Source organism: Colius striatus, chromosome 7 (assembly GCF_028858725.1).
Source record: "Colius striatus isolate bColStr4 chromosome 7, bColStr4.1.hap1, whole genome shotgun sequence".
Classification (NCBI taxonomy): domain Eukaryota; kingdom Metazoa; phylum Chordata; class Aves; order Coliiformes; family Coliidae; genus Colius; species Colius striatus.
The window spans coordinates 42,665,080-42,805,483 of NC_084765.1; the positions used below are offsets into that span (position 1 = coordinate 42,665,080).

General features: G+C 43.1%; 7 protein-coding genes and 6 non-coding genes across 23 annotated transcripts; 10 read left to right on the forward strand and 3 right to left on the reverse strand.

Annotated features, from left to right (window-relative positions):
- The first annotated feature begins 11,540 nt into the window (after nt 1-11,540).
- LCTL (lactase like) lies at nt 11,541-20,861 on the forward strand. The gene is made up of 13 exons (XM_062000446.1): nt 11,541-11,664; nt 12,625-12,785; nt 14,299-14,386; nt 14,635-14,744; nt 15,334-15,462; nt 15,993-16,088; nt 16,572-16,626; nt 16,720-16,881; nt 17,574-17,848; nt 18,413-18,539; nt 18,978-19,177; nt 19,682-19,745; nt 20,746-20,861. Exons 1-13 carry the CDS (start codon nt 11,541-11,543, stop codon nt 20,859-20,861), a joined length of 1,707 nt encoding a protein of 568 aa, XP_061856430.1.
- Nucleotides 20,862-22,411: 1,550 nt separating this feature from the next.
- Nucleotides 22,412-33,593, reverse strand: ZWILCH (zwilch kinetochore protein). 5 transcript variants are annotated; one of them, XM_061999378.1, is made up of 18 exons: nt 33,509-33,593; nt 32,430-32,481; nt 31,517-31,612; nt 31,287-31,402; nt 30,439-30,635; nt 29,895-29,974; nt 29,456-29,611; nt 29,159-29,230; nt 28,758-28,851; nt 27,929-27,981; nt 26,596-26,698; nt 25,771-25,850; nt 25,427-25,583; nt 24,494-24,522; nt 23,980-24,116; nt 23,586-23,681; nt 23,386-23,504; nt 22,412-22,789 (listed from the first exon to the last, which is right to left on the reverse strand). In XM_061999378.1, exons 1-18 carry the CDS (start codon nt 33,562-33,564, stop codon nt 22,698-22,700), a joined length of 1,785 nt encoding a protein of 594 aa, XP_061855362.1. In that variant the 5' UTR covers nt 33,565-33,593; the 3' UTR covers nt 22,412-22,697. The 5 variants fall into 5 exon arrangements, with proteins under 5 accessions (XP_061855362.1, XP_061855363.1, XP_061855366.1 ...); XM_061999379.1 differs by lacking the exon at nt 33,509-33,593 and adding an exon at nt 33,417-33,475; XM_061999382.1 differs by lacking the exon at nt 33,509-33,593 and adding an exon at nt 32,920-32,936.
- A 122-nt stretch (nt 33,594-33,715) lies between these two features.
- Nucleotides 33,716-39,731, forward strand: RPL4 (ribosomal protein L4). The gene is made up of 10 exons (XM_061999383.1): nt 33,716-33,994; nt 35,373-35,544; nt 36,533-36,639; nt 37,046-37,184; nt 37,427-37,551; nt 37,847-37,976; nt 38,403-38,559; nt 38,663-38,746; nt 39,318-39,438; nt 39,524-39,731. The coding sequence occupies exons 1-10, from the start codon at nt 33,731-33,733 to the stop codon at nt 39,644-39,646; spliced, it is 1,422 nt and encodes a 473-aa protein (XP_061855367.1). The 5' UTR covers nt 33,716-33,730; the 3' UTR covers nt 39,647-39,731.
- On the forward strand, nt 35,198-35,298 carry LOC133625876 (small nucleolar RNA SNORD16). Its single transcript, XR_009819126.1, has one exon. It is a non-coding gene; the product is annotated as a small nucleolar RNA SNORD16 (small nucleolar RNA).
- On the forward strand, nt 36,381-36,452 carry LOC133625872 (small nucleolar RNA SNORD18). The gene has a single exon (XR_009819122.1). It is a non-coding gene; the product is annotated as a small nucleolar RNA SNORD18 (small nucleolar RNA).
- Nucleotides 36,881-36,980, forward strand: LOC133625875 (small nucleolar RNA SNORD16). Its single transcript, XR_009819125.1, has one exon. It is a non-coding gene; the product is annotated as a small nucleolar RNA SNORD16 (small nucleolar RNA).
- LOC133625874 (small nucleolar RNA SNORD18) lies at nt 37,709-37,776 on the forward strand. The gene has a single exon (XR_009819124.1). It is a non-coding gene; the product is annotated as a small nucleolar RNA SNORD18 (small nucleolar RNA).
- Nucleotides 38,023-38,093, forward strand: LOC133625873 (small nucleolar RNA SNORD18). The gene has a single exon (XR_009819123.1). It is a non-coding gene; the product is annotated as a small nucleolar RNA SNORD18 (small nucleolar RNA).
- A 647-nt stretch (nt 39,732-40,378) lies between the features above and the next one.
- Nucleotides 40,379-43,999, forward strand: SNAPC5 (small nuclear RNA activating complex polypeptide 5). 4 transcript variants are annotated; one of them, XR_009819102.1, is made up of 4 exons: nt 40,379-40,478; nt 41,491-41,580; nt 42,112-42,739; nt 43,603-43,688. XR_009819102.1 is itself a non-coding variant. In XM_062000402.1 (3 exons), the coding sequence occupies exons 1-3, from the start codon at nt 40,389-40,391 to the stop codon at nt 43,714-43,716; spliced, it is 294 nt and encodes a 97-aa protein (XP_061856386.1). In that variant the 5' UTR covers nt 40,379-40,388; the 3' UTR covers nt 43,717-43,999. The 4 variants fall into 4 exon arrangements, 3 of the variants coding, with proteins under 3 accessions (XP_061856386.1, XP_061856388.1, XP_061856389.1); XM_062000402.1 differs by lacking the exon at nt 42,112-42,739 and having other exon boundaries at nt 43,603-43,999; XM_062000404.1 differs by having other exon boundaries at nt 42,112-43,696.
- A 1,030-nt stretch (nt 44,000-45,029) lies between these two features.
- MAP2K1 (mitogen-activated protein kinase kinase 1) lies at nt 45,030-79,965 on the reverse strand. The gene is made up of 11 exons (XM_062000171.1): nt 79,608-79,965; nt 66,151-66,361; nt 64,177-64,323; nt 61,052-61,129; nt 60,489-60,540; nt 53,059-53,183; nt 50,144-50,351; nt 49,604-49,668; nt 47,977-48,038; nt 46,942-46,987; nt 45,030-45,958 (listed from the first exon to the last, which is right to left on the reverse strand). Exons 1-11 carry the CDS (start codon nt 79,685-79,687, stop codon nt 45,845-45,847), a joined length of 1,188 nt encoding a protein of 395 aa, XP_061856155.1. The 5' UTR covers nt 79,688-79,965; the 3' UTR covers nt 45,030-45,844.
- Nucleotides 79,966-86,622: 6,657 nt separating this feature from the next.
- TIPIN (TIMELESS interacting protein) lies at nt 86,623-95,779 on the forward strand. 3 transcript variants are annotated; one of them, XM_061999531.1, is made up of 8 exons: nt 86,623-87,059; nt 87,378-87,537; nt 88,305-88,392; nt 89,261-89,336; nt 90,322-90,444; nt 90,940-91,003; nt 93,119-93,319; nt 93,671-95,779. In XM_061999531.1, exons 2-8 carry the CDS (start codon nt 87,405-87,407, stop codon nt 93,811-93,813), a joined length of 828 nt encoding a protein of 275 aa, XP_061855515.1. In that variant the 5' UTR covers nt 86,623-87,059; nt 87,378-87,404; the 3' UTR covers nt 93,814-95,779. The 3 variants fall into 3 exon arrangements, with proteins under 3 accessions (XP_061855515.1, XP_061855517.1, XP_061855516.1); XM_061999533.1 differs by having other exon boundaries at nt 93,122-93,319; XM_061999532.1 differs by having other exon boundaries at nt 86,623-87,055.
- Nucleotides 92,180-92,314, forward strand: LOC133625885 (small Cajal body-specific RNA 14). The gene has a single exon (XR_009819134.1). It is a non-coding gene; the product is annotated as a small Cajal body-specific RNA 14 (non-coding RNA).
- Nucleotides 94,746-111,616, reverse strand: DIS3L (DIS3 like exosome 3'-5' exoribonuclease). 2 transcript variants are annotated; one of them, XM_061999528.1, is made up of 17 exons: nt 111,439-111,616; nt 108,547-108,700; nt 107,794-107,922; nt 107,016-107,151; nt 105,864-106,040; nt 104,881-104,959; nt 103,776-103,955; nt 102,630-102,799; nt 101,719-101,880; nt 100,828-101,075; nt 99,832-99,924; nt 98,607-99,140; nt 97,604-97,758; nt 97,317-97,495; nt 96,869-97,014; nt 95,328-95,502; nt 94,746-95,252 (listed from the first exon to the last, which is right to left on the reverse strand). In XM_061999528.1, exons 1-17 carry the CDS (start codon nt 111,566-111,568, stop codon nt 94,941-94,943), a joined length of 3,159 nt encoding a protein of 1,052 aa, XP_061855512.1. In that variant the 5' UTR covers nt 111,569-111,616; the 3' UTR covers nt 94,746-94,940. The 2 variants fall into 2 exon arrangements, with proteins under 2 accessions (XP_061855512.1, XP_061855513.1); XM_061999529.1 differs by lacking the exon at nt 111,439-111,616 and having other exon boundaries at nt 108,602-108,678.
- Between the last annotated feature and the right edge of the window lie 28,788 nt (nt 111,617-140,404).

A 140,404-nucleotide genomic window follows, 5' to 3' on the forward strand; every position in this document is an offset into this window, starting at 1 on the left:
CACGTTGGCTTTAGCTGCGTGATGACAAGCTCAACACAAGTACCAGCAACCTCTCCACCCACCTATGGAAAGGCTGAAAAGTCAAGTATTCAAGAGCTGGAAACAGCAGAATTAAGGTGTCTTGTGTAGTCCCAATTCCCCTTTAGTGAGTGATACAATCCAAAGAGATCCTTGCCCGTGGCCTCACCCGTTCAGTGGCAGGATGAACAGAGCCATTCAGTACTTCTATCTTCCCTTTCTGAGTCAATGTGTGGCCTTGGTTTTATTTATAGCCTGCAGTTGCAACTCTTCACTGAACACAGGATTATTCATACCCTTGTGGGTTTAACATAACATTTATCAGAGAAATATTTGCTTCAAAAACATAACAAAAGCCTCACCCCAAACCCCTGCCAAGGAGGGAAGATGGCAGCACGGCCCCTCCAGCCCCAACGCTTCATCAGAATCAGAGCTCCCGTAACGCTTTGACCAGTGTGAGGGCGATTGCATGTAATACACTGTGTAACATAGTCTTGGTTTTAGCAAACCAATGGCAACAAAACCTTGTTTCTCTGAGACAGAGCTCTAAAACCTCCACTGCCGTGAGTTCTGTGCTTGAGAAACCATCCGTTTCCTTTCAGGGTCATCCATAGCGATCCCTGGGCAAACGACAAGCAAAGCCCTCTCTGGAGCCAAGCAACGTAGCAGAGGAAGGCTAGGATCAAATTATTCCTATCTCACTTGATTTTGGAAGATTCCCACTGAAATTTGCAATTTAAAAGAAAACCAAACAAATGACTCCCGAGCTCTGCTGGCATGCCCTTATTTACATGTGTACACACATGTGATTATCTGCACAGACCTAAAGCCGAAAACACAGGCAGGTGTGATGGCAAAAACACTGAAACAACTTTATGCTTGTAGGATTCTTGTTGGAGTACAACAGTGCTAAAGTTCTTTTGCAGCAGTTAATCAGCCACCAGCAAACCTTTAATTCAGGGATCACTCTTCTCACAAACAACACCATTTACATCCACCCTTTGGTTTGGAGCTCAGCTCCAAATCAAGTCACTCCTCTTTTGAGACATCACCTCTGTGGGCAAAAAACTGTTACCTCTGGTTCTCTGAGGAGTTGAACATTTTGCAAGTGAGTTCCATTTGCAAAACACAATTGTCAAGTTTATGCAAGACTGCAATGCCACCTGCACAACCTCCCAGAGCAGCTGCTTTACGGTTCCTTGTGCCACACTGCTGCGTTTACATTTTAGTCTCAGACAAAAACCCTTCTGTTAGAAATATTTTTTTAAGAAATGACTTACTGTTCTGAGAGCCACCAGGATCTGTTGATGTCCTTCTGGTCCATATTGCTCATCTCAAACAGTTCCTCAATGATACTGGCTCCAGAGGAGAGGATCTGACGCTGCGAGAAAAATGCACAGTTTATAGCCACAATACTGGGAATTTGGCACCTCTGGAGGCTTCAGCATTATTGTTATTACAAATACATTTTGGAATTTGTGTTTGGCATAACATTGTAAAGAACGTGGCTCTTCTAAAAAACGTGTTAAATCAGCTTGGGTCATTGCATAGTCAAGTACTTCTGCCATGGCTGCAACTAAGAACCATTTTATTTAATGTAGTATCATAGTATCAGAATCCCAGCATGGTGGGGTTGGAAGGGACCTTTAGAGCTCATCCAGCCCAACCCCCTGCTAAAGCAGCTGCCACCTAGATCAGGTCACACAAGAACGTGTCCAGGTGGGTTTGGAAACCTCCGAAGCAGGAGCCTCCACACGCTCCCTGGGCAGCCTGGGCCAGGGCTCCCTCACTCAAACACTGAAACAGTTTTTTCCTTATGTTTAAATGGAACTGTTTGTGTTCCAGCTTCTTTCCATCACCCCTTGTCCTGTCACTGGATACAACAGAAACAAGTGCTGCCCCAACCTCCTGACAGCCACCATTTAGATACTTGTAAATATCAATGAGCTCCCCCCTCAGTCTTCTCCAGATTAAACAGCCCCAGGTCCCACAGCCTTTCCTCATCAGGAAAATGCTCTGGTCCCCTCAGCATCCTGGCCTCTCTCCAGTAGTCCCCTGTCCCTCTTGAGCTGGGAAGCCCAAAACTGGACAACAAACATGATCTCAAGTATCACTTGGCAGCATCTTTAAAAATGCCACCGTTATCATCCTAGGACGCAGCTACCTGAAACACCAGTGCTGCTGCAACCTGTGCTGGACCAAGGCAGTGCTGCTGGTTAGAATGGCTTTTTTCTTTAACTCAAAGTTATTTTAAGGTTTAAAAAGTTTAAGAAAATCAAATAAACCATCTTTAACTGGAGCTACTACTGTCCAGCCAATCTCCTGCTCTGGATTTAGAAGGGCATGCTTAATTCACAACAAGTTACCTCACTGTGACATTTCCTAGTTTAAGGCAGATAGAAGTTACTGTCTAGATTGTAAAACCACCCTTTCACCCACTGTTATTCCTTGGTACTACAGCTCAATACAAACCAGCTGTAACAGTATCAGGGATCTTCCATTACAGACATGGACTTTACCTAATTAACTGTTGTACAGACACAGCAGGGAAAAAATGACCCCTTCCTCAGAGACACTGATCCAACTGTTTTGTCTTTCTAGCATGAGGAACACAAGGCATTTTGTTCTTAAGTGTCTCAGGGAGGAAGGCTGTACTTCCAGCCCTGTTGGATGGGAAACTTGAGGAGGGGTGAGTTCAGTAACAGGGATTACAGCTTCTCTCTGAAGATGGACACAACTCAGAGTGCTGGGCTGAAAACTCTCTGATTTCCCATTTTTACAGAAATTAGCACTAAAGCTCAGAATCCACAGTAATTCACAAGCCTGACAGCAGTGTTCAACCCAGTTCAGAAGCAGCCACTTTCCCAGCCTGATGGAGAGACCACCCACTATCAATCTGACACTCAGCTAAACTCACTGGCTTGCTCTGGGTGCAACAATGCCTCTCAAAGGAAAGCACACAGGTCACAAATACAAAGGGATACAGGAGTCAATGTTGCTTCAGCTACACACCTTAGGAAGCCATGGTGATATCAGGGTTACCACAGATACTGTACAAAGTACAAATTAGAATCATCTTACTGCCAACACCTGGTCAAGCCTTAGATGGGCATCTTATAAAGCTTCTTGTAACCCTTCCTGTGCTTTTGAAGCTTGGATTCAATCTCAGCTGAAGATGGGGTTGGGTTTTTAAACCTTAATGACTACATCCACTGATTTATAGCACTTGTATCATTATTTCCATAAATGGAGTTTTCTTCCTCTTTTTCACTGTCTAAACCTGAAAAAAACCCACTCCTGAGATCTCAGCCCTTCACGTCACAGTGACAAAGGCTCTCAGAACCTCAGCTAAGCAATGCTGTAATCAGCCAGACTTCCCGCTGACTCGGTCAGCTGTGGATCCCAAGGCACACACTGGGGCAGATATTTCTCTTTAAGAATTCATTGTCATCCCTGGGTATGAGTTGGAGTTGCTAACAAGTATCAGTAAGGCCTCAGCTCTGACATGATCCCTGAAAATGCAACAGCAACCACAGTAAAAGCCATTGGGTTTCTCCCTGAGCTTTTGTTTGTTCCGATGTATAAGCCACAAGAATCACCAGGCCATGCCACCAAACAACTGTCACTACAAGAGCTCAGCCCAGCTGTACAAGAGTTGAGATCATCCTGGTTAATCTTCACACATTTCCTGTGAAGCTCAAACATTCACCTGGCAGTTTAGAAAGCAGCTGTCCCAGGCTGTGCTCACCTCAGTAAAGTCTTCCTTTCCCTCACAGACCTGACATTCTAGTCCCACTGACAGCTGTCCTGAGGCTGCAGAGTACCTTTTGCATTCCTTTGCTGGTTTCCTCTGCAGGTACTGGCCAGGCAGAGAGAGACAGATCCCTGCCACTGAACTCGTTTTAGTAGTCCTTCCATGAATACCACGTTTGCAGTTCACTGGGACCTTGTGCAGTGCTTGTCACCAGCGTTTTTCACAGTGGGCTGCACAGTGGGTGGTGACTGGCATTGCAACCATTTCACTGGTGAAGGGACTGAGGAAGCAAGCCTGAGGTCAGCCTGGCACTGCCCTGACTCTCCCCAAGCTGCCCAGTGCTGGATGATGCTGACTTTTGGTGGAGCACAGTTCAATGCTCTGCATGGCTTTAAACTTTCCTCTCCAGCCTAAACCTCTAGATCTGAACAGAAACAAAACCAGTGTCAGTGTCTTTAGTTATTACGGTGCTTTATCTGTCCATTTCCATCTGTGTCTGCCTGCTGCATGAGAAAGTACTAATGCCATACCCCCTGGAACAGGATTAAAGACAAAATGCCCACGGAGTGTGTTTTAAAGCTGGACAGCCACAAGCACTGAACTTGAACGTTTCATAAGCTGAGTATCCATAGAAAGAACAACTGTATGACTTTAGTAATGAGCTAATTCAACTAATTCAATAATGAATTAATTCAACCCCTTGCAAAACAATTGCTGAACTCTTGCTCATTATCAACTTACAGTGCTTGGAGACCTTCACTGCTTATCACTTTTCCTACTTGTTCCATGTGTTTGTGTTACAGGGGTAGCGTAAAGATGGACACGGAAACAAAATGTAGCTGTGTTTCTCTTTCATACTCACAAACAGTGATGGGAAAACCTCCAAAAGCATTCTCAGTGTTTTGTAGTTGTCAAGACACTTCATTTTCTCTCATTCCCAAGCTTCAGAAGCTTCCTCTCCGTGATTGCAAACAGATGATGGCAGAGCACGCAATTAGACTAACGTAAGTAAATTCCAATCAGGGGTAGCCTGCAGCAGCTTCTCAGTGTTCACATCAAACAGAGGCCAACTCTTAGCATGAAGCTGTCAGCAGGAAAAGAGAAATTCAAATTGATTTTTAGAAGCAAACTTCTGTGACCTTCTTCAGTGCACCCAGGAGCATCTATAACATCTGTCATTTATTACATGGCATGGTTGGGATTTTCAATCATCCAAAACCCAACGTGCACCTTTGGTTACATCAACACAAAGTCTCAGGAGTTTTGAGTCTTTGGGAGAACAGCATTGCAGCAAAGGGATAGGTGTCTGTGCCTCTCTGCGTGCACCAAGAAATGTTATTAAGACTATACCATTTAGGAGATTATTTGGAAGTGACACCTTTAAAACTTGGAACTTTCAACCCAACCAGAGTGGATTCTGCAGCTTTACCCTCTCCTTGCCCATCTGTAGCATCTTTCTTTGCACAACAGAGATGGCAGGTTCTCAAATATTTTGTTTCACCAAAGATTACCCCAGTAAAACCAGTGGTTAGTGATAACAGATATTCACTGCACTCACTGGGCATAAAGCCTGACGGCTCTAGCTTACAAAACAGTGCAGGAACTGCTAGGTAACGATGGTGTGAGTTTCAGAGTTACCTCTCTTGATCTCCTCTCAGGGATCACAGTTCAAACACAAGATCTTTCAGACTCCTGGAAGTTTTCTTAGGATCAAGACTGTCTGCAGAAGCTGCCCACAGCTTTCCCAGGATGCAGGAAGACTGGTATCCCCCAGAGGGGGAGGCCAGCAGTGGTACCTCTGTCAGACTGGGTACCAAAGAATGGCGTGGTAAAATTCTGCTGGTGATGCCAGTCAATGTTGTCAGTGCATTGCATCCCAGATGCCTCAGGAAGGGTGTTGAGCCTCGTAGTAGTCTGAGGGAAGGCAGGCTTGCCAGCAGACCAAGTCAGTTGACAGCATAAAGAGCTGGGGAAAAAAGCATATAGCAAGGTCAGGTCCACCAGAGTTTACTGGGTAAAGGGCAGAGTTGTGCAAACGTGACCACACCAGTGTTGCCAAAAGCATGTAAGTAAGCAATCAACATGGCTCTGAGCACGGCAGAGCTGGCAATCTTTATTCTAAAGTTACTGGGCAAGTCTGGCTTAAACATGCAAGTTCAAAAGTAAGCCTTTTCAGAATGAGCCTCGAGTGTCCCTCATCTCTTTTTATAGGCAAGAAAATGCATCTCCCACATTTAAAACACTCCTTGCTGCATTAAGAATATACGTGGTCATAAGAAGAAGTTCAGAACATCTCTATTAACAACTATATTCCCTCAGCTGCCTCAAGTCAAAGCAAGAGGTGTGATGGTGAAGCAAGGCATCCTCATCTCAATTCCTTCCACTTTTCTGTTTTTCTCTGAAAAGCAAGTCCAGGACGTTAGCTGGAGCATTAGACAAAAGGTTTCCAAAACCAGCTAACGTCCTGCAATGAAAGTCATTTTGTAACACAGGAAGATACAAACACAGTTACACAAGTGTTCTTGTTCCAAGAACAATTCTAAGTGGGTTTTGTTTTGATTTTGAAAAATCTCCAGTATCTCAGGGTAGTTGCAGTAGACCACACACTGGAAAAAGGACGTGTATAATAAAGAAAGGATCCTTCTCTCCAAGACAGAAAAGGCCTATTCAAGGTTGGAAAGGGAGTGCAGCTCGGAAGAATGAAGAATCAGGAAGCTGGGGAGATGGGTTATGATTGTATGAGGCTGATTTGGTCTAGTTGTCTGAACAGTTGCCAGGGAATTAAGAAAGCCAGCTTCTACTTTTTCATCAGCCTAGGCTGAAAGCAAACTGGCTAAAGGCAAAACTCAAACAAATACCAGTTTTATGGTATCTGCTGTGAGGGGTGCCTCCGTCTCTGGTTGTCTGTCTGGAGGGAGAGAAGAGGTTTTGTAGCACAAAGTGTGGCAGAGAGGAAAAAAATCCACTATGAGGATAAGTATCAATAGGAGGATAAGTATCAATTTGTTTAAGATAGAGGGTTTTGTGGTACAGTTGTTGTGATACAGTCACAGAGCATTCTGCAGGAAGACAAAACATAAATACCCACATCATTTATGGATGAAGAGCCACTCCAGGCTGCAGGCAAGTGAACAGCAGACACAGCACAGGCTGAGGCATCGTGACTTTCCCCTGACTTCACAGCCCACCACAGTAAGCCACTTACACAACCTACTTCCCAGGTTATTTTACTGCAGTCATTGGGCAATTTTGGATGCACTCCATCGAGTACTTTTATTTTACATTGCTTTTTACCAATAAAACCCAATAAAAGGTTTTACAGCCTTGATGTGTTTCTGGCACATTTAAAAGCTGCTGCTAATAAAACTTTTCCAAGACGAAACAAGAGGAAAATGTGACCAAGCTGCAGCAAGGTAAATATCTCATGACTGCTTTTTCTGCTTCTTTTTTGTTAAAGTTGGACTTTATGCAGGAAATTGGGAAACAACATCACAGGAAAAGATTGTGTTAGGAGAAGAAATCCCATGTAAGCACAATTTACAGAGTGGAACAGTGTCATGTTTCTTAGCAGCCCATGTTAAATGTAGCTTGAAAGAATCATGTTTTCATGCACACCGAGGGCTTGCTCTTTCTGACCACTGGAACCAATGACAATTCACCCAGTGGCTTTAGTGATGCATGAGCTAGTCTCTAAAACAGCAGACTGGCACTGGGCTGAGAGCAGAGAGATCAGTGTTGCTCTTCACTTGATAACAGCTCCCTGGGCCTCAGCTTCTCATCCCTAGGGAAGGGATTTCTCTGCTTTGTCTGCTTCCACTGTCAGTTCTCTGAATAGTCACAGTCCCTCCCCTGGCACGCCACAGTCTTTGGTTTTGGTGTGGTTTTAGGTGCAAGTGTGATTTATCAAGGAATGGCTAATGCACACCCTTAATCATCTCAACAGCTCTAGCATCATACAGCAGTGCAATGCCTCTTGTACACTGCCCTGGCTAGTTCTGCAGGAGACTGAGCATGCCAAATGTAGAGCAAGTACTAAATGTGCCTTAAGCACCAAACTCATCTGCAGCAGGCTGGCCTGTGTATACCACACTGCCCTTTATATGCATCATAAATCACAAAGCACATGAGCTGGTTGATTCTCAAGGATCATCTCCTCCCTGGTTGAAAATGGTCCCCCCTGATGAGGAGGAAGGCAAGCAAGTGCAGCGAGAGATCTGTGTGGACGAACAAGGAGCTCCTGGTGATGCTCTGTCTATAGTTTCAATGCACTTTTTCACTTTTGAGATGAACTACCATGTTGTTACTCATTTTAGGCTACCAGGCAGCTTTCAGCGCTAATGCTCTTTCCTGAATGGACCACGAGAGGGCAGCAGTGCTGCTCTCAAAGAAACCCGAAACGCCAAAGCCCAAGTCGCTAAATCAAGGAATGGGAATTTGCTCACGAGCTGCAGAGCTTCAAAGGCATAAGGAATGAAACCATCCAACCACCTACAGCCAATAGAGATGGTACTTTTTCTGCTTCCCTTGCAAGACTCCCTTTTCGCTTACAGAGCCCCTTTCACACGTCTTTTTGTATCCACCTTGTCCAGAGCTTCCCTCTCCAGCACCTCTGTCCTGCCTGAGGCCTCCTGCACAGCAGCAGCAGTTATTGTCACTGCTACTCATGGGAGGCTCATTCCCTTCTCTCTCAGCAGAGAAAAGGTTTTCATTCCTGGAAGCCAGGTGAGCAGCAATGTCTGAAGCCACAGGTTTTCAGCCCAGGGAGCAGTAACAATGGGTTTGCTCATTTCACAGCCTTTTCAAGGCATAGTATCTATGGGGGGGCGGCTGAATGATAACTCACAGCACTAAATGAATGAACAGCTATAGCTCAAGCTGAATAGTTGACCTCTGAGACTGGGAGAGTTGCTTTTTCCACAGAGACATCACCACAAAGAAATCCTCTAGAAACAAGAGAAAGGATGCTGCTTTTCAAGACTGCCTCCTGAATATCTGATTCAAAATGATGCCATGTAAAACCAAACCCCTCGGCCTGGCAAAACCTCCCAGTGAGATCTCCCTAACAAACCCATCCAGGGTACAGACATTTGCATCCTGAGAAAAATGTCACCAAATAACTTATTCAATAGCAAGTTCTGTGTGAATGGAAAGGTCACTCATAAAGCTAATTTGCTTACACAGGAAAACACCTCGTTGCCAAAAGATTCGTGTGGTTAAGCTAAACCTTTTCCTGCAGCCCTGACTCTGAATACAAAAGGATTGTTCTTTTTTGTTTGTGAACAAAATGCTATTTACAGCTAGATGTTTCTCTCCAGTTTTTGTGACAGCTGGGTTAATTCCCTGCAATCACTCTGTGCAAGTAAATTTACTCTGAATGCCCTGATAAATTTCTGGCAGTTCAGAGGAAACCCCCAGCTAGGACACATCCCTTGAGGAGCAACACCAGGTAAGTCAGAAATGGGGGGAAATGAAAGTAATTCCATTTATAACCAAGGTAGAAGGTTATACATTGCTAGAGAACAACAGAGTCAAGAGGTTGTTTTAGAGTAGCAGCCTGACAGTCTAAACTTGATGACCCTTTTGGCACTATTCCAATAGCTGCCTCTTCTCCTGGGTTTGTAAAGACGTGTGCCAGAGAAGCAGGTCAATGAAGGGCTCCCAAAAGCCTGTATTGCTTTAAAATGAAAATTAATTGACAGAACATTCCACAATGAACTGTGCATAAAAGATTTGTCTTCAATTCAGGGTGTTGTAAAGTCATGTTTAAAAATGTGTTTCTTGTGCTTGAGCAATCCTTGAAGTACTGAAATTACTTCTGGTACAGTTATCAGCCCAAAGAGAGAAACAAGACAGTGATTTTGGTTCAGCTGGTATTCCTAGCTCCAAGTGAGTCACCCAAGACACATATCAGATATTTACAAATGTCTAAAACCATGACAATGCCCTAACTTTGAAACAGAAATATCAGCATCCCAGCAAAGGCACAGTCTTATTCCCCTAGGGTTAAAGACTCACCTACCAAAACCTCACAGAACACATCTGCGATTGCTTCTCTTCCCCTGACTGTCAGTTGCTGACAAGAGTACAAAGGGCAACACTCAATTTAAACGAAGTTATTGGCTTGGCTGAAGAGATAGATTTGACTGTCAATGTCTAAATTGAAATCACATGGCTTTGCAACCTTTCACAGTCAAATTAAAAAGGGTAAAAGCAGTGTTTAGATGCTGTGATTTCCAGAATGGTTGTAGTCTGCTCTCGCTTTTTCTCTCCCTGGCAATGTAAATGTACACATTAGACATGCAGAGATGAAGATTCTTCTAACCTGAGGCTAAAGCCTTTGATGTTGAAGGAATACATTTCCTCAGACCAGCTCTGCAGTTCCCGTGTTAATGAGGGGCAGGGAATGCTTTTTAACAAGCTCAGAAGATCAAGAGGGCTCCGAGATCAAATATTTATTACATGTTCTGAAAAGCAATTCCTTCACCTTTTGGTTTTTGCTTTTTGCCAAGAACCAATCCATAAGCAGCCCAGGTATTACACAGGCTCTCTGGGGCTGGTATTACAGACCTCTAGAGGCTTGACCTCCAGCTGAGCAAGCCAATGCAAAGATTCCCACCAGGCTTTGTTGCAGACTCTATATTTTCACGTGAAGGAACATGCTACAAAACCATGGTGAAGAGCCAGTCAGATAAAACCTGTTGCTCAGTTCTGTTTAGCCATTACTGACCTCTCCTAACAGAGAATGTGCAGCACAGTGGGCTCACCCTGGGTCACCAGTTTCTGAAGGTGTTTTTCCACCCTCATTCTGTTACCTGCCCCAGGGGATGTCCAAGAGGAACTCAGGAAAAGAGATGCTGTCTGTAATGCAGTTCCCATCGTGCCTGTCACATTAAAACCAGCAAGGTTGGTTTTGTACAGGGAGGCAAATGTGTGGTCCTTCATTTACCTGCTCTTGGTGCCCCTAAGGCTGTTAAACAATCTCTCTTTAGCAATCCAATGTTTACTCCTGTAATCCCAGTTTGCTTTTCAGAGGCTCAGAAGTGCCAAACAGGTCCTTTGGATTCTTTTAAATCCCTTGGAAATTACAGAATTTTTGAGAAAATCGTGTGGCAACTTTATTTTTAACAATTAAAGTTGCTCATCCCACCAATAGTTCAACCTGATTTAGCAGATATATATAGTGTATAAAATACAGTGTATACATAGTATTTTAAGTCAATGCTGGAACAGGATAAAGGGACATCATCAAGCTAAAAACTGCAATGATTAAACCTGCAGTACTTGCAAGTATTCCTTTTCCTTTTCAGCTGTCACCAGGTTTGTTTCTGTTACGTATTTAGGTGGCAAGATGCTGGCAGCACAATCTCTTATATTGCTTGCTCCCACTCACAGTCACTGTTTGCAGAGTTCCCATGACTAACACTGGTGGCAGAGTTTAAAATCTAGACCAAAATAACAATAACTAGCACCAAAGAGACTTTTAGAGCCAAGGTAAGTAACATTATGGAAAACATGCAGGAAACACTTCTAATAGGTCTCGTTTTGCACTTCATCCTTCTCTCACTCTGGCAGAAGCTTAACTACATCTTGCTCTGAGCCCAAGCACTGCTTTTAGCCTGCACTTAAAAATGTACCTATTTCCCTGCTAAAAGCAAGAAAAACGAGCTTTTCCCTTTTAATCACCTTAAGCCTCCTTTATACAGTGGCAACACTTGACAATGCTCTTCTATTTCATCAGGTGGGAACTTGCAGAGAAGACTTTGCAGTGATGAAGACTTACATTTTGAGAGCGTGGTTTATGCTCGTGCCAGCAGTGTGGCTGAACACAGCTGAGGATTTCCAGTGGACAAAGAATAATCCAGGCTCTTTCTATTATGGCACTTTTCCAGCTGGTACTTTTGAACTACAATCGATTGTGGGTTTTAAAATGCATTTGGTTTACTTCTCTGATCTCACAAGAAAGCTACCAAAAGGTTTTCTTTGTCCTTCATGGGAAATCACAGAAAGAAAACTTCAGGCTCTGGCAGAATGGATACTTAATATCTTCTGCAGCCAGTCATGGATTAGGAGTCACAAAGCCCTGCACTTCATGCAGTCACTTAAAACAGTAAACTCTGGGTAAATGCTAACACAATTAACACTCCATAGCCAGATCTCCCTTTCCCATCTGTGATTGCATAAGATTCATAGTGCAACAAATCACACCTGAGGAGTCCTTTTTGACAGATTATCTGCAACCAATGAAGAATTATAAACTAAAAATATCCTGTGAGATGTAGCTCACTTCAGAGATGAACATCAGCTAAACAACTGCCTTGGGTTTGTTTCCAGTTTAGTGTTACCTAATTCATTCTTCAATGCTGCTTTAGGAAACCTTGTCCTTTCTTCAGCCTATTTATACACACACATTTCATTCAACCAAAACCAAACCGATACAGGCACTGATTTGTTTTCATGCTCAAGTCTTTAAGTGGCTTATTGAAATGGATTAATCGTGTCCTTTTGTATAATAGTAGGAAAATAGACAGGAACATCTGTGTTTTACACAGCAATAGCTACCCTTGTAACATCTAAAAGTCCCACAAAACCTAGCAGGGAGAAATAACATGGAACCTACATTTTCCTTGCAATAAGCCATTTCTGCCACACTATCAAGGCACTCCCTCAGCACCATAACATGATAAAAACAAGGTTCAATATAGAAAAGAGTCAAGATTCCCTTTTCAGTCATCAGAAAAGGGCATCTTCAGTCTACACCACGTTCTCATGCACCAATAACGTTGTACATAGAAAACATTGGCCAGCTTTGCAGGAAAATGTGATAACCATAACTGGCTTCTTTTTACCTTCAGGTTTTTTATGGGGTGTTGGAAGTTCTGCATATCAGACTGAAGGGGCCTGGGACAAGGATGGGAAAGGGCCGAGTATCTGGGATGCTTTTACACACAAGAAAGGGAAAGTCTTTGGGAATGAAACGGGAGATTCAGCTTGCGACGGCTACTACAAAGTTCAGGTATTGTTAAAGAGGAGCAGTCCCTCTGGAAACATTCTGGAGCCACTTCATGATACTGCTATCCATTTTGAAATAACAGCAAAGAAGAGTTGCTTTAGTTGCTCTACAGGCTCATTCAACTTACAGAAGCCAAGAGATGGTGTTTTCAATTAGTTCAGTAATTAGTTCTTTCCCAATAATCTCACAGAATCAGTAACACCACAGGTTTTCCCCAAATATGTCTCAGTTTTTCAGGCCTTTTGTGTCCAAATAAATATTCTAACCATTGTGTGAAGTCCAAAATACTTAGAACAGCCAACACATTTGAGCTTTGAAGAAAATGAACTTTTTTGTGTGTGTTTTGAGCAGCTGCAAAGTTTTTCAATGAATACTTAAGAACAGTAAAGCCATCAGGTGCCTCAACATTGTCTGAATGGTCTCCAGTTTCTGGGATGGATAACAAATAAATAATCAATGCAAATCTGTTAGCAACATGTTTCCAAGCTTAAAACTATCAACATCAATTTCAGAAGTGCTGTCCTGGAAGAGAGACAGATACACAGCAAGAGGGACCCAAATGACTGTGATAAAGCCAACATTACATAACTGCAATTCCAACTAATTTGATAAGACTTATATTCAGCTGAGGTTTTTCTATGTGTATGAAATCCAAAGGAGAATCAGAGGCATCAGCAAGAACTAAGAGATAAGAAACTAATTATGCCTTAATGCTAAAATGGGAGATTTTGTTTGATCTCTCTGAAACAAGTAAAAGCTTCAAAGAATGGCTTAAAAATCCACAGAGAGGTTGAAACTCTGAGGCTCATTGGACTATTGCACCAGGAGAGGTTGACATGATGATGACAGGACTTGTTTTTCAGAGGGGATTTAGGCATTTCAACATTTACTCACTACTGTGGGCTTGTCTTTCCAGAGCTTGCATTGTCCTCTTTATAGAAAACCATTTGTTCTCCATTTGCCTCCATCAGAATTACCTTTGCACTGGTGCCTATACCATCAGCTTCTCATTTCCTAGCAAAATGTATGATGTCTTTGAAAAAGAACCTGTATTTATACCGAATTCATGTCCTGGTGTAACTCCAGTAGGAGACAGCCAGTGAAAGCCTGCATAACCACGTTTCTGTGGCTAACCGAAACTGTTTGATGGCAGGATTGATGTGTTTATATTATTCTTTGAAATATGCACATTACAAATTCCAATGTAGATAGTTGTGTTGCAGAACATCTCAACTCAGTTTTCTGTCCTTTATTTGATGATGGAAACATCTGGTTTCCTTGGATGTGGACACAAAACATCACAGGACATCTTGGCACAGCCAAGAAACAAATGGGGGAAAAGCACACAAGGAAAAGAGGCACCATCTCCACTCAAATGCAGAAGAGAACTGATGCAATCCACTTCGGGGCAACTTCTCTACACAACTCTGCATTCAGTACTAACTAAGGCAGATGAGCAACTGAAGAGTTACTCTGCTTGGACATGAGGTATGTTAATTGGATTTTCTTTTCACAGGATGACATTCAGTTACTGAAGGAGCTGAAAGTGAATCACTATCTGTTCTCTATCTCCTGGCCTCGGATTATGCCCACTGGCATCAAAAGTAAGCATAACAACTTCGCCATATTCTTGCCAGTATTAGTAGACAAACAGTTTTCCCTGTGAGTGTACTAGAGTTGTTTAACAACTGTTAAATGTGTTTGTGTTTCATTGTCTGCAGAACAGAGGTGAACCCTTACAAGTACACTCATCACCAGAGTGCAAAATCCCTTGGTTAAAATGTACAGAGTTCCCTGCTTTCAGTTGTTTGAAAACCAACCCTGGTAATTTCTTGTCTCCACATTTCATCAGCAGAGCAACTGAATGAGAAGGGGATCCAGTTCTACAATGATACAATTAATACTCTTCTGGAAAACAATATCATCCCAATCGTGAGCCTCTACCACTGGGACCTTCCACAGGTTGGACACTGTTAGATTCATGTAGTGTCTAATAGAAATGCTTCCCACTGGAGGTTTGTTTCTCAATGTAAGGATTGTGTGCACTTCAGAAAAAATGTTTAAAGCTGCCTGCAGGCTTCCAGGTGTGCTCAGAAATGTTGTCTATTCATTTGCATTTTAGATATAGTTTACATACATTGAAGTATTGAAAAAGTCTCCTTCTGAGGTACTTCTGAGGTCACAATGTCAAGGGCTGGAAGGCACCTGGAAAGCTCATCCAGTGCCACCCCCCTGCCAGAGCAGCACCACCTAGAGCAGGGCACACAGGGACTCATCCAGCTGGGGTTGAATGTCTCCAGAGAAGGAGCCTCCACAGCCCATCTGGGCAGCCCCTGCCAGTGCTCCCTCACCTCAACAGAGAACAAATTCTTCCTTGTGCTTCTTTGGAACCTCTTCTGTTCCAGCTTGTCCCCGCTGCCCCTTGTCCTGTCATTGGCCATCACTGAGCACAGCCTGGCTCCAGCCTCCTCACACCCACCCTTTACACATTTGTAAACATTAATGAAATCACCCATAACATTATTGATCCTTGAAATTCTTATTTATGAAGGTTCTCCAGGAAAAGTATGGTGGCTGGCAAAATGTAAGCATGGTCCATTACTTTAATGATTATGCAAATCTGTGTTTTGAGAAGTTTGGCGACCGCGTGAAACACTGGATAACCTTCAGCAACCCTTGGGTAAGCTATTGGTGCTTTCCTTCCAGCCACTCCCCTCACACTCTTCTGCTCCCAAAGTTCTGGGGAAGGGACACTACAGGGAAGTAGTTAAAAATTGGGAAGGGAAAGACTTGGGGCCATGAGTTTGTGTGCCCAAAAATATCAGTGGTAAGATTGTGCACCAGGGCAGTGTTTTAAGACACGAGATTCCAGTGAAGATTGAAAAGTCACTGGCTAGAGAGGAGAGTGGTACAGAAACCAGAGGCAGTCCTAACTTGCCCTTCATGCATTTCATCATGGAGCAAGCAGCTGTTGAGTCAGTCCACCAACACTAGTCACCAACACAATGTTTCTATCATGCCACAGCACATTATCAACCTAGCAGCAGGGTAGCAGATAGGAGCCAAGGGGAGGGGAAAAGGACCAGAAGAGGACAGAGTGACTGGGAGACACACAGCCCATGCAGAAGAGCGCAGGATTTAAGGCCACAGGAAGGCAGCACATTCATTAGCCCTGCTGGTGAGAGGATAACTGCTTCCATGTGTTTGCAGGCAGTTGCTGAAATGGGTTACGAAAGGGGAGAACACGCGCCAGGACTGAAGCTGGGTGGACGTGGAGCATACAAAGCAGCACACCATATCATCAAAGTAAAACTCAAGCTGTGCTTTAAACTGTGTGTGAATTAACAGCTTTTAGCAGACTGTGGTTTTCTACATTCTGCTCTTTCAATAGAAATACAGTTTTGTAACGATGATGTTTTCAACACCTGAGCTTAGACCACCACAGTTAGCCAGGTGCAGCACGAAGTGCCACGTGCCTGATGTGCCACTGATGCAACAATTTCCATTTGGATTTTGCAAGTGCCTTCACTAAGACCAGCTCTTGGAAAAGTAAACTTTCACTTGCCTGAATCAGTTAGGCCAAAACATCCCAAGACTGGAGAGGCTGGACAGAACCCTATACTGAATGCTGTGCCCTGCCTGCGTGGGGACCTCCTAATCTTGCATAAATGCTTCTTTGACATCTTTTCAGACACACTTTAGTGCAAAAACTGCTCTTGCTCTTTGCCAGCTTTCCTATACTGACTCTGGTATAAGAGGTTCAAACATGCATGTGATTTTAACTTGCAGACCCACGCAAAGGTATGGCACTCTTACAACAGCACGTGGCGCAGCGAGCAGCAAGGTAACAAGGACTCCTTCTGGAATTACGCTTCTGTTTCTATTAAGGGCTTGAAGGCTACACCTAAACTGCTGAATTGTCACTCTGTGGTTTCAGGTATGGTTGGAATTTCCCTAACTAGTGGCTGGGGTGAACCTGTTGACCCACACAGCCAAACAGACAGAGAAGCTGCTGAGAGGTACATACAGTTTCATTTGGGATGGTTTGCAAATCCCATCTACAGAGGAGACTACCCAGAGGTCATGAAGAACTACATAGGTAAGCCCCAGGAACCAGCTGTAAAATCAATTATACTCATACAGAACAGCAGAATAGAACCTGACCAATGTGCAGTTTAATCAAGCATGAGGACCCAGGTGAGACAAGGCTGAGGAACAGATGGCCATGGGCTGGACACAACTCCTGAGCAGGCCAGGGGCAGATTAGAACTGAGCTGCTGTTGATCCCAACAGTTGCACATCTCAGTGCTCCAAACTGGAAAGGAAGCAGCTACCTCACTTTTCAGTCACAGCCCATTTTCAGTGGCCTAAGACAGGGAGTTGTTAAATATTCTTCTGAGTTTTCCACCTAAGGCCAAAGAACCAGCAGCTTTTCAGCAGTAAAGCTTGCATTGCCACAGGTTCCACTCTGTCACACAGAATGAAGAGGCAGGCAGTGTACCTAGCAGCAAAGCATTTCTGTTCTTGCCATGTTATGTTTCCAAACATTCTGCTGACATTTATGGTGCTCTTTGGGAAAAAATAAACCCACCACTTTAATTCCCTTTCTCCATGTACTGTACCCAAATTACTTCTCCACACACCAAAAAGAGGAAGATTTTCACCTTAAAAAAAGCAACGGAACTAAACTGTCCTCTAGACTAAGCTCAGAACAACCTTTGTGTTTGGCGAGGCAAAGGGAACAATTTCCTGTGCTCCTCAGAAGCATGTTTCCTGTAATTATTTTGATAGGTATGAAAAGTGCTCAGCAGGGCCTGGGGACATCAAGGTTACCAAGATTCTCAGTGCAAGAGAAAAGCTACATCAAAGGCACATCAGATTTCCTGGGAATAGGTCATTTCACTACTCGTTACATACTACAGAGGAGCTTCCCCTTTCTACAAGTGTCCAGTTACCACACTGACCAGGATTTAGCTGAACTGGTGGACCCTGAGTGGCCAGCTCCAGGACCTAAGTGGCTATATTCTGTGCCTTGGGGATTCAGAAGATTGCTCAACTTCATTAAGGTGATTGTATCTTTATGAGTAAATCCTTGAATGGCAGTGAACAAAATGTGTGGTTGCATGCAGAAGCTGCACTTGCACTATTTTAGCTTTTTCAACAGTTTGACCCTGTCATAGTGGGGAAGAAAGCACCTTCATTTCAGTTCAGAAAGCTACAGAGTTCAGCAATTTTACACAAAAGCTGTAGTTGACTGAAATCCTAGAATGGTAGGGGTTGGCACCCTCAGCGTTCAGCAGCGGGGCCACATTGCCCCTCACCATCCTTCTGCTGCTGATGTACTTGAAAAATGCCTCATTACTGTCCCCTAACATCCCTGGCTACATTTAATTCTAGAAGGGCTCTGGCCTTCCTACTTGCACCCCTGCCTGCCCTGGCAATGTTCCTATACTCTTCCCAAGAAGCCAGCCCGTTTCCACCTCTCACAGATGGCTGCTTTCCAGGCAGAAATTCCCAGTTACACACTTTAGTTCCTAAAGAAAATGGCTCATTAACTCAGAATCTCATGTTCTGTCAAAGAGAGATGATTTTGTTCATATGAACTGGTCTACACACGTCTTGTTTTGCAGACACAGTATGGGAACCCTCTCATTTATGTGACACAGAACGGCGTTTCTGACAAGGCTCGGTGCTCTCAGCTGTGTGATGACTGGCGGATAGAGTATCTGAAAGGATATCTTAATGAAATGCTGAAAGGTAACTTTAAACCCCTCTTTTTAGTGCATGATCTCTTTGAGTGTTTTCACCTATTTTTTACTCTTAGAATTGAAATCGTAGAGAAATACATATTCACAGATCAACATGGACACCAGATGAGATGAATACACTGCCAGCAAAACGGCAACTTGGACAAATGTCCTGAGGTTAATACACGTAATAACCCATGTGAGCTTTAGTACTAGAACAGATCATCAGTTTCTGCTTTCAGAAAGGAGAGACTGCACTTAATTGCCCTTCTGATAGAGCTCTAGGACCTCTAAGCTAAAGATAACAAAGAATCTAAACTACTTTATGTTTTCCCATCTGTATGTATTCCTCCCCTCCTTCCCATCTCTTTTTGGTGTAAAACAAAACCCCTACAGAACATCACATTTTAACCACAAGTCTAACAGAATCATTGTACTCTGTTCACAGCTCTAAAGGATGGTGTTAACATCAAAGGTTACACTGCCTGGTCACTGCTGGATACATTTGAATGGAACAAAGGCTTCTCAGAAAGATTTGGATTTTACCACACTGATTTTCAGAACAAGAACAAGCCCCGATACCCAAAGGCTTCTGTTGACTACTACAAGAAGATCATTAGTGCAAATGGATTCCCAAATCCAAGAGAGGTGATGTAAATGGCTAATTTTATTCTTTTTTCTTTGCTATATAGGCAGCTATGGCATTGAGCTTCATAAAACACTTGCAGGAACCCCACTTTGGGTTAGGGTTGGTTAAATACACAGCACTCCAGAGGCAGAGAAAATGGAGACGGCCTCAATTACTGTTTCCAAAGCATTTCACAAACTCTAATTTGACTCTCTGATGTGATCAGAAGTTCTGCATGAGAAGTTACCAGTGTTCTGTCAGATTTCCAGGCAGGAAATTCCCTGTATGTGCTGCCTCATTGGAAAATACTACAGAATACTATGTGCTTTAAAAGAAACACTAAAGAAATACATTACAGTAAAAGTCTAAAAAGATACAAAGAAAGTTCCAGAAAAATCACATGTTGCCAGAATAAAATAACTTCAAGTCAATTGCCATGGACAAATGTTCAAGGACAGAGAAGTTGCTGTGAAGGAGACAGCATGTTACAGTCTAATAGAACTGCTACGTGTCAACCTTCTCAGGTGAAACACTGGTATCAGGCGGCCATGGACACTTGCTCTACCACACACCAGCTCCTTACTGCAGGTAATTATGTGTCTTCTAGTTTGTTTTATAGAAGTACATTTCAATTTCTCTATGAACACAACTATTAGTGGGTCCTGAAAGGTATTTTCTCTCAGAAAGCCCAACAGCTTTCAAATACAACAAGCCTCTAAAGAACACTGCCGTTCTCTACTCTCTGCAACTAAAACACTGTAGGTCAACAGATCAACTTTGTATATTAATGCAGTACACAAACTGAAAGAGGTATCACTAAGGTATCAACTAAGGCTATGGATGGCAGCATTCACCTTAAGTAATAAGAGTGATGAATGCTCTTCCAACCATAAACCAAACCCAGACAAATCAAGACAACCACGTGGACAGAAAACAACTAAAATGTTTTACTTCTAATAGCTAACTAAAGTATTACAAAAAGTGTTGGCCCAAGGTAGTGTTAAACCACAAGTAGGAGGAGATAAATTCCACATGGTAGAAAAAAGCAGTCATCCCAAGTTTAGCCCTAGCCTCAGCTGCCAGGTGATGTGTTTGATGTGAAATAACGGGATTACTGAATTCTTTGAGACTTACCTGTGGAGCAAAACTCTAAACAATAAAACCCATTTCATTTTGCAAAGAGGTGCAAAACGGCTCCTTGCTTCCCAAGGACTTCTCTGACAGTTTTCTTTGCTACCCTTCCCTTCACAAAGGGTAATAAAAATCAAGGGAACAGCACAATACTGATAACGCACTGAACTTAATTCCTAGTAAATCACGCTTTCTGCAGCCTTTTGAACACTCACAGAATAAAGACACCTTTAAAAACTCACCTTAGAAAGAGAGAACACTGCCACTGATTTGCTCCAGCTTTTGCAGACTTGTGAGGCTTCGCTTTGTTTGCTGCTTATGTTGGTGTTGACATTTAACAAAATCATTTTAGCCATAAACATTCCAAAAACCCTTCACCTATGTGAGCTCCAAGATAACAACTGGGATGCTGCAGAAGGTGAAATCGCTTACGTATTACTCCTGTCTCAAACTTTAGATTCCCAGGTTGCTCACGTGGAAATGGTGACAGAGATTGTTCTTCCTGCAGTCTTCACACTCTGCATGCTCATCAGTATTGGCCTACTAATATCCCACCTTCGAAACCACCGTTAAAGTGACACGCTTACAGACATCTGCACGCAACTTGTTTCTCATATTGGTTAAAGTTCACCACAGCTGCCTCTTTTTACACCACCGTAAAGAAATACTCCTTTCCCTGTCCTCTTAGTACTTCTGTATTTCTTCTATTCAATTCCCACAACATATTTCTAATCAACACTCCAAGCACACTTTCTTTCTGCATTACTTTCTTCTAAGTAGCAGATTTTATATCTCTTACTATTTTGGGAACTACCATACATTCTGTTTACCAGAAAAATCGTTAGCTATGACTCAAGTGATTCAAACCTTGCCAAAGTTCAAATGATTAAAACCTGTTTGCAAATTCTGATTCCAGTTTGTTCAGCAACAGACTTTTAATTAGCATGTAATTGCTACTCGAGGAGAGACAGAAGCATCATTTTAAAACAGATTCCCAATTGCAATAGTACTGCTTAAACATTAACTTATGTCTAAAAGTTGGGATAACAGACATCTTACTGTTTAGGCATGGAGTAGAATTACTTGAAGTGATTGATCAAAGATGAAAACTGCTGAGTCAGATTTAAACCAAGCTCTAGTTTGGTTTAAATCTGAACAAGACTCTAGTTTTGTTTAGAGGGATGTAGGTTTACCTTATATGAGTTTATAATGTTACACACAGAAATGTGTATTACAAGCAATCTAAGTACATGCAGAATGGAATATTCTACCTCAAATTTCTACAGCAAGTAGGAAGAAGTTAAATCCGTGCCTAACAAAAGCTTGTTGCAGGATAAGGCTATGTTGTCTTTCTGTTGTGCTTGGAATTACTCCTCTAAAGCAAAGCAGCAAACGTGTTTCCTATGGAGCTGGCCCTGCATTTTCAACCCTGTATGTACATCTATACTGAAGACAGAGTAGAATTATCTAAATCCAAAAAAGGGAGTTTGTTCTTAGCTCCTCTTCAAAGGGTAACTATTAAACACATTAAGATGCAATAAGGGATAAGAAATAAGATTTACTGAGGAGACCTCAGAAATGACAGAAATGTAGAGGTCTGAAAAAGCATGAACATTAGGGTTTTATTCTTGTCAACAGCTTCTTGTACACAAAACATTTCTGTCTCAAATGATTTCTTCAGCACATACTATAGAATCAGTTAAAACTCCCCTACCAAAACCTTACATGTCTAATCCACATAAGAACATATGCAACTGCCATCCCAAAGTATTTCAAAGGTTATGGCCAGGCAATTATATCCAAAATCTGTCTCAGAAAATTAAGCAGAAGTATACAAGGCAACAATGTTGAAACAACTTCCTTTGTGTTGAGGGGAAAGAAAGAATTCGAAGATAAGAATGAAACATATCCAAGAACACTCCAAACAGATAAATACAGGGACAAATCAAAATCAAACTGTCAGAAGTTTACAATGCCCTGGATGGACAAGTTTCCAAACCTACCTGGATGATTAAAGGTCACCTGACACCAGGAAAACACGAAAATAATGCTTGTTTTGTTGGGTTAAGACAATTCACACCTTGAACAGTGCCTGCTTGCACTCCTCCTGAATAAAAGTCATATTTAAAGCCCAAAAGTGCAGAACTTTATTGAATGTTTGTAAATGTATGAACAAAAGAATCCACTACATTGTCAAATAACCATGTAGTACATTCCTAATTGCACAGTGTTTCTAAAGAAAGCAGATGTGAACAGATGAATCACAGCAGTGTACGTCACACCAACCAGACCAAAGCAAGTAAATCAGTAAGAAGGACTGCTCTTCAAATCACAGAGTGGTTCTAAATACTCTGTTGGACCCAGACAATACTGAACTTTCCCCCTTACTGTACCTTTCAAGTGCCTGCCTTATGTGAAATGCACCTGACTGCACTTCGCCATTGTAACAAAATACATCGTTTCTTCACTGCTTCCATCAACCATGGAGTCGGAAAAGAGACCTGCACGGACAAAAGTCAGAGGTGGGATTAGTTACTACACTTCCAAGAGAAACTGTAGAGATGAGCTCATGTAGCAGCTACAAGAACTGGTTTCAAAACTTCAGTTTTATTGAAAGGAGCACTTCATGACAAAAATGGAGAATGTCAGGAAGGTTTTACCCTGTATCAAACCTCATCCCCACATGCTTTTCACTTGATCTACATTTGATTGTAGCAAGGCATGTCTCGTCTCCTTAGCACCTCCCTGGTTCTCTGACTAGGGGCCAGCATTCACTAACAGGTAAATTCCTCTTCAAACCCAGACTCACTGGCAAAGATTTTAGAACTCAGTTGTAAGATATTGTGTAGAATAATTAACTATTATGTCATATTTGGAACTACTCTGTTAGTTTACCTCTAAAAACTTGTCAAGGATGAGAAACCAGAGTCACCACTTGGAAAAGCTTTCACATTCTACCAATACCATCTCATCATTTTACTCAAGGGCAAAACATCATTTCACTTTTGCTGAAGACACAAGAAAAAGTTCAGATCTACTAAATACAGAAGAAAGACTTGCATTTTAAATGTGTACTTCCATTGTATCGTGTCCTTACCTGCACTGCTTGATGCCATGTGTTCAACTGGAGGATTAGTGCTAAGCTGCCACGTCGTTTTAACCTCCTTCTGTCCATGCCCACTGCTTATGTCCACCTTCCATACTTCTGGGTGATCACTGATGAAGAAATGCCAAAGTTCAGTCAGCTGCTCAGATGGATCTGAATTCTAACGCTGTAGAGACTGAAGATTCTCTTACTTTTGATAGAACTTCTTGACAAGTGCTGGTCTGATTGGCAGTTGAAACACATGCTTCTCATTTAGAGGGTGTTCCTTGTAATAGTTCATGCAAATTCTACAACAAGAATCAACAAGTTAGTGACTTTCTTTGGAGAAATGCTTGTGCAACATGCATAAACTTTGTGCAAAATTAACTATACCCTCAAACTTCATTTTATTAATTCCTTTGTTGTTCAATTTTAGTCACAAAGCACAATTTAACAGGAAGACCCAACAGCTACTTCAGCAGTCTCATTACCACCAACATTAAGGAGGACTGCTCTCACTAAAAAATAATGAGGGTTTCTTTACAACTGTCAAAGATAATCTGTTATTGCCACTCAAAGAGCAAGAAGTAAAAGTGAAATAATTACTGTGTTAAAGGGAAGAGGTTCTCATGCTTGAACTGAAGTAAGACTGTACAGCTGACCATTATTTCCAGCATATGGTGAAGCTTTTGAACACGATGAACTTGTTCTTGTAGATCTACTGATGTAGAAATGAAGTAATCCTGGAACAGCAAAACAGCTTCTGCTCTTAACTGGACACTCAATTTCTACAGACACACAACACATCCTCAGGATACTAAAATAATTTTCCTGCTTCTTTTGGGAAACCAAAATGTCATGAACAGCCCAGTAGAATCAGAATGAAGTTGCATGCTATCAGTGAATGTACAGAAGTTCACTGTCCTGCCTGCCAGTGACCCACACGGTAATACACGGGTAAGAAACACTACAATGACATTTCTGCAGGATATTGTTTCAGCCTCATGATTTGCAATTGAGTTTCTCAGCTTATAGGAATGATATGACTTGCACCCCACCATTAGCTTTGCAAGCTCTACTTTATGGTGATTTCAGAGTGAAAACAAATAAAACATCTCACCAAGTAGGTCAATGTTGCAAGTTCCTGACCTGTCAAAAAAACGGGGAAAAAAATAAGAAAGCTAAAATTTGCTACACAGAGTCAGGTGAAATACAGGTAACACCCAGGTAAGCAAACAGGGAACTCTCACAAAGGAAAGCACAAAGTCACTGGGATTGCAAAGTTGTTTACTCACATCATTACCCATTCAATATAAGAAAAAAATACCTGTGGAGTGGCATGGTAGAGGCATGATTTTATTTACCACCAAGGCTATACAATGAAGAAACCTACAAGATACTTTGAGACAGCCACCCTCCTTGGGACAGGTAGGTTTACAAGGAGTGAAAATAAAAAAGCAAATGAAACAAAGAATTTAAAGAGGATAACAAAGCAAAAAAGAAAGGAAGAAACAAAGAGATGAAGGAGAAGGGAGTGGGTAACAACAATGGTAACACAACCTCCTCCCACAGACTCTGAAAGAAAGGTAAAGCTACTGACAACAAAACCACAATATTTGCAAGAAAAAGTGTACTTCACAAAAATCTTGCCAGCCATAGTTTCGAAATACTTTCCTAAATACTACAGACTGTACAAATACAGCTACTGCATATAAATATCCTTGCCCAATTTCCTTTTAACCCAAACAGACCTTGGAAGAAAAGACAGGAAGAACATGAGAGTTGTATTTGTTCACCTACAGCAAACAGATAAGAAAACAACACTTCCACAAATTTGAACATAAAGGGTTTTTTTAATTGAGAAAGAAATACACAGTTCTGCAGGCTACAGTTATTTTGCAGCCATACACAACTGAAAAGCACAATTATTAAAGAGGCTAGAAACAGCACTTAGGCTGACAGAAGGAGAGGCAAGATCAAGGTTACCTAAAACTTCATCATCTCCTGCATGGAATATCTCTTCCCTTGAATGTCTAACAGATTTCTGGCTTACCTATGAAAAAACTGACATAATCCTTCTTCATCTTATCCAAACCAACTTCCAAAAGCATTTGAATTGGAGTGATGCCACTGAGGGAAACAGCCTCCATCTTTCCATGATAAGACTGTTGAATCAAATTACTTAGAAAACTGCTGCTCCCTTGATGAATCTAAAAATCAGAGAGGTTTTCTTGTGATGGCACTGAACAAAACATCACAAACGTTGTTTACAGCCCAGCCCCATGGCAGTAGAGGGAAGCTGGGACACGTGACGTTAATTTAAAACCAACACAAGAACTATATTCTGCCTCAAACAACCCAAAATGTCAACATCTATTGAGAAATATAAATACATACCCAGGGCTGTATCTCACCACGTTCCAGGGATTTCATGACCAATGTGAAGCACTGGACCAACTCCTGATAGGAACTGACACCTTCAGAAAAAAAGATGCAATACTTTACTTACCACTGCAGGTGCTCTCTCTATCTGTCAAGTCACTAACAACAGGCCAACACAAATTTGCAAGAATGAAACCCCTCATTTCAGGAATGGCTGCACTGCTGCTTGTAAAGTTTGTCATGGCTTTAAAAAGGGTTACTCTAAAGAAACAATGATGAAAAAATGAGACCACTGAACTGCATTTGACTCTTGGAACAGCACACAGCAGAAGCAGATTATCACATAAGTTGTGGTCACATTCCCTCTATACACATTGAAGCTCAACACATTTTATCTGTTTATCTGAACAGCATTTGTCTAGAATATGAGCTATTAGTATCTATCTATCCAACTAACTGCTTCCTAATCAACAAGTCTTTTTATCTTGGGCAGCTGGCACTGCCCTTAAGGAAGGTAAATAGCAGTCAAAGTACATTTTAGCTATCCAGTGTTGACTCCAACACAACAGTAGTTAAACACTAATAGGAATGAAAGGGATTTAAAAGCTGCATAACTCCATCTCTCAAACAGAAAGAAGTTGCTAAAAGTTCTGGAAGAGCTTAACAAAAATAGCAAGAAATACATTTAAAACTGTATTTTACTGAGGAACTGTGAGTGGTGTTACAAGAATGGTGAGGCTTCTGAACTCCTTTATCAACCTAAAAATTGTACTTCAGATCCAGCACAGCAGATAGAACAGAAAGGAAAACAGCTGAAGGAAAAATCCACACCACACTTACTTCTCATTTTGCACCATAATTGTTCAGCAAAATCCAGGTCTCCTCGCTCACTGAAGATTGATTTTATTGAGCTGGCCACTGCAGCTGTGTCACATTTGATTTTCTGAAAGAGTTTAAGGAAAAAAGGATGCCTAAGATTCAAAGATTATGAATTCCAAATTCCTCCTGAGATCCAAACTGGGTGCATTGCTACTTTTGCTCCCTTTCCAGGGAAACTACTGCATAGAAACTACTAGTGAATGGTAATTCACAAGCTTATCTTTATCTAAAACCAAGACTAATTCTTTTCAGAACTATCACACTGGAGAATGGCTTGTTTTGGACCAGGATGTGAAGTCCACTAGCAAAAAGGCTTTTCATCATATCCAAGCAATGCACAGAATGTCTGGTAAAAAGCAACTGCTTATCTCAAGACAGTCCTTTCTCCTTATAATGGCACTATGCACAGAGCATTGGTAAGCAGCTCTCATACAGTCCAGCAGGCACTAACTTAGAATATGACCCATGCCACACCAATCTCAGAGATGACTGAATAGCTACTTACACCTGGCAATGCCCTGGAAGGCCAAAATTGCTACATACATAGATCCTCAGAATGCAGAACTATCTTCCTGTTCCTAGAACCTCAATATTTCTGGCTTAGCAACATAAAATCATTTTATCATTAACAAAATGCAACTTCCCTCTCAATAGGGAAAAGACTCAAACTTTTCCTTGTAGACTGAAAGGGAAAAAAAAATCTGAATGTAAGTGAAGACATTTTTACAATGCAAACTTGTCCCTTGCTTTAGAATACCAGAAACCTCTAGATAAATAGGACAGATATCCAACTTGATACCACTAAACTGGCCCCAAATCATTACCTCAGGCAAGCAAACTATTGATAGAATGCAATAATGCAAAGGTTAGAGTTTCTGGAAGAAACTGGGACATCATGCAATAGTCTGAGGAGAGTAAAACAAAGGAAGTTCCATTTGCAAGCTTTTGGGAGTGAAAAAGGAAAGCAGCAAATCAAAACAGCAGTAAGTTCATTAAAAAAAGATGTATCACAGACATTAGTAGATCATTTAGATGAAAAAGAAAAAAAGAGAGGTTTTCTGGAGGTAAAAGTTGGAGTGACCTATTACAGGATAGTTACAGAATTCCTAGTTTTACCTGTAAGGCCTTCTCTCATTTTTACACAGCAGAAAAAGCAAGATATCTATCTCCACATCTTTATGTCTATGCATCTACATATATACATAACAACATAGAAGACACACTGAGAGTGTGAACTAACTACAGTTACACGGGAAATGAGATGACAAGGCAACTGGTAAGAAACTGCACCTACCTCTGTCTCCTTCTTGTTTCCAGACACACAATGTCCATCCAGCTTCTTTAAATCTAGTAGAGGAGAAAAATCAATTTCAGCACTATGAAAAAGACACTGGCTGGATGGCTAATGGACAACATTTATTCAGTTTAACACTGTTTTAACTGGGTGAGGATGTAGTCTGAAAAGAACTTACTATTTTTTTAGTAGAAGCTTTGCATTTTCCCCATACACCTTTGCTACGGCCTGATGTCTAAGGATGAACTTGCTAGGTCACAGTCTAGGAGTGGTAAGGGATAGCAGGTGGTCTAACAGGTGTCTGGTTTTCTTCCGCATGTATTTGACAAAGTTTGTGTCTGGTTTATACTTTATCAGAGTTTTATATACATGCTAAAAAACTTACACTTGCATTTGAAAACCCTTTGGTGCATTCCTACACTTGATTCTTTTTTGCTTTGTTTTCCAGTACTTCAAACTTCTGACTAGACACATGTTGTTCACAACAGTTTTCAGAAGGAATTTTGGAAGCTTCATTTTCAGATGTCAAAGCATTGTTTTCCACCACAAGAGGAACATGCAGCATATTTAGATGTTCATGTGCACGCCAGACAACTTGAAAGATGCATTCTGAACTCTCAAGTGCTTTTTAAACATTTTTATAAGGAATCAATTACTATTTTTAAACAAGACACTCAGACAAGGTGACAGATGCACTGTGGTGCTTATAGCATAGAAATCAACACCCCTAATTCTATTACTTTAAAAATGCTATGTGGAATTTACTCCTCTTACTTTCCCACTGTGAAATGTGACATCCCTCTCTCCCCATGCAACATCCAGCAATTACCAGTCAGAAATTCCTGGACCAGTTCAACGGCCGATTCAGACTCTAATGGCTCAGGCCACTCAGTCACACCTGTCTTCAAACCTTCAGCCAAAGCCTAAAGGCAGCACAAAAATCAGAAGAGCACAAATCAGTTCTTGTTTGAGGTTGTGCATGACTCAAAATGTAGTTAACTTCTCCAAGAATCTCTCTTCTATATGGCTACCCACAAATTTAGAGTTCCCTGGTGCTCATGAGTTGTCCTCTGTTCAAGACTGATAAAACTGAGCTCTAAGTTTACTCTAAAATAAAGCCCTACAGTTATCTTTTAAACAGCTGATGAAGTTTTATATGAGGCAAATTATTAACACACAAAATCCTTGTTCTACGTAAATCTGAAATTGTAATTTCTTACTTATACTTACAAGGAGAAACTGCAGTTCTCTGTAGAGCTGATAGACAGGACTTCTGGGGTCCCCAGACTCCAGTGTAATATTCTGAAAGTTCCAGGAGTGTATGTCACTTTCAAAGTTTGGGAATTAAGTGACGTAAAACTTCCATTAGTGAAATGCATATTACTATAAGTTACCATTTATGTACTGAACACATTGTGGTGCTTATACACAGAACAATAAATGTCAGGAGTCAAACCTCTTTCCTGTCCCTTACACTACCCATAACACACTGTGGAAAGAGTTTGGGGTTTTTGGATTCTGACTTACCAGTGTGGCAGATGAAATTAGTGGAGGCATCTCCAGAATCTTATCTACAGTGTTCCATGTAATATCAACATATATACTGCTTTCTGATTCTACAATGGTGTCCTCTATTGCAGCAGCTCTAATAAGTTCATACTGAGCAAATCCTTTTGTCATCACCTAGAACAAGGAGATTTAAAAAACCACAAATGACAACAAACCTGCAACACTGATTGGTTTGTATGCATCCTCAATCATTTTACTAACACAAAAAGAGGGCACTAGGCAAATACACTACAATACAGAGAGTTATAACGTTACTTCCAAAGGGACTTATACCACAGAACCACACTCAGCTGAGTTTCTACATAGAATCTATAAAGCTCCTCAAAACCAGCATCATAAATCCATACCCAGCGTTTTTAAACTGAGATTGGAGATGCAACAAGCCATAAAAACCTACATGAGAGGAATGATGTCTCATTTTGTGTGTCATTTGGAGCTCTTCCAGGTTTGCAAAAGAGGTTTTATCAGCTGTAGGACCTAGGAAAGGAAAAACGAAAGAATCAAAATCTCATTTGATATGATTCAAATTAGTTCTCAAATATTTCACTCCACCAAGTACAACTCGTGTTACCCTTTAGAAAGCATTCTTCTTGCCTTTCTCCTCTTGATAGGAACAGCCGGTGTTAACATCTAAACCTTTAGCCAAAGCCGGTGCTTGTATGGTAAGTAGCAAGTGAAATTTACGAAGGTATTGCACCTGAGCCAAGGCAGGTCTGCACAGATACTGTTCCATTAACTACATTAACAGTTATTTCCTCCACATGGCATGGGTTAAAAGACATCTTTTCTTCCTTTCACCCCCCTTCTTGTTTTTTAAATTGAAGAACAGAGAGCAGCACCCAGACAATATCACACAAACAACAAAGAAAGCCTCACTGCATCAATATTCCCACATTTTTAAGCCTTCCTCATTTAACTTCCGAGTAACATTATAACCTTACCATCACAGGTGACCATATAGAGATTGATCCCGCTGATTTTATTTCCAGCTTTGAGAGGCTCAGCTCCAAGCCAGTAAGTGTGCTCAGGATCAGAACCATCACACCTTATCCAGACGGGGGGAAGCATCACCAGTTCACCTAACTTCAAGTGGGTCATGTTTGGATTTTGTACCATTGTATATAAGGAAATCAACTGCCTGGAAATATGAAGAGGGGAAAAAAAATAAGATGCTAGTAACTATAGCTAAACCTATCCCTGGCAGAAAACTTAACTCTGGCCTAGCATGCTTCATGAGCAGACATCAAGCCATGTTACCAAAACAACGCAGTATTATAATGCTCTTCTTGCAGGAAGGACAATGAAGCCACAAAGAAGGAAATAAGATAACATAACTCAGAAAATAGTGAAGATAATACTTTCATTTAGACTAATAAAATTAAAATTGGATTTTACATTTTAAGCATGTTAAAAGGACAAAGCAGTTAAAGCAAACTAGATACCAGGTTTTGGGAAACACGCCTTGCTATTTCAAAAGCCAGAGAACTCCAGCCAGACAAAAACAAGCACTGAAGTCTTTGTAAGCTTTCTTCCCTCACCTACACCCATTTAGTCCCAATAAACTAATGGAAAAGCTCACAAGTGCTTTTCCAGTACCTTGGATTTAGCTACTTTCTTAGGAATACTTTTAGCCCGGTGAGGCCATTTTGCAGGAAGAAAAAGGGTCATATCTCCTCAACTCAGCTAAAGAGTAACTTAATCGTGAGGGATTGAAAATAATAAGAGATTTTGAACACCGGAGAGATAAAAGTTGCAAAAGAAAATTACCCCAAACATCTTCGACACTTACTTTGCTCTTGTGACAGAAAGAGCCGCAGGTCCAGAACTCTCTGTTGGCAAAAGCTCAGAGCCATAAACATCATCTCTTTCTGATTCTTCCACAGGGTCACTTTCTTCATTGTGCCTCTAAAAAAAATGCAGGAGGAAGACAAAAAAATGCAAGGTACATGAAAATATTTTGATGGTAATTCAAAAGTCCAGATTATGTTTGAAGAATTAACAAATAACGCTCCCACTTACTGCTTTCTGCAAAATATATTGCATACTGTTGCCATGCCAAAATCTTTCAATGGGACTTTTGCAGCTATCACCAATCCAACAGATCTCTACATCAGTCTGGAAAAAGATAAAGCAGCCTTTTAAACACACTTTATAGAAATGCCATACTTTAGCATTGACTTTTGTACTTGAAATCACAATATTAACTATCCCCACAAACTGCTTCCAACCCTATCACAACCATTCATGAAGCCAAGGCTTTCTTACTACGGGAGAACACACAGCTACTGCATGCCACAGAGGGAACCCAATCAACTGTGAAAACACAACAGCTTCCAAACAAGCAGCATGGAGAAATTAATCCCTGACAGGTTGATCCTATGAGAAAGTGAAGTTCAGTTTGACGAACAACAACTTCAGATAACCTGAGATAGAAGGGAGAGTTGTTAAGCAGCAACGGCAGTTACCAGCTGCCCTCGAGAGAGAATACTACTAAGCATCAGTTGGCCACTCCTCTGAAGGCCCCGGGAGAGCTCTAAGCGCTGTTTGCAGACGTTAGCCGCGAGTCTGAAGCACGAAAAGCACAGCGTGGTGACACAGCCGCTCTCCCCCGAGCCCCTGGCGGCAGCTGACCCCCAGCCACCTGCGCCCCCAGCCTCGCGCCGGCCGTTTGATCCTTGCACCTGCTTTAAACACGCTAATTGTCATCAGGTGCAGGAAATCAGGTGCAATTAGAGCACAAGGGGAGGGGAAGGCTGCTGCCGGCGCCAGGTGGGCGGCACGCTGGGACCCGCCCCTCCTCCAGCTTCAGGCGGGGGCGGACCAAACACGGCGGTTTTGAAGCCAATTTTTCCCCGTTAGGTGACATCTCAGCTGCTGCTCAACAGCTGCACGCTTCACACACGGGCCACGCGCGTTTCCGCACGCGCTTTACCTCAAAGAGCCGCGGGTGCTCCGGGGCGCCTTCCCTCCGTTCCTCGTATATCCTGAAAGAAAACAACACGTTAGGCCACCTAGAGTCCGGGGGGAGATTTTCCGGTACAGCCCCTCGGCTGCGCCCCGCTCCCACCGGCGGAGGCTCCGGTACAGCCCCTCGGCCGCGCCCCGCTCCCACCGGCGGAGGCTCCGGTACGGCCCCCGAGCCGCGCCCCGCTCCCACCGGCGGAGGCTCCGGTACGGCCCCTCGGCCGCGCCCCGCTCCCACCGGCGGAGGCTCCGGTACGGCCCCTGAGCCGCGCCCCGCTCCCACCGGCGGAGGCTCCGGTACGGCCCCCGAGCCGCGCCCCGCTCCCACCGGCGGAGGCTCCGGTACGGCCCCTCGGCCGCTCCCACCGGCGGAGGCTCCGGTACGGCCCCCGAGCCGCGCCCCGCTCCCACCGGCGGAGGCTCCAGTACAGCCCCCTCGGCAGCGCCCCCGCTCCCACCGGCGGAGGCTCCGGTACAGCCCCTGAGCCGCGCCCCGCTCCCACCGGCGGAGGCTCCGGTACAGCCCCTCGGCCGCGCCCCGCTCCCACCGGCGGAGGCTCCGGTACAGCCCCTGAGCCGCGCCCCGCTCCCACCGGCGGAGGCTCCAGTACGGCCCCCGAGCCGCGCCCCGCTCCCACCGGCGGAGGCTCCAGTACGGCCCCCGAGCCGCGCCCCGCTCCCACCGGCGGAGGCTCCGGTACAGCCCCTCGGCCGCGCCCCGCTCCCACCGGCGGAGGCTCCGGTACGGCCCCCGAGCCGCGCCCCGCTCGCACCGGCGGAGGCTCCGGTACGGCCCCCGAGCCGCGCCCCGCTCCCACCGGCGGAGGCTCCGGTACGGCCCCCGAGCCGCGCCCCGCTCCCACCGGCGGAGGCTCCGGTACGGCCCCCTCGGCAGCGCCCCCGCTCCCACCGGCGGAGGCTCCGGTACGGCCCCCGAGCCGCGCCCCGCTCGCACCGATGGAGGCTCCGGTACGGCCCCCTCGGCAGCGCCCCCGCTCCCACCGGCGGAGGCTCCGGTACGGCCCCTGAGCCGCGCCCCGCTCGCACCGGCGGAGGCTCCGGTACAGCCCCTCGGCCGCGCTGCGCCGCCGCTCCGCGCCCATGGCCGCAGCCGCCCCCGCCGCGCCGCCTCCCCGCCCGGCCACAGAGGCGGCTCTGAGCGGCGGGCGCGCGCCTGGCGCCTCCTCGCGAGGAAACGGCCCCGCCCCTGGAAATGTTTGAATTGTTCGGCAACGGGTGACACGCCCAGACCAATCCCTCCGCCAGAAAATGAGTCCCTCGGTTTGGGAGGCGGCTGGCGGCGATAGAGGCGCCCAGAGGGGTTGCTCCCGGCCCCGCGCACCGAGGAGGGAACCGAGGCGTGAGAAGCGAGGAGCGCGGGCCGAGGCTGCGGCCGGGAGCCCCGCGGACCGTGCGGCACGAGGCGGCGGGATTATCGCTCATAGCGAGGAGGGAGTGACGCGCCCTTCCTTTTCCGGTCGGGGCTGCGGCGGGGACGGGCGGCAGCAGGAGAGCTCCGCCGCCGCCACCATGGTAAGGCGCGGGGCCGCGGCGGGCCGGCAGCGGCTGGGGCCGCCGGGCCGGGGCCGGGGGCTGCGGCTGGGCCGGGCCGGGCCGGGCCGAGGGGAGCCAGGCTCGCGGACACGGCTCGTGCCGCCAGCAGCCCGAGGGCCGCGGCGTGGGGCGGGCGGCCGCCATTTTGGAGCCGTCAGGGCTGGGCCTGCCGCGTGGAGCCCGTGTGGGGAGGCTCTGCCGGCGCGCCGCACAGCGGAAGGCCCCGAAAGCGAGTCGAGGCTCCTTGGGCAGCGTGGGACATGAGGCCCGCATCGCCTTCTGGCAGGGCTTTTCTAGTTTTCCTCACGTATTTCCCTTGAAAGCAAAACCGGGCCACACGGCAGCGTTTGAGCCCACGTGGAGTGGAAAGAACGGTCGCTATAAAGATCTCCCTTTTTTATATTGACCTATTTTTCTTACTCCGAAGCGGGCTTTAAGAGGCCTTGTCCTGGAACCGGGTTGCAACAGAACATCTTGTTAATGCAATCCAGCTTGTGCCCTGGCTCCTTCACCTCGCTCACATTCGTTGCTTGTTGAGGCCTTGCCCCTGGCCAGAGTTAGATACGGAGATAGTGCTTTCAGGCCTATTGACTCCTAAGTTCTGTAGCAGTTCTGTAGATTTAATATCTCTAAAAGGAATTGTGGATGGGGAGGGGAAGGAAGATACTGCTGCTGTGTGCTTCTGCCATGTGCTTTTACTCTATAACCAATGCAGTATAACGCGGAAAGATTCTCTTTTCAAGGGTGCAGTTCAGAGCAGCAAGCTATTATTAGACATTTTTTAAGCTTTGTGAAAGGAAGCTGCTGTTGGCAGCTGATTGTTTCATCTCAGCAGCTTTAAAGCACCAGGAGGCGTTGGGAGGGCCCCAGACTTTACAAAATAGTGACTCTTTGATTGTGCGTGGCCATGATGAGTCTGTGCATTTTATTAGAGAAGGTGGTTCCAGCATTTCAGCTGTTTAACATGTCTGAATAACACGCATTTTGTCAACTGAATAAACACAGGTGGGTTTTATGTTGGCTTTCGGAAGAGTAGATGGGAGGTGGATGAAAAGGTGCTACTAAAGAGCCCAGACATTCAGTTCTAGATTAATTCTGCCCTAATGACTTGGAAACCTGTTGAATGTCAGTCCTTTCTGCATGTGGCCTGTGCTGTGGAGCTCTGTTTTAAGTGCAAATTATTGCTGTGATGATGTAATTTGCGTCTTACCCGGTGTCCAGCGACAGTTGCCTGCTGTCAGCCTGCTGGCACTGCTGAGCTGCAGACCCCTTCATTCTGAGCAATATTTGCTGGGTTGGGGTGCTCCTGATTGACTTAACTTGTGCTAAAGAGGTTTTTCCCCTTTTTCTTCCTCAGGCTTGTGCTCGACCACTAATCTCTGTGTACTCTGAGAAGGGGGAAGCCTCAGGCAAAAATGTCACCCTGCCTGCTGTGTTCAAGGCTCCCATCCGCCCTGATGTGGTGAACTTCGTTCACACCAATCTGCGCAAGAACAACAGGCAGCCCTACGCTGTCAGCGAGCTGGCAGGTACGGCTGGGCCGCAGCACGGGCCTTGGGCTTCGGAGAGACCTGGAATGCTGGGGGTGGGAAGGGATCTCTAGTGCAGCCCCAGCCCCTGCTACAGCAGCTTCCCCTGGCTCAGGGGGCACAGGAACGTGTCCAGCTGGGGTTGGGAACCTCCTGAACAGGAGCCTCCACACCCTCCCTGGGCAGCCTGGGCCAGGGCTCCCTCCCCTCAGCACCAAAGGACTTGCTCCTTGTGTTTCAGTGGAGCTTTTTGACTTGGATATAGGGAAGCTAAAATTGAAACAAAAGTCAAAGATGATCAGTGGGATTACAGAAGGCCAGGCAACTGTCCTGGTTATTAGCAGTGTGATTTTAAGTGTTATGAGGTACAACTTACTCTGAAGAGCAGCACAGTGTTGTGAAAGCTTTTGAGTACTCTGGAGTCGTACTTGAAATGTAAGTCACTAAAAGTCTTGTGGTGCCTGGGTCCTTGACTGCAATCTGTATTGTCTGCCCATTCACACAGTGTATCAGGCAGAGCACTGAAAACCTCCTCTTTATTACCCCTGCTCCATGTTGACCATGTGAGACTTACCTGGGGCATTTGCCAAGAAAAGACCTGTGTGAATGGGCATGTGTTAAGAGCTGCTTCAGGGGCTTGGAGGTGAAGATAGCTTCTGCTGGGAACACACATTGTCAGGTTCATTTCTGATGGTGTTTCCCATAAACATGCTTTAACCCAGTAGGAACAGCAGTGCCCAGTCAGACCTCAAAACTGAGGCTCAAGCTTAGAGATGAGTGTGTTGATGTACTAGATCTTTGGTAAGAGTTGATTTACCTGATGGGGCTCTGCTCCGCTGAGATGATGAGATTCCACTTCATTGGTCCGTGTTTCTGAAGCCCATGATAACGGTGGAAGTTCTGATTGGTGATCTGGGGCTGGGCAGACGTGTGCCTTTGGGGGAGCTGCAGCGTCCTCACCCTCTGCACTTGGCTGTTCCTGTTGCAGGCCACCAGACCAGCGCCGAGTCCTGGGGCACGGGCCGAGCCGTGGCTCGGATCCCTCGCGTCCGAGGCGGCGGCACTCACCGCTCGGGCCAGGGTGCCTTTGGGAACGTATCCTTCCGTCGCTGCCGCTCGAGGCGGGTGCACTGAGCTCGGCAAGCACACAAATCACTCCCTGCATGTGAGGTTGAATCTTTTCCTTGAGGCAGTGGCTGTCTGCGGTGACCTGGGCCACCAGGTCTGAGACGTTTGTCGTGGTGAGAATGTTGTGGATGCAAATTCAGGCTTGGCTGAGGGAAAGCAGATTTGTGGTGAGGGGTGGGTGTCCCAGGCCCGCTGGCACGTGTCCCCTTGCCATGATGTTGTAATTTGCGTCTGACTCTGTGCTCAGTGACAGTTGCCTGCTGTCGGTGTGCTGGTACAGATGGCTGACGAACAGCTAACGCTGAGCAAGCATCACAGAGCCACCTAAGAAAAAGAAGCTTCAGATTGATTGTCCTTAACTGTGGCTGCTTAGATGTGTCGTGGAGGGCGCATGTTTGCCCCAACCAAGACCTGGCGGCGCTGGCACCGCAGAGTGAACACGACTCAGAAGCGTTACGCCATCTGCTCCGCTCTGGCAGCGTCCTCTCTGCCAGCACTCGTCATGTCTAAAGGTGGGAATTCTGCCCCTGGAAATGTAAGATTTGCTTAATACTGTCTCGAGTACAGAAAGAACAGTCTGAGCAGACCTGGAGCCTCCACTGAGACTTCGTGGCTGTAGTTATTACACCTCCATATCAGATAATTCACTTGCACTGTTTTTGATGCATCATTTCTGAATGCACAAGGCAATAATCTGGAGAAGTGTGTCCCGTGAAGATCGGTGGGTAACAGTGTCCTGTGAAATCCTTCCTAGGTCACCGCATCGAGGAGATCCCAGAACTTCCTCTGGTGGTTGAGGACAAAGTTGAGAGTTACAAGAAAACCAAGGAAGCTGTTCTGCTTCTGAAGAAGCTTAAAGCTTGGAATGACATCAAGAAGGTGGGTTGCTGCAGGTACATTGTTCAGAAACACAGATCCCTGAAACTACAAGAAACAAAAAGCATTTAAGCTGTGTAAATTTCCTACTCTGCTGCTTTGCTCTGTGTTAGGTGTCTTCATGTTGATGTTGCTGATGTAAATCGTGTATTTTTGTGACTGTGAATGATGAACTTCTCACTGGTCCGTGTTTCAGATGAGCAGTGATGATCGTGAAGTTCTGACTCAGCAGCTGTATCCTGCCTTACTAGTGGGATTTGGTCTGTTTTGACTGTTGACAAGCTTCCTTTTCACACAGGTTTACGCCTCTCAGCGTATGAGGGCCGGAAAGGGTAAAATGAGGAATCGGCGTCGCATCCAGCGCAGGGGACCCTGCATCATCTACAACGAGGACAACGGTATCATCAGAGCGTTCCGCAACATCCCAGGTAGGTGGCCTTGGGACACGCCTGTGCTCTCGCGTCGGGAGGCTGCCCAGAGTGATGAGATTCCACTTCATTGGTCCGTGTTTCTGAAACACATGATTTAGTGGAAGTTCTGACTTGCCGAGGTAGCCAACACACATTCTCTGCAAGAGGCTGTTCTGCTGATGGGGGGGTGTTAGTGACAAATGTTGTGGCTGTAACCAGCCCCAAACTGCACTTGGGTTAAAAATGAGGCTGTCAAGGTGGTTATTTTGTAAAATTGAATACATTTTGATGTGTAGGTGTCAGACTCTGTAGTGCAGATGCTAATGCCCCTCTGTGTTGCTGCATACCACTTCATCCACGTACTGCTCAGTCCCGGGCTCCCTGGTTTTTAGATGCAAACAAGCAGGGATCAGTTTATCTGAGATAAGTTTATTTTTTCCCTAGGAATTACCCTTCTCAACGTAAACAAACTGAACCTGCTGAGACTTGCTCCCGGGGGCCACGTTGGGCGCTTCTGCATTTGGACAGAAAGTGCTTTCCGCAAGCTGGATGATCTGTACGGCACCTGGCGCAAAGCCGCCACGCTCAAGAGCGACTACAAGTAAGCAGCGGGGTGAAACGGCCCAGAGAGCAAACCCCTCCCTGCCACGAGCACTGCTTCCCTTCCCCCAGCAGTGCTCACTGTGACATGGTCTGTTTTGCAGCCTGCCCATGCACAAGATGACCAATACGGACATTGGGAGGATCATGAGAAGCCAGGAAATCCAGAAGGCTCTGCGGCCTCCCAAGTAAGGGGCTTCATCAGTGAAGTGAAGCACAGGCTTCTCAGCAGTTCCGAGCATCACGGATCTCCGTGGCCTGGGGTGTCAGACAGGGCTGGGATTTCTTTACATTCTGGGTATAAATACTGGGAATTGGGGACTGGAGCAACTTACGAGGAAGGGACCTGGGGCTGTTTAGGCAAGAGCAGACTGCAAGGGGATCTCACTGATATTTACCAATAGCTGACTGGTGGGTGGCAGGAGGTTGGGGCAGCACTTCTTTCTGTTGTATCCAGTGATGGGACAAGGGATACTGGAAAGAAGCTGGAACAGGAAAGGTTCCATTCAAACACAAGGAAAAACTCTCTGAGGGTGAGGGAGCCCTGGCCCAGGCTGCCCGGGGAGGGTGTGCAGGCTCCTTCCCAGGAGGTGTCCAAACCCACCTGGACACGTTCCTGTGCCCCCTGATCTAAGTGGAACCTGCTTTAGCCGGGGGTTGGACTGGATGAGCCCCAAAAGTCCCTTCCAACCTCACCATTCTGTGACTCTCCTAAATTACACTTGACATGAAGTGGTGAGATGCCTCTGCTTTTTACAGGAAGAAGATCCACCGTAGGGTCCTGAAGAAGAATCCTCTGAAGAATCTGAGAATCATGATCAAGTTGAACCCGTACGCCAAGACCATGCGGCGCAACACCATCCTGCGCCACGCGCAGAACGTGAGTGGCAGCGCCTGCCCCAGCAGCTGACAGCCCTGTGGGTACTTTGCCTGCTGTGCTCATTGTCTCTTTTTGTCTTTTTTAGCATAAACTTAAGGAAGAGAAGAAAGCCAAGGCCCAGGCCAAGCTGGCAGCCAAGAAGGCAGAGACTGCAGCCAAGACTGCCAGGACTACCAAGACTGCTGCAAAGGGCAAGGCTGAAGCATAAACCCTTGGTGTGGGGCTTCATCTCCCTGTGTGCAGGAACCTGTACCCAGGGTCATGAGACAATAAATTCTATTGGAACAGAGAAATGATGTCTTCTTGTGCTTGGGGGGTGGGTTCTGAGGGGCATTTTTTTGAGCAGGCTTTTAAGTGGAGAGAAGAAGGAGGCCATGGCCGATGGCTTTCAGTGCCTCCTCCTGTGCTGGCCCTTGTGAGACAGCGTCTGGAATATTGTGTCCAGTTCTGGGCCCCTCAGTTGCAGAAGGACAGGGAGCTGCTGGAGAGAGTTCAGGGCAGGGACACAGAGATGATGGAGTGGAGCATTTCCCTTGTGATGAAAGGCTGAGGGAGCTGGGACTCTTCATCTTGGAGGAGGCCGAGGGGTGACCTCATGAATGTTTACAAACCCATCAAGGGTGGGTGTGAGGAGGCTGGAGCCAGGCTGTGCTCAGTGATGGCCAATGACAGGACAAGGGGCAGCGGGGACAAGCTGCAACAGAATAGGTTCCAAAGCAAAACTTGTTCCCTGTTGAGGTGAGGGAGCCCTGGCAGGGGCTGCCCCGCTGGGCTGTGGAGGCTCCTTCTCTGGGGACATCCCAACCCAGCTGGACGAGTTCTGTGTGCCCCGCTCGAGCTGGGGCGAGCCGCAGGAGCCCGCGGGCGCGGAGCCGCCGCGACGGCAGGGGGCAGCTGCCGCGCGCTGGCGGCGCCGTGACGTCAGAGGGCGCCGCGGCGGCGCGCGCAGGATGCTGAGCCGGCTGCAGGAGCTGCGGCGCGAGGAGGAGACGCTGCTGCGCGTGCGGGCGGCGCTGCGCGAGCAGCTCACGCGCCTCAGGGTCAGCGCGGGCCCGGCCCGACACGCGGCGGCTCTGCTGGGTGCGGGTGCGGTGCGGGTGCCGCTCCTGAGCCGCGCAGGACACGCGGCGGCTCTGCTGGGTGCGGGTGCGGGTGCCGCTCCTGAGCCGCGCAGGACACGCGGCGGCTCTGCTGGGTGCGGGTGCGGTGCGGGTGCCGCTCCTGAGCCGCGCAGGACACGCGGCGGCTCTGCTGGGTGCGGGTGCGGGTGCCGCTCCTGAGCCGCGCAGGACACGCGGCGGCTCTGCTGGGTGCGGGTGCGGGTGCCGCTCCTGAGCCGCGCAGGACACGCGGCGGCTCTGCTGGGTGCGGGTCGGGTGCGGGTGCGGGTGCCGCTCCTGAGCCGGGCAGGACACGCGGCGGCTCTGCTGGGTGCGGGTGCCGCTCCTGAGCCGCGCAGGACACGCGGCGGCTCTGCTGGGTGCGGGTGCGGGTGCCGCTCCTGAGCCGCGCAGGACACGCGGCGGCTCTGCTGGGTGCGGGTCGGGTGCGGGTGCCGCTCCTGAGCCGCGCAGGACACGCGGCGGCTCTGCTGGGTGCGGGTGCGGGTGCCGCTCCTGAGCCGCGCAGGACACGCGGCGGCTCTGCTGGGTGCGGGTGCGGGTGCCGCTCCTGAGCCGCGCAGGACACGCGGCGGCTCTCCTTGGCGCGGGTGCGGGTGCGGTGCGGGTGCCGCTCCTGAGCCGCGCAGGACACGCGGCGGCTCTCCTTGGCGCGGGTGCGGGTGCCGGTGCGGGTGCCGCTCCTGAGCCGCGCAGCGCAGCAGGCTGCCCCCTGCCGTTGCGGCGGCTCCGCTCCCGCGGCTCGCCCGAGCGCGGCCTGTCCGTCGTGCCCGCGGGCGGGGCCGGGGCCGGGGCCGGCCCTCACCGCCGGGTACTGCCGCGCTGGAGCGGCCTGTGAAAGCTTTGCCTTTACTGCTGCCGTTAAATGTTTAACACTTCACGTACCGCCGGAATAACGGCTGCAAAGGCCGCTGTGCTCCCGTGTTGGCAGGTGGAAGAGCTGGCGCTGCAGTCCATGATCCGCTGCAAGGAGGAGCCGGGACCCGGCTCCCCGGGAGCTGCGGCACAGGACACGCACACGGTAAGGGGCCTCATCCTGTGAGGTGCTGGGGAGGGCGGCTGCAGCGACGGAACAGCTGCCTGTGCTCCTGGGAGAGGTTTTCATCTCGAGTGCTCATGGTCACCTTGTTCGTGCTGCTTATTAACTGCTGAGCTGTAAAACCCGCCTGGTTCCTTGCTGGTTTGTTGCCTTTTCCCACCCCTGAAGGCAGTACGTTGTTCCCAGGGCGCTGGGCAATCCCTGCTCAGCATTGGAGTGGCTTCGTTTTGCTGTTAATTATCTCCAAGAGCCTTTACCATGGAGGTGCAGGAGGGTGGAGGCACAGACAGCACCTGAACGTTTGCCTACATACAGGGTCAGCCTGAACCGGGTGAGACTCTTGCACGGGGCAGTGGTGCTTGTCCCTGCCACAGGCTCCTGCAGCCCACAGTTGTAGTACTGGGGCTTCTAACAGATGCTGTGACTGGCTGTGCACTTTCAGTAGTGATCTGAGGAGCATTAGGGAATCGCTGCTGGTTTGGATAATTAGCACAAACTCTTTTATTGTGGCAGACTCTTGGGCAGATGGACAACGAGGCTGCTATCAACCAGACTGAACTACACCTAAGCCTTCAGGATCGTGAAAACGAGGAGGAGGAGGAAGAGGAATCTGACTCCTGAGAGAACCAAGAGATGGGTTTTCATACAGACTCAGGAATTTCTTCTTTATTCGTATCAAATTGACAAACTGATGTTTGTTTTGCCCTGGGTAAGGATGAGCTGTACCATGTGCCAGACTCTGGAGTGTAGTTACACCTGAACACGTGAATGTCAAGAGCTTGGCACGCGTTGACTTGGATGATAAAGAAGGGAAATCTGCTGCACAAATATGTAGCATCATCAGATCCACGTTTAAAGCCAAATGTAGCTTAGGACGTCTTCGTACGTGATGGGAGAGGTCACAAATGGAGTCAGACTAACTTCACATGTACACTGAGAGCAATAACAGCTGTTCTTATTTCCTGATGCTGAACAATAAAACCAGGCCACAGGGGCCTTCTGTTACAACCTCCTGTGCCTAAACTGAGCAAAGCTGTGTGCAGGGCTGTCCCTGGGCTCCCAGCTGCGGTGTTCAGTTGCACAGGGAAGGGGACTCTGCTCCCTGCTGGCGGTGGAAGTGTCCTGAGGCTGGGGGAAACAGGTACTGCTCCAGCAGCCTCGTCCTGAGCATGGTAACGAGGCAGCCTCTCTTTGTAGCTGCTGGTGCTCTCCTTCAGCCCTGTCTGTCTGATGGTACCAGTGAAGGACTTTCTGCTTCCCCCTCTCTCTGATTAGCAGTCAGTTAGCCTTTTATTTGTCCACAGCAAGAATCAGTGTCTGTTGCTTGTAGTAAGGAACTGCTATTTTTAAATCAGTGTTGTTTCCTTTTGCACTCACAATACTTCATAAATCAATGCAAGGCCACTTTCTGCTTTCAAGTGATCTTCAAGGAGGAGTGAGGGGCTTAAGAGCTTGGTAATGAAGTGGAAAGTGAAGTCCCCTCCCCAGTTTCTTTAATGGCAGGGTAACAAGCTGATGCTGCTCTGACCCAAAGACACTGTGTTCCTTTTCCTCAGGGCCTGCACACACCATGCAGTGCAGCTGGTTATTGTATCCATTCTTACAGACTTGCTTTAAAGCCCAAAGGCTGTTACTCTGATTAAATACAAACAATGGAAGTCATATTTTAACTCTGCCACTTTGTCAACTGCCTCAGTAGGAGCCCAGGCAGTTCAAGCCAGGGCTGGGTGCTTCCCCACTGGTATTGAAAGGTGCTGCTGCTGGCTCTGGCATTGCTCAAGGGAAAAATGGAATAAGCACTCTTCCAAAGTTTGCTTCTAAGAGCAGGAAAGGAGCTTGGAGAAGTGTCCTGTGTCCTGGATGTGATCAGAGAGCACATGACTCAAGTTCCAGGGCGTCCTTGCCTCTCTTGGAGGAGAGAGAGTCTTTGTTTGGCTTTTATTTAGTTTGTAGTGATAGAAACTGCATGTTGGAATGTAAATGTACCTTCACCTTCTCCCACAGGCTCAGTGCTTTTTGAGAATTCTGGATGGCTTAACAAAGAGGCTTCAACCAGGAGTGCAGAAGACTCAGCAAAGCCTTACCCAGACTCAAGGGTTAAAGAACCCAAAAGTGTGAGGAGAAAGTATTACAGGTTGCAGCATCACATACTTCAGGAGTATGTGTGAGAAACGCAGTAGCCAGCCTCTCCTTTCTTTACCTCTGACAGTGCTCAGCATGGTTGGGGCACAGCACTGGGCTCCTCTCACTCTTGCAACAAGACTACAGAAAAATGGATGGTCTTGAGGATGGTGCAGAGTTCTCATGTATGTACTGGCTGCTGTGACCCAGGCCCCTGCTTGTGTTTGGATTCCACCAGACTCAGTCTATGGCATGTTGCAATAAAGAATTGTTCCTGCTGTCCCAGGCCCTGTGCTTGCACTCTTTAATTCCCATCAGCAATAATGGGGAATGTGTACAACTTTGCTGCTCACAAGCTGCCCCTTCCTGTTTCCCACAGTAAGTACTAGTGTGGTTCTGAAGGTTAGGGCACATAATCCACATGCAAAGCACAGACCTGATGTTAAGTGAATGCCAACAGGTTGCTGCTCCTACCCACAGCCACATGCCAGCAGGGACCAGGTGAAAGGACCCTTGGCCCTGTCAGTGAGTCACTTCCTGCTGTTGAGGGGTTGAGGGCTACTCTGTCCCTCTGACACCTGATAGTGTTAGCCAAGTGGAAGTTCATGTCTAGAGTGATTGGGATTCCTTCAGGGCATGTCTAGAGTGATTGGGATTCCTTTAGGGCAGGTCTAGAGGGATTGGGATTCCTTTAGGGAAAGAACTTCAGCTATTTCCTTGTCCAAACATCCTTTCAAGGAGCTGAACTGGTTATAGTGCTGCTCTGCATGGCTGTGAAGGCATCAGGACAGTCACAGCTGTAACTCCCCTCTCCCTGTTCTGTTGTACAGCATCAATAAGATGAAGTGAAGAAAAAAGAACCTGAAGAAAGGAGTGCAGTGCAGTCACTTCTGGTTCCTAGGTGCAGAGAAGCAATTCTTGCCCCTGCTGTGGGTGACAGGCTCCGGTTTTGTGCCACAGTGCTGGGCTGTCCTGGGAAGGGGCTTGTCACACCTCACACAGGAGGTTACAGCACTGAACTGAGCATCAAGGCTGTACACGTGTAAGCACGACACAGGCAACAGCTCTGCAGTCAGGCTTCCCTCTGCCCTTGCACAGAGCCCCAGAAACTGCATGAACACAGCACAACAGCAACTGGCTCCAGCCTTGTTTCACACACTGTCATTTTACATCTGCAATCTCGTACCTCCGAGAACTAAGGAGGTTGCAGAGTTGTGGAAAAATACCTAGAGGAAGGGTGTGTAATGCAGCAGTGACTTCAGAGTAAGGCTTTGGTTCAGTTTCTTAGTTCTAAGAAAGTCTTGAAGAAGTTACTTGATAATATATTTATTAAGAGAATCCATTGCTAAACATCTGAGAGCATAAAACAATAGAGGATCTTCATACACTTCAGACACTAAACACAGTTGTTGTGAATCTTCAGGTTAAAAGAAAGCAAATTGCCTGGACCTTTGTCTGGATTCTGCAGGACACTTCCAAGAACTAACTTCTTTTAAAAAAATCAATTAGAAAGACATACATCACTAAACCCAAGTATGAGGATATGTTTTCAAATAAATATAGAAATATGAACAAGTTCTACAATGAGAATATTGCCCTGGACATTCCAAGAAATGCAGAGCTGTTGCCTTCTTTACTTGGAAAGAGAAATCTCTAAACAACAGCAAAATTGGAACCATTATGCCTAACTTTTAGACACAGTTTGGCAGCAGCAAAAGCATGCTCAACACGTAAGAGTTTTGGAGCATCCCTAACCCTTTCTGCGTGGGAGATTAGGTAAAGCATGATTGAAGTACCAACGATTTACAAAGAATCTTGATAAAGTTCAAACCAGCCGAGGGCAGAGACCCCCCAGTGATATTTTTCATTAAGAAAGAATACCCATAATCACTTAAAATCAGCAAGCACTGTAACTGAAACATCTGACGCTTTGGGCAGTGAACGAATGGGATCCAATACAATACCAATTAGTTATGACAAAATTCAAACCCATTTGGCACATGCTATAGAGACATTCTTCCTTAAGAGGTGAAGTAACGTGTTTGAACAGGTACAAGCTGAGGAAACGGGACCAAAAGAGCGTTGTTGTTAACAGATGTACAGTACAGGATCTGCTCTTCCCCACTCAGACTCCAGCAGCGTGTGTGGGTGTGCTGGGTTGGTTAAGGCCTATGGTTGAACAAAGCCACCCCGCAAAATCCACCTCCTCCGCTTCAGATCTCTTAATGAAAGCATGAATCTGAGCAGAGGAGAAGAAGATGGTTGTTATTTAACAGACTGAGTGCTTGAACAACAATCACCATGAACAACATGAAACACAAAATCAATCCAGTTCACTTTCTGCTATAAAAATGTGGCAAACTGCACCAAGTGGCCAGGAGAGCTTTCCTGCAGGATTATGGAAATAACCAGCGTGAGATGTACACACTGCAAAGTATTCCAGGAGCACTGCCTACACAGGGCCTGCTGCACAGTACTTACACCACACTATGCAATAAGGACGTGACTCAGCCACTTGAGATAATACTTTGGAAAATGTCTGTCTGTGCACAGAAAGGCTTTTTGGAACAGCAAGAGCCTGCCTGCCTGCCTTTTGTGTCCTTATTGTACAGCAGGAGGAGGGCAGAGAAAGCCTCGATGTTCTGCAGCAGAACTGAAGCTGCAGCATTACACTGAAGGCCATGGAAAGATGGGCTGAAACTGGTAAGGTCATTTCATGCAGAAAAAAACAGCAATGCAGGAGCTGTCTGTGTCTAGTAGTTCTACAGATTTTGCAAGACAAAGCTGATGAAGCAGCAGATCTTGTGTTTTGCAACAGATAGCAGAGGTATTAACTAGTTCAGAAGGAATGTGGAACCTCGTTCTTTCATCCTCCTAAAAATAATCTATATACTTTATTGAGTCAAACCCAAGAAAGAATTCTTTTGCTGATTAATTTAACAGCATTAGGTCATACACTCACTGTAATCATCAGCTGGCAGACTCCAAAACCCACCCATTTCAGTCTCGACCTTGTCAGTCCCAGTTCCAGGACTGTGTGAAAGCCTGCAGCCCCTTATCTCCAGGTCAGAACAGCAACCCCTCCTCAAACTTTGAGCTGCTGGTGTCAGAGGCCACAAACTACATTCTAGGCCACATGATCTGATCCCAATTTCAGTTCGGCTGAGGAATCCAACCTACATGAAAAAATGCTCTTATTTCAAGTTAAGAACTTCCACTTACCATCAGCTGCTTCAAATCGGCTCTCTCAGCAGGGTTTTTAATTAAACTGGGGAAACAGAGAGTGTTACACAAGTTACACACTGTTACCTTTTAAAATAAGGATCAAGTTCTGTCATGTTGGTGTGCTGCTCTGGCCTGAAGATACCACTCTAGATAAAGGCATTAGGCAACGTGGTGCCTCTCAAACAGAGCAGGGTCTGAAAGCAATTCCCTTCCACGGGTTCCACAGGTCCAGTTTTAGGTATGAGATCCTGAGTTGTCTGACCCTGTTCAGCAGGGCAGGAGTGAGTTTCTATAACCAGGCTGGAGAGATCAAATTCCCATTTAAACAAAAACTCAGCAGTATGAACCACTTTACCCCTCAAGCTCGTTTTACCTAAGTCTTTTCAAGCTCAGTATCAAGTACAGCTGTTGCATTACCCTTAGGAACAGTAAACACGTATATGTAGCTTTTAATAACTAATTTGTAGTGACCTGCCTCCCTAAGCACTGAAGAGACTGATTCAGTGCTGGCATCACTGAAGTGAGACTGGAGAAGTAAATACATGTGAGAATGACTGCTGTGAGAAAGGTGTTAGTTCAGTGAAGCACTGGGAAAGAAAACACACATCTGGAGCTTGTAAGACTTCTGCATCCCATGGAACACCCACTGCAGAATGCTGTGAAGGCTACCCTTAAAAGTAAGGATGCTTCCTCAGAAGTGTGCTGTATGATCAGAGTCTAAGTACCATGGTGCCTCCACTGCTGAGAAAGCACTAATCTAAGCTGCACACAGAAACACAAGTTTTACCTTAAAGAGGGGGAACATCTCTCAGCTTTGGGGTTCTATTTGGATGCACAGGCTGAAAAGCTGGTGCCTGCCAAGTGAGCTTTAGGCACATTAACAGTCAAAGAAAAAGCATTATGCTGACTGAAATGACTTTACATTTGCCACAGCCTACAAGTAGGAATGCTGATTGCCAAGTGATTGATACAGCAAGAGAGCAGGGCTGATCTCTAATGTGTCTCTTTGCAACCTACAGAGAAAATACTCACCACTTGTTAACAAAATCTTGAAATTCTGAGCCAAAAACACCATTGGGCAGTTTTGGAGGTGGCTGAAAACAAATAATTAAATAAATCATTTAGCACAATTAATACATGATGATGCACAACCTACCCAGAGGTGTATCAGTTTTCTGGTCTGTGTCTGGGCAAGGCTGTAAAGCCCTAGCACAACCCAGGCCTTCTTGCAAAGCTGAGCTCTGAAACAGATGTCAAGCAGATTTCAGCATCCATGCATGTGAATGAAGGACAGGCTGCCATATGATTTATGAAACTAAAGATGTCAAGTTTATCACTGACTAATTTTGCTTATTACTCACAGCTGCTGGATTTCAGGTATTTCAGTAATAAATCAGACCAGAGAGGGTGCATTTTGGTGTGCTTTTTTTCCCCCCTGTTGTACACACACCTGAATGGGGTTAACACAGCCTGGAGTTGTCATTAAAGAAGGCTCAGAGCAGCTGGGAGTAATCAGCACTGTGTAGCTCTCCTCACTGCGTATCTCCAGGTTGGGGAAAAGGGAAGATGCCCTGCACACCATTAGTTCCATAATCATTTTCATCTAAATGTTCTGTCCCAGGGGACAAGTTTGTTCAGATTCTGAATTCAAAAAGAATTCAGATAAATAGAGATGAGGTACCATATAAAACTCACATATTATTGCCTTGTTCTCCATGATATTTGCTATAGCATCAGAGTTAAGTTTTGCTCTTATACCATGGGTTCTACAGGCACTTGCACTTGGGCTATTGGTACACACAGAGCTGAGACATGGCTTGCTTTCAGCTACTCAGTGTTATGCACACTTTGCTGGACTTGGCAGCTCAGGCTCCAGACTGCTTGTGCTACAGCAGAGATGGCAGAAGAGAATCTTGCCAAATTGTCAGCTACTGCAGCTTTTCAGCTTAAACTGACCTCCTCAGGGATGCTGCAAGAGCAACTCCATAGTACCTTAAGTAATCCAATGCCAACTCTGTTCCAAGATTTAGTGCTGTCATTTTGAAGTGTTACACAATATGCAAAACGGGCTTGGAATGTGAGAACTGTGCAGGCAGATGAGGAACAGGAGCAGTTTCTCACTACACATACAGTAGCATAAGCAATGCCAGTCTTTGCAGGGACCTGGGAAACAAGTGTGCTGTTTGAGTAGGTGTGTCACACACTGTTTGATAATTCATTCCCCTGGAACAATGACAGAACCCACTCAAGCAGTGAAGCCACACGAGTTTCAGTAGCACTTGTGAAAATACTCAGTTCTGAAACACTCATCTCAACGAGCCTGGGGCTAAAAGATACACAAAGATATAGTTTTATAAAACAGGTCCTTCATTAAGGAAAAGATACCTGTTTTATACGTGCTTGACCTTTGTGTTTGCTATTAACTGTCCAAACAGGTTGCACGATCCAGGCTGGAAAATGCATAAATCTACTTAAACGATGCAGAGAAACCCAAACTTTTCTGGGAATAACCTAAAAATCAAGCCAACACCCATAAGGATGTGCCTCATGCTGCAGCAACAAAGGATTACCAGATCAGGCTTATCCCAACACTAGGACTCCCTCAAGTTTTTGAACACTTTAAAAGTGTGCAACTGTGTAAGTGCAAATAGTTGATTACCTCATTGACGATGTAATCAAGGAGCTCAAAGATTGCCATGGGGGGTCTGCTGTCTGATCCATAGGCTAAGGAGAAATTGCAGAAGTGGGGAAAATACAATGTTAATCTCTTTCCATGTTAGGGGGTGTTCTAAGAAGTTAAGTCATACACTCGATTCTCACAGGAAAAGAAACAGCGGCACAGCAAGAGGGCAATACTTTCATGCAAGGAGACACTGTTTCCAGGTCTGATCCAAACCATTCACTCCACTGGGAATTGCCCTACTGTGCCCAGATCAGCATTCCATCTTCAAGAGATGAACTACAACAAGAGACTGGGATACTAATGGTGCCCATGAACAGCTCAGTTATTGACAAAAGGCTCTCTGGTCCTTGATTCTCAGCTACCTCTTCATACTGAGTCTGAGCCAGGTGCTCAGTACAACCCTGGCTTTTTTTTTCCAAGTTTAAAGCCACTCTGTGCAGATCAACACCAGGTAAAAGATCATCTTCACACTGACAGAAAAGGGAATTAGAAGAGAATTTAACAGACTTAACTTACAGCTCATTGGTCGACCAGGTGTTCTCTGCCTGGGCGAGGTCTCTGTGACTGGAGAATCTCCCTCTACCGGGCAGCCAAACATTAGTTCCAGCTCCTTAGAGTCAGGAGGAGGAATGGGGTATCTGCCGATAGCCATTTCCACCAGTGACAACCCCATACTCCATATGTCTGACTGCACTGAATAATGAGTTCCCTGCAGTCTTTCCGGCTACCAAAAAATCAAACAAAGGGAGGAGAGAGTATTATAGTCAGAAACAAAAAGCATTCTGCAATAGCCTGGATAAAATGAAGGATGAAACCCCAACTTATTAGTATGACACGTTCCCATGAGTGACTTCCTGAGCTTTTGCTTTAAACATCTCATCTGGAGTTCCAGAAGTTCCATAGACATTGCATACCACCACTGCAAATAACTCTGAGGCTTCTTAAAAGTTATGCTATTACCTTGCTGGCTTCTTTTCTTTAGCATAACATTTAAATGTTGCAACTAAGAATGATGATGAGATAATTAAAGAGCAAGAAAGCGAAACTAGGACGGGCAATTAAAGAGTCACCTGGTTTCCCTGAGAAGCTGTTCTTGGTTTTCTGCTTTGGGAAGGACGGGGAAGGTAACTGTATTGATTCTACATGGGTCCAAAAGCGACCTGGTGCTCTAGCAATAGTCTTGTGGTTTGTGACACTTCTCAGCTCCCTACAGCAGAAATGCATTTATGCAAGGACTATGTAAGTGCAGTATGCACGTCAGATCCATATTAAAATTAGTCCTAAATAAACCACTGACCTCTAGAATCCATTGAAATGGTAACAAAACATAACACACAAATTGAACAGTAAGCATTATGCAGGGCACAGACCTTTCCTGGAGGTATAATGATTGAACAATAGATACAAGATAGGAAGACAGACAAGTGTTCTGCCAGCTTCACCACTCACACATTATGGCCTGACAAATACTAAAGCAATAGGCTTAAGCTTCCTTCAGGAAAAAACAATCTGGAAAGGGACAAACAAATTCTGACTAGACTATATACACATGCTAACTGTGTAGGCACTACAGACACATGCAGATAAAACAGCCTCAGCTAAAAACATATCTTATATTGTCTTTAGGAGACTCAAATGCTGGAAAGGTATTTAGGTAGGGGATTTCTGGTCAGCTGAATTGTGATTAAAACCATATCTGGATAGCCAGTCACATTGCTCCAAAGATCATCAGTTTTGATCAGTACCCATCTTCTGTTTCTGCCTAAAGAACTACAACGTAAGAGTAGTCCTTCATTAAGGCATAGGATTAGTCCTTAACTCCTCTGCTCAGTTTTTACACTTGCTTTAGCAGTACTATGTTGTGAATACCGTTTCTGCAATTTTCAATACATGGATCAGTTTTTACCAAGACTTCTGAAAGACAACATCCACTTTGGTTTTCTGCTTTTCTAAAGTCAAGCTCACATTTTGCCACTATGGTGCAGATTCTTGACTGACTACATGCATATTCTGGAAACAGTAAAGTCTCTTCCCTCTGCCATAACGGGTGAGGGGCTTGTAATGTTTGCTGAGATTCTATTTGAGCCTTCTCCAGTGTCCTACTTCAGCTAGTTCCAAAGCCATCTGGACAAACTATACAATTGCTGGACAATGGGTAAAGGTGCCCAAAACCAAAGATACATTTTAGGGAAGTCTTTTGTGTAAGCATAAAGAAGGAGGTAGTGGATGAAAGAAAGCAGGAAACACACAGAGCGCTTGTTATACAGAAGTAACTCCAATCTAGAAAAGATGCCCAAGTTCAACCTTGGTGATTGTACAGTCCCTCACAGGGAGAGCAGGCTGTTTTAACAACTCTACAGCTGTAGTTTGAAAAATTATGCTAAGGGAGATCTCATCAAAAAAGTGGACTGCAGACACCAGGGAAAAGCATAAGTAAAGTCAGCATGCTGGCTTGGTCTGGGACACACGATGACAGAGGACAAGGCTAAACCTCAGTCTTTATAAACTGCAGAAACCTGAGAGCAGACAGCACTTTGTTCTCCTTCCTTCTACTGGAAGGACCCAGAAGAGAGGAAGCTGTGATTTCTTTTCTTTAGCTAATTAGCAATAGCCCCTGGATGCATGTGAGACCATAAGCCAGTTGTATTTCAGTAAGATACCAATATCAAATGATTAAGAAAAGAGAATATTGCCTTTGATGTTGAAGTGCAGCTCCTGTGCTGAACAGAAGCAGCGTTATTATGCTTTTTCCCCCGTAAGTTTAAGCCCACACACTTTCAATCCTGTGGCAGAACCCTTGAACAATCTGACTGCATGAACAAAGGGTGCACATTGGACTAAGAGACCTGTTATTTCCATTAACTGAGACTTTAACACAATGCAAGAGTTCCTCTGCGGAGCAAGTTTCAAGGTATTCCTCGTACACAGGAATAAAGAACACCCTGTAAATCATCTCAGCTGAGCTGTCTTGGCCTGTCACCAGCCACTCCTATCCTTTCTCTTGTTGCTGCAGGTATGTGAGGTTCTTGGGAACAGACACAACAGGATCACTAGTGAGGCAGCAGCCTGCCTACATCAGTGACTGCAGCAGGGGGGAAAGAGAACCCCACTAAGAGGGAAAGCAAACTATAAACACTGGGCTTTTTTGGAGACACATGCATACAAAACCCAAATGCATTAACCAACTGGAATCTGCAATTGCATCTCTCTTGTAGGCTTATGAAATATTCCAAGTTGATTGATTTTTCTTGCAGCAGTTCTTCCCTCCCCACACCCACAAACGTGATCTGATGAGACACTAGAATAGTCCTGGAATGAGGAAGTGCTGAAGCATGAATAGCAGTACTGGCAATGGCTCATTTCTTGATCACTGCAGTTGTGATAACCACCATAACGTACAGTAAACTCAAAGCTATAAAATCTGTACTTACAGACATGTAGGAGCGTGTGCCAACAAACGAGTTTGCCATAGAATCTATCAGTTGTCCACTGACACCAAAATCACAAAGCTTGATTTCACCTCTAGAGTTTACCAAAATGTTAGATGGCTTAACATCTGGAAAAAAAATGAATGGATGATTTAAATTTATAACAGATGAAATGGGAAATCTGACAATGAAAGTAACATAAAAATTACCAAGTGTCTCCCCTTGTCTCCCTTCTGTGACACAATTCTACCCCTTCTCTGGGAATACTTGGAGGACACATTTGGTTGCCTATCCAGGCCCATTTCACAGGCTCTCTATTTAAATACAGATAAACAAGAAGAAATCCTCTAAGTTAAAACTAACAGCCTCTGTGCAGTTGTAAGTTTTGATTTTACCCTGTTTCTTGGCTTTAAAAAACAAAGTTTGGGCATCTATATCTCCCTTGCAATGATGAATATTTGAGATAAACTGAAAACCTATGTCAACAGAACTCTCTAATGATGTTCTTTTGCCTAAATAATCCATAAGTGGTCTTAAATGTCTATTTGTAGCAAGGTCAATGAACTATGGCAGTCACACCAGCACCCCTGACTAAGCCTTCATAGGTACAGAAAGGTAAATCATCCCACAGCAAAACTGTTCTTGGAGGTCTTGGAGCCTCTGCTGTTCTGGGTTTCGTCCAGGTGGGGTTTATTTGTGGGGGTGGGTTTTGGTTTTCATTGTTGTTGGGTTGGGTTTTTTTTTTTTTAAGCTCTGAAAAAAGTTATCTTCTTATTGAAGTTCTGCATTTAAAATACCTTGAGACTCTTTCCCTGTGACAGAACCACCTCAGGATTTTGAATTCACCACTTTTTCCAGATGGAAATGTAATAAGGGTCACTGGTAGCTAAGCAACTAATAACAGCTCTTTCTAAATGCAAAGGTACAGAGAACAATTGTTTAGTACTTTTTATACCTGTAAGACTTCTTTTTAATATATCTTGCTGCTTAGCTGGTCATTACCACTACATTATCAAGATAGGTAATCACCAAAGGACATCACCAAAGCTCACATCTGCAAAGTAATTCTACAAGAAATAGGGTACTATACATTGGTTTTGAAGAAAGATCAGCTCAGCGTACAGCAATTTCACTTTAGACTCTGCTGCTCAAGAGCAGATGCAGAAGTCTGCAGCACACTGTCATTTGCTTTTAGCTTTTAAGCACAAATATATTTCAAGTAGCTTTCACTTCACTGGCTGAGGAGCTGATCTTAGTTTGTGATGTCAACAGGGTATCACTGGCAAGATGGTACTAACGTGACTCCTCATCGCTGGAAAGAGATCTCCAGGCAGATGGTTATGTATCACCGAGTGAGATCCATGGAGATTGCAAATTAAGACAAGAGTATATTTTAGCCCATCGCCTCCTTTTAAGGAACACAACAAAGCCTGAATAAAGTCATCTGCCTTGGAAATTGCAGCTACGTTTTCTGGCTCCTGACATCACCTTTCTGGGTAACTGAAACTGTCCAGGCACCCTGGAAACAGGGTTTTGTGATGATTTGTGTGCATAGAAGTTCTTCTAGACCCAGCTACAGGACAGGAAACCTACAGCTCATCCACCTGGCTTGGAGCAAGCATCAGCCTGTAGAAAATCCACACAGTGATCCAACACAAACTACTCCCGGGTCCTACCACAGAGGAAGTTGTGCCTGTGTATATCTCTACCACAAAGAAACTCCAGCTGCTTTTGCCAGGTACACTCTTCCTCTTTATGGAGGGGAAAATAAAATGGGCATGATTTTGTGTGTACTGCTTTTAATTCTCCATCCCTAGGAAGGCAGCTGGCTTATAAACATTACTCTGCTCCGTAGGTTTTCCCCCTGCATGAGCAGCAGAGGTACTGGGCAGTTTGTGGAGATGTTTACCAGTCAGGAACCAGAACATTACACACTGGTTAACTTGGAGCAGGGCTTCAATAAGGAGAAACTTTCTAGTCAGACAGCTCAACTTTCTGCAAGTTCTACCTCCTTTATGTAAGTTTTGGCTACTTGTAGAGACTACTTTCATTCCACAATGAAAAGGAAGAATCCAGTCTAGGAACTTGACCTATTGGTTCAAAATTCCATCAGGAAAATACTCCCAACCCAAAATCCAAGCACACAGTGCAGTGAAACATGCAGCAAAGATCAGAGATTCACAGCTACGCTTAAAGCTCTGTGTAAAAAACAAGGTGGGAAAAACAATGTTTGCAAAATAGGCTGGAAGCACTGCAGAGCCTGAACAAATTACAGACAGGGCCTCTAGATGTGTATTGCTTATCTATGCACATCTACTAAGAACAAAGACATAAATCCTTGTTTATCTCTACAGCTCATGAATACTTCATGTTCATAATTAAATGGCAAAAAATAACATTAGCATTCCACTGCCAGTGAACCAAACTACATGCTCTTTACAGGCATCTTGTCCACTTTGGAATCCACCTGGTCTTTTGAAGACTTTACTTTTACCTTCAGTGTTTCTGTACCTGATAATCCCCACCCCACACCCTTCTGATAACAGTACAGCAAACCACAACTCCTTGCTGGAGTTCTGGATAAAGCTTTCTTTTCCTTGCAAGGTACACAGGGTGATGTTTGGAAGGCTGGTGTCTTTCCATCCCTTGAACTGTAACTGCTGTTCTATTTTAACTCCAGTGTGTCTGAGCACTTAAACAGTTTCTTTGGAAACCAGAGATGTGTATTGTCAAATGGAAGAGGAATGTCAAGGCAGCCTTCAAAGTGTACACTGTAACTTGCAGGAAACAGAAGAAACAGGCAAATCTATAAAGGAGAACCAGGCATGCTACTTAACTGAAGTATTTCAGTTCTAAATGAAGTGAAATGTCCTTTCATACATCATCACAGACAACCCAGAAGCAGAGCTGTGCAATTCTAGAGAAGTTCTTTGCCAGTCCTGAGGGGTGGAAAATCAGCACTGAAAAGGGAGCTAGTAAAAACCAAGAAGTTTCCAGGAAGTCTGGAAGAGGTAAAGCTCCTCTGCCTCAGCCTTGCTCCCCTCCACAGGCACAAACCCTGTTCATTCTGAAAGGAATGTGGTCCTGGATATTATCATAAATTCTTGCCTGATGGTGTTCTTTTGTTTCTGATTATCCAGACCCTTGAGAACACATTCCCCTTGTCCAAATAATTTCAGTTTTCCAAGGCAAGACCTCACGAGATTACTCTAGGAATGGACACACTGGCAGAGAGCACTGGCAGCATCCTTGCTGTGTGGTACCTCCTGCCCTGGAGCTGCTGGCTGCAACTGGAGGTAAGAATCTAACAGAGCACTTTCTATGCAAGAGGAGAATTTCCAGAGAGCATTACACTTCAGACTGTGCTCAAAACCAATTAAAATTATGTTCTGATCAACTTCCAGAGCTTTTATCCATCCAGAGGCAGAGGAAAAAAAGTTATTGTCTCTTAATCTGCTGCAATATACTTTGTAATTAGTTACAGGACACTTCTTTCCTCAAAATTTAGTGCCTTCTGGTATTAACCACAAAGATGAACAGGACCATGGAAGTAACATTTGCTGTAACAGCCCCTGTTGCAAGTATCTTTACACTAAAAGCTAGACAAGTAAAGCATTACCTGAAGCTCCTAACAACTTAAACTGATTTTCCTTCCCAAAGTTTACATACAACAGTGACATGAGCACTTGATTTATAAAGCCTACACTAATGGGTGAGAGAACTAAAGAAACTGAAAAGCAAGCTGGATGCCTCAGAGTTTCAAAGGAGGGAATCCCATGCACAGATTTCTCCACCCTTCGAGCCTTTTTTTGTAGCATTACATTGCTTTAAAAACATATAATCCCCAACCAAAGGTGTAGAGTCTGGTGTGTCTATTAGCTAGAAAGGCAGTACAGCTGTTTTGGGGTGAAACAGCTCTTTTTTAAAAGTGAAAAAAATAATAATCTCACATTTTGCATCTTGCTTTGAAGATTTTTTTTGTAGCACCACACTTGTACTTTTTATGGTCATCTTAATGGCCAGGTCAGTATCACTAACTTGCTGATACTGATGTGTCACACAAGTAATAAAACATAGTAACAGAATAAATTCCTCCCTGAAAGTGAGTTGTCACAAGCCTTGCTCTCCTTACATCTAAGAACAAGTTATTTTAGCCTTATGTTGCAATGTGTTAATGTTTAGTGAGGATATCTACTCAATTTTTAAGCCTCCCACTCTCACCACAACACAGAACCAGAAAAACCTTCCTGAACCAATCCCACCCTAAGCACACATTCCTTCCCCAGGGATAGCATAAGGAAGAACAAACAGCACCTGTCAGATGTTGGTCACACTATGTCAAACCATATGGGGTTAGAGAAAGCAAACCACAGAAACCTCCAGCTACTCTAGCTGTGTCACCAAAATAGTGCTGGCCCATTTATGCCAGGAGTAACATGCTTTTGCTACTGGTATTTATTTCAGCTGGGATTCAAGAAAGAGGCAGCCTTTAAAAGCCTAACTTAGCCAGAAAGAGTTTCACCTACACTACAAGGTGTTACTCAGTATAACATATTGCCATTCACATACTACAGACCTGGCTTAATTTTGGCTTCATTAGGTAGCACCTTTAACCCAGAGCCACATAATTCTAATAGCCCCTAACACAGAAGACATTTTAAAAGCCTAAGGAAGTAAAATTATCATGTAAGCAACTTTTAAAATCACAAAAAGGCCAAGAATCTAATGTATCAAACAGCAGAGAAGTCAGACCATTTACAATGCTATTCTTGCATTTTGAAGACGTTCAGCATTCAGACGTGCATCACCTCAGCACATTCTGACAGCACCAAACCCTACTGACACCACTTCCATCTACTTCTCACCCCTTCCATTTTTTCCACATGCCAGTCCCTCCCTAATCAGAGCACCACACAACAGCACAGCCAGCTGAGCATCAGCCAGTCCCCAGGAAAGAGCTTCAAGCTGCAAGAGACCATCTTGCTCATGAACCTGACATGCAGAAAGCCAAACCAGAGCCCTCAAAGACACCGAGCTGTAACAGCTCAGTCTCGTGTGCCAGCTTACACGAGGTCCAACTTACATATGAGATGTACAAATAATGCAACACAGACAGACTGGTGGACATCACCAAAGACAGAAGGCAGCAAAATTTGGCTCCATATGTCAAGAGATGAGCAAGTTTGGCTCCATATGTTGAAATGGAAACACTGTTCTGGCTGGCTTTCTTTTAGCTCTTTAGCTGCTAGCACTAGCTGTGACTGACTTCCAAAACATCATTTCAGCTCCCACTTCAGCAGACATCACACATTTCAATGAGAGGTTCTGCTGGAAGTGTACAAGGTCATCTATTCCTGATGTTGTCAGAGCACACAGCATGAAAACTGAGCTAAAAAAACAGAAGTCACAATTCATACATGGATGTTGACACTGCAGGGCACATCCAATGCAGTAACATTGGAAGCAACCTGGAAAAGGAACTTCTCTCGGTCCATGCACTTAAATATAATCTCTGATGTAGCCAATAGCATGAGGTTAAGCTGCACTTAAGATCAGGAAGGCTTTATTTTGGATTTATCAAGACTTACAGACTGTGAATCTACAAAGAAATAACTTGGTGCCTTAGCAGCCAGCTGAGCAAGAACAGCCTGAAAACAAAAAGCCACACTGAAAGCAGCCAACATAGTAACCAACCACTGCTGTGACTCAACTGAGAAGTGCAACAGTAACTCTGCTGGTATGCCCTAAAATACGATGATCCCTTTCCCAGGAGCCTCCTTTATGCTCTCAACAGAGACAAATGACTTAGTAAAGATTTGTGATGATAGTTGCAAAGTCTATCTCCAGCTTCCTTTCTCCAGAAGAGAGTTACATCTGATTGCTTTCTAAAAACACAAACATTTAATAAACACAATCTATGTCACCTAAGGTGATCCTACAACAGATAGTACTGACCAGGATTGCTTATTACTGTTTTGACCTGGCCAACAAATGTAAACTCAGACACCTATTAGTGTCTGATTAAGACATTTTCATCATCTGAACATTGATCTCATATTGTTCGAAACCTCACCGAGCAGCTGACATGGTTTATACACATCGTATAGTCGCTGCAAGGAGCAGTGCCATTCGAACAAAGAAAACCCCAGCGAAACACTCTGTCTTCAATTTACACTCATGTCAGGAATAATGGAATTTATTATTTTACCACACCAAGTGTCACTTTCATTTAATGGGATATGCAATAGATTAATGAAGGAGATGGATTTTTCAAAGGGCAACTAAGCTGCAAATAAAGCACTGCATTTATTTTACAGCAGAGTAACTAATGACCTCGGGAGTGCAGAAGTGACACACTCATTTTACACAGCTTCACCATGCCCTTAAAATTGTTTCAGTATAAAAGAGATGCATTTCTGCATGACAGATGTCTATAAATAGCACGTGAATACAAAAAGGTGGTAGAAATAGTGACATTCCTTCAGAAGTTTTAACAGCAATAACGAGCATTAAACTGTCAAATTAATTTTAGGTCAGAGGTTTTAATCGCAAATCTCTCCAAAGATTTTATTGTCACACTCAATAGACCTATTACTATCAGAAGACCAGCAGTTACAATGAAGAACTAGATACAGTGAGACAATGACTTTTAATATAGTTTTCTTCATAAAGAGTTAATTATACCAATTTGAAACCCCAACCACAGGTATCTGTTGCCTGCTTCTCTCAACTGAGTACAGGAATGGAAACTACGTGAAGAGCTTGCCTCCAAACATGTTGGCTCATTTCATTTCTAAGGAAGATACTGCCCACAACTATACCAGACAGAGCACGCTCTTCACTGCAGCTACACTAGGCAATGGTTGACTCGGCCTAAGTGTCACTGCTGCAGGTAGACATGTGTGAGAGCCCCTTTACCATCCAAGACTGCAGCCTCTGCTTCTGTACCTATCTGTGCTTAGCTAGAAGTTTATCACGTTCTTGGTGTTGAAAAAGCATTCTTTTCACAGAAAATTCCCAGATCTATTATTTAGTATTTAAGGGAAACAGAGAATGAATCACTCAGGTTCTTTGCCACATTCCTATCACTGCAAAGCAAGTACTTTTGGTCTGAAGTTGATTCTCAACTCTAGCGTGTATTCCCAGCTGGCCAAGTCACTCTGGCAGCAGTTTCCAACAGAAATTCTGTGTGCACATGTAATGCAGGCACACAAGGTTTAAGCACAGATTATAAGCCCAGAAAAAATGCAGTAAGATAGAAGTTGATGATGACAGCTGTAGTAAGAAAACTGGATTTTAAAAGTCTGCCTTACATCACCCATGAAAACACCTCTGAATCCAAGTAATACTGAACTACAAACAGCTTGTCACAGAGAAAGCACTTTACCTTGAACCAAAACGACATTCAAGAAGTCAGTGTAAAATTTTCTCACCTCTATGCATTATTTTATGCTTTTCTCTCAGATATGTGAGTCCTTTTATTACCTGAAGACAAAAAGGAGAAAATTTATGAAACAGAAGAGATAATTGCATGCTTTGTCTGTACAGGAACTCCAACTGAATGCAACATCACAAAAATCTCCAAGTGTAATCACTGCAAAACAATATTTTGTTTCAATTTGTACCTCTAGCTCAGATGAGAAAGGTCAAACACCCCCCACTGAAGTTCTGCATACAGAGTTTATTGCACAAGAGATACAAAAAGGTAACATGCACAATTTTTTAGGGAAGTGTTAACTCTGTTCTTATCCAGAAGCATCAGCTGATTCAAAAGCAGAACAATCAAAGCAAACACAACAGAATACGATATTTATTCCAAAGCCAAAAAATGACAAGTACAAAGACTGCTTTTTAAAAGCAACCAACACCCCTAGAGAGCCGGTAGTATTTCTCTCTGCCACATCCTTCCATCCTGAAGTGGTGGCTTCCCGGATCTGGCATTAGCACTCAGAGACACAAACGTACCCACTTCCAGCCTCTAAGAGCCAACACTTACCGCAATGCTAACTTTGCCCAGTATCTGCTCTGGAATTCTTCCAGCTTTTTTCAGTACTTGATCCAAGGAGCCACCATCCTAACAATAAACGTTTGAACAGTCAAGCTTTAGTGAAATTACTCTAAAACATTTTAAAGATTACTATAATCTGAAGCCTAAATGTGGTGAGGAAGAGGGTGTTGCTTTTCACCTTTGATTTAACATCATTACGGTGCAGATCTGAAAAAACATAAATCCCTCAGTAGGAATTAGTCAGTTTTATGTTTATTTTAAACAAACATTTGGCCAGTAACAACATCCACTCAAATAAACACTTCACACAATGACCTTCCATACTAGCATTTCCCTGGTTTGGACCTCGTTAAGGAACTACTGTCCACAAACAGCCCTCAGCCAAGTGCTGGCAATTTCACAGACTTCTGTAGCTCTCAGGCCAATGCAACGGCATGGGGTTTTTTTTTATTACAGTCATCCCATGATACTCTCTGTACTTCCACAGACAGAATGAGGAAGACTGAAGCAGCACAGAAGATTTTATGATCCTGATTACAGGGACAAAAATTCATCAGACTGGAAAAGACCGAGTTTGCTTCCTGAATATCACATGTGATAGCAGCAATCCATGATCATAATTAAAGCCAGATCCCTGTTCCCATCCTCTCCCAGATGAGATCTTACTTGGAGAACATTGGCCTCTTAGTTCAGCACATCTAAGGTGACTTTGGAGTCAACTTTCAATGACAGAGGGTTAATTTGACACAGCTCTCAAAGGTCCAAAACAGGATGAAAAGTTTCACAGGTCTTGTTAATCTTACTAGGTTAAATAAACTGACTGCACACACCTCCCCAGATATGTTCCACTGTCACAAAGACTGGTTTAGGAAGGAAAGCTAAAAAAAAGCTATTTGTTTTTAGCAACTGGTTCAACAATAGGCTTGTGCATAAGTTCCAGATTCTCTAGAATAGAGAACAAACCATCAAAGAAGAAATTAGAAAGTTATTTCTCAAGTTTAAACCCAACATCCTGTCATCTAGGTCAGCATTTGGTAACTCTCATTACTAAAGACAAGAATCCAACTTGACAAAGTAATTGCCTTCTGCCATAAGCTGCCCTTTGGAAGTTGTCAGCACCATTTCTACATGTTAAAAGAAAAGTTAAGATTGAGAAGTTTTGGTATTTGAGAACTAAAATCTAAAACTCTCATGAAAAGTAAAGTACAAAAATACTTAACCACGTGAAAATACACCCACTCACACAACACAGCTGAAAACACACCAACGGGGAAAAAAGGCCTCTGTAAATCTCTTGTATAGTCAGCCTGCACCTCTGGACAGTTGTCTCTGCTGGGACACTGGTATATTAACAAAGACTTTGTACAGAAAAAACCCATGTATTTTCTATCTCGACCTCCCTTAGGACTGGTTCCAACCCTGAAAGAGGCTGAATATAATTCAATTGCCTACTGTCAGCTGCAACCTTCAGTGTCTTTCAGGAGCAGGCTCCAATCCTTTTGCCTGTTAAATATCCACTGTGAAGAGAAGTTATGCATTGATTTTGAGTTTATGTACCTAAAAATATCAAACACTCAAGTCTCCAAGTTCTATCCCTTTTCTACCTCCAACTTTTTGTTCGTGTTCATACTTCTATTTTGTAACTCACTGCTAAAAATAAGAATTTTGACTGGCAGTAATTGAAAGAAAGACCTGTACAAGATTCTCATCTAATCTTTTATGCAAAAGGAGACCAAAACCTTCCACTTAATCACTGCATTAAGCCAACAGCTTAATGGCTTAATTAAAACTACAATTTACATAATCTCCCTTCTCTATTTCATATCCTAAGCATCAATTGTTCTAAGTGTAAAATCCTGTATCCATTCTGACTTAGATCAAATTCAGCACTGAAACATCACATTTCATACTGCCTTCTCTTCAACTGAGGAGAAGGCAGATATACCATTCCCTGTTTAGGAACGTGCAAACTTGCATCTCATTGACAAATCAATTGAGATCCTTTAGGTCACATTTCCACACGTAATCATATGCCACCACCATCTCACTTTGGGCACGCATCAACACACACGCTCTTTTATCAACTGCAGATGTGCACACTCGTGACGTTTGGTAACATCTTCTGAAACAGTGCCCAGACACTCATTTTTAACATTTATTTTCCTGTTTTTCATTACTGTTTTCAGTTTTGAGAAACTAACATCTTTATCATTCCCAACAGTCATTTGTATTTTGGGGTATGCACACCTTCTATTCCGCCAGCACATGCTTAAGAACTGGATCATGATCACTCGTTCCTAGGCAACCATCGATTTCTTCTAAAAATTTCCGTAAGAGAAGACCAGAGAAGCATTAAAACAATTGCATGTACTTTCCAGAAAAAAAACCCAAGTTTCTCTCCAAAGAAACAGGTTTTTCAGGGAAAAAAATAAGGTCTTCAGATTTTGTGTATTCTGTATTGTTAAATACATCCTCCACTAAGCAAGTGAGGTTAAAAAATCTGACTGACCTTTAATTACAGAAAATTTACTCAGTGTTTGGTTCCATATGGTTAGAGAAAGGCAAACAGATGTCAAGAAGAATGGGTGCTTTTATATTAAAATGAAACAGTTTAAAATCCTTTTTGCATTAAAAAATGTATAAGAACCTTGTGGGCTTGTTCAAATCCTGTGCACTAGGGTTTGTTTGCATTTTCTGTAAAACTTGAAAAAAAAGGAGAGAAAATATGGACTCATCTAAATAAAAACTAAATTAGATTCTCATTGTCATAGCTATTAAGGACTGCACAGCTGTCGTGTCAAAGTGATCTGGTCCATTCTGCATAAAAAGAAAACCAGACACTTGCTCTGATTTGGGTTTAAGTAGCAGACTTGGGTAAGTATTTCTAAATAAAATAACAAAAAGGATCACAGATAAAGGAGAAGCAATCAGGAGATGACATTTGTACAGCTTCTACAGAAGAGCAGATACTGTAGAAGGGGATAAAACAGATCATATCAATCCCAACCTCAGATTGCAGGTGTGCTTCATTAACTGAAGTCCTGTTGACTCTCAGGGTTTGCACTAACGACCTCTTAATAACTTCAGGCTAAGGCAGATTTACATGTACTTACCATATGTTCCATGCAAATGCTGATTTCTCCATCACTGTAAAAAGCTCCATAAAAGCCCACTATGTAGGGAGAGTTGCACTCATGGAGAACTTGCAGCTCACGAATGATCTGGTTTCGAATAGCTGGCTTGATCTCTAGATGAATTAACTGTAAAACAATCCACTCGTCATTTTCTTAGTGGCAAAACACCATTCAGAAGGAACCAGTTGTTCAGAGAGGTTTTCGACACCAAACTAGATAAAGCCCTGAGCAGACTGCTCTGATCTCATAGCTGACTCTCCTTGGAGACAGAGGTTGGACTACATGACCTCGAGGCCCCTTCCAACCAGAATTGTTCTACAACTTAACTGTAAAATAATCCATCCTTCTTTTCTTACAGGCAAAGGGAAAACACTACAGTACAAAAGGGAAAAGTCTGAAATATCAGCACTCATGAAGAGGTGGGATTTCCATCTCCTTTCACACAATACTTCTCTATCAGAAACTTTTTGTTCCAGCACATTCTCTTTCCTTGTTTTTTTATGGATAGTTCAGAAACTGAAGCTCTTTATTAGGAAGAAATGCCATGAACAAATGTCTAAAGGAAATGTGTCAAACAAATACTGACTCAGAGGCAGCTGTTGAAAAATATCTGCACAGGTGTTTGCAAAGCATTAGTGGAAGGAATGAGCTGAAGCTCAAATTAAAAACTCCCCAAACAATCTAAAGGGAACGTTACATAAAATACTTTGCTTCACTATACCGTTTCTCTTATGCAATACAAATCAGTGTCTTTCTCTTGTGAAAGGGAAGATTAAGAGACGTGGAAATTTTAGTCACTAAATAAGAGAAAAAAATGCAGTTTAATTTTTGATGTAACTGAGATGTTTGAAGAACTGGGGCCAAATTTCCCACTAAACCCACAGTAGGGGAATAAAAAATAAAAATCAATTTCATTGATTTAGCTCAAGGAAACCTCAGCAATTTGTGTATTTTGTAATTCTCACAACTCAAAGGTGGCCATTTTCCTTTGTTTCTCTCCATACTGTCAGTGTACTGAGTAGGACTTATTCTCCAAGTCAGTATGTGCACACCCTCCTTCAGTTTTGCTGAAGATGACACCTGGGCAAGGAACATCCCTCCTGGAAGAGGCATGAGGTACCCAAACAGAAATAATCAGGCAGTGGCAGACAAGCATTTCCCTTACTGTATTTGGTTCCCAGAGATATTGGGAGGAAGTGAAAACTTCTCACAAACAAAACAAGAATTAATCCATCAAGCTATTTCATTTAAAAAAACCCCAAACCTCAGTTGTCTTACAAACTAGGTCACAACCTATTGGTTGTAAAGGGTAAAGGCTCAATCATTGCAAAATACTCTTGTCAGAAGGACAAGTACTTTTTTGCACAGAAGCCACCTGCACCCCACGATGAAACTATAAAACAGATGTCATTGTATTCCCTCAGTCTCATTTTTTTCGAGCTCTCCTTTCTTCCAGTGTCATCCAGATGCTCTTTTCTGGTCTACAGCTAAGAAGGAAGATCTTGGGAGAAGTGATATCTTTCCCATTCCTCCAAACTCAGGGCCCAGAACACAGAATATAGTAATTTTTCACTAATTTATACCTTTCAGTAACTTTTTAGGTCTTCTACTATCTGTGATTCTATGATAGTGAGTCTACTGCATTTTCTTTGAAGGACATACACATCCATCTGAAAAGACTGTATTTATCAAAAGAGGAGAGGGAAAAATGAATGCCTGTCCTTCCATTACTAACACATGGGATGCTATTCCTGAAAAACTGGAAAGTTAAGGATAAGCAAGTGCAATGGATCCTATTTTTTGAAACATAACTTCCCTGAAAGTTGACATTAAATAGTCTTTTTTCTCGGGGGGTGTGTCAGCACTACTTCTCTAAATAACGTCACTGTATTTCATCGGAGACAACCTCCTTAATAAAAACCATTCCTAAGTTCCTACTTTTGAGGCACTCACCTTTCTTGCCATTATGAGACCAGAAGGCTTGTGAGATACTTTGAAAACCACACCACCATTTCCTGCTCCCAGCTCACTGATCTTCTCAAAGTCGTCATCCTTCAGCTCTCCAACTTTTTGTTTCTGGGTAAGGAAAGCTTCAAGGCGTTTTCGTTGCTGTTCATCCAACTCTAGTTCTTCCAGCTTCTTCTGAAGTGCTTCCAAATTTGTCCTGGAGAACAGAGAAAGAACAGCTCGATTATTAAGCTGTTTGAGCTTACCCAGCAGTGTTGCAAGAGGAAGAGTGATAGAGCACTGAGGTCACAGATTAAATCCACTACATTTTTTGCACCTGAACACATTATCTGGAAGGATCTGACTTGCACAGTCATCCCATGAGACACACAAATTACTCTAATTTAGGTAAACAGTATTTTATTCCAGATAAAACAATGACAAACACAAACAGATGATACTCAGTTTCCCATCTTTGAGGTTGTGTCCAATTCATGCGCGTTAAGTTTCGCTAACTACAGGAGTGGCTTCATGACTCAGCAATTATGATCAGACATCTCATGAATCACAGCACATCAATCTGTGCTACTTTCAGTTTCTCATTTCCAATGATTGTAGTTTCCTACAGAGCTTGCCTAAACATTTAGATTTCACATACCTCTATAACTAATAATCTCTTCAGAATCTTCTTATTTAGAGGTCAGAAACAGCTTCCCAAGCACAGTCAGACAAACGTGTTAAAACCACGGCCTCTGGAAGCACAGAAGTCTTTGTCTGTCTTTGGTTTTTAGCTTAACTGGGGAAAATAAACAGCCCAAAGTTTTTAAGCTGTCTTTTTCTTTTGTTTCAGGGCACATCTACTAGAAACCCAGGTTTAATGTCACTAAGAAATGTTAAACAGACATGAGGTCTACTGACAGAAGTTCAGTTTTCCACAAAGACTCCTTTTTAATAAGTTCAAGTCCTATGAAAGTGCTTTATTCCAGTAATACATCACCTTAAAAACTCATTTTAAATTCCCACTTCCAACCTCAACAATACGTTGCCACAAGAGTAAATATTTACCAGCAAATATCTGTTTTGCTTACACAAATTTAATGCAACGTTCCCAGGGAATACAGTCATGCCAGGACGAAAAACTCGAACAGAATTTACCTCTTCAGAGCCTAAACCATTTCCCATTACAAAAGGCAACAGATTAAATGTCACCAAAAGAGATCAAGAAAACAATTTCTAGTCATCACTTCCTAAATCCACTTTCAAAAGATGTTGTACAAAACCAGAGGAGTCGTACATATTATCCTGGTTTCAGCCGGGATGGAGTTAATTTTTCATCCTAATAGCTAGTACGGCGCTGTGTTTTGGATTTAGTGAGGGAACAATGTGGATAACACACTGCTGTTTTAGATGTTGCTAGGTACTGAGGATTTCAGTTTCCCATGCTTTCCCATATTTGGAGGGGTTTTTTTCCCTTTTATTTTTCTCTTGTTATATTCCTTTTCATTACAACTACTATTATATCTTTTGTTGTTATTGTTATTATATTTAATTGCCATTATTACCCCATTCTTATCTCCCTCCATGAGTGTTACTTTTCTTGTTACCCGATTTTCCTCCTCACTCCACTGGGAGGGGGAGGAGTGAGTGAGCAGCTGTGTGGTGCTGAGCTACTGGCTGGTGTTAAAACCACAACACGTAATAAATTTTGATGTACTTATCCTACTGTAGTTATATTATCACAACTGTCTCAATATAAAAATCAGTTCGCTCTGGGAATGAATTATTTGCAGCTCGCTATCCTACAACGAGACCCATTTCTGTCCTCATACCATGCTTTATACCAGTAGAATCATACTGGAATATAATCCTACAACAAATATCCTAGAGTATCCACAATGAGATATTTCCCTGTATAGATAAGCATGGCTTATAGGAACATTCAAGTTAATCTGACTTATGGACTGTTTTTAAAAGTGAGCCATCAAGAGACATATTTTTGGCATTTAATTTCTAAAATGCAAAACAGAAAGGAGATTAATCACTAGACTAATTTTCCCCCTCAAATGTGCCCAGTAAAGCAAACAAATGTCAGCCTGAAGTCAAAGTTGTGTGTCGTTTCTAGAACACAGTTGAACTGTCTGTTCTTATACCACAATTGCAAGACAAAAATTGGAGCAAAGATAAGCACCCCCCACTTTCCTACAATAAACTCCAGAACAATCAATGCTGGACATGAGCTCTGTATTTTACCCCAGAATATTACCATTGTGAGAAGACATAACTCATGCTTTTTCAAACCTTGCCAGTACAGCACACATCAGACTGCTTGCAGTAGGCAAGGAGGTGAAGAGCTCTGGCTGGCCACATGCAAGGCCAGGAACACAGGGCTCTCTGGCTCAGGCAGTTTGCTCTTGTAAGCAGATCTGAGGAACAGTAAGCTCCCTACACACACTTGATAGATGCATAAAAGCAGTGTTTTATTGAGCAGTATGTTAAACACTGCTACTTTTAGGAAGTACTGGTTATTTATTTGTTGATTCTATAAAGCTTTACACAATGAGCAAAAATGGAAGAGAGATGTGTGGTATTTTTGAGGCCACTTAGCAAGATAGTATCTTTCAATTATTTCTTTATATTAGAAGCAGAGCAACTGTACAGTTCATGTTCAGTCACTTGAAATAAACTTTGCATAATGCTTTTTACCTGCTTTTACCCAGTGCTTATATTAAAACCATGACTGCCCAGAATATATTGCTTACGAGACTATTTCATTAAGAAGGCAGTTTTATTGGATGTGACTCTTGTGGAGATAGATCTATTATTCTGTATCACTGTTTTAAAGCAGTAAGGTGAATCTATCCCTTAATAGATTGTAAGGTGAATATTATCCCTTGACCAAGCACTACGACTATCACATGGACCCTCACCATATAAACGCATCACAAACAAGTGACAGTGCAAAGCACATACAGAAAGAGGTGGGTAAGTGAATCATTGCACAGGAGGTTTAAGAAATGAAACTAGACACATACAAAACATGGAAGAGTGAATACTGAAATCCATTCATCATTAGGACACCATGAAAACATTAAGGAAGCTTTGGTAGCTAAAAGTAACAACATGCTAGTCTGCTAATGTCTGCCTCCAGAAGGAGCACTAGCAGTTACTTAATCTCATCTAAAACTTTTATTCAGAGGCAAAGATTCCTATTAAAATTCATCACCATTACCTGCTGCAGTCTTGGAGTTGTTTTTTCACTGTCAAAGCACCATGCCTTTGCCAGAGTTCCATCAAAGCAGGAAACCATCAAATCACCTTAGTGCTTCACTGCTCCAAGCACTACTCAACCAATAGGTTATCATTTAATTTGTTGCTATCAGTTTTAAAGCCAAACACATACTAAACATGCTGGACTAGGAAAAGAATCCAGCTTTCGTGAGGAGATCACCTGAATGAAGCCACAGGGAGGTCAGTGCTGTTTTCTCCATTTCTTAAAGAAACAGTATAAACTCACAGAACACTACTGATAATGAAAATCTTACTCAGATAGCAGAAATGGATAAATAAGCTGTATAGCCAGCAAACACCACTATGGCAAGTGCAGCATCGTAACTGCTGGACTTCAGATACAATCATTACGAGGTCTCTCTTGAGAATACATGGAAAAAAACACACACATTAGTGATGAGTTAATCATATACTCAACCTTAAAGACTATGTTAAAGCTGTACTCAGCTCTGAGTTTCCTTTTCTGTTCTGCCACATTTTTTTCCTTCTCTAATTTGTCAAATAGTTGTTCAAAGTTCTTACGATCCGTTTTGCAAGCTGAACAATTAGTATGAGTGAAAGCATAAAGAAGTACATTCACTTTCAGATCTACTGTCACATGAGGATACAGGCTTGGGGGTTGTTTTCCAGAACAGTGACAGTAATGCTTTCCCAAAGCCTACACAACTGTCAATTTAGAGAAGAAAGTAGGCAGTTCACTACATAATTTCCATGAACAAGCTCAATCAGGGAGCTGAAATGAAGACATTCTGTGGTTTTGAAGAGACAGGCTACTATTTTGCATGACTATGCCAAATCCAGGCAGCAAGACAAATTTTTATTAAACTTCTCCTTTAACAACGACAAGTTCACAGAGTAACACAGGAGACAGAGTCATTACAGCAGTCTCATGGCTGACTGCACAGGTGTCTGTCTGGGCTAAGTCCAGTGCAGCCTCAAAAAAACCTGTAGTTCAAACATCAACTCAAAGAGATCCACACTCAATGTCAGTGCAAAGAAGTCTTGTTTTGGAAGGATACACTATTTTTCTAATCCTGCTTATCTTTCAGTCCTTGCAACACCTTCCTTTCAGGTGGGATATATGACTGCCCACTACACTTGCTCATTTCTAGCATAAATTTTTACATCTCCAGATACTCTTCCACACTCAAAATGCAACTGAGACACTGCAGGATGTATTCTGAGGTTTAATACTGACCAAAAAAACCACAATTATCTAATAAGGTGCCATTTGATTAAAATCTATTTTTTATTAAAAGGCAGGTAAAACAAAACTAGTAGAAAAGTATTGTTCTGTCCAAAAGAATTACCCTGCTAGATTAATTCAATGCAAGAAATCTCACTTTTCTAAAGCTGAAAGGCATGTATTTTAAAGAAAACACAATAGACTTCAAGCTTAATGTCAAGTCTCCAACTAATGGGACAACTTAACTTCAAATCCTCCTTATAGGCTGAGCTGTTTGGTAGGAATCTTTGCTTTAAGCTCTTTTGCTTCAGCCTAAACACTGTCCTATTAAACATCTCGGACTAATTTTTTCTTCAATAAGCCAAAGCATGCCAAATAACATGCTTGAATGGACAATAGAGTTCAAAGAGAGTAAAGCCACAGATGTGAGCAGTGGCACGAATGGACAGATACCAGATTCACATCCTGGATGCCTCTTCCCACCAGATTTTCTTGCAGCTGTTCGCAGCCAGCATTTGGAGCTACAGCTCTTTGTCCTGCATATTTAGCTCTGTGACTAAACAATGCAACTGATGGTTTGGGGTTTCACCCCCTCCTCAGTTAAAAGGTTTCCTCAGTACTTGCTGTAGCACTGAATTCAAAAGTTTGCCAGGAATAAACCTTGACATCTCAAACTAAGAAATGCAAGAACCAAACCTCCAGAACCAGAAATCCAAGTTCTTGATCTTCCTTTCATAAACATCTCTGCAACCACCACTGATTTTTCCTAGTCAGACCAAAAGAACCATAGGGCAACTAACACTTCCTAATGGACAGAAAAAGGAACTTATTTATCAGGTACTTAAAACACAGCACAAAGGAGAAATACAAGTTACAAAAAAATCACTAGCCAACAAATGTATTTACACAAGTCCTGCTTTTCCCTTGTTCTGTGTCTGAACTAGGAGTTATATTTCATGACAAAAAATAAGGGATAATTATGTGCAATAGTAATGGTAACAGTATCTTCCCAACTCCCTGAAGTGGTAGATACACAGCCTTAGAGAGACACTACAACAACAAAAAAGATGAAGTTACAGTATCAGTTTGCAAGGCTGTCCTGGTTCAACCTCTGCCAGCAACTCAGCACTGTGAAATTGCTCCCTCACCTCAATAGGGTGGGGAAGAGAACTGAAAACAAGTAAACTTGTGGGCTGAGGTAAGAACAGTGTAACAATTGACATTTTGGTATATACAACATTAATATTGAAAAGGAAGACAACAGAGTCAAATAAAACCCAAGAAAAACAAGTGCTGCACAATACAATCGCTCACCACCTGCTGACTGATGCTCAGCCAGTCCCTGAGCACCTATTTGCCCTCCTGCCCAATTCTCTCCCAGTTTATATACTGGACATGATATCTTATAGTACAGAATAGCCCTTTGTCGAGTTGGGGCCAGCTTTCCTGACTGTGTGCCCTCCCAATTTCTTCTGGCTGGCAGGGCATGAGAAACTAAAAGTCCCTGATTTGATATAAACATTACTTAGCAACAGTCAAACCAGTAGATGTGTTATCACTGCTATTCTTACACTGAATTCAAACCACAACACTATACCAGCTATTAGGAAGAAAATGAAGACTGTCTCAACTGAAACCAGTCCTAAAGGCCCATGGAAGAGCCAGGATTAAAGACGCCTTCTGCACATGAGCACAGTAAAGAGCACAGAAGCATCATCAAAACTTCATCAAAAGCCACAGTTAACACACCAGGGACTGGGAAAGAAAATTGCCAAAATGTGCAGGTGAAAGCAGACCAAAAACCACCCACAACTGGGATCCAGAGGAAGTCATGGATGGAAGGTTTCAACCCTCTCCTGTATTTGAAGTGGATGGATTGCATAACACAGAATGTTTGCCCATTTAATGGAAGAAATTAATAATTGTTACTTGACATACCTATAGACTGTACCAATACATGTAGAAACATTCACATCAAGGTGTACACACATCTATATTCACACAGAATATTTTGTCCAAAAAATAAGCATTCTGCAATTGCTTGATTTGCTACATTCAGCCTCATCTGCCCACCACAGTAAAAAAAGATCCAGAAAAGCACAGAACAATGACAAGCTGCAAAAAAACAAACCCAGCACCAACCCAAAACAAACTAAAAGATGAGTTGCCAGGAAATTTCAACAGCTCATTTTAAAAATCCATAAGTACATTTTTAAGTAGACCCTTGATCATCTGAAGAACTACACATTGTTGGAATATTTCTCAGGCTGTAAAGTAACATAATCTGCTTCCATTCTTACTCCCTTTGCCTGTGTCACCCAGTTACAGACACCACTTCATACTTCCCTTCTCCTGGATACCCATGTGGTGACTGAACTGACGACATCCTCAGCAACAGAACTTCCACCTCCTGACAGGAATTCACTGTCCTTTTGTTGAGATGAGACCCAGGATGGCAACGGCTTCTCAAGAGATGTTTGCAATGAGATCCTGAGCAGGGAATTAGTCTTTCTCAGTTGTTCAAGTCCTGTGGGCACTCTCTGGCAGAAAGCCTCGCACATTCTTTCCAAAGTACACTCAAGATTTTGTCTAAGTAATATTGAAGGTACATTAAATCAGAAACCATCTGATTGCTGATTTCTAGGAACACATTAGCAAGATTCCAGAAAAAAATAACTCCAGTGCTTTCTTTTTAAAAATTAAAACAGTCTTTGGAAGAAAGAACCTGCTCCCCAAGAATCCAGCAAACCAGAAACTGACCTGACCAACACTGCATCCTCAGAAAGACATTTTTTGTGCTTTGGCAGTGGAATCTGTACACTTTACAAAGCCCAGTCAGTCCCCAGGGCAATGATGGGAGAACAAATGCAGCTGTACAAAGGGTAACACAGGCAAAAAGGGGCAGGGAGGAGGCATTTTATTGGAAAATTTAGAGCTTAAAGGGAACATCTAGGTTTATCACATATGAAGAAAATTCCTTCCTCTATTCATTTTGGATTTTTTCTCCTGTGTATGCTGAATATTTAGTCAATATCCCCTCAAGTGCCCAGCTGATGTATTTCTAGTCCTTGGTTTGTTTTGGGGTTTATGCTAGAGCTAAAGCAAAGACCTTTCGTCCAGATGACCAACAGTAGCACTGTTGTTATGTCAAATAATACAACACAACTACATGTTTAGTTTACCTAGTTCAATCTTTTATTTTTTTTAAAGCCTTCTTCAGCTACTAGGTAACACTGGAATGGCCCACAGGTACTTTGTTCCTCTTGAGACAGAGACCTGAGACTACTCAATTAAAAGATGTGCTACTCAGAAATTGTTGTAATTACTGAATTTCAACATCTCAATAGCATCGCTCAGGCTATGACTACGCTGTCACTTAATCCTGCAAAAATCGGGGCTCCTGCGAAAGGAGGTGGCTCTGCCTCATTCTGCCCCCAACCCTTCATCCCTAATAACCAATTCAGATGCATTTAAAAATCAACAAAAGGGTACCGTAGAGTTTCAGCCAGATTATTTTCCCAATTAAATTCACCATGCAGTTACATCAGTGCTGCTGAGAGCACAAGAGGTGGCCCTCCAAAAACTAATCTGGGTTTCTTTAGTGGGTAAATTCATGCACATCTCATTTTAACAACTGTTGCAAGGGAAAGAAGCATCAGGAAGACATGGGCACAGAAAGGAGAGAAGAGGGCTTCTTCAGAAGGAGCAGGATCTTGCAAATGCTTAATTGTGAAATCCCATTTTTGTAGCCATCTACAGAGTTAGTGCTGCAAGGGACAGAAAAATGGCTGGCTCCGTATTTACAGATAGAACTTCCCTTACCCTTTCATCTCGCTGGTATGCAACAACATTTGTTTTTACATCCAGCTTTTATTTCATTCTCCTAAAATGATTTATGCTTTCTGAACAAAGACAACATCATAAGAACTAAAGGATGCCTCCATTACTGTCATTACCCTTAAACAGAATTTAAAGTATATAACAAAATCTACTGTTACCTCAGTATTGAGTATCTTAATCTTTTCTACATCCACAGTAAGTTAAAAACTGCCTATCAAGTAAGAATAGCACAGGTCAATTTGCCACTTGCATTGCAATTACTGTACTACCTGTGCACACTTGGTTAAGTCCAATTTTTTTTCAGCACGTGCATCCAGAAAGAAAATAACAAGTTAGCAAGGTGATACGGGCTCCTACTTGCTGCTATTTGATTGTAATCCATCATGTGTTCTATTAGCTTCTCCAGTATTATTAAGATGCTATTTCTAATTCAATGAAGGACTGTGCACAGGTTCATGCACATTTAAAGGAATGCTACAAATGAGTATGTTCTAAAGTAAATCTGGAAGACTTAGTGAATAACAAAAGGCTCACAGGTTTCTTGTCATTATCTAGCTTTTACTATTGCCTGCCAGAAATACAGTCTCTCATACTACATGTCTTTGGAAGCTTGGTTAATCCTTCGTTAGCAGGAGATGAAAAAAAGAAAAGTTTGTTGGGTTTTTTTAATTAAGAATATCTAAAAGTTTCCAGTAATTCCACATCTATATTCAATGCACTTGCAATCCAGCCAGCTCAGTCAAAATCCCAGGTGTGAATGTTCCAGAACACCACATACATAAACTAAGCTCCTCTGAAATCTAAGGAACACCATCCAGGGGCTGCTTCTTCTCAGACTCTTTTTTTTAAGTGTTAAAAACAAAGGAAAAATTCTCCCCAAAACAAAGGCAGAAGTGACACAGCAAGCATTCATTTTAACAGCTCTGTGGAAGTTTGCCTTCTGTTTCATGTAAGCTGACGTCCAAGAAAACTGACCAAAAATTACTCCATGGAGGACAAATCTTCTCGGAACAAGGTCTGTTGGGAAACAGCTTACTGGTTTTGCTGCTGCCCTCTATTTTACTAAGTGAGCTTAACAATCAAAAAACAAACCAAAAAAAAAGCCAATCCAGACTACAGACGATGGGAGACAATCTGCCTCTCTGCTCCTACAAAGCCCAAAGTGACGTTCCCTTGAGAAAAAAAGTGAAAGCTACAACATGCACAGCAAGTAAGCAACTATTTATTTTGCAAACTGAAATACAAATTGAAGTTCAAACCAGCTTTGCATAATTCCCAAGCTCTTTTTTGACTATCAAATACAGGCAGTTGTACTCACAGGTCATGCCAGCTATTCAGAGGCTTCCTTCAATGTCACTTAAACAGAGTAAACAAGAAACAACAAGAAAAAGTTGATATTAATACTGCAGTTCTTAACCTATGACTGGAATTCATCCATTTCGATGAAACTACTCTCTGGTTTGAAAAGTTAAGGCACAGATACACTACAATTAAAACCTTGTTTTAAAATTGTTTACTACCTGAAGTAGTAAAGACCTACAGGCACTAGCTTCCTAAATTCCTCTCAAAGACTTAGTTCATTACTGCATATTAAAGGAAGATGCAGATTCCATGTTTCTTCTTTTCTTTACATTTTTTGTAATTAAACACAAAACATAAGAATTAGAGAAACACTGAATTTGGATAACAACTGTCAGGGACTCAACAGGAGTCAGAAGTTCAAAAAGCACAGAAAGTGAAGATTTTAGTCTTGTTTATTTTGTATATGAAGACAGTAAACTATCCCAGCATATTCAGTCAAAAGAGAATTGTTCTTTCCCTTAATTTTCTTACAGGTTTCTATGAGCATAGCTGTGCAGCTCCAGAAGTACTAGAATGAAATTAAATCTGCAGCTGGACAACATCATCTTGGTTTAATTCTGATGATCTGAAACCACAGAGATCTCAAGAACAATAGCACAGGTTCAACTCTCTCTGTGGAACTGCTTCTCAGCAGGAAGCATCAAAAACAGAAGTGAAGCTCACAGCATAGGAAAATCTCGTATTAAGTTGTCTCTGCTGTCAAACAGGGTAGCTAGGGATTTGGAAGGCTCTAGAAACAGCCACAACATCCTGTACGAGTCATTGAAGTAATCCCTACAAATAACAAAATCTGCTGTCAGAGAAAATTCATTGGGACAGTTTCATTAAAATATTTAAACGAATTTAAAATCCTATTAAAATCAGTAGCACCCTAACCCACCTTTATATTGCCTTGCCAGAGAAAAAAATAATAGGAGTTATGCAAATGAGAACCAGGACTTACACACATATTTCTTAGAGTCCTACACCTCATGCTATAAGATCTTTCTTACTCTAGTCAATGATTTCCCATCGCCAAATAAGGATGAAGACAGAAGACAAGACACAAATGGAAAGCAGAACAATCCGAATCATCCAGTCCCTTCTCCTTTCATTTCCTCCCTTTCCCCTTCCTTTCTGTCAGGAAGTCAAAGTATCACATGCACTCATTCCTAAAAGTATTATGCTTTAGTATTTCAAAACTAGCAAGAGACTCTGGGGGTCAGAATATGTGTCAGAACCTCCAACCTCTGGAAGCCAGGAAGTTTCTGAATTCCAATGTACAACTGCTGATGGCCAATATGGATCTGTTTGATCTTGTGCCAACGTTGCCTTTGGGCCTAAATAACTTCCCTCTCTCTGGATGTTAGGGTCCTTCCTGTATTTACAGACAGCAATCGTATCATCTTACGCTGTATCTTCATTTGACTTAGCTAAGTAATTTGAGCTCTTTTAATCCTTTCTTTGAGAGGTTCTCTTCTCTGAAAAAGAACAGGGAAGCATCCAAGAAAATTTGCAAGGTGACAGCTTTGTATATGGTTGAAGCAAACGAGTAACTGGAGACCCACATAGCCAAGATTCCATTATAGCAGGAACCTTTAGAGAGTGTTAATATGGTAGTCCACAGATGCACAGCATACTAGATGTGCTGTATAATGCATACAGGCTGACAAACATCTCTACCATTGATTTCAAGCAGTAACCAAAGGGGGGGGGGAAGCACAGTGCAGGAGAGAAAAAAAGAAAGAAACTGTCTCATCGATGAAGGAAAAAAAAAAACCCAACAAAAAGGTTTTCAACTTAATTCCAAAAACATTTCCAAATTCTGATGCAACTATTCATTGTGAAAGATTTCAAATGGCAAAGATGATTTAGTATTAGCAGGATAAAGGGATATTTGCAGAACTGATTAATTAATTCTGGCTGTTTATGGAACAACAGGTTGCTGGATTTACTTTCACTAAGCTACTTCTTTTAAAAATACTCAACACATCTCTTAAGCCTGACAAAAGCTAGGTGGAAGATCTTCTGTATGACAGAGTAGAAGTCTGACACACATACATACGAAACAAATCAAGATACAAAACAGAAAAATGAAGTGAGAGAGTTCATCAGTGTAAGCAAGACTTAACACTCCCACAGGTCTCCAAAGGCTTCCATAAAGAAAATGCATATCAGACACATAAAAGCAATTTTAAACTACTGACATTGCTTTGAAGAATCATAATATTTAGTATATTGCATGTTTTGTGATTAATGCCTGGTACTAAAAGCACCCAGTGACAGGTATATCAGATTTATTCTGTAAATCAAGACTAACATGCAATAGGGATCCCTGAAAGCTAAATCAACATATCCTCAACCACTTTAAAGAAAATCAACTAGAAATTGAAATACAGGCAAATATCAATATTTTTCCCTCATCAATCCAGAAAAAAAACTGTATAATATTCAGATCATGAAGCTCAGATACAACCAGCAACTCCTGCCAAAGAAGAGTTTTTAAACAGCTCATCTCTCAGTTAATCATCAAAAGAGTTTGCTAGAAATGTCACAGCTGGAGCTGCTAGATGCTGAATCCATTATTTTTGTTGAGATCTCAAGGTGTTTAAATGAGATCTGAGCCTGCTTCAAAATGCGGCAACAATGAAACATGCGGAGCACTTTGAAGGCTGAGACTTGTTCATCTCACTGCAATTGCATCTCACAAACCCTCTGTCAGAAGAACTGTATCAGAGCTCAGTTTACATATCCAAGAGAAGACTGAACTGACCATACAGGGACAGGAATCTATTCTTCCAAGATGCATGTTTGATTCACGGCTCAGTTAAGAGCTAACCCATCACACAATCTGAAAAATTAGTGGTGAACACACACCCGGTAACATGAAAGGAAAACCTTTTAGAACACTTCATTTCTTTAGAGGGCAGGTACTGTATCTGCATAATCAGAATCATCCCGCTCACTCAGATCCCTACGTTCAACAGAGGCTTCATTAGCAACATGTAACAATCCAATGTTTTGTATTTTCGCTCCCCAAGTGTACTCATGATTAGCTTAGACCTACCTTCCACACATTTCTACAGGGCAGTGTCTGTATTACACACAGGAAAGCTCAGAAACATTCTCCCCAGACACACTCACTGACATACCTAGCATCACATGCTAACTGCTGAGAAACAGATTTACTGAAACTAGCCTCAGTTTAAACGCAGTGATGAGGAAAGAAAAAACAAAACACCTTTTCTAAAAACGCGTGATTTTCGGTACACTCTCAGCCACACACCTATGACATGCTATTGGAAATGGACAATTTAGTACTTACTAGAAAATTATATAAACTAGGGATTCAGATGATACCATTACAGACTACAAGAAGAGAGTTACTCAAGTTTTCTTCTATTTTTTATCCAGCTTATTTACATTGCATCTCTTCAAAAAGTTTATTGACGAAGACATCACCCACTCATTCCGCTGAGAAGACTCTTCATCGCTCCCACGAAGGGGGCCACGTACCCCCAGGAATCAATGATTTTGATTTTTCTGGAAACCCGGGCCGTGCTGGTTTAAAGCGAGAGGGCTTAAGGAGACACACACCCCGCAGCGCCGGGGCCAGCCCGCCGCCTCGGACACGCTGGTTTCCCGGCGGCGGCTGCGGGGGCCGGCCCGCAGAAGGCCGTTCCAGCGCTCCGGGCAGGCTGCGGCAGGGGCGGCCGCGCCCGGCAGCCCAGGGACGCGGGACGGCGGCCGCCGCAGAGCACGGGCGACCTCAGCGGAGCCCCGGCCACCCCCGACCGGCTACACTCACTCTGCAGAGCTGGTCCCGTTGACGGCGGAGCCATCCGGAGCCGGGTTGAGCTGAATCGGCCCGGGCTTCTTCTTCGGCATTTTCGCCCCCAGACGGCGCAGAAGATAACGGACGGCGAAACCCCGGCCCCACTTCAGCCAGGTTCGAGGGACTTCCTGCGGCGCAGCAAAGTTGAGGGCTCGCCTCGGCGCCGCTGCTCCCGCGGGCTGCAGGCGGCAGCCTCCTCAGCAGGCGGGCGCAGGCGCCTGCGCCACCATCAGACCCCGCCGACCCTCCGCCCAGCGCCGGCCTCTCCCCGGCGGAGCAGCACTGAGCTCCCGCCCGCAGCTCCCGGCGGAGAAAAGTGCCCGGGCTCAAAGTGTGCCCTTCTTTGTGACTGCGCCGGCGCGCACCGCCCCGGCCCGGCCGGCGCGCAAGCGCGGTGCGCGGCCGCATGCGCACGGCGCGCGGAGAAGCCGCGGTGGCGCGCTGCCCTGAGCGCGCTTTGCCCGCAGCTGCGGGGCTCGCACGGCGCGCGGAGAAGCCGCGGTGGGGCGCTGCCCTGAGCGCGCTTTGCCCGCAGCTGCGGGGCTCGCACGGCGCGCGGAGAAGCCGCGGTGGCGCGCTGCCCTGAGCGCGCTTTGCCCGCAGCTGCGGGGCTCGCACGGCGCGGCGCGGAGGCGGGCGGGGGAGCCGCTCCCGTCCGGGCAGCGGCGCGGCGCGACCTCACCGCCGCCTCGCTCCGGATCAGGCGGCTGATGGCTGTGTCGTGAAGTCTTTGAGTTGAGTTTCGGTTTTTTTACTGAGAAGCCTCACAGCGGTTAATTAAAAGAGCTGCTTCCAACAAGCCACGTCGTTCTCGCCCCTGAGAAAACCCTGTTGGCAGAGTGATGCTTTACCGAGCAGTTGATTTTTCTCCCTCGTATGCAACCATTAGCGTACCCCGATGCGGAAACTACCGTATTTATCATTAAAACAGAAGCCCCAGATGGGGGCTAAACAGCTGCTAGATTTTTCCCAAAGTAAATGTCTGAATTACAAATGGAAACTGAGGATTAGTTACCAAACTGTGAATTATAACCAGTAAGAGGAGTATGAAAATGAAGTGCCTGGCCCGTGGTTGCTCAGGCGCTGCTGTAGCTGCTCAGCATAGCAAATTTGGTCACTTCCAGGTTTCACACTTTGATGTCCTGATGGGTTTATGTGTGTCCATTTCTGTGAAGTTCTGACTTGCATCGTGATGAGTCTGGGCCTTTCCAGGTTTTAGTAATTACATTATTTTAGTGAGTGAAAAAAGTTGAAGCAAGAATACTTTGTTTTTGGAGAGCTCTCTGTCATGTCCTGTGTACAAAAGTGAGAGTGTCTGCCCAAGGAATTAGGACATTACATTTTAAAGCAAGATTGCGTATGATATGTTGGAAGATTCATTCCTCATGGTCTGAATCCAGCTGCATGTAAGATGAACTCTTTCAAGGCCTGCACCTTGAGAATTCAGCCATTAAGCAGATTGCTTCTGCTTTCTGACACAGCTGAGAAGTTATTGCCTTTGCTACTGTAAGTTTTTGTACTGTACAGTGCTCCCCCTGTCAACCAAAGTCACACCTGGATCACCCTCTAGTTACTCGTAAATCTTCTTAAGTGATAAATGAAATCTCTCTCAGACACACGTGAGCCGAGAGCTGAAGTCACACCAAGGGACTTGGCGTTCAGGAGGTGGTCAAAGGCTTGGTGCTGGGTCAAAGAGTGAAAGATGTGTTTCTTTGGCAGTTCCTGCACTGACTGCTGTAACAGGTCATATATCTGTTCTTCATTTTTATTGCCTGAGAGGAGAAAAAGATCAATGCCTGGAAATGCCTTTCTTCCTCGCTAGGCAGCTGCTCAGTTGTTCAGGAGTGAGAGCTTTGCAAGCTCCTGCTGCTCCCTCTGCCTGTGCCAAACACCACACGGGGTTTCAGGCACCTCCAGCTTCTGAGGCAGTTCTTGGTCAGAAGCTCCTGACCGCTCATCCCATGAAGCTTTTTTGCCGAGATTCCCTGACTTTTGAAGCAATGCAGTCTTTTTCGTACCCGATGCAGGTGTATGGATACATCACTCAAATTAGCAACTTTTTTTTCAACTGTTGATTCAGCCAGAAACTAAAATACAAGAGATCAGGATTTACATAGTTCTTTGGGAATTTATAATTACATGTTACTTTCTTGTTTGGCCCAGGATTGGGACACTGTAGTGAAATTGTATGACTAGAGGTTACAGTCACTCAGTAAGTGTCAGGTCTTTCTATACTAAAATCAGATTTATTTTCCTGAAGACATTGAGTGGCAGCTGAGAGGTTTTTTCTCTATACACAACCATGTGAGGGGAAACACAAGGACTCCTTTGTCTGAAACACTGATCTCCTTTGCAGGGAACGTGTGAATATTAGGTACTGAATACACAATTACTATATATGTCCTGTATAACTGCAGCTTCACTATGCTGTAACTGCCCACATGAGTTATGCAACGGCAGTATTCTGCTGTGTTGCAAAATCTGGCCTCTTCTTCACTGAAAAGACTACTGCAAGGACGTTTTTACTTTCTTTTAAATATTTGGGCCGAACAAAGAAGAATTTTAGTTGAGAACTGTGAATTTTCAGATAGAGTTGGAAGGATTTTTCTCTTTGTAACATTGTTTTTTTTTCCAGCAGAAGAGAAGCCTCCACAAACAGATAAATAACCAAACACACCAGCTGAAAATGGAGGGTTTGCTACACAGAATCTCTGAAACACAGCAACAGAGGTGTGGATCACATTGACTGACTCAGCTGACAGTGAAAGTGAAGAGTGGTTCCCTTAACACAGAATCACAGAATCTTAAGGGTTCCAAGGAACCTCAATAACTCATCTTGTCCAACCCCCTTGCCAGAGCAGGAGCACCCAGAGTAGGTTACACAAGAACTTGTCCAGGTGGGTTTGAATGTCTCCAGAGAAGGAGCCTCCACAGCCCATCTGGGCAGCCCCTTCCAGTGCTCTCTCACCTCAATAGGGAAAAAGTTTTGCCTTGTGCTTCTTTGGAACCTCTTCTGTTCCAGCTTGTACCTGTTGCCCCTTGTCCTGTCATTGGCCATCACTGAGCACAGCCTGGCTCCAGCCTCCTCACACCCACCCTTGATGGATTTGTAAACATTAATGAAGTCACCTTTCAGTCTCCTCCAAGCTGCAGAGCCCCAGCTCCCTCAGCCTTTCATCACAAGGGAGATGCTCCCCTCCATCATCTTTGTGGCCCTGTGCTGAACTCTCCCAAGCACACAACTTACACTGTAACACAACTTATACTGGAAATACTTCCTATAAAGAACCTTCTGGAATTGCATATGGTGGTTTTTGGCAAAAGCAGGATAACATTTTCAATCACAGTAGTGATCAATGCTTTTTAAAAACCTGAAATTATGAACAAACTTCCTTATATGCTATGCAAAAGTGCTATAGTGTTCCTGACGTCTCACCCAGTCCTAAAGTAGAAAAGGTTATATTTTGCCAGCTTTGCTGTTCAAAGACACACTCCTCCCCTCCAATTCCAGCTATGAAGAGGCAGCTCCCTCCCCTGGAGCACCTTACACTTGCACTGCAAATATGATACTGTGCAATCTTTGGAAAATTACTGAGTTCACTCATCTCTCCAAGTCCCCTTGACCTGTAACACGAAAAGAAAGATATTTTGAACTGACTGAACACAGAAATAAAGTCACAGGTATACAGATCGATGCCACCACAGGAATCGTTTGTGTGTAACTGCCGCTGCCACCACTGAGCTCCTCGGGCACCATCATAGCCCTGAGCCTTGGAGGGACTCAAGAGCTGGGTGGCCTCTGGGCTTCACAGAAGCCTCGTAAGACACCTTATTTGTTTGGTTGCAGTCGATTTTTTTATAATGGCTGTCACCCTGATGTATTCAGGCATACTGAACTACCAGATTTCTTTCATATGATTACATAACATGTCAGAAATGTTTTCAAGACTGTTGTAGGTGGGTCTGAACTCCTGTAAAACAAATAGGTTTAACTTCAGTGCATTTGCAACTGAAAATTAAGCATATTTCCCCAGCCAAAGCAAAACACGTGTGTTGGGAATTTCAATATGGGAGGAGCTCTGTTTTACTTTACAAATGAGTGTTTCTGAAGGTGAATTACAGAGGAAAAGATGAAGAAAAAAAATAGAAGGCAGTGTAATTTCTATGAAAGGCTTCTGAACAGAGAGACTTTCTGATTTATTAATTCCACCACTGCCTGGAAAAACAGAGTTAAAATATACCTCTGTAATAGAAAGGCAACAAAGAAGCTTGGTTTTATGACTACTTTTTGCCCTCATGGAAACCTGGTTTTTGTCTAGTTTGTTGCCTGAAAAGGAAAATATGATTACAGATTAATTGCATGCCTACGTTAACCACCAGTTGCCACATAAAGTTGTATATTTTACTGCCAAGACATATGCACACAAAATTTATTTGTAAGATTTAATACTTCTTAAACTTAGTGGTTAACAAAGCAATTTGAGGAAATAATTAGTACTGTAAACAATGGAATTTAAGAAGCTTGATTCAAATTTGATTGAAATTGGCCAACAGAGTAAAAAATTATTAGAAGGGGGCTGAGGGACCAACTGACTTTTAAATAGCCAGAGATCATGAGCTCACACATCTTGTTTTCCTAAAGAAGATGGGACTGAAAAGAACACTGTGGATCAGAACACAATCTTAAATGTTTAGAGATATATTACAAATCTTAGAAATTAACATTTAAGATTAAGACTGTGTAATATTAAATTTAGATTGGGTTAGTAAAGCATAAATCACAACTAGCTGAAGTTTGCTCCATCTGCAAGATGTGATTTCCCACTAACATAGCTACAATGGCACCAGTTTTGCCTGGGGTTTATTGCATGAACAGCTTGGCCAATGTAATACTTGGAGGGTTTTTGCAGAACAAGTACAACTCCCGGAGCAGTAAAACCCTTCAAATGTGGTAGTAGCCAATTATCCATTTTACACATTTTCTTTGCCGTATATTACGTGTCACGTAAAGCAGAAAATGAGACTGAAATATAAAATAAGGTGCTAATTTTCTGCAGTTTTTCTAATGAAATCACATTATTCAATACAGAACCAAACAATATTTTCATTCCACCTAAACTAGAAACCACAAGTGTTTTCTAGAATAGAAGCAAGCTACAGTGGTTTTTTTCTCCCCCCATACTTATTATTTTATCAGCATGTGGCTGGTTATTCATTTCCTGAGGAAAAAACAATAATCAATGCCTGCCAGCATATGCTTTTCATTTAATTAGGCACATAGGACTGGAAAGAACCACCTAGATCATCGAGTCCAGTCTCTAATTAAACAGTCTTCAAAAATATTGATTAATCAAAGTTGCATAAATATGGTTGGTTTTATAACAATGTTCTCCTCTGCTGAGATTCTAAGTTATTGTCTGCTTTAACCTTTGTATGGCATTTTTTAATACATTTCCAGCACTTTTTTCATATCTTATCTACCTGTTCTGGAAAAGACAAAACACCACAGGACGGAGCTCTGCTTACTTAGACTGGTTCACCGGGGTATGTGAAGACTGGCCAGCTGAGTACATTAATACTACCTTCTCCCTGCCTTTGCTCTCAGAAAACCCTACTATGCTGTTTCTTTTCACTTACCAGTTGACTTTGCAGAAATATATGCAGGGACTTAAGAGAATTTTGAAATGAGCCTCTAATAAATTCAGTTGACATCAGCCAGGTAAAATCCAATTACTTCACATACAAAAACACATCCCACATAAAAAATATTATGTAAAACATTTACATGAAATGATGTATCACACTAATAGTTATGAATCAGATATTTAGGCTACACCCAAAACCTAATTGATTTGTTTGTAAAGACTTTTTAATCTCAAGGGTGATGTTCTTTTCAATGCAATGAGTTAATCATACAGAGATTTGATTTTCAGTAATTTTATGTGACACATCTTTACACTTTTTTGAGCTGGAAATTAATAGCACTTGATGTGTAACTACTAGTATATCTGTTTATTTTCTTACGTGCCTCAGTCGATTGAAGAAGCTGGCCATGTCTAAAAAAAGGTGAGGATTAAATGCTAACAAATCTATAAATGTGTTTTCCCAATATTTAGTGTATTCTTGAGTATAAATGATGCTGCTGCATTTGGAAATATACATTTAAAGCATTAACTATTACAATAATTGTGGCAAAAGGGTAAAAACTTTTGGTTTTTTTAACAGGAAAGTAACAGCAACTGATTTTCTTTGCCATATTGAAGGAATACGTTAAATTACCAGAAACATTCTATGTCAAAATTTAATTTATAGAGAAATATGGGAAACCCACTTATTTTAATCGATTAACACTTAACACATGTTTCTCTAATTTTGCTTAGATGAAGAGCCTGTAATTTATCCGATACACTTCCATAGACTGACCTGGGAAAGTACGAAAGCGAATTTTTCAGATGTGTCAGCACTGGAGACCACAGCCTGGAGCCTCTCTTCTGTTGTTTCTGCGGCCTAAGTCCTTCAGTTGCGCTTTTTTTTTCACACAGCTGCCAAATCTTGGAGGGCTTGGTGTATTTATTACAGCCTGGACAACTACAAAGTGTTTAAATTACCAGACGGCTGTAGCCAGCTTCTGTGTGGAGAAAAGCTCGGGATGGCTCCCTGTCCTGGAAGCCTTTCCTCGGAGGTAAGTAACCGAGAAAGAGCTCACACACACAACTTTAAATCCCACTCCTCGGGCTGATTCACGGCAGGGCCTAACAAGCTTCGGAGGAAGCTCTCATGCCGAGCAACCCCTGCCTGACGAGGTGCCACTGAAGCTGAGACACAAGGCGCCCGCCACCTCGGCCGCGCGCCGCCTCAGGAGCGCAGCCCCGCCCACTGCGTTTGGCGCCAAAAGCGGGCGCTGCCCTGCCGCGCATGCGTGCTGGCGCCGCCGGCTGCTCGCCGCTCGCCTCAGCCGGCCCGTCCCGGAGCTCGCGGTTCCCGCGGCCCTTCCGCGGCGTTGCCCGCGCCCGTCGCTCGCCTCAGCGCGGCGAGAAGCGTCCCGGGCCGGGCGGGGGAGAGCCCTGCCCCTCCGCGCCGGCACTGGGGGCTGCGCCGGCGGTGTCTGGGGAGCGAGGCCTCTGCGGCGCCCGGCGGCTCCGTGGCTCTGAAGCTGTGGCCCTGGAGACCGTAGAGAGCTGCTTCGCTTCCCGCCTTCGGCTCTCAGCCTCCGGCGCCCTGAGGGAGAGCTCGCCTCCGGAGGTCAGCTGCTTGGAGTGGCCTTTCGTTACTAAAGCCGCCCGAGAAGCGACTTTGCCTACAAAAGAGCTTTCGCTGAAGCTGTGTTGAGACGGGGCACCCCAAACCCAGGTGTGCTGAAGTCTGGAAGCAGCGTCGCCTAAGGAGCCGGGAAGGGGGAATTCTCCAGGCTGCGTTTCGAAGTAGGTAAGCTGTGAAGCGTAGGAGTTATCCCCTCACCCCTCGTAGTCTTCCTCAGGGTTGGGAGCGGCAAACAGCTGCTTTGGCTGGAAAGCCGTTTCTTTTGTTTTATTCCTCTGACCCGTACGTGCCACTCCCGAGTAACTTGGGTGAGTTGAGACACGACAAACCCTCCCTCACTCGGCCTAGCGAGGCTGGACTGTCTGTGGTATCTTCTACTTCATTTGTATCACACTATCTTTTTTTTCTGGTAAATGTTTTTCTACTGTGTGGCAGCTTTTTGCAAGTGCTTCTCTTTACATGCTTTTTTTGGTATTCCTGCAGGAGTGGGAGAAGAGCTTATCTGTGGCAATGATAGATCCTTTAGAGAACAACTTGTTTGATCTTCCTGATTATGAGAATACAGAAGACGAAACGTTTCCACCTCTGCCACCTCCTGCCTCTCCAGGACGAGATGATGGTGATTGGACTCAAGCTAATGGAGGTGAACTCTTGTGATGCCTGTAGATCCTGTCTTGCAGTATAGACAATGAAATTCTGCTATATCAATATAATTGGTGGTGTACTTCAGTACCTGGAGTTCACTGCATAAAAACGGTCTTCTGTAGATCTGAGTTATTATTGACTCTGCTTCCAAACCGTGGGAGAAGTTTTGTTTTTGTAGATAGTGTATATAAGTGAATCTTTATAAAATTCAAGCTTTTCTGACAAAATGTTCGTAAAGATAATTTTGTAGCAGTGATCTATAGTTACACGGTGGCCCTAACTGAGAAATACATGGATTTTTGGTTCTTAAGACATATTGATTGTCACACATCACTTCTTTTTTTTTTGAAGGCAGTACTGGTAGTTTAGGTCTTTCTTTCACATCTACCAATATAAATTTTGGGACATACCTTTCAAGCTGTGTTTTGCTGATTTGAGTTTTGGAAGCAGCTCTTCATGTATTTCTCATCAGAAAAATAATATAAAAGTTTTAAAATCAGGAAGTTTCTCTTTCAAAGAACCTACTTTTCTAGAAAAGTCGGTTCTTCAGTATATTCTGAAGAGACTGATTTATTTCCAGTCTGTCTTGTGGAAGAAGTAAGGTGAAATATTCAGATGTGTGTTTGAAGTACTGTACTTTCAATGGAACGCTTGTGATGCTGCCTTATTGATAGGGTAGAAACCAAACATTTACACAATGCATTTCTAGTTGGTGTCTCTTTGAAATACATACTTAAAATATCTTCTTTCCTTTATTGGAACCAGGTGGAAACCAGCAGTCAGAAACAAAGGATTCTGCTGTGGCTACACGGAAGGCAGTTAAAAGACCAATGCCTAAACTAGATGCCCAGAGGTAATATTTTACAGAATATTTCTTTTTGTGGTGACTTTGGTGTGTGACTGGGAGGCTGTTTAAGGTTACTGTGATCCTTGCTTGCTCATAGCCAAGTTTTGCAAGTGCAGATGTCTCTCGCATGCTGTATGCTCAACGTTTTTATTCCTTGCTTACCTGTATCTTGCTATTACAAGTCTAACTGTCATGAATTCTCCTTGAGACTTAATACATGATTAATACTTTAAGAGGTATTTATGATACATAGGATGCCTCCTTTGGGGTCTTTTTTTACTTTGCTTCAGACATAATACTATAGACTTTTTTATTTAAGTGAATTCAGGTTCAAAATAAAGCCTCAGTATAACGGTGACTGTAAAGCCCTACCTCAAGTACACTTACAAACTGGATAAACTCCGTATAAAGACTCAAATATTTCCATTGCTGTTATCACTAAAACTGGTGTAATGTCTTATAAGCAAATGGGAAGAATCTGAGCTTTCGGTTTCTTCCTTCTTAAATGCACAGTAGAAGTGAGTCAGTGATACTGCAGATGAATGCTCTGGTCACACATGTAACTAATTTTACTTGGCCAATATAGATACTAGAAATGACCATTCCATTTTCTTTCCATGTAATCAAGAGTGAAAGCTCCTTTGGACTAGGAATACGTGGATGAAAAATAATTATCTTAAAAAAGTCTTTGTCCTATTTTTGTGTGTTTTCTTAATGACTTCTATTTCTGTCCATCCTTCAAGCAGAGCTCTGTAGCTTTGGGTTATTTAAAGGAATGTGAGGGGTTTTGTTTGTGTGGTTTGGGTTTTTGTTGTTCTTAATTAGAAGAAGGAAGTATGGGTTTCAGATAACTTCACCCATTTCTTATTACCAGGTTAATTTCAGAAAGAGGACTTCCAGCCCTTAGACATTTGTTTGACAATGTAAAATTCAAGGGTAAAGGACACGAGGTAAGACATAGTGAGCTTTTGGTTTGTTTCCTGGGAGGTTTAATCTAGATTTGTTACATTGCTGCCCATCTGATGTGGGGAGAATTGGTACACGCTCCGGTTAGTCGGCTTTCTAGCGGCATTTGGACATACCCCAATGGGATTTGTAGCTACAAACCCAAACCTGAGTGTTCTAATGAAATCCGATTTTTGATTTTAAAACTGTTTCTTCTACCCTACCACTAGAATATCACACCTCTGACTTTGAATTGCCTGTAGAAAGAGGTTGGGCTAATAGGACTGCCTGCTGTGTCTGGATGCCTTCACCATCTCCTTTCAGCATCAGTTTCTTCTGTTAGTGAAGATATTTTGGCTGTTGTGGTACCTCTGTCAGGAAGTTTTTAACGTTGAAAAAAGCATGACATACAACTTGAGCAAAGAGAAAGCAGTATTTTCTCTACAAACTGTCTAATTGTCTTGGATACATTTTAGTGCACAATACTTATTTTCTTGTAAATGTGCATCTCTGATTTGCAGAGAACATTGAGGGGATAAGGTTTCTCTTTGCAGCTGGAGGTACAAAGAAACTAGGCAGTCATGCTGCTCTGAGCAAAAAGTCTTTACTGGATAGTTATTCAGATGGACATTTTTCTGTTTTCTAAACATCAAAATGCATGCCAGCTGTGCCCCTTATGAATATTTGCTCAGTCTGGGTTCAGGCCTAGGTTGCTTAAGGGCAACTTTGCAGAAACCTGTCAGATTTTCTACAGGATATGCAAACACCCTTCCACAACTCAGTTGCTATTGTTTTCATCCCTTGAAACTGCACTTAAGAGACTCCATTGTGGGAGGAAAGGTTACCCATGCATCCCTATTACTTAAATTTTCAAGAGACTTTCCAGCTGCAGATGCTTAATGTTTTCAGAAATGTTACTGTCTTATTTACCTCTGCAGTCAACTGACTTAGTCAAGTTTTCCTAGCTGGATGTCTTGTTTTATGCTCTAGGCAGAGGACCTGAAGACACTCATACGACATATGGAACATTGGGCTCATAGACTTTTTCCAAAGCTGCAGTTTGAGGATTTTATTGACAAAGTAGAGTCTTTAGGAAACAAAAAGGAAGTTCAGGTATGTCAATTTCTCTTTGTGCAGTACTGAATAGTCTTAAGAGGTGGGTTTAGGAGAGCAATTATGCAACAAAATAAGACTTAAGCTATGCATACTGACAAGGACAATAAGTAGTGCCTTTTCAGTATTTAAGTTCACATTTGGATAGAACCTTTTTATATTTGAATTAGTACTTCAGAGAATTGGCTTTGACATTTTCAGGACATCTTTAACCAAAGTAATTTGCTTCAAAGTACAAAAACTGGTCGGATTTTAGATGTTTTGAATCTGCAAAAGAAGACTTACAAAGAATGCTGCTAGGTGATAGAAGAAGGATTGGGAGAATGAGCCACAGCTTTAAAAGTTGTGGGCCAAACAGATGTGTAGTGAATGGGATGGTTTTTTTTCACAGTAACAAAGTGTAAAGAGAAACTAGGTGTAGTATTAAAGACACAGCAGTGTTGCACAATGCTTTGTTACAGGTGAAATATCAGTGTTCTAATCTCTCATTTGCAGACCTGCCTAAAGCGGATTAGACTTGATCTTCCTATTTTACATGAAGACTTTGCAAATAAGGAAGGTATGCTTATCATGCTGTTTGTTCAGTGCTTCAAGTCACTTCCACTCCTACTGTCCACAAGTTAATGATCATGACACATATTTCCGATGTAGAAGAAACTGTTGAGTGATGCTCTATTATAAAACCAGGCTTCTGTGAGACTTACGATGCTGAAGTGGTACTTGAACTAAAATGCTACATATATATGAAAAACTGAATAGAAGTGTGTGGTGTACTGAAAGGAAATGGAAAATGGGTATTGCTACCAGCAGTGTTAGAAATATTCTTCAGAAAAAAACCCTCCAAACTGCAATGAAGTGAACATAAGTGGTTCATACTGTACTCTGAGTGTGCAGCCCAAAGAGCTCTTGGATCTCATTGATGCAAAAACAAACGACTCGTGATACTGCTTGTCCTACAAGGTGTTACAGTGCAGTCAGGGTGTAGTGTCACTGCTCTTTCCCTGTAGAGGACAACTGGTGTTCCTTAGGGGTCAGTATTGAGGCTGGTGCTATTTAACATCTTTGTTGGTGACGTGGACAGTGGGACTGAGGGCTCAGCAGGTTTGTTGCTGACACTGATGAGTTATTAGGAAGAAGCTCTTCTCTATGATGATGGCAAGGCACTGGCACAAGTTACTCAGAGAGGTTGTGTTCAAGGGCAGGTTGGATGGGGTTTGGGGCAACCTGGTCTAGTGGAAAATGTCCCTGCTCACGGCAGGGGGATTGGAACGAGGTGAGCTTTAAGGTCCCTTTCAGGCCAAACCATTCTGTGATGCTTCCTAATGCTTGTTGGCACTATTACATCTGTCATGTAATGTAGCTGCCATTGAATGTTTCTTCTACCAATATCAAAATCTGGCTAGTTAACAAGTAGATAACTCAAGAGTCCCTTCCAATTAGATGATGTTTTTGGACTAGAAATAGGCTTTTAAAAAATAAAATGAAAGGGCTGAGTTCATCTGATAGTTTCTTTCAAACTTCATTAGCAGAGAGAGTTTCATAGTTGTTCCCAAGTCCTTTGCAGGTGTTCACACTTCCACTGTGGGTCTTTCTTGAAACTATTAACCCATTGTCCAGTTTGTCTTCACGTGAGCCTCAGCCCAGCCTGTGCTTGGAAAAGGTGTTCTGGTTGGATGAGTTAACCAACAGTAAAACCTTGGTCTTGTGGGGAAAACCTTTAGGCAGGTAGTGCCATGTGGCTGTCTGCTGTTGGCTGCATTTGCTAGCAATGGAATGCAGCCCTGAGCAGCCACAAACAGCAAAGCAAATGGTTCCTGCCGACAGCGTCTGTAGAGTTATCGGATTGTTCTGTGCGATGGTTCCATACACCTGTATTTAAATGCGGTGCTGATTTGCTCTCCAGCTGTGTTGGTGAGTGTACTGTGACAACTGTCAGTCTTCAGATGAAAAACTTGAGTAGATATCTTACAGTTTTGAAAGGAAAACTTGGGCTTAGAGTACTGTATGAAAAAGCAGACCATCGTTGTCAGACAGCTTTTCTATTCACAGGCTCAGAGTGGGGCAGAGGCACAAGCACATTTGGCCTGAAGCACTCTTTTCAAGAGGGTGCTCTTCTTCATGGGTGAAGTTTGTCTCGCAGGGCTGGACTACCTCCATTTTGCATGTTTCAGTGTTGGCAAAGAAGTAAATGTTCCTTAATAGTAGTGCACTGAATTCAGAACTATTCTGAGTCTATGTTCAAGCCTCTGATTCCCATAACTGGTCCTGCCACTTCCCAAAGGATGGTGTTGTTTTAGCAGGGGTGGGAAGAAAATTATCTGGCCTTTCAGTAAGGATTGACTGTCTATTTTTAACCTGCAAACACGACTCCTGATTGCTAACTTGGTATCTGTGTACCAAGTTAAGCCTCCCTAAATCCAGGCATTTACTATTTTGTGTTTGGGACCTCTGGTAAGTGTTTCCTGTATAGGGAAATATCATATATATCAGCTATGTGAACCTAGGCAGAAAATTGCCTGTTAAAACTACTGGAATGATCTTCAGCTGTGAATGCATCTTTAAAATGTAGGACATATAAACACACTTAAATGTTGTCTTGACAGATATTTAGCAGTGGATCTTTCTGGCTTGCAAATACTCATTTCTGCCCCCATTCCATCCTCTCATTTTTAAGCAGATAAAGGAGGGCAAAGCAACAGCCTGGATACAGCCACAGGAGATGCTCATTCCTGCTCTGGAGATGCAGAGGAGCCCAGTTCTGTGTCTGGTACCACTCTGACAGAAGAGCAGCAGCAGCGAATCAGGAAGAACAGGCAGCTGGCCTTGGAGCGCAGGCAGGCAAGGATGCAGTGCAGCGGCCAGTCACAACACAATGGTAACCAACTCCCTAACTTAAGTGTTAATGTTAAGTATTTATACATCCCCCCCTGCTGAGTCACTTTAAAACAAATCACAGTGATTGTTTTTTCTACGAAGTAGCAAAACGTTGAACTCAAATTTAAGCTGTGTTCATGTAGTTCGGCTCCTCCCAAGCTAAGTCAGAACTACACTCCCTGGTTGTCATGCTGAGTTGTGTGGTAGCTTTGTCTTTGAGGAAATGAAACTCCACTCGCTGGTCAGCTCTGGAGCTGCCTTTCCTGCAGACTGATTCTGGTGAAACTGCTGTTAAATGAAAAGCAATGGTTCTCATGACAGGAAATTGGTTTTCCTTTTTTTTTCCCAACAGAGCTGTCTACTAGTTATTCAGAAGAGGAGTGTAATACTCCTTCTGCTCAAGATCTCCCTGACCTCATGGAACACACTCAGGTTACCACAGCCAAGGCTGCTGTCACAAAAGATGAAGATGGAGACTTAGAAGACGAGCTGTAGCCATTCTCTGCACTTTGAATGACTTTCTTGACCAAGATAACCCACTGTAAGTACTGTCAGTGTACTGAAAGGTTGCTGCCTCTGTGCCCTCTGACCAGAAGCCTTGTGGAAGCCTTCACCCTGACAGCTGTACAGCTGGACAAAACTCTTTGCTTCAGACACCAGATTGCAATACACTGGAAAAGTGAACAAAGTTCTTCATCTGTGTTTGAGACATCTTTTCCACCTCCCTCAACATTCTTGAGGAAATGTTAACAAGTGTTTTGGCCTACTTTGGAGGTTGTTTACAACTGTGGCAAACTGAATTAACTGGGGTATTGACAGTTGAAGTTTCTGTTCAAGTTGTTTGGTTTGTTTAATAGAAGGTGCACATACAATAGTGGGCAGTGCTAGCTCTCAACAGGGATCCCGGATCTCTTTAACTTATCAAGTAACTGTATCTTCTTCTTATAAAATAGAAGCTATTAAATTTCAGAAGCCAAACCTGAAATTCCCATATGAGGCTGTTACAGGTCCAGGCCCTGCCACTTTCCCTGTCCCTTGTGCTAGTCAGACAACTTGTCTCAGACAAGTACAGCCCCTAATGGAAACATGCTTTGGCCACATCAGTTCTCTGCCCTTGCCTGATCCCCGTTCTCCGTCTTGAGGCTCTGTTTTGCCTTTTTACATTGTTCCTCCTCCCTGCACAACAGCTTTTCCCTTATGGCAGTTGTGCAGCTTGGGGATTTCAATAAACAAAATTCTATATTCTAGATTAGTGTGAAGGAGTTTTGCTTTTTAAATCCTTGTAGCTAGGAGTCAGACTCACTAAACTACACTGGAAGAGAGCCAACAGCTGTAGAAAATACTGAAGTTCTTAAAACCCAGTTTATAGGCAGTGTGGGAAAAAACCTTTTGAAGTCAAAGAATTCACACCATCTTTAGTCTGGAAGATGAGATTTATCACGTATAAAAAGCTCTTAAAAACACACATGTTCACCATCAGATAAGATAAGACCCATTTAAAATATACATTCATTTTCTTATTGAAAGGGCTCTTGAACACTTCAATAGACTTCTTTTTGTAAAACCCCCCCCCAACTCACTCATATCAGGTAAACAAGAGCAAAACATGAAAAAGTTATTGTTCAAGTTCTAATGTCAGCTGAAACATCTAATAGGGCCAAGTCCCTGATCTCCTCCAGCAGCTGGTACAAGCTTGGGCCCTTGGTCTGGCAGTACTCCTGGTAGTCTTCATCAATTACTTCCGTTCTTGCCTTTTCCTGCGCCCACTGGGCAGCTGCTGCAGACTGACTGACCTCTTTTACCAAGTCAGATTTCACCACCTGGAAAGTCTTCTGGGAAAGCTCTGTGTCTGAAATCTGGTGTGGTGCATTCCTGACTATTTCAAGCTTGATCGTGTCAGCGTGGCAGCGGGAAGTCTGCACGAGTATTTTCACCTTAAAAGCAATAGAAAAACGACTGTATTTCTGCTGGTGCTATTTCCTTTTACTTCCATCAGATTAAATACTCACTGTAATGTGATCGAAAAGGCTCAGAGTAACAGATTCTCCAGTAGTTGGAGTGGAAGTGATTTTATTCTGAGAGCGATGAAGAGATCCTGGTTTCCACTCACAGCTCCTGTCACCCTGACAAGAGAGGACTAAGCCTTCCTTGTTTTTCATATAGGCAGCACCTTTGATTCCATATCTACAAAAAAGCAGACAAAAGCTGTTTTGACAGTTTTCACCCTTACCAGTTGTCTTAATTTTGAAGCCAGCAGAAGGCTGGCTGGGGTTAGAGGAGCAACATAAAGGGGCAAACGCTGTAGCCTGATAATCCTGCTTCAGTGCTGCCGACCTGTGTTGTCACAGAAGCCCCTTCAGTCTGTGAAAACAGCAGGAAATCCGGACTGAAGGGGTTTGAAAGCAGCAAAGTGAAAGTAAAACACAGTGGGGATACTTTCTCTCAGGTGCTGGGTGGAGCCTGGAGAGCAGCACTACAGGTTTTTCCAGACAGCACACCAAGGAAGCTGTTCTCCATCCCTTAAAGGCAGCAGTGTACTTGCACTGGGTTCTCTGTAAGGAGCTGATCTTGGCTAGGGAGGCTCTGGCTCTTCAGCCATCTATCCAAACCCAGCCCCCGCAATGCTGAGGACAAGACAGCTACATGGAGCTGGGTTAGAGTCCAGCTCAGGCTGTGGCCAAGATCAAGAAGCCGCTGGCTGTATTGATAGAAGTCTGGGATATTGGGGTAATGGTTTGCTCTCAATAACATCCCTGTAGAAGGAGTTTGGAGGTTTGTTTTTGTTTCTGTTTTAAAGAAGAGGTCATACACCCGCATTTCTTGTACCTGTTACCCAGCTGGGTAGACAGTGTAGTTCTCTTCCTCCTCAGGACGAGGAGCTGGTCAAGTCTTAGGAAAGGCAATACTCTCTAGTTCTGTGGTGACAGGTGCCTTCCTCTATCCTTCACTAGTTAATTTATAATATAAGCAGAACACATTTAATGTACTTCAAAATGCAGGTTGAAAAGCTCAGAAATCAAAAGTGTCATGTTAGCCTCATGCAAGGAATTGCTTTCTCCTGGCATAAATGAGAGGCTGTGCTGAGTTACAGACACTGACTAGTGCTGAACTGCCCTTAAACATTTATTCTAAGGTTCTCTGCTGCCTCTGGAGAGTAGCTGTTCAAAAGGGGCTCCCCAGTCTGTGGTGAAGGGAGAGGGGTGAGGAGTGCAGGGCTCTGTGCACTTTCTATTGTTTAAAAAAAAGGGAAAGAAATATTGCACTCATTGTTCTACTCCAGCAGCTGCTTGGGAAAAAAATGTCCTTTTAATGGTTTGAAATAAATACATGCTGTGCTGCAGAGTCTTAGCCTTTCCTCACAAGAATGACTCTGGAAAAGGCAATGGATAGAAAAGTGCCAACTTAAAACAACACTTAAAAGGGCAGTGATCAGTCAACCTCAGGCCATGCTATAAACCAGTCTCTTCTCAAGGAGCAAAAGTGTCCTCACAGGATTGTGCTAACACTCCTGTTTTACTTTTAAGCTCATTCCAAACTCTAATCCACTCACCTTGGCACAAAAACAAGCACCCCGTTTGTTCGAATCGAGTAAATAACGCCATCTGCTACACAGCGCTCCTCCGTTTCTGGGGTTTTGTCTTTGAAGTACATGCACTGGAAGAGTTCAGTAGACTGCTTCTGAGCACGCTGGGCTGCCTGCAGGTACCCCCCAAAAAAAGAGAAGACAAAACCACCCAAATTAAATATTGCAGTGAGCTTGCTTGGCTTTGGTTTCCATAGTTTCTTCTTCCCCATTGCTCCCTTATCCTGCCCCTGGAAAAACTACACCTAAAAGGAAATCCTACATGTAGTACAGGTGAAGTCACCACCCCTAGAAAAAAACCTGGTAAGTAAGAAAGCCCTGACAGCATTAGAAATAAAAGTGTTGCTGTAGTACCCAAAAGCTGCAGTCAGGCCTGGAATCCCATTCACATAGACACACACACTGACCACCTTACCCGGTTTCTGTTGTTAATGTGTCTGCACAATTCCTGAAGATCCTTATTACTGAATACATTGTCCTTCACATCTCCTTTAGTTTCCTTCAGAGTTGCTGCCATCAAGAGTCTGTGGACAACAATATCAGCGTATCTTCTAATTGGAGAAGTGAAGTGAGTGTACTTCTCTAAGGCAAGTCCTAAGAATCAAAAAGGAAGCAGATGTAAAGAAATAAAAGCAGTGAGGTGCTTCCCACCCAACACTTGAGAAATCCTGACAGGCACAGCATAAAAAAGTGCCACGATACCATAGTGCTGAAACTCTTCCTCAGGGCAAGAGCCAGTGGAGAAGTACAATGCGTTGGACATGGCGTGAGTGGCCATAGACCGCAACAGCTTATTTACGATTGGATCCAGTGGGTCGTTTGCTTTGTCCAGGGACTCAGCCAGTGCTTTGTTAGACCTGCCAAAAAAAAGTGTTAATTCTGAAAAAAAAATGTGCTATCCCTGATCATAATGGCTGATAGTTAAAACCAGCACCTTGAAGTGGTAATAATTAATAGAAAACTGTGATTGACAAGCAGAATGACATTAAAACTTCCCCACAGCTCAGTGACAGCTCTGCTCTATACAAATGTTTAAAAAACAAAAAAACCCAACAGTTTTCATCAACAGGCCTGGCTCCTGCACCTTGGAGAACCACGAAGGACTGGAGCAAAACCCCATTCTGTGCTGCACACAACAGACAGTGAGCTGGTCCAGAACCTCTTCTGCACAGGACAGCAGATGGAGGATAAGGTAGGACATGTGTGTTGCCAGAGGCAGCACCACTGGTGCCCTTCACACTCAGCCACATCCAGGAATGATGCCTCCAAATGCAGTGAGGCTCACAGCATTCTCACAGGATCTTGACAAAGTAATTCTGAGTTGAGTCATGTAAGATTACCACAGTGCACAGAGTGAATCTGACTTAGACAAGTACTACTATTGCAGGAACTAGGGTTGGTGCAAATAGGGGTATTGCAGAGTTTACTGCAGAGTGACTGAACAAACTCTTCAGGTGTCTAAAATCATTCAGTAAAATCATTCTGTTGGCCCCTTGCAGTACAGCCAGTAGAATGCTATCAGCCTCTCCTGTTTAGGATGTCATCTCCTGCTCACAGCACAGCTGCAGTACAGTTTTGTTATATTAAAGACTTGCTATGCAGTGTCTGTTAACATTGACACCAAACTGCCATGTTTTGGGATGGTAACACAGCCAAATTGCTTAACTTTATAATTAAAGTGCTTAAGGTAAGCAGTAAAAGATACCGTGTGTCCATGGAGAAACCTTTGGCATTGGCACACTCCCGGAGTTCAGTAAAAAATTCCTGTTGTGGTGGCGGGTGTTGGCGCAACAGAGCCTGATGAGGAAAAGCTTCTGAGATCTTTTTTGCTACCCAGTGGTTGGCAAGAATCATACACTCTGCTACTGTCTCGTGCACCTCCAGTGGCTGCTTGGGGATGAGATCGTGGATATTGTGTTTATCATCCAGTTGCACTTGGATTTCTACCCCTTCCAGTTCCAGAGCACCACAGCTGTCCCGCTGAGCTCTAACGTGTCGTGCTACATCCGTGAGTTTGGATATTGCCCAGACCAGTTCAGCCAACTTCTTCTCTCTAGTTCCTTCATCCATGTTTTTCAGTTCCGGGATATCACCAACAACACTTTTATCTCCATCTAATAACCCCTGTGCTGCTTCATAAACTAGCTTGTATGCAGATCGAATGATGGTCTTGTTGTAGCAGACTCTCAGGATTTTGTATGATTCCTTCTCTAGTTCCCACAAGACGCTTACAGCATACCTTCAAGATAAGATCACGCTTCTGTTAATAGTTCTGGGTGATTTAAGCTGTCATTTCAAGCACATCCAGCTGTTACAAGTTTACAAGTTTCCTTCTGGTTTGATTTTTTTTATTGGAAACATCTTTTTATTCATGAAACAAACCAGTGCCCAGCAGTGCCACCAATTAATGCACTTGCCTTTCAGCCTTGTGTAGAGCAACTTAGCAACTGAGGAAACTGTCAGGATTTTCAACCCACCTGTTGAGGCAGAGCACCTATGAGACATGAGGCCACATCTATTTTAACACAGGTACACTGCAAGAGTTATTTTTATTCATCTAAATGTTATTAGTTAGAGTATCCACAATGAACATATCTGCACCCTGCATATCCTCCTGCCAGCCAGTCAACTAACCCTGTAAACTAATGAAATGGGGTCATGGCATCGTTGAGGAACAGAACAATAGCAAAACCTGTGGCCTTTCACATGGATGTGTGAAACCCACGCAAAAGAACACGAACAAAGATGCTCTCACCTCTAGGTTGCTGTTTAAACACAAAGCAAATTATTAAGGGTATGGGTAAACATTACTGGAGGAGGAGGCAGTCGTATGGATTTCTGCTTTCGGTGCCTTCCTACTACTTTACTTACAAACAGTAGCAAATAAGTTAAAGAGCAAATGCATAAGCAGTTACTAGACCAACCCTCACCTATCAATGCCACTGAGAAGGGAGCAGACGTCAGCACTCAGGACGGAGGGCAGCATGTCGTACCGACGGTCTGCTAAGTAATAGGTTGTTGCCCTGAGGAATAAAATACATTTCAGAGAGTATTCACACAGGAGTGAGTAATCCCCCAGGCAGCTGCGGTGGAAGCAGCACGTCAGCGCAACGAGCCACGCAGCGCGGCTCTGAGAGGTTCTAATGACAGAACCCACACATGTGCAATGCCCACGTCAAGTTATTTCAATAACTTTTTATAGCACAAGCCTCATTTTGCCTTCCTCTCTATCTTCAGTTGCCTTGAAGGCCAGAGCTAAGGCTGTACCAAATATGCTTGGCTAAGAAAAGGATATTTAACGGTGACACCAAACATCTCTGCTGGCTATACAGTTTATATTTCTATGTGTCTACCAAGAATACATTTAAAGCGATGCAGCAGTTCCAGTTCAAGGCAGTGGCAATAATAGGAAAGAAAAAGGAATGCAATATTTGGCATACTGAAACACAAATCTGAATGTTACAACATAAGCCTGCCAGATACCTCTGGAAATAAATTTATATAAGACTTAATTCCATTTTGTGGGTGTTCCGTGTGAAGATTCAGATGCCTTGGAATGCAAACAAGTGGTCTGTAAATACTCCAAATCACAACTGTTAAAGTAGACTGCAGAGCAAATGGTAGTGACTAGGGAAAGGGAAATCATAGGTCTGTGGAAAAGAGCAATTTCACCATAAAAGGGTGAAGCAGTAGGTCAGAAAGCAGTTTCTGACCAGAAATAGAGTAGAAATAGACTCAGCAGGTCTATATTATCCAAATAAAGGCAGAATACCATTATTTATATATATTAGTGTTAATAAGCTTTTTCCTTGACACAAAAGAAGACAGAATGTCTCCTTCCTTCCAGTGTTTCTCAATGTTTCCTTAAGGTAGCACCACAAACCTCTCAGCTCCATAAACTCTCTAAGTTTTAGAAAAGAACCTACCTTGCTTTGGCCTCAATGTCCGTGTAAGAATTTGCTGCCACAAAATGGGTTACATCTGCAATGTGGACACCTAACTCCAGGTTCCCATTAGGCAGAGTTCTCACAGACAGGGCATCATCCACATCCTCACAGCCTTTTGGGTCAATGCTGAATATCAGGTGTGTCTCTCTTAAGTCCAGGCGGTTTTTTTCCTCCTCTGGATTCACTTTCCATGGATTCTTTGCAGAACTCACAGGCATTTCACTCATCTGTACAAGAACATTGATGAACATATGGTTACATCTCTCCTACCTAAAGTAGCCAGTAAACTGGATTTCATTAGCTTTTTCTTTTGTACATCATTAATTGTGTTGTGTAGTTTTTCTTCCTAGACACATTCTTTTCTCCTTGCATTTCCTAAGTCTCTCTCTTACATTTACCTTATGGCATGTATGAAACAGGATTGAAAAGAATGCCAAGCATATTATTAACAACTGGTATTGCTGTGGTGATGTCACAGCTCTAGCAAACACCACCACTGCATATTGGTCCTTAACATTCTTTTAATTAGTTGTAGGTATAATCAAGAGTTTTCTACGAGAGCTGGTTGAAGACAAAAAGATTTAAGACAATGCTTTCAATAGGACCAGGCTTTTAGGATTAGTGCCATAAACACATATTACAGACAGTAACATCTTAAAAGTGTACCTCAAACTAGAATTAAGAATTTGTAACCTCCTCATAGCCAACAGATTATCTTAAAATCACTCTTCACTTGAAATTCACGGTAGCTATAGAACAACTGATCAAAAGTAATTGAAGAAACCTGTTGGCACCAAGACATTCCTCTCCCTCTCTGAGAAACAAGACACTGGAAATGAACAGAAAATGTATCTAATCATGAAGACCAACCTGGATTTCTGAGAAAGGGGCCACACAAATGCTGTTCTCCACCAGAATAGCTGCAATTTCCCCCTCAAGATCTCCAATTCTTCCTAGAACTCTCACAAAGTGCCCGTTTGGATACACAGACGTTGACTCCCAAGAATCAATACGCACGACAACTCTGAACTCCTGCAGCAAGAGAGTTCTGTTAGAACAGCAGCCTGACATGTAATCAAGAGAAATGCTACTTCAGGGGTAAACAATGCTATCCAAAGAGACTGGCAACTCAAGAAACTTTCTAGAAAGAAGAAACCCATGTGAGAGGCATCCAAATAAATACCAAGAATGCCATTTATTTCCTGATCAAAGACCCATTTGGGTCATTACACAGAGACTCTCTGTCTTAAAAGAATAAAAAGTAAAAGCAAAACTGAGATTTGCACAAATATTCTTCTACCAGTAAAGACACAATTGGAATTTACCTCTTGGCTGTGAAGAAGTACTTCACATTACAAGGCAAAAGTGACTGGGCATGAACAAAACCATGACTCTTCTTTCTGCAGCTATTGCAGGCTGACATCACACTACAGTATTTGTAGAAAACCTCTGCCTATATATAACTTTGACAGCAGTTAGGAGAGATCCAGCAGAGCCCCTACAGTTATTCCAATTTATACTCCTCATGTGATCTTTATCAGAAAAAACCAAAGCAAGTAGTACATAAATGCTCAGGGTACCTGGACTCTGGCCCAAACTCATAACTCAAATCAACTTTATTACCTGAAGCTGACACAGTTTGGACAGGAACTGAACACGTCCCTTCAAGGCACACATGGAACTACTCTTCCAGACTGAACTTTATTAATAGTTTTACCCACGATTTTGCCAAGGAAAACATCATTAGAACACAGAAGAGAGAAACACTTCTGTCAGATTACCTGTAGTGCTTCGGCTTGCTGGGTACTGATCCGGATTTTGGGAATTCGGTAGTCCCAAGGGGTGACGAGGATCTTCTGAGCATTTCTGCTCTGGGACTGGCTCTCCTCTTTAGAGGGGAAAGTGACCACATAATCCCTCCAGTTCTTTTGAATGATTCCAACAACTTTACCTATGAGTAAGGAATGTTGTTGGCTGTACATTTAAACAGCAAGTGAAAGCAAATATGTGGGAGGTGTAGAAGATTCATTGCTTTGTAATACTTAGTAATGTGTCCACAGATCTGTATTACAATTGCTAACAGCATATGGTATGCAGACAACAATACAAGTTTGATATAAATTATGGTTGGCACAGCCAAACTTTTATTTATGTGGAGACTAACTCATTGTATAGATTTCAATTGCTACAGTACATAAATTATTCAGAAAGATTCCCACTGCTACTGAAATGTGGCCAATTCCAGTGAAAAACACAGAAGATTTCTAATGGCAAAGATCGAATTCAAACACTCATTGGTTTGCAGGAAGAGAATTTATCTCCTAGAACTTTTAACTCTGACCTGTGCACATCTTTAAGATGTAGCTGTACACACAATGTTTTCAAATAAGACTGATTTCCCATGGTTACACAGGCACACCACATTCCAAAGAGAACCGAATGCTTCCTCATCTAACAATGTTTTTTGTTAAATCCTTAACATTATTTGTCATCAAGGAATTAAGAGGCTGCTGTTATCTTCCTGTATAATCAACAGCAACAGCGGAGGAGTCGAGTGCACACTCTGGCAAATTGGTCTGTATCAGAATGGCACTTTGTCTCTTGTAGAGCTGTGAAGAATGACAGCATGGGTTTGGGTAGCAAAGTATTCCAAAGTTGCTGTTTTAGGAAGATAACTACAATAATTCAGCTACTTCTGAGAATGTAATTAAGGAAAAGAAAGCAAATCAGAGGGGTGGGGTGTTGCACATAGAGTCTAGTGGCCTTCTTGTGGGGATTTATTGGAGTGCTTTAGTTTGGGATAATCACTTCAAATTTACTATGGTGCAAGCAGTGTGACAATCACAGAGGTGGAGGGAAGGGACTATATAACGAATGGACCAAGGAAGTGAGGTCATCTGAACAAAGCTCTACTTTATGTACTTTACCCGTGGGCATCGGGTCACCAGTGGTGTCTGCAGGTGCTTTGTCCTCAGCCTCATTTTCACAAAGGGCAACAGTCCTTCCTTTCCACTCATGCAAGGGGAGTAACTCAACAGCCACCACGTCACCGTGGATTGCACGATTTCGAGCTTTGGCCCCGTAAATAAGGATGTCACTTTGAAGATCTACATTTAAAATAAAAAGAAACAGAACTATAAATAGCTAAAAAACCCAATTTCCCTCCACTCTTGGCAGCATCCTGCTGAAATAACAGAAAATGGCATTTGCTATGTGGTTTCTTCCAAAAAGGAACACTGCAGAGTAATGAATATTGCAAGAAAATTAAACCCTTTCCCCCTTTTTTTAATTTTTAAAGCAGATATGAAGCAATTCTGACAGTGAACTCTTGGATACAAAGGAGCACGGGCTAGGACAAGTTCTTTGTCCTTAGGCAGTAGCTTTAAAAACCACTGCCAGAGGATTCGGGGCAGGGCCCAGATTAAAAACAAGTTTTTAAAAAATGATTAGTACATAAAACACTGGTTTTACTGCAGGGTCTGTCACAGGAGCATTTGAAAGTATTCATCAGTGAAAGCTGGGACAATGCATCTGCTCAAGGATAATGGGCCTCATGATAATCCTTCTAAGGTAGTTATACCAGAAAGACAAAACTGATGTTCCAATCTGATCCAAAAGGCATTTTTCCTATTACATTCACAGTGACCAGCTTCCTAATCCTGCCAACATCCATGCAAACACACTTACTTCAGTCAAGTGAGTTGTCATCTGAAATTAGAGCACAGCACTGAGGTAACAATTTGCATTAGTACTCAACTTCAAGAAAGGTCTAGGGAAACCTGTTAGTAGGACAAGAGTCCAAAACATGGCCAAAGGTACTAGGAAAGGGGAAAGAGGATGCAAAGGACGTTGCTTTCTCGTGAGGCTCTCTCTCTGGTTTAATCTCCACCCTCCTTTCTGGCCCATGAAAATACCCAAGCCTTGGAGTACCTTAGCTGTGACCTTATTTAACAACTGAACAGCTACATACATATGGCTACACAGCTTCAGTGTCAGAAAGGTGTTGAGTAAATCCCCTCATTGTCTTTTTACCTGTTTCTTTGCTGCCAAGTCCCTGAAGTCGAACAAAAGCTTCCAGCTGTGCTCTATGCTTATTGACATTCAGCGTACCCTAGAAGAAAAGAACCATCTGATAAACATAGTGAAACAGTCACAGCTCTAAATAACCAACTTCATTTTTATTTTTGTAGTTCATCTTAGATAAATTAATACTTTTCATTGATAACAGGCTACTCTGAACTTAACTATTCTCTCTATAGGGGAAGAACGTACGATGAAGAGCTTTTAATTGCTCACGTCTGGAACAGAATGGTAAGTTCTTTGAAATGCTCAATTGAACTGTAAGATGGTAAAGGTCCTTTTAGACAAAACACTGGCAGTGTTAAGATTACTTTTACTGCATGCCTTAATATGGAATCTGGAGTTATTTCTGCAAGAAAAACCCCTCAGTCTTTCTGTTCATCTGCAATTCTCACCTCACTGCTCAGTTGTCAGGAAAGGAAAAAATTATTACCTCTAATTCTTTACATGATTTTTAAGAGAATGACACTTGTCCACCAACAATCCATAGTAAGGCCCTGAACAGTCATAAAACCGTAAATTCATTTCCCTGACTGAGAGGTCTCTGTGCAAATGAGGTGAGAAACGCTGCCCCTGTGCAGCATTACTTATATTTCAGAGTGAGAGCCAGCCATTTCATACCACGCCTGCTTTCTCATTTTACTGGTACATCACATATCAACCTGAAGAAAAATCCATAGCAAATTTAAGATCCTCAATAACAAATTCTCATTTTACCGTGTCCAAGAGAAAAAAACCCAAAACCAAGCAAGATGAAGTTGAGGAAATATTTTGAGAATCCTAATCCCTTCCGTCTTCTTACTCTTGCTTTTCTGTTTTCTTTCCCTCTCCTCATTAAAGCAATACTTCTTACCTAATCAGTCTAATTCAGGCAACTAAATGGAGCAAGCACAACACTGCAGTGTTCTGTGTATGCTCTCTATACAGCAAATTACCTGTATGTATCTTCCAGATTTGATCCCAGCCTCCAGTACTTCCATAGGTAAGTGCTCAGGATATTCTTTTCCATTGTTTTCTTGGCTTTCACTCTCCCGTTCGCGCCGAGCTTGAAGTATAGAGTCAAAGAGTTCATGGGCAGCCTTTAAGTCAGGCCAAAAGTTATCCAAGTAATTCTGTATGCACACAAATAAACAAACATGAAAGCATTTAGAGGCTTCTATCCTTTTAATAATGGATTTGGAAAGCCTATAATGGACAGGAGCTGTCTCATATACTGTTCTCAAACAGCAAGTCCAAGCAGTAATGACGTGTCTGCTCTAAACACCACACGCTGGTTACAGATTCAACATAACTCATTTGCTAAATACCACAAAGGAGGTATGACTGTTAAGACAGCATCCTACATTAGAGATTCACAGGCTTCTATTACCAATATACCCCCACATTCAGGCTACATACTTCTTGTAAGGTGCCATGGCTGCGAAATCAAACTGGCGACCCACTCTTGTTCCTACACTTTTTACATGATTTTGTATGCTACACTTGGGCCACTCTTCCATTGCCTCACAGCAATTAAAAAACCCAGGCATCATCATTTGTACACAGCTTTCAGGTAAATATGTCTGGTCCTGTTGTGACTCAACATTCTTTCACAGCTAATCATAAACCTCCCATCCATTCCTGTTGAATACAAACAGGATCAGAAATCAACAACTAAATGAAGAGTTAATTATCTTCTGCATCCCTGTATGGTAAGTAGTGAAGGCTAAAGTTAACTGTCAGGATAACGCTGATGGATATTCAGGCTACAGCTGTTTGTGGATTGCTTGCCCTAGAGATTTAGGCAGCTGGCTGAGGTAGCTGATCATTGTTCATCACTGCTAAACTCTTTAAAAAGAAGGAAAACAATGAAAAGAGCTCTATCTTTCTTCTCAGTTCTCCAGTTTGCTCACTGCCACTGTTTTTTAAGACATTCCTATGACTGACATCGTTGCTTGCTTTGATAAATGAAGACATGAGTTAGCATCATAGTTTTCTTAAACATAAACTCTGCAATGATTTGCACTATACATTGTGCTTTAATGTACTCGCTTCATCATTTTGACACAGCATAAAGAAAACCTTCTTCTATTTTTCTGGCATGTTACCTTGAAGGAAATCACAAACACTCCTTCTGTTTCATTTCCGTACTGCCTGATAGCATCTTCATCTTCTGTTACCATAACAACTGGCATCTGACCCAAGCAGTGATTATAATACCAGACTGCTGCATTGTAAATACTCCTAGAAAAGCAAAGTTTGAATTAAGATTTCTAGCATATCTCATTTGCTACTTGCAAGACATTTGCAGGGTTCGTATAAACAAGCTTTTGGTTTAACACACATACTTTTGAGACACACTAAGCTACAGAAACCTTGTATCTGCAGAAATTTTTATGTGCCATACATGAGCACTAAGAAAGCAAAGGAAAAGAAAATGTTTGCTACCCAATACATCCACTTGTGCCTTAGCTTCAAGATAAGATACTGTTCATTTGAGTGAAAGTTTGTAAAAAGGAAGGTGGAACTGCCAGGACTCTGATGCTTTGGTGTTTGTCAGCTACCAAACATGACATCTAACAGTCCAATAATGTGTGTGTGATCAAGTGATGATGCTAAAGCATGAAAATGTCTGTGTAACTTCAAGATGATCCAGCAATTTTTTAGCACTATTCCATTTAATTAAGCTCAGTTTTTATCTGTTTTCCTAAGAAAACAATGCTGACACTTTCTTAATCACAAAAGAACAATCTAAACTTTCAATTACTGTGAACTGTTCCAGAGCTAAGCAGAGCAAAAGCACCAGCACTTATGTACCCAATGCATGTTAATACCCCTAAATAAAACATCACAACGTTGTCTGGTGCACTCCTACATAAAACAAACCTGATCTGCCATTTCTCCATGGATTCTCCCTTTTCTCTTGGCAAGTAACAATGCTGGTGGAATTCGTTAGCAAACACAACACAGTCATGACGGGCATCCTTCACTAGATTTCGTAACTTGTTGTACTGTCTGGAAGACAAAAAAGATAAATACAGTCCTTCACTCTCTTTTGATAATGGCATTTTAAGTCCAGATTAAAAGACAGCTCGAAAACTCAAAGAAAAGTACTGTCACGCATGAAAAAAATGCTTTAATTAAATTACACCATTGATGACAAAATCTAAAACATCATCCTGAAGCCTTTCTAATTTCCATTAGGAATGCTTCTGACATATAAACATATGTTATGGCAATACATAGGTTAATGGCTGGTAAGGTCAAGTACCATATAATAGCATTAGTTGCTTCCCAAAGACAAGTGGTCAGTCTTTAATACAGCAAAACAAAGCCACGTCTGTAAATTAGTTATGGTGTTACTGCAAAGTCTCCTCAATTCCTGTCACAAACCACCTGATCAGTTAATAATGCTGCAGGTTTAATATCACTCCTATCACATGAAAACTATGACAGGCATCATGTCCACAGATCTCAAAGGATCACACATCTGTAAAATTGTACTGAGAAACTCGAAAGACCTAAAACCAAACGAAGCACGGTACATTTGCTGACTTTGGGGTACTGTGCTTAAATATACACCTTACAAAGTCAGTGTCTTTACTCAAATCTGAATGTAAGTTGTTATAGGATAAGTACCTGCGTCCTTTTTGATGTTGCACAGCTTGACATGCTGTTTGCATGAAAATAATACCTTTCAGCTCTGGAAACTCGAGAATCTCCAGGTAATCCTGCACAACCTTGCAGTCGGGGACAACATAGTGCGTGACGTCATCCGATAACAATTTGCCATCTACAATACAATTCAGAGGTTAAAGGCTTAAACTTCCAGTTGAAATACTGGTTTCTGAAAAATACCTTCAGATGTCAGGAAATCGGAGTTGTGTATCCTCAGTGGATCCCTTGCAGCTGTTTTTGGTGAGTGGTACAATTCTGTGGTACAGTCTAAGGTTTGTGACAGACCCGTTTTGCCTTCACTGATGTTAGTGCAAATTCAAACAAGTGAAAAAGATCCACTTGCATTACGAAAATGATGGAACTTAAAGATGTTAACAGGTAAGAGTCCTTTTTTCCCCCTCTGCTTCCATATGAAAAGCAGACTGTACAGCTGCCACAGAAAATCTTCTAATGGAAGCTTCAAAGAGTGTTGAATTATAGGTGCTTCTCTGTTACGCTGCTTCCACAGATCTCTCTATTCAGCACTACTCATTGAAGCAGGCTCCTTTTCTGTATTTCTACATAAGAGAATACACATAAGGGTACACATGGAGAAAAGCAATGCTACTGCAAAGAGATGATGTTCTTGAATCTAAACCATCATTGCTAACTTTTTCTCTATCCCTAAGGAATACACCACCAAAACACCACAACCAACCCATCGCAGATGACATCTTAAGATGTACCTCCAAGTTAATGAGTTTAATGGCTTTAGATATTTCAAAGATTACCCAACAAACCTGTGGGCAGGTGAGCTCTCTACTGTATTTTCTCATAATGTCTATTTATCCCTTCTATATTACAACCACTGGACTGCTGAACTTAGGGGTAGTGCAGGCAAATTATATATAACAGAAGTATCTAGATCCTGACAAGTCAGGTTATTTTCATGTGTTTCTCAGAAGCCGACACAGGACAATCTATTAACTGCAATCATTGGAACTGTGAGTCCAGTATGCCCCAGTTCTGCAGACAGCAGCACGGCTGCCTCTCACACTGAAGGCATGTAATGAATGATGGCAGAATGCATGCAAGAAAGCAAATATGTATTAATAATTCAGGAGAGCATTAAAAGTGAAATGTCACTTGAAGATTTATGTTATCTGCCCATATGAAGCTATCCTTGCCTAACCCATACATGTAGATCAGAGAGACTTCTAAGTAGGCACAGCACACCGTTCCAAGTCGATGTAGCTGTGATTTATGCAGGCAGCCTCTCACGTGCGTGAAACGAGTTTTCTCAGCATAAAGTCAGGAATGAAAACACGCTCACCTCTCCTCTGAGTTACCTAGAATAATTACCAAGGGACATATTCTGACACTCACCTATGGCACAATTTACACTTAAGTCCAGAAGAGCAGAAGTTAGGCATAGCAAGAGGTCAGACTTTTTTTCCTGTAACTTATCCTTAAGGAATTCATAGCCGAATGCAATATATTAGGGAGCCCTCACTATCACTAGTCCTGACAGCTTAGACAGCAGTAATATACTACATTGCCTGCTGCCCTCAGTTGCAACAGGCAGCTAGACCAGAAGGAGCAACATCTACGTCAATTAGAGGTCAGACTAATAATAACTTCAAAAAGAGTTAAATTTCTTTTAGGTAGGCAAATAACTTTGCTCGATTTAAATAGGCTGGATATTATGTTAGTTACTTGCCAGGCGGCTTCCTGCACTAAATAAATTGTGCTGTTTAATAACAACAAAAAAACCCACCCTGAAATATCAACTAAAGGTCACATGATGATCTATGATGCACATAATAGCACCACAGTATGTAAAAACAACAACAAACCCAGCTACCACAGAGGCTGGCAGCCTTCCCGCGTCTGAAATGGCCAGATATAACACCGGCAATTGCATCTAGTTACTTAACACAAGTAACTGCTGGTGCAGAATTCCAGCCACTTGAAGATAACGGCTCGGCTCCACTGTAAGAATGCCAACCAGGTACGTGCAGAATTTAATCCACACTATACACCAGCACCCTGCAGGATTAATGCGTTTTGAAACATCTGTTCTTAAAGAATAGGAAACTTGCATAATCCTTTAGCCTTTGCTCACTGTAGACTGCTCAGTTAAATCCTGCAACGATCAGCGCCTCAGTTCCTTTTTCTCGTTTATTTCTGAAAGATTTTGCCTTGACGGAGTACTTTTGCTGTATCCTTGATTGGGTATCGTTTGTTTTCTCGGCGATTTTCTGTGCTGTTGTCAGTACCCTCCATACCCGGCTGGGGACGAGAGGTCTGGGACGAACCTCCGGCACCCACACAGCCCTCAGCTCTCCCGTCGCTGTTTCTCTTTTATTCCCCGCTTGTCCCGCTCGCTGCCGCTCTGCGCTGCCCCCCGCACCCCGTCCCGCTGGTCCTTGCCTCTCGCTGCCTTTCGCTGCCCCCGCACCCGGTCCCGCTGGTCCTTGCCTCTCGCTGCCCCCGCACCCCGTCCCGCTGGTCCTTGCCTCTCGCTGCCCCCGCACCCCGTCCCGCTGGTCCTTGCCTCTCGCTGCCCCCGCACCCCGTCCCGCTGGTCCTTGCCTCTCGCTGCCCCCGCACCCCGTCCCGCTGGTCCCTGCCCGGCCTCCCGCGCCGGCACCCCGCCTGCCAGGGCCGTATGGATCACCTCCGCCCGGGGATCGCCCTCTGCACCCAGCTCCGGCCTACGTGAGCTGAGGCACAACGGCCGCCGGGGGCAAGCCGCCCACCGCTGCAGCTCGGCCGCCGGGCGGCCCCGGCTCTGCCGGTCGGCGTCCCCCTGCCTTCTCTCCCAGCAGCCCCGACTTCCGACCCCCGGCCTCCCGCCGCCGGCCCCCTCACCGCGCGGACAGGCGGCCCGGCACGACGCGCTGCGGCACGGCACGTCGGGGCGGAGGTAGTGCTCCCGCACAACGCGCACCGAGCGACCCTGCTGGCCCCGCAGCTGCAGCACCCTCTCCGTGCGGAGCATGGGGACGCCGGCAAGCCGCTGCCCCGCGGCCAGGCCCGCTGCTCCCAGCGCGGCTGCGCCCGGCGCCAGGGGCGGTGCAGCCGCACGAGGCCGGGCCTCAGAGGGGCGGGATGAACGGCGGCCTCGCGCCAGCGCTGCTGAGGCGCCCGAGCGGGCGGGCGGCCGCGGAGGGGAGGGCGGGAGCGGGCTGCGGGAGCCGGGGCAGCGGGTTGAGGGGAGATGCTGAGGGAGCCGGGGCAGCAGATTGAGGGGAGATGCTGAGGGAGCCGGGGCAGCGGGTTGAGAGGAGACACTGAGGGAGCCGGGCAGCGGGTTGAGGGGAGACAGGGAGCTGGGGCAGCGGATTGAGGGGAGACACTGAGGGAGCTGGGGCGGCGGGTTGAGGGGAGACAGGGAGCTGGGGCAGCGGATTGAGGGGAGATGCTGAGGGAGCCGGGGCAGCAGGTTGAGGGGAGACAGGGAGCTGGGGCAGCGGATTGAGGGGAGACACTGAGGGAGCTGGGGCAGCGGATTGAGGGGAGATGCTGAGGGAGCCGGGGCAGCAGGTTGAGGGGAGACAGGGAGCTGGGGCAGCGGATTGAGGGGAGACACTGAGGGAGCTGGGGCAGCGGGTTGAGGGGAGACACTGAGGGAGCCGGGGCAGCAGGTTGAGGGGAGACACTGAGGGAGCCGGGGCAGCAGGTTGAGGGGAGACACTGAGGGAGCTGGGGCAGCGAGTTGAGGGGAGACACTGAGGGAGCCGGGGCAGCAGGTTGAGGGGAGACAGGGAGCTGGGGCAGCGGGTGAGGGGAGACGCTGAGGGAGCTGCGGCGGCGGGTTGAGGGGAGACACTGAGGGACATGGGCCAATGGCTTGAGGGGAGACACTGAGGGAACTGGGGCAGCGGGTTGAGGGGAGACACTGAGGGACATGGGGCAATGGATTGAGGGGAGACACTGAGGGAGCTGGGGCAGCAGCTGACAGAGGCCTCTCTGTGGGACAGGTGGGAGGGAACCAGTGCGGCAACTTAGAGGAGACTGAGGGGACGGGGCCCTGTGGGGGCTGAGGGGGAGTCCAGCCCTCAGCACGTGCCAAGCCCTGGGGGAGCCCTAGCTTGTTTGTATAGGTGAGGAGAGAGGAGAGATTTCCTTTTAATGAGGTGAAAACCAATAAATTTGGGGGACAGTGGAGAGAAGGCTGAAAAAGTGTCCATGGAAGGCAAGTGAGGAGAATCTGTCAAACTCTTAGGTTGTAGTGGCATGAGGATGGGGTGATCATGGTAAAGATAAATGTGTGGTTTTCTGTTTGCTTTTAGGTTTCTTATTACAAGGGCAACAGTGTATTTTTTTAGTGTTGGAGGCACTGGAGCATTGAAAAGGGTCCAGAGAAGAACAAGAACAAACCAAGGCTGTGTCACTGTGCCAAAGCTGTAATTGTGCATAAATGCCTGTGTGTGAACATCCATGGTCTTTCATGGCATCTTCCTGGAGAAATCACAGGTCCGTTCCTCAGATTATCTGTGGTTATATACAACCACCTGCCAGTGCTCAGGGAGCTGAGATGGGGAATGGGGCTTAGGGTGTGTGAGGAGTGCAGACAATGTCAACTAGTTTTACAGTAAGCACCAATATCTTTATTTTCCCCTCTGTAAATGTGAAGAATGACACTGAAATACAAATTTAGCTCAAGATCAAACAGCAAAGTAGTGGCAGGTCATAAGTGCTGTGCATTGTTTCTGGGTCTGAGTCAGTGCTCCATAAATATGGCTGCAATGCCGTAAGCATGGCGTTTTGGGGATGAATATTTTCACTATTAGAAAAGCATTCATACTTTCTCAATATTAATTAACTGCCTACATCATAACCTCACTTGAACATAAATACATGATACAAGCTATCTAGTGTTTGTCCTTATGAGGAAAAAAGACTGGGAAAGAGCCAAGGCAGTATGTCACTGTATGTTCCTGTTTATTCTGCTTCTTATTTTTCACATGTTTTATAAAATGTGTATCTCCAATGACTAATACTTCTAAGTAACCAATTGGTGCCAGTAAATGGAAGAACCATCTGTAAGAAACTGGTTTGCAGAAGCCAAGTTCTCAAACATATGAGGAGGAGGAGGTGTTATCACTTAGTGAGAGACGATTGAAGTGTAGACTTGGTTTTGGTAGTCAGGATGATTTTAGACGTGTTATGTAAGCAGGATATGAGAGGAAAAGGGAAATGGAGAACAAAATGATGGAGCTCTTGTTCAGTAGGAACAAAGATAAAATAACCCATGGTGACAGAAAGAAAACCACAACCTTTGGGAGCAAAGGCATTTCATTTTGTTTGAAATATACCAGATGCTGATTGCTGACAGAGTGAAGAGTGCTGACCAGTGTTCTTATGCTTTGTGATTCAGTGACTGCAATAAAATGAAGGTTGAATAAATAAAACTGACTAAGATCACTGCTCTCACTTGTTTACTGTTTCACACACACACCCACACACACACACACACACGACCTTTGGCTAAGTTCATACATTGTTGTTTCTATTGAGTAGCTGTGTGCTTATTTCTAATATCCTAGTCAGACGTTTTTTATGAGTTCTCAGTTTTCCCTCTCTTCTGTTTCCTCTTTTGAACAGCAACCTCACATGAGTAAAAGTCAAAAGTTGAGCCACTAAAGCCAAAAAGAACTTTTTACACTTTATCTAAGAACTCAGCTTGTCACAAGGAGATCAGAGGCAAACTCTGATGCTTTTCTGGTCATTGTCTTTATACATGGCGAGAAGTTTGTGCAGGGAGAGTAAAATAGGATTATGAAAGCATCTTTAATTGTCTTTAAATAAAAGTTGCAAAAATGTTTTAAGTATCAGATTTCATCAGAAGTTGAAGGTGGAGTGTGGCTACAGAATGATGGGACGTAGATTTCATCATGCAGCTCTTCTTCATTAAGTGCCTGAGAAACAAAAGATGGTAGAACAGAAAGAAAGCAGTTCAAATACTCTTTTCATAAAGCAATCCTTCATACAGCACTCCCTCAGATAAACCAGTGAGTGCTAGAGAAGCTTTTATTTCAAATGAGTGAGAAAAGTCCCTTTCAAGTTCAATTACGTTTGCTCTTTCCCATGTTGGAAGTATGAGTCTCTCAGGAGGTCTCCCTCTTGGAAAAACCTGTCAGGACAGAATTTCAATGTAATTCCTTTTGATAGAAGTCACTCAATTATTTTGGCAAAGAAATGTTTCAGGTCAGTGGAGAATACCAGCTTTTGGCTCAGGTTTCCCAGGCCTGAAGCCTGACTCATCTGACAAATGCCTGAGAACAGTGTGACCTAAGAGGTTCATTTTGAATGCGGAAGTAACAGTTTATTCTTTAGGTTATTAGGCATCTGTGGCAATGCAATGAGCACAAGACAAAAGCAGGTACTCAGGTATAGGCATGCTACATATATCATCGAATCTCAGAATGATGGGGGTTGGAAGGGACCTTTAGAGATCATCTAGTCCACCCCCCCTGCAGAAGGAGGTTCACCTAGATCAGGTCGCATATATCGTTGACCATTTAATGTTCACCTGCGTACCAGCCTCTGTCAGTTGGCAGCACACAAGTGTATCTTTTACTACACCTCACTTCTGCTCTGGGAAAAGCAACTACTGGCTTTTCTTCTTGCAAAGCAATTCCTTCCTTGTGTTTGTAAAGCCTGTTGTTATTCCCGCCTCCTTCCCTCCTGTTGTGAGGTGGGCTGCATAGCTAAATTTGACTTCATTAGCCACATTTAAGATGGTGACAGAAAAATAAATAGAAATGTATATAGCAAATTAATTTCTGTTTGTCTGCTGTGCTTATAAACAACTCTGCAGCAGACAGCCTGAAGATGGGGTTAGGTCAGCTGTGAGGTCTGATACAGGCTGTTTGAAGAAAAAAAGGAGTAGCACAAACAAGAGACAGAGTATTAAACTCTGGGATCCACATAGTCATGAAATCCATAGAAATCCCATCTTTCCATTTGAAAAAAGCCCACTCTTTTTTCTTTTTTTTCCCTCCAAGAGCTCCACTGCTGAGGTAGAGGATGGAAAAGTTGGTATCTTACAGCATACCTTTGAAGTTGGTTCTTCTATTCTCAAAGCAATTTTGAAGCAACTGGCAATTCAGCATCTGTTTCCAAGTCATACAAAACTGAATAAAATGCCCTTTTTTCTCTTGGACATTCCTTCTCCCAGATTGCTGGCTCAGTGAAAGCCAAATACTATAAAAATAGCTCTCATGTCTAGAATGGTCTCAGGATTAATATGCCATTCCTTGCACTCCTGAAGAGTACAATGTCCATTTGCACTGTGAATGCCAATACTTAATGTCTTTTAGAGATGTTGTCTCCTTCCTGCAGCAGAGATAAGCAGCTGATGAGGGGAGCTGCCTGTGTTTTCTGAGCTAAAGAATATAAAATCAACATCGGTGTCTGTTACATGTAGCTGCATTTCTGAAGTAGAATTGTTTGCCTTCATTTGTATGAAAGAATATAAAGCTCCCTGCATGTTAGGAGGAGTGACAAAGTACACAGTGATGTCATAGCTGAATAGGAATTTCATTCCATCAGGTCAGAACCATCAGCTTGTCAGTGAAGCTCACTTTAACTGGTGTAGCACATGCTTTTTTTATTATTCTGTTTATCAGCAATATTCCCTGATGGAAATCTCTTTCTACTTAAAGGTTAATTATATTTGTTGTTGAAAAAATTGGCTTCATTTCTAGTCTGAATTTGCTAACTTGTTTTTGCCTCATGGTGTGTTTATAAAACTGCAGAGCTCTCTCCCATCAAATTTATTTTCCTCTTCTGCTTTTACACTGTCATCTAATGACCTCTTTTTGCTTTTTCTTTGATAACCTGAACAGGTTTAACTCTCCATTTTTCATCTTTTGCAAATCTTTAATCTTTTTGTGTTTTATTTCTGAAGAAAATACTGTTGCTTAAAATCCTCATTGCATTGTGTGCAATAGAGTAGAAAACTGCACTGTGGCTTGAAACAAATGCTATGTCAAAATCTTCCTGCTTCTTCTTCTCCTGTATATGTGCCTTAGAATTAGACTTCTATTTTTTCTTCAATTTGAATTGTGTTGAGGGCACAGTTCACTTATTCATTTATCCCTGTTTTCAAATACTCAGTGCTTCCTAGACAATATCTCTGCAATGTAGACATGATTACATCCTTTGTTGCTTGAAGTTTAAACTCTAATTTAATTTATATCTACATACATTATTTGCTGATCTCAATCATCTGTCCTCTGCCTGGTGTGCCAGTCACAGTAATGAGCAAAAGAATTCTCCACAGTGACCTTAGCTGTAAATCTGAAAATAACTTCTTATTATAACTTAAAAAGATTTGTTAAAGTTTCCTTAGTCAACTTAATGTGTGTCATGCTGGTTTGCAGCCATCAAAGCAGCTGCGTGTGTGCTGACAAACAGCTAGTTTTCAAAAAGCTTTAAATCCCTAGCAGAATTCTTATAGTGGCAAGATTGCTTTTACTCCACAAAACTATAGTCTTGTCAAGTAAAAGTATCAAGTTGTTTTTAACAAAGTGTATTTTCTGTAATCCTGCATCAACTGGCGTTAATTATATCACCCTCCCTTAATTATTTTTGTCCAATCCCATATTAATTAGACCTTCTGGTTTCTTTTTCTTGGGGTTTTACTTTGACTGACAGGACTAGAATTTACCTAGATTATCCCACTTATCCTTTGACATGATTTGATGTAGAATTACAAAGAGCATGCTATTTTTCTTTTTATTTTAGTGAAAACAAAACTATTTTGTATTCGCTCATTGTTGTTATTCTGATTTTTCTCCCTGGGTTTGCAGCCATAAACCGCTCTGCCGCTTTGAGGCTTGCAATATCGATTTTCACCACTGGGAGACACTATTTAATTGATTTTGGGTTCCAGTGGTAACTTTTGCTTCTATTACCGTGTCTAATAGGCTAAAATTCAACCTTTCAGGTTCTGTGAACAAACTGCTTACAACGTAAGTAGACAAATTTATTCTGAAAATAAAGTAGAAACCGATGCTGTTCTGTAATGCAAAAAAAAAATAGAAAGACTTGCAGATCTCTTCAACCATGTCAGGAATATGAAACTACATGATGTTTACAATTATTGGAAGCATGAAAGTGATTTATTTAACACAATACCTGATTTTTACTATACCATGCATTTGATTTTTTTCCCCCACCACCCTTTTCGTCCTTGGATGCAGTTCAAAAGTTTACTGCATCACTGAATTGCAAAGTTGTATAGTATTTGGTTCACTTACTTTCTGCACCTCTACTTTGTTTAGTCCAGGGCTTTTACTATATTTACTGATGAGAGATCTCAAATGTTAGTTAAAGGAAAGCAGCTTTTATGCTAACACCATTAGAATGTCAAGCTTAGGTGATTGAGGAGCTTTAAGATAATAATTTGGTGGATACTAGTGCTTCTCCTTTGGTAAAATGTGTTTACATTAGTTATGCTAGAAATTATTAAAACAATTTAGAGAGGTCAAAGGACGAGCTCACCGAATCAACCCTTTTGTCCTCAAAATGCATTTGATTTGTTGGAGCCTTTACTCTGAAGTGATGCTCAGTGGTGTCTCAGCCTCTGGAGTAGCTCCTGTATGGTTCAAAGGACAATCGCTGTTAGAGATGGAAAGACCTCACAGGTCACCTCCTCCACTCACTGCCAAATTGGGATTGCTCCCTATGGTATATCTAGGCTCAAGCTTGGGGTCAGTACTGCACTAGTAATGCTCTAAGGTTTATTTATTGATATACCACATTACATAGAAAACAGAATTGCAAGTGGGACTTCTTTTATCCCTGCTTTCAGGATCACAAGGAGAAGTTTCTGAGCGAAACTGATTAATTTCCTCTTAGGCTTCTATCATAAGAAATTAAACAGGGGTGACCTATGGGGAACTCTGCTGTTGTGATTTCTTCTACAAATGAGGTACAAACGGTTTTCCTTGAGAGCTCAGAGATGTATATTGAAACTGAAGGAAATCATAGTGTATTTCTGATCTGCACATGTGCACATCTTAGATTATTTATATTTCTCCTCACTAAAAGGTTATGAGTAAAGATTTTATAGCCACAAGTGCTTTATCCTCAGCAAGCCACGTTGCCTAGAAGGGCTGGGTAAATACCAGTTTACTTTTTACATTCTTTTTAATTTGAAAAGTGAAAAATGCAACATTTCAAAATCCATTCCTTTGTCATAACTCATAGGCTCATAGAATAGTCTGAGTTGGGAAAGACCTTAAAGATCATCTAGTTCCAACTCCCTGCCATGGAGGGGAGGTAAATTATGGCCAAGAACTCAGCCTTAGCCAGCAAATAATTCAGGTACACTTCACTGTATATAGCAGTACTTCAAGCTGTGCTGCCCGGTTCTGTATGTAATGATCTTATTTGTGTTTCCTTACTGTAAATGTGTGAAAACTGACCAACAGTGAATATTTTTAACTTAATGTAGAAGTAATAAAATGACATATGTACTGCTAATCATTGACTGTGCAATCTGAGGTTTTCATTTGGCAAATGTTCAAGCTTAAAATGTGTTTTTCACGATTATTCCCCTTATTAAAGCTCATTTGCTGTTCATGTAACGTCAGGACAAAAGGGATGTGAACAGTCAAAAGAAATCCATTTAAAAATTCAAATGAATATCCAAGAGAAATGGATTGCAGTATTTGCCCAGCTCTGCTGGGTATGCTCTGCTGCTCACTGTCTCATTAGCGGGTGCCTTTGTCATCGTCCTCAGGGTTTTCATCACAAATGTGAGACAGTTTTGTTATGACTTCATGTTGCAGTCATTATGCAAAATTTGTTCTTGATATTGCTAAAATGATTCTGTTGGAGTGATGCTAGGTGAGAGTGTGTTCATCATGTGGCTGCTCCTTTTTCAAATGAGTTAATAACTTATTTGTTGTGATAATAACTACAAGTTTAAATGTGGTGGAGCTGAAGAAACTCAGGTCACCATCCTTGCTAGTTACTTTCCATGGCCCTGCTCATTCTAGCCTCAGGGGCTCCAGTTATTCCCCAGTAACCACCTGTGTAGAAAAAATACTTAACCTAGTGATGGGAAGAATCTGGATTATCACTTGTGAGAACAAAAAGAAGTAACTGCTGGTTATTTTCTGCTTTACTGAGCTCCTGTGTGCTAAGTGGCACTTTTTTTCTTTGCTTTCATGAGAGCAGGATCTATATTTAAGGTTTAGTTTCATTAGACCTTGTGGAGGAAAGCAGGAGAGAGAAAAGTAAGATGATCAGTAACTGCCCTCTAAATCCCAACATTTCATACAACTGCCAAAGTGCTACTTGTTAATACCTCACAAAAAGTTATGACATCTCTGATCGCGTTTGAATCTTAGCCGTGTGGTGGGGTAATAACTGTGGCTAAGGTGTCAGATTCTGCAGCTTAATGTGTACCACTGTTGTCTTCACTGTGTTGGCTGGCCTTTCATATGTGAATCATGGAATAGTTGAGGGTAGGAGTGACCTCAGGAGGTCTGTAAACCCTCCTCCTTGAGCAGGTTGACTAGGACCATGTCCAACTAGGTTTTGAATATTTCCGAGGATGGAGACTCACAACTTTTCTTGAAAAGCTCTTAGTGCATGACCACCTTCACAATAAAACACTTTTTCTTAGTTTTAAGTGGACTTTTTCAGTTTCTTCCCATTGCTTTTCACCCTGTCACTGGGCACCACTGAGAAGAGTCTGAGTCTATTTTCTTTGCTTCCTCTGATGGGACTATAGACACACTGATAAAATCCCCCTTGAGCTTTCTCTTCTCAAGACTAAACAGTTCTGGCTACTCTCTTATTATACATTAAGCTACCTCCTAGAGCTTTCTGGAGGGATGGCCTTAAAATGCAACTGAGGAAAGACTATTTTTTTCATTTTGGCAGTTAGGAATTATTTTCATGACAGATTGATAGACTTGCAGAAAGAGAAAATGGTAAAGAATAATATAAGTAGTTGGTGGGGTTTCTTTTTCAATCTAGTTGCAATAGCTTTTGCATATCAGCCTAGAGTCCTACTCTTTGCTTATTGTAATTTCTATATGGAGAAAAAGTGTTAAATTATGGGCTATAAGCTTTGTACTGTAGTTAAATCATGCAGCATTTATGTGTCATAGTTCCCTGTTACATTGGAGAGTTACAGTTGTGTGAGCAACTGCATGGTTTCTAGGGGTAGATGACTGAAAAAGTATTTACTGTATCATTCAGCTTGAGCTTTTGGAGATGCATTTACTCATGCAAGCTGAGGTCAAAGGCTAGTGCTTTTCAGAAAGGTCTTGCTTCTTAGCCAAATTTATAACTGCTTGAACTAAAGCAAAGAAGATCAAATTATTTGCCTGGGGTCACATGCCAATGGAGTGGCTCAGCCAGGACTTGAGCTAAAGATCCATTCTCTTGGTTCATCACCCTTGGCTGTAAATAGTAGATTTCATTCTGGTTTATGAAGATGTTAGGCAGGTAGCATAATACTTTATAGTTCCTGAGAGAGAGACTGAGCTGCCATTATATATGAGGAAATAGTCTAATGGGCTAATAAAGGAAAAACAAGAGAAAGAAGCCAAACCTTGGACTGGTAGTTTACTGTTCTGTTACACAGTCTGGACCAGGACACGGGGCTTTCCCGTATGAACTCTTTTAGGTACTGCCCCTTTACAGTGATCTTCTCACTCAGAAGGTTCAGAAGGTTCCACTCTGTGGAACTGACCATGTAGAGATCACCACATGCACTGCATGTCCTCCCTTTCCAGGTCACAATAAAGAAAGTGGCTGCTGCTGTGCATGGTCCAATGGAATCACTTGAGCTTGTACTCTGCTGGTGTCAAGAGGCTGCTATAAGTTTCCTAAGATACTATAAGTACAGATCAGTAATAAGGTGGTGTTTCAACACATCCTGCTTAGAAAACTTTGTGTTTAGCTCTAGAAATGGAGCTACTTTATGTGGCAGCTGATGTGATGTGGAACTTTATGAGGACACAAAGGACACGAGAATACCTGTCACATACCAAGATGCTCCTTGGATCTAGTGAAAGTCTGCATGATTTTTTAATATTTTTCATATTGATGCTTATTTTAGATTTTTTTCCTCACTCTTTCTCTAGCTCTGGTTCCACACTCCAGTACGAAGTGCGTGCTACTGAGGAAGTGCAAAGCACCAGTGTGAGCAGGTGTCCCACATTGTGTTGGACTAGCAAGTGCAGCTGTAGGTAAGTTTTTTTCTGCTGGTGCAAACTGAAGACAAAAAAAGCAGATCTGATTCTGTGGCAGAGCAGTTCTGTATTTAGAGTCATGTGACTTGAATACTCTTTCAGATATGGCAGCCAATACCTTTAGAAGCATATAAAAAGATGTAGGGAAAATCTTGAACGATTTCAATCTAATATTTTTGCTTAAAATTGAGTTCAGCAGCTTATCTCACTCTTTTTTTTTTTAGTTTTTATTTTGGTATGTCCCATCCCTTCAGTTTCATTTCTCTTCCTTATCTTTCCTTGATCCATTTCTGCTTCTCTGTTAGATTCTGTCCCCCCGAGTCTCCAACTAACGTCTCCCTGTGTGTCAGATTAAAAACTATAAAAAAGTTACAAGATGCTAGGCTGTGAAAGGAACTAGAGAACGTTTATGTGGTTGCAGCAGGCTGACCATTAAAATGACTTTATTTCTACAACATTTCAGATGCTGGGCTCGACAGTTTCATTTCTGGAACTATTTATACTCACAAAAGTCCATAACAGCATTGCCATTATTTTCTTATATGATTTTTTCTTTACTATATTTTATAAGGTTAGTTTCTTCTATTCAGGCCTGATTTCAGAAATAGGAATACAAAGTGGAAAAATCCTTTCTAAAAAAGACTATAGCTTTTTTATCTATTAAAGCATCTTCCTCTCACCCGCCACATTTTTATCTCAGTCTGCTTTTCAGCTTCTCCTGTTTATTTGATCCAATGGCATGACATGCAGGGGAGACTTGGATGAAAGTTTCACCTGAAGAGTATGCATGCCCATAGCTGAGGAACCTTACTGAGGCTGCCTTCCTCATTATTCACCAAAAGCCTCTTGCTGTTCCAGATACTGCTTCCAGAGCAGGCTACATTAAAGCAAAGGCTAACTGTAACTGTTGCTTCACATTGAAAGCATAGAGGAAGTAGTTATTTTACTGAACTATTAGCAGTGGACATCACGATGGGCTAGGATGAAGAAATATAATGAATTTTGTTTTATTGCTTGGTCCAAGCATTTACATATGCAAAGTTCTATTTTTCTTCCACTTTATTAATGGAAAAAAGGAAGAAAAAAACCCCAAGCAAACCACAACTTGTGGTTTTGAAAAGGAAACTACAGCTAGCATTAAATATTCCTGAACAACATCACTATATTAAATTCTGGCACAGTTTGTGTAAAGAGGTTGTGGAATATCATTCACTGGAAATCTGTAAGAACAGGTTAAATAAATGTCTGTTAGGAGTAGTCTAGGTGTAACTTGCTCCTTGCCACCATAGTCAAATCAGTGATTGGCAGGCTTTCTAGCCTAGCAAACCATCGTCAGCTCTTAGGATTTCTCTACATAGTGTCAGTGATGTTGAAAACATAATAAAGACCCTTGCTGTGATTTAATAAATTACAGTTAGGAAACCACTAGACATAATGACAGCTTTGGTTCCCTCCAGCTTTATACTTCCGTGGTTCTGTACAGTTGCTGTAATGCCAGGGCAACGGTAGAATAAGTTTGTGATGATATATGATAATAACAACTGTCTGAGCTACAGCCCTTACTACAATCTCATTTGCTTGCCTTGGAGAGACTGCTTGCCCAGGGAGGTCAGCAGGTTGTTTGCTTCCTGTTGAGCTAATTGGCAGGGTGACAACCACTGCCTGCCAAGCAAATGCGTTTGTTTAATCTGCTGGTTGTGGATAAAAACCGCCAATAGACAAAAGAGGCCTTTTTAAAAGCTCTAATTCGGAGCTGGGTGAAGATGAGTTCTCCTTTTACACCCCCAAGTGTCAGTATCAGCTGCTGTAGATGTGTACAAATAATATACATCCAAGCTCAGTTCAAATCCCTTTCTTTACCTGACAATGCAGTAGGAGGAGAGGGGAACTATTGGTCTCAGTGTAACACAAAAAGTTTACTGGAACCAGGTAGATTTGATGTCCATTGTTATGTACATAAAAGCTGATATCAGTTGTAAGTGCAAGATTGAATGGAATATAGGAGAGAGGAGGACCTTCCTGAACTGATTTAAGATGCATGAAGCTGGTGGACAGTACCTTAGTCCTTCTGTATAAAGGGTGTGTGCAGGCCCAAGGGAGGCAGCATAAAGATTCTTGTTAATGTTCTTGGGCATTTGATCAAGTCCTAAAGACAGTCAAGACTTAATAAGTTCTGACTTTGAAACAAAGGCTCATGTGCAAGTATATAATTTCTGTTAGTCTCATCTCAAGTGATGTGTGTTATTCATCATGCTCCATGTACATGCTTCCTACTGTACTATTTCAGGTTTGATGTGTGTGATAAACTTGGTAACCTTTTTCATCCTGGGAACTGTACACTTCCTTCAGATCCGTTGTGTAGCTCGTCAAAGTGCTTTGAAGGGCAAAACTTATATTTATTTTTGCCAGTTAGAGATTACCTGGGGCTAATAGTATTCTGAAAATATAGAAATACTCTTAGAACTTCATCTTTGCCTCTCAGAGATTCCCATGCTCTCCATTATTATGTAATGAGCCTGTTGTTGCCATTTCCCTATAACAGAGGGCTATCTATTTGGTATCCTTAGGATTTGCAGGTTTTAATTAGAATGGATTTATGTTGATTAGAGTTGATGGGATTGAAATGCCATGTAGTTATTAATTTCCTAGTTTTAATTTTGCTATTTAGTCATACGTTACCAAAAATATCTTGGAAAGATCTTCTTTTTCCCTTTTAAAGTGGCAAAATAGAGAAATAAATGCATTGCAGCACGCTGTCATTTTGCAAACAGACTTCTGGCAGATCCTGGCTTTTTACATTGAATGCCTGTTGAGCTGGATGGAAATGAAAAGAAATATTTGCAGCCAAGTTTTCCTAGGTTTTCTTTGAAAACAGAAAGAAAACTTGTGGGAATTTCTGTTAGGATTTGCTTGTTTTCTTCTTGCATTTCAAATGTCAATGAACATAATTCCTTGAAATGCCAAAATTCTTAAATGTCCGTGACAAGCTTCCCGTCTGTAGCATATGCAGTACAGACCCAGATTCTGTACAGAAGCTAACATTAATCAGCACATGGAATTCTGTTTCCATCTTTGCAGGTAGGAAAGAGAAGCATAAAATAATTTGTGGTCCAGTCCAGTAGTCATTACAATCAATTTAAAGGTGTATCTTTAGATCTCACTGTCACAGGACAAGGGCTTATACAGAATGAACAAGCTTTGTAGGCCTCTGATCTATGCAATGATGAAAAATGCAGTAACAAAAAATCCTAGAGCAGGTAAAAAGTCAGATGATCCTCTTTCCGTAAGATGGTGGCAGGAGACCACAGCACTGAGATGCACAAGTCCAGTTGGCAGGGCTTTGGACTAGGAATCAGGACTCCCAGCTTCTGTGCCCTGCTTTGTTATTGCATGTGTGCCCAGTTGCTTTTCTTCTATTTTACCTGTTTATTTGGGGGAGGGGTGGACTTGTATGTAACTGTGCATATTTGACAGTCCAATGAAGTCTTGCTGTAGATTAAGAATTCTGAGTGCTACTTTCATGCAAATAAATTCTAATGGTTAAAGACAAATATGGTCATAGAAAAAGGTACAATGAAGAGAATGTTTATATTCAGTGTTCACACACAACTAGTTCCTAAAACATTGGGTAAAAATCCACTCAGAAATCTATCATAAAGATAAATGTACAGCTTCTTTCAGCTTGTCTCTTTTTTTTCTGTAATAAACCCCGTTCCTTACTGAATACAAGACCATTGAACTCAAAATTTCTTCTGATGAAAACATAGCAGAGCAATGTGCATTCCACAGTGTGTCCAAATGATGCCATTTGCTGTAACGGTACATTTCATACAGATTCGAGTTCTGTCTTTCTGCAGACAGCTCTTTGCAGAAAAGCAGCTAAAGTTGATGATATATTTGCCCTGGCATATTTAGAAGTACTTGTAAATAAGGTATAAATGAAGATGTCATATGGACTTGTTTTAGAATGCCAACTGCATGAATTTCTATCTGCTTCAATAATTATTTTGACTTTATTATCTGACTTGATATCACTTGGCATTCTGGTCAGCTTTTTGCAGAGGGAATTTCTTAAGGGAGAGCCATCTCTTGGGTGTCTGTATAAAGGAGCAGAACTTTGGGCAGCCTCACTGTATTGATGTAGGCAGATGAATTGAATCATCATCATTCTTTATCTGCTGATTCTATGCCCCTTTTTTGGTCTGTACTTGTTTGTGGCTGTTCCAGACTTCGGGTTTCAGTGAAGGAGAAATTCTGATGCTTAGTATCGCTATGTTTCTTCACAGAAGACCTCTTGTGGTATTATTGGTTTACAACAGTGCCAGCAGGTGTCCAATTTGGTCCAACTCCAGTTTAACGAAATGTAGACATATAGTCTTTAAATAATGGCTCTTTGATTGATTGGACAAATTCAAGAGACTGGCAATAATCTATGCAGCTTTCAGCTCAGTTGCAAATACAGCTGGTAGTGTTCAACTTGTAGTTGCATGTTTGCTGGTGTAAAGTTGGGAATCAGTTGAATTCCTCCTATACCTTTGATTCCAACTCAGCCAATACTCAGAGGAACATCCTGTAGTTGCGCAGGAGCCTGACAGAGAAACTGTCCTTTAAGTCTCAAAAACAGAAGAGGAAGATGTGGTTGGAAGCAATTGGTTTCTTGCTTTAGTCACAGTATGTGTTTTCTTGGTAGAAAAAACCCTGGCCTTTGAGGCTATCCACAGAGGGATTCCTGCTAGGAAGGCAATAATTGCTGTTGACCTATATGACTTTTGCATTAATTATTCATGATAGATGCTGCTTTTCATATATTTTTTTTATTGTGAGGGGCCTCTTTGGTTCTCAGTTCATATGCATAACTCATTAACATTAATAAGAGCTTAGGTGTTGTAGAGTGATTGTCAATCTATTTTGATATCCTTCTCCAATACTTATCAGTATCACGTGCTTCAAATAACGGCGGAATATCATTCCTGTTGCCAGCGTGTACTTGGGTATCCTGATATGTTTCATATAGAATTACACACTGAAACTGCTTTTCTATGCTTTGGATAGCAAAGCATTTATGCTTTGAAGCTTTCAGACTGTAATATACCCAAGCTATTTTAACTGCTTAGGCTACTCCGATTTCTCAGAATAGATGGTCTTTTTAGACAAAAAAGCCGCCACAGCTGTCCTGCAGCAGGGAATTCCACTCGTGAATTTTGTGAAAGGCTGGTCTTTTATCCAGGTTCCTTTATAATGCAAAGAGCAATAGCTGTGTCCAACTGACTTTCTTATGACGTTTTATTAGCAGATCAAATTTCTCTCTGAAGTAACCAGCTACAGTTCACTTGCATGACTGTTGTTCCTTCTGTTTGCACCATTGCATAATTGTTTCCTTCAGCCTCATCAAATCCATTTTTTACTTTTACATTTACATCACACTAAACAAAAGATAATTTCCTGCCCTGGTCCAGTGCAGGTGCCTTGATTAAGCAAAACAGCAGAACGATGGTCATACACATATGATTAAGAGCAGAATTTGACCTCATATAGGATGAGATTTACACAAACTCCCGAGTCACTGGCCAGTTCTTCACTGGTTTTAAATGCCCTTTATATTGTGTATGGGGAGCAGCAAAAAGCTGTGTTAGTGGCAAAAAAATTGACATGATTGAATCACCCTATATGCTTAGTGTCTATTTGAATTAGATGAATAGCTTCTGTATAGTGTTGCTAGTGTGTTATTCAGGATTAGTGCTTTCTGATTCCCTTTTTCTATTGACCTGTTCATTAAGAGTACTGGGCCAATTTGAGTGAACTTTCATATTTGGGAGAATGGGTTCAAATACGGAACAAGGTAAATTAATGTTTTCTCTGGAGCTGACCCAAACTGTGAAGGATTTCTAAGCTTTTGCATGGGTTGAGGCATTGCACTTCTCCAAACTTGGTAGCTTAGCAGTTCTGACAGAATAGAGGGAAATGCAAGTCCTGTGAATGCAGGAGTTGCTTTTCTAAATGAGAGTAAAATCTTGCAAACTAAACATATACAAGACTGGCTTTAGTTAAGACAGTATTTTCTACACTGCCTACGACTAATATGTTTGTATTTCATCTAGACATTTTGTGTTGGTAGAAGGGAGTCATGCATAAACGAGGCCAACGCTGTTACTCAGCATTATTAATGATGTTGTCTACTTTTAGTTTCTCAAAAACTAGAAAATGAGTAAATTTTACATATTGGAAAAAAATCACAGATAAATCAAACAAATATATACATTCTTTAAAGTATTTAATATGTGTTAAGAGGACAGAATGATGAATTCAATATTGAAAACCAATATCAAGTTTACAATTACGTACCATTTATCATCACTGATTGCACAGACAGCATATTATTGCAGGGAACAGAATGATGCATAAACTAAAACCCTGATTGGTTTTGTAAGAAACAAGTTAAAATTCATGTTATGGCTGAAAAAGCTTTGTTTTTCTTTTTCCAGCATTATTTTCTATAATAATTTGTTTGTTCAGACACAAATGATGCATATTTAATTTCTTGAGCTTTAATATTAAATGTGTGATAATTCTAGAGCATAGAAAGCTGATGCTTTTACAAACAATAACATGATTCAATATGCTGCTGCATGCTGAGGCCCGATTTAGGAAAAAGAACATATGGAAAACAAAAGTGCCCAGGATCTAGTTTTGAATTGGACCTGCAGAGACACAAAAAGTGGTAAAAACACTCTTGAAAGGCAATTTGATTTTAAGAGAAATTATGTACAAGTGGCCATCTCTCGCTCAGCAAATCTTCTCCCAGGGTAAAATTCTGCCTCCCCCAAAGTGTCAAAGCTCTCAGTGACTTCAGTGTTTTCAGCCTCCTGTTGTATATCTGTGCTGAAGGACATACCTGCTTACCTTTACGAAAGAGCTGCACTTCCCTAAACTCCTGTCAGCCTAACTGAGCTCTGGGAGTGGGAAATGAGTTCTTCTCTAGCTCACACTTTTATCAGCAGAATTATTAAGCAGTTTTCTGTGCAGTCACTCTTGTAATGCACTCTTACTTTCCCCCCCACCCCCTTCAGATTCTTTTCTCATTCTCATGTTGGTCCTTAGGTTGCACAGGGATACCAAAGATACAATTTCACCAAGCTGAGGCTGTGCACCCATAACTGAGAGTTATTTTGTCCTTCAGAATTTCAACAACTCATTCTGATTTATGAAAGAATCTAGCTAAGCTTGAAGATTCAGCTTGAGTTTACAGAGTTATAATTCTAGGCTAGACTCATTGAATCAACAATAACAAGAAAAAAAGCCAAACCCTCTTTTTATATCTTTATTTCTAAACTATGCATTTTAAAAACAGAACCATGAACTAAGGATGAGTGTGATGCAAGCTAATGCTGTTTATACTGAATGTCCTTTTAGAAGGGGCTCACGTTTAAGTGGAGACTAATAATAAATATTATAGTATTTACCCTCATATGTAAAACACATCTGTAGCCAAGTTCATTGTCATTTACTAACATCTGCCCTTCAAGTAGGCAACCATCTAGCAGAGGATATCAGAACTATACTTTCCAAATGAATTGCAGAGCTGGATGGGATTTTACATGACAAAGAAGGGCATGGCTGAATGCTTTGTGTCAGACATTTGTAAACAACCATACAATAGTGTAGTGTTGGGATGTCTTGATGTCCAGGACAGTCAGAGTTTGATAGGAAAAAATGCAGCAGCAAGCTGGCCTCATGGAATCACAGAATCTCAAGGGCTGGAAGGCACCTCAAAAGCTCATCCAGTGCAACCCCCCTGCCAGAGCAGCACCACCTAGAGCAGGGCACACAGGAACTTGTTCAGCTGGGTTGGAACATCTGCAGAGGAGACAGACTCCACAGCCCATCTGGACAGCCCCTGCCAGTGCTCCCTCACCTCAACAGGGAACAAGTTTTGCCTTCAGTTTCTTTGGAATCTCTTCTGTTCCAGCTTGTCCCCGCTGCCCTTTGTCCTGTCATTGGCCATCACTGAGCACAGCCTGGCTCCATCTTCCTGACAGCCACCCTTTATGTGTTTGTAACCATGAATGAGGTCACCCCTCAGTCTCCTCTTCTCCAAGCTGCAGAGCCCCAGCTCCCTCAGCCTTTCGTCAGAAGGGAGATGCTCCACTCCAACATTTTTGTGGCCTTGTGCTGAACATTCTCCAGCAGCTCCCTGTCCTTCTGCAACTGAGGGGCCCAGAATGGGATACAATATTCCAGATGCAATCAATGATGCCTCATTTATTTTAAGCAGATTGGTTTTGTCTCCATGCATTTCAGACAGCATTTTACATTTTAAAAAGTAAAATCAGGGAGGATAAATAGTTCCCCAACTAGAAACTGGTGACAAACCTGAACCATAAACAGTGCCATCAGTATAGAGCAACTGGTGTTTTTAATATTCTTATACAAACAACAAAACCTAATTATCTTTATTAAATAAATCTAGTTCAAATTTGATCTATTAAATTTTATTAAATATTGAAGAATAATTTAATAAATAAACATACTTGCTAATTTATTATTGATATTCGTTCTTAGCATGTTTGTAAAGAGAATTAAAAACCTTTTAGGAAAGATGGGGATGAATTCTCCTCAGGTACCAGGTTGCCTTAACCAGAGCTAATGAAGAGAAATGGCTGGCTGGAGCCTGGGAGAGAGCAGAGAGCTGGACTTGCAAAAAAGAGATGGGGAAGCCAACAGTCTCTCCAGCACAACTGTATGCCTTGTTCTCCAGGATTGGGTGGCTGGGGCAGGACCTTGAGAGTGCTGCAAACCAGGACAATGCAGCAAGGGGAAGGTTGGGAGCCTGGAGGCATGAAAGCAGTGGTGGGAGTCCGGAAGATCACAAGATTCCTTATGGAAACAATATACCAATACTGGCCTGAACTATCTTTATCCATTTTGAACCTCTGCCATCACCTGCGGTCATGTACTGGCATGTTACCAAGAAACACACAGTGCAGGAAAAAGGATTCTGTCAGCCTCATACATGCAAAAAATCTTGTACAATGTGGGAATTCATTGTGCAGCTACCATGAGAAAAAAGTTCAGCTGGCCATTTTGGTGCACTATCAAAAAGAGACCTGGTCTTATGCTTCGTATATACTGAGATGATAAAAAAGCAGGAACTCAGCCAACATTATTATTCTGATTAGAAAACAATCAGTAATGGTACATAACACAAACAGAGCATTTAATCTTGAAAAGACCCTGCAAGCACAAGATTCCTTGCTAAGAACTAAGTTAGTGCAGCTGTTCAAATCACCTGTCACAAGCATTTTGCTCTAATGATTTCTGTCATTATACATTTGTAACTTCTGGTACATCATTCGGGGGAAAAAAAAAAAGAGACAACCATGGGGTGCAATTTGTTCCCTGCCTGATACTTTTCTGAGCATCCAGTGGCACTGAGCCACTCTGAACAGTAGCAGTGGTGCAGTCGATTTGACAATACAAGGGCAGATGCACTGGACAGCAGAGGATGCTAGAGAAGAGGTAAATTTTCCATCGCGCTTTATTAGCACCTCCTCAGTTTTGCCTGATATCGGCTCCAGCCAGCTCCTCTCCATCCAGGGGCTGCTTTAGGCAGGCAGATAGCGGCGTGCGTTTGCTTATGTCTGCACGCCCCTACAACTGCGTGCGTGCGTGCAGTTGCAAACTGAGGCACCTTGAAATGGGTCCAGAAGTTTGCATGCTCTCCCGCTAAGCACATCCGTGGAGCTGAATAGGTCTCTGCTCTGGAGACAACGTTCTCTCGGCTGACGGAGGCTGGGAGCCTTGGCTTTCCCCATCTCCTTACCCTCTGCTGAACCGCCTGGTAATTCTGCCTCAGCTATAGTTTGCTTCCTCATTCTCATATGCTCTGTTCAGGCAGCAGCCTTGGAGTCGCTGGGGTGTCAGTCAGACTCTTTGTCCTTTCAGCCTATTTAATGTATTTTAATTGAATCGCGCAGAGCAAAAAGAAAAAAAGCAAAACACATACACAGACCCCAAGACTTCAGCACTAGAGCCCCCTTCCCCCAGACAACAGGTTAAACAAATAAGGACATGCCAAACCAACCATCGCCAAACGAATAAGCCAAAAATGAGCGTCAGCGCCGCAGGAAACGGGAAAGTTTCTGCGCTCTGAAGCTGGCTCCGCGGCACCGCGCGTAAAAGCAAGAATCCAGGGGGAGGCGAGTCCAGCGCGGCCCCAGCCCGGCGCCTGCGGGAGCCGGGGCTGCACTGCTGCGCTCAGCCCTGCATCCCGGAGCGACAGCCCGAGGGATGCTGCTGTGGCTTGGTTCTGCGCTGAGAAATGAACGGCTCGGAGCCCCCACCCCCGTCTCCTCCTTCCCTCCTCCTTCTTTTCCCTCCCCCGGGTCCTGCGGGGAGGCGGGTTTAAGGTGGGTCGTGCGGCCGCGGTAACTTTCCTAACAGAGCCAAAGAGGCTCTCGGAGTCCCTCTCAGCAGCGTCGCCTCCCCATCCTGGGCAGCGGCACCAGCGCCTGCACCCGAGCGAGCGGCCCCGGCGCGGCCGTTGCAGCCCGGGCCGCCGCTCGCCGCCTCCCGCCGCCGCCTGCCCGCAGCCCCGCGCTGCCGCCGCAGCCCCGCGGATCCGGCCCCGACGGCGGGGCTGCGGCCCCGGGTCCCGCCGAGGTAGGTACGAGTCGGGGCGGGCTGGGCGCTCCGGGGGCCGCGGCACCTGAGCCCTCGTGTCTGCAGCCCCCCGCACGCCGTCTGTTCCCTGCGCGGCTGCTGCGGGGCAGGGAGCTTCCTCTGCACCCTCTGGCTGCAAGGGAGGAAGCCCCGCTTCCCTGCTCCTGGAACTGCCCAGGCATCCAGGACGAGCCGGGGGAACCAATCCTTCTCCACCATCCCGTTTCTGCCCCTTCCATCATTCTTCGAGTTCTCGTTGGTGATTTTGGAAGTGCTGATGTAGGAAATGCATGCGTGGGTGAGATCTGACGGCTTTATTAGGTCTCTCCCCTGTCAGCGCTTCTTTCCGAAGCCGCCCCCGCCGCACGGTTTACTGGGGTGTTGTGCCGGCGCGAACTTTCTTCTGGTTGCAGGAGGCAGGTTTGGTCCCCGTGTGTCCCTGTCCTCGGGCTGCCGCTCTGTGCGGACGAGTGGACTTGCTGCTCGGATCTAGGGGCTTCTCTTGTCTCCACAGAGCTCCCGATGAAGAGGGTCTTTGGGTAGGGAGAGGCACAAATGAGAAGTCAGAGGATGCAGTGTATAAGTGATGATTGTTTCTTGAGGCTGTGGGGCTGGCAGAATCTCACTCGTTAGATGCTGCCAAACATTCCCTTCTTTTGCCGAGGAAGGAGTCTGGCCACCCTGCCCGATAGGTGAGAGTGAGAAGTTTGGAAGTGTCAGGACATCAGCTCCCAAATTCAATGTTCAGCTGAGATCCTTGGGTGACAGCACAGTGTTCTGATGCCTGTGTTTATTACTATTAATCTGTAGGCACTGGGCATCAGGCTGGCCCAGAGAGGTGGGCAGAGGATCAATGTTTTGTGAAACTAAGGCAGCCATCTCTCAAAATATCACAGGTGCTGGAGATTTAAATACCCCTATCATCACTAAAAGCTGTGAAGGCTGGAGTGTAGCCCCTGACTGCCCCTCCCACCCCAGAGTAAACTGAAAAGAAGTCTAGGGTTTGTGTCTTTATGGTTTAGAACATAAATATGTAATGTATGAGTTCGAATGTAGCAGCTTGTCTACCTGTCCTGTCAAATGGGGGAAATTCCTGCTCCCAGCCATGCTCAGCTCTGTATTTTGGTGATAGAAATCTCAAGTCAAGTGATTGGATGTTTTGGCTCTTAATTTCACATCATGGACCTAATTAATTCTGTGGAGATTTCTTTTGGAGTAGCCAAGTCTCAGTCTGAATCCTTCTCTTTCTGTTAAGAGTGCAGCCGAAGCTTTTCTGTCCCTCTTTCTGTTTTGATCTTCTTCACGTATCCATTTTATTATGAAATCCCACAAGTTTTCCTTCCCAGAGTAATGTCTGATGGGTGGATTCTTCTAGGTGTGTTGCTGTACCTGTTTTGCTGTAGTTCTACTGTAGCTGAGCAGATCAACTAGGCAGTCTTAAAATAGGATTTGATTTTATGTGATCTTTTACAGACTGGGAATCTGATCTTGCAAATCTTATGAACAAGTTTACATCCATGGAACCTGATCTGGAGCCAGTTAGTGTGTGGCACTTAATTGGCTTTGCCTTAGGATAGTAAGTACCGATAAGCACACGTGTTTAAGGATAGTGATACAAGTTTGCAAGTTCTTATTTGTCAGTATCAACTTCTGGAGGCTTCTTGCATGTTCAAACTGTTGAACTTGGTTTTATTTCTGCTTCCTGTTAGCATCTTAATACATTTGTTACTGAATTGTAAAAGTTTTATGATGACAGTATTTCTCTATGTGTTTTTGAAAACAAAATTTCAACGTTGTCTTTCTTCTCAGTCACCCAATCATCTACTCCTAAAATTCTGTAATTTTAGTTAAAAAAATGTCTGAGGTAAATTATACAAGACTAAGAATGAATTATATTGTTCCTGTTTATTACTTCAAGAAAAAGGACTAATTTTATCTCTTGTTTTTACAATGAAAAACACATTAATAGGAGTATCGAATAGAAGGCAATGTTCTCTTTTAATAGTTGCATGTCTGTGAGCATATTTGCTATGAATGGGGCATTCAGCCATTTTTACTTTGAATAATCCATCCTGCTTTAAACACTAGGCAGCAGAATTAATATTTAAGCAAATGCATACAGCCAAACTATAAATCTCTGAAAACAGTTAATTATATTCGAGCTGTGAATGCACCTTCAAGTGCAGCTTGTATAAACTATTTCTCAGTAGCATGAACACAGTTCTTGCAAACCTTTTATTCTTGTCTGTGAAATCATTTCTAATTCTCTGCTCCTGCAAAGCATGTGCTTGGTTATTGTTTTCAAAAGCATGTGGTTTGAGATACTATATAAGTGTAATATTTATGGCACTACTTTGGCTGTTCCCTTCAAAAAGAGAAGTGCCGCATACCATTGCATGCTAAAAAGCTTCTATATAATGACTACCTCTTGCAGTACTGCTGTGCACATCTCTGGGGTGAGAATTTAAAAGGAGACTTTACACAGTTCACAGTTGCTTTCTATGAAGTTACAAACTCTTTTTCTTGAAACACGGGGGCTGCACTGGGGAGTGAGGAAATATGGTGTCTGCACTAGTTTTTGCATTCCAGTTATTGCAGTGTGTGTGCTTGCTGTCAGTCTTCGTGTACTTCCATGTGCATGGAGAATGTGGAGTGGGTTTCCAAAACTCTGTCCATCTATACCACTTTGGGTTTGAATCACCTGTTTACACAGTTGTTCTTATTGGCATTTTATGCAAATATGTCCATTCTGGTTGCCTCTTGCAGAGGTGTGCTGGGAGGCAGGAGGTTACTTACATAGAATCATAGAATGCTAGGGTTGGAAGGGACCTTTCTCTCTCTTGTGTATCTGTGCAAAACAAACTGTGACATTGCAAGAGTCAGTCAAGTTCCAATCGGATGCCAAAGTCACTGGGAATTTCTCCACCGATAGTGAGGGACTTTAAACCATGCTGTAGCTGCAGGTAAGATTCAGGTCTCATAATCATTTTAGGTTCTCCAAGATGTCCTCTCTGGTCTTTAGTTGCTGTTCCACCAGCATTCAGTTGTCCTGTGAGATGTATGTTTTAGCTGGTGCCAGGTGCAGGTACCTTTGTTTTCCTCAGGTGTCTCAAATAGCACTTGGCATCCCTGTTGAGGCACCTGAGTCCTTCCTCGGCTTTCTCACATGTTACTAAAAATGTCTAATATGTAAAACCTGGGACCAGGCAAATAGTTACAATTACCATTGTGAATAAGTGTTATCCCTAGAAAGGGTTGTTCAGATGTTAATGGAAAAGATGAAAGAAAAATTCAGTCTCATTGTTCTGTACTGTGCAGGCCAACCGTGCTGCAGCAGCAATTGGTACTTTTCTTTGCACAAAACTGATTGAAACCTCAGTGAGGAAGTTCTGGATTTTAAGGAGAGAGATACGAAAAAGCTTGTAGAAAATTAAAAGAGTTACTCTCAAAGGAGACAAATCCTGGGTAGAATCACTTTTAAAGACTGCTAAATGAATTCAGCCATATGATGCTTCTATGTGATTCCTGTGAGTGATGTAGGATTGATGTATGCATGTAGGGAGGAGGAATTTTGTTTAAGAGTTTACAAAATGTGACCCTTACCTTAGGAATCAATCATTATGTGCCAAATTCTTGATGAGACAATATTCTATACCCTTCTGAAGACCAGACTTGGTAGCCATAAAACAGTAGACTGCAGCCCAGAGAATCTAAGGTATTCCGTCAGGATGTCCAGAGACAAGCTCAGAATTCTCCAAGACACAAGTGTTTTCAAACACTTGTATAAGAACAGTATTTAAATTGGCATGGAAGCTTCTTTCTGAGAGAGGGAGAGGGTTACAAGGTGAAGGTCACCACTTAACCTGCTCACAGAAGCACAGCAAGAAAGCACGTCCAACTTGCACCAAGTTGCAAACAGCTAGAACATAAGAAGTTCCAAATAAACACAAGGTAAAACTTGTTCCCTGTTGAGGTGAGGGAGCACTGGCAGGGGCTGCCCTGATGGGCTGTGGAGGCTCCTTCTCTGGGGACATTCCAACCCAGCTGGATGAGTCCCTGTGTGACCTGCTTGAGGTGGTGCTGCTCTGGCAGAGGGGTGGCACTGGGTGAGCTTTTGAAGTCCCTTCCAGCTCTTGAGATTCAGTGATTCTGCAGTAGGCCAAACTTCTCCCTTTGCATGGAGAATTTCTCCTAGTAACAGCCTGACTAGAAAGACTAATGAATGAATAGGCATGAGGCTGAAATCAGATTCACTGTTAGAAATACGCTCTGCGTGGAAGAGGAGTAAGAGAGAGTAACGGAGTGAAAATAGTTCTGTGCTCTAACTTCATACGCTTCATTTTTCCACCTAAAAGATTTAATGAGCACTGATAGTCACACTGTAAAATATTTTAAAGGGTTAACAAGGCACCAGAGAAGTGCCAGAATATGACAGCTTAAAGGTTAGCCAAGTGTGAAATTTTGAACAAATCTTTTTTTTCTCTTAAAAATTAACTGGCAGATGCATGTGGAAATGGGTCCAGGTTCTCTTCAGTTCAGATATGCATCTGAAGGTTTTCTTAACCTTTTTTCTTGGATTAACATCCAGACTTTAACCTCTTGTTTTTTTCACAATTTAGTACATGATTTTTTGCAAGGTTTATGGAGTGTTTTGAACACGTGAAAATCTGCTTTCTCTTGAAGAATGAAGGTAGGAAAAGGCAATAGAGAAACTATGAGGTGGGGTATTTGGAATTCACAGGGACCAAAACAGGAAGGTAAATTCAAAGCTCCAGAGCTCTTTAGTTAAAGGATGTAACCTGCTCCTCCAGATAAGGTCTTTGGAGTGCATATTCTACTTTTTCATAGGATTTGAATCTTTATACTCACATCTGGTTTTGAGACTAATACTTTAATAGTAAAAGCTGCCATTTGACACAGCCATTTTAAGGGCCTTTAAAGGTTTTTAGTGGGTTTGGTACAAATATTTCTCCTTGTTTTTTACTAGTGTAAAATGTGGAACTATACTGATATAAAGCCAGTGTAGGCATGAGGAGAATCAAGTTCTTTATCATGCTTTTAAAATCTACCAAGTGAGGGAAGCATGGATGATTTGTAAGTAGTCGACTGGCATATGGTACCATTATGATAACATCATGTTCACAGCACTTTCCAGATTGATATACAACCTTTCTAAAATAAGCTCGGTAGAAGAAGAAAAAAGAATGTAAAGTCATTTAGCAGCCAACACGCTTTTGGTAGCAGTGTAGGGCACTGGTAGGTGACTTCACTGACACTCAGTTTGTCAAATGAGTTGTGCATCATAGTCTAGTACCTACTTGACAGGCAGTCACTCCAGAAAACTGCCATTGCTCTCTGTACACTGGGGTCTGGTTCGTGCTTTCTTAATTCACAATGAAATGCTTCATTCATTTTCATTCCAGGCAGTCTCAGCAAAGTCATAGGGGGTTAGAGCAAGGTATGGAATTTGTTTCTTGGGAGGAAGTCCAGTATTAAGCCCTTTGTTAGCAGCATAAGGAGAAAGGATGAGGTTATCTGGGGATGGAGAGCGAATTATACACCAGCTCTGGATGGAAATATCCAGGCCGAGATTGAAACTGTCTCATTGACATGCTGTGTCATTTGTGGTTCTCAAGGAACAGTAAAATCATAAATATTCTTAGAAGCAGAAGCCTTGACTAGACAAACTGTGGCAACGTTTCACTATTCAAAGGGGTTTTATCTACTTGCTACAGCTAGCTTAATTCTCTTAAAGAATTAAAGCAATGATACTTCATATGTCATTATTGTAGCATAAATTATACTTTTGTTTGCCTTCATTTAAATGTAAAAGCTGCAAATATCACTTTAAAGAGGTGCTGGCTGGTTGATTTGAAATCGTATTAACTTCTCTGTGTTCCAATGGATACGGCAAATCAGAACCATTACAGTTACAACACCTACCACTTCTCAAACCTAGCAAAAATGTCCAACGTAGCAATGTTTTTAATTCCTTCTCCTCTTCTGATTTCCTTCTTTCTGCATATTTCAGGTAGGCCTTTTATCAGCCAAACAGTGCCAACCACTTATTTTATAGATACAGTTCAAGTATCGGAAAATGTACTTCCTGGTGTTATTATGCATTGCTTTCTACACAACGCCGTGTGACTAGTCCTGCACTGAAATGCCTGGGAAAGAGTTTCATACCAGTGTCTGTTTGCAAAGGGATTAGGTATTTGGAAGCTTGGCTTTGCAGATGGTATCACCTTTAGGATGAGTTTCCTTCTGGATATGATGCCTGCCCTCTTTGTCCAAGGAAGTCAAGACGGTCTTTGTTATTCTGCTGGTCCTCAAGATGGACTGGCAGATGGTACCTGGACAGGCATCTCACTTTTGGATTACTCAGATATGGTGAGATGAATCCCACTCTTTATCCCATAATAATGCCAAGTTGCCATTTTAATTGGAAGGAAAGAGAATAAGGCTAAAAACTTCACTGTAAATGAATGAATGACCAAATGTAAAAATGATCATTTGTAACCGAGCTCTTAGTTCAGATGTGATGGGTTTTGCTAGCTGTTGTGTTCAGTGGCACAGAGCTGTACCTGTATCCTATCTCGTATGGAGTGGTTTCTCTCTTTTGGTAAGCTTTCCCTGAACGAAGTCTTTTTGGATGTAGCCCTAACTATTACCAGGTAATGTGACAACAGGAAATATCATTGTACTTATGTGGGGTTTTGTTTTGAGCAAAGTACAGTAATTGCAGCCACTGACTAGAGCTGCTAATAACCACTTCTTCAGAAGACTGCAAAAAACTTGAAAAATGACTACTCCAACAAATCAGCCTTCTTTAGTGGTGGTGTCAATTACAGTGAGCACTTCTGTTGGTTTGTTGCCTTTGGTGCCATTATTCAAGAGGGACAGGGAGCTGCTTGAGAGGGTTCAGCACAGGTCCACAGAGATGATGGAGCGGAACATCTTCCTTGTGATGAAAGGCTGAGGGAGCTGGGGCTCTGCAGCTTGGAGAAGAGACTGAGGGATGACCTCATTCATGTTTACAAATACATAAAGGATGGGTGTTAGGAGGATGCAGTCAGGCTGTTTGCAAGACAAGGGGCAATGGGTACAAGCTGGAACAGAAGAGGTTCCAAAGCAACACAAGGCAAAACTTGTTCCCTGTTGAGGTGAGGGAGCCCTGGCAGGGGCTGCCCAGATGGGCTGTGGAGGCACCTTCTCTGGAGACATCCCAACCCAGCTGGATGAGTCCCTGTGCCCCCTGCTCTAGGTGGTCCTGCCCTGGCAGGGGGGTTGCACTGGATGAGCTTTGCAGGTCCCTTCCATCCCTTGAGATTCTGTGATTCTAGCTGCCATTAATTACATGTTATGTGTTAAGCTTATAGGATGTGTTTGCATAGTAATTGAGGGCTGATTAGATGCATTGTCTGCAGTGAGGGCTACTGGGAATAAGACACAGAAATGATGAAGTGGTAAATTATATTTACAAAATATTCATTAATAATAAATAAGGATGGTCAAATACACAGAAAGATTTGTGTGCTTCAAATGAAAAGAGACTCATTTACATCGTACTGCCTGTTGCAGGAGAGGATCCATCCACTTGTTACCTAGCACCAGATTATAAACTCTTTGGGGCAGAAGTTGTATAACTTATGTAAACTGAGGTCTGTCCAATGACAAAATATCGTCTGCTCTTTGTGGCAGCAAAGCCTCAGTTACATGAATGAATGCAGTGGACACTGTTTAACAGTTGATGCAGCTGCTACTGCTGTTAGAATCCACAGGAATTTCGTTTTGATCTATATTGTAACACTTGGCTGATAAAGTTGTGATATTAGTTTCTCAAAGGGTGTTCCATGGCATTGTTTGTGGATGGTCTGAGAGCAGACTGGAAACTGACTTTGTTCCTCTTGCTCAGATCTGTACAATGCAAAAAATGTAGGAATTCTGAA

Bases quoted from the DNA above. Each gene is read 5' to 3' on its own strand.
- LCTL (XM_062000446.1), top strand. From the start codon at position 11,541: ATGAAGACTTACATTTTGAGAGCGTGGTTTATGCTCGTGCCAGCAGTG. The intron at 11,665-12,624 runs GTACTTTTGAAC...TTTTACCTTCAG, and splicing joins TTATGGCACTTTTCCAGCTG to GTTTTTTATGGGGTGTTGGA. The intron at 19,178-19,681 runs GTGATGTAAATG...CAACCTTCTCAG, and splicing joins GATTCCCAAATCCAAGAGAG to GTGAAACACTGGTATCAGGC.
- ZWILCH (XM_061999378.1), bottom strand. From the start codon at position 33,564: ATGGGCGCGGAGCGGCGGCGCAGCGCGGCCGAGGGGCTGTACCGGAGC. The intron at 27,982-28,757 runs GTAATTGCTGGA...CTCCTCTACTAG, and splicing joins GGTCCAGGAATTTCTGACTG to ATTTAAAGAAGCTGGATGGA. The intron at 23,505-23,585 runs GTAAGAGAATCT...TTTCTTCATCAG, and splicing joins GTCAAGAAGTTCTATCAAAA to TGATCACCCAGAAGTATGGA.
- RPL4 (XM_061999383.1), top strand. From the start codon at position 33,731: ATGAGTCCCTCGGTTTGGGAGGCGGCTGGCGGCGATAGAGGCGCCCAG. The intron at 33,995-35,372 runs GTAAGGCGCGGG...TTTCTTCCTCAG, and splicing joins GCTCCGCCGCCGCCACCATG to GCTTGTGCTCGACCACTAAT. The intron at 38,747-39,317 runs GTAAGGGGCTTC...TGCTTTTTACAG, and splicing joins AAGGCTCTGCGGCCTCCCAA to GAAGAAGATCCACCGTAGGG.
- SNAPC5 (XM_062000402.1), top strand. From the start codon at position 40,389: ATGCTGAGCCGGCTGCAGGAGCTGCGGCGCGAGGAGGAGACGCTGCTG. The intron at 40,479-41,490 runs GTCAGCGCGGGC...CCGTGTTGGCAG, and splicing joins AGCAGCTCACGCGCCTCAGG to GTGGAAGAGCTGGCGCTGCA. The intron at 41,581-43,602 runs GTAAGGGGCCTC...CTTCTCCCACAG, and splicing joins CGGCACAGGACACGCACACG to GCTCAGTGCTTTTTGAGAAT.
- MAP2K1 (XM_062000171.1), bottom strand. From the start codon at position 79,687: ATGCCGAAGAAGAAGCCCGGGCCGATTCAGCTCAACCCGGCTCCGGAT. The intron at 53,184-60,488 runs GTGAGAAAATTT...TTTTTTTTCCAG, and splicing joins GCATAAAATAATGCATAGAG to ATGTTAAGCCATCTAACATT. The intron at 48,039-49,603 runs GTAATCAACTAT...ATTTGTTTTCAG, and splicing joins TTGATTACATCGTCAATGAG to CCACCTCCAAAACTGCCCAA.
- TIPIN (XM_061999531.1), top strand. From the start codon at position 87,405: ATGATAGATCCTTTAGAGAACAACTTGTTTGATCTTCCTGATTATGAG. The intron at 89,337-90,321 runs GTAAGACATAGT...TTTATGCTCTAG, and splicing joins TCAAGGGTAAAGGACACGAG to GCAGAGGACCTGAAGACACT. The intron at 90,445-90,939 runs GTATGTCAATTT...TCTCATTTGCAG, and splicing joins GAAACAAAAAGGAAGTTCAG to ACCTGCCTAAAGCGGATTAG.
- DIS3L (XM_061999528.1), bottom strand. From the start codon at position 111,568: ATGCTCCGCACGGAGAGGGTGCTGCAGCTGCGGGGCCAGCAGGGTCGC. The intron at 107,152-107,793 runs GTTTGTTTTATG...TTGCTTTTCTAG, and splicing joins ATGGAGAAATGGCAGATCAG to GAGTATTTACAATGCAGCAG. The intron at 102,800-103,775 runs GTAAAGTACATA...CCTTACTCATAG, and splicing joins TGGTGACCCGATGCCCACGG to GTAAAGTTGTTGGAATCATT.